The 144179-nt window shown below is 38.9% G+C and overlaps 5 protein-coding genes across 14 annotated transcripts; 2 read left to right on the top strand and 3 right to left on the bottom strand.

The window, feature by feature from the left end:
- Positions 1 to 20697: 20697 nt before the first annotated feature.
- LOC101159343 (solute carrier family 2, facilitated glucose transporter member 1) lies at positions 20698 to 39384 on the bottom strand. The gene is made up of 10 exons (XM_004068833.4): positions 38996 to 39384; positions 31501 to 31596; positions 28023 to 28183; positions 27673 to 27913; positions 27412 to 27574; positions 24997 to 25184; positions 24779 to 24883; positions 24533 to 24634; positions 24253 to 24456; positions 20698 to 22932 (listed from the first exon to the last, which is right to left on the bottom strand). Exons 1-10 carry the CDS (start codon positions 39008 to 39010, stop codon positions 22732 to 22734), a joined length of 1476 nt encoding a protein of 491 aa, XP_004068881.1. The 5' UTR covers positions 39011 to 39384; the 3' UTR covers positions 20698 to 22731.
- Positions 39385 to 63378: 23994 nt separating this feature from the next.
- Positions 63379 to 93172, top strand: LOC101159094 (polyhomeotic-like protein 2). 2 transcript variants are annotated; one of them, XM_011475025.3, is made up of 15 exons: positions 63379 to 63637; positions 72747 to 73122; positions 74562 to 74720; positions 74840 to 74917; positions 75099 to 75260; positions 75519 to 75653; positions 75865 to 76159; positions 82179 to 82480; positions 83568 to 83760; positions 86616 to 86830; positions 87466 to 87595; positions 88928 to 89030; positions 89116 to 89230; positions 91564 to 91882; positions 92009 to 93172. In XM_011475025.3, the coding sequence occupies exons 2-15, from the start codon at positions 72805 to 72807 to the stop codon at positions 92161 to 92163; spliced, it is 2679 nt and encodes an 892-aa protein (XP_011473327.1). In that variant the 5' UTR covers positions 63379 to 63637; positions 72747 to 72804; the 3' UTR covers positions 92164 to 93172. The 2 variants fall into 2 exon arrangements, with proteins under 2 accessions (XP_011473327.1, XP_023810740.1); XM_023954972.1 differs by lacking the exon at positions 63379 to 63637 and adding an exon at positions 70619 to 70812.
- Positions 93173 to 94435: 1263 nt separating this feature from the next.
- Positions 94436 to 102096, top strand: tcp11 (t-complex 11). 2 transcript variants are annotated; one of them, XM_004068952.4, is made up of 10 exons: positions 94436 to 94650; positions 95359 to 95449; positions 95551 to 95680; positions 95769 to 95877; positions 97485 to 97705; positions 97897 to 98033; positions 99899 to 100080; positions 100486 to 100667; positions 101468 to 101640; positions 101847 to 102096. In XM_004068952.4, exons 2-10 carry the CDS (start codon positions 95371 to 95373, stop codon positions 102077 to 102079), a joined length of 1446 nt encoding a protein of 481 aa, XP_004069000.1. In that variant the 5' UTR covers positions 94436 to 94650; positions 95359 to 95370; the 3' UTR covers positions 102080 to 102096. The 2 variants fall into 2 exon arrangements, with proteins under 2 accessions (XP_004069000.1, XP_011473324.1); XM_011475022.3 differs by having other exon boundaries at positions 94438 to 94650; positions 95757 to 95877.
- A 223-nt stretch (positions 102097 to 102319) lies between these two features.
- LOC101168113 (ankyrin repeat and SAM domain-containing protein 1A) lies at positions 102320 to 132083 on the bottom strand. Of its 6 annotated transcripts, XM_020703256.2 has the most exons (14): positions 130840 to 132079; positions 130020 to 130135; positions 123341 to 123439; positions 121034 to 121180; positions 116076 to 116183; positions 114662 to 114832; positions 113162 to 113299; positions 112928 to 112999; positions 112658 to 112741; positions 112408 to 112545; positions 112142 to 112318; positions 109008 to 109106; positions 108176 to 108273; positions 102320 to 106525 (listed from the first exon to the last, which is right to left on the bottom strand). In XM_020703256.2, exons 1-14 carry the CDS (start codon positions 130862 to 130864, stop codon positions 106492 to 106494), a joined length of 1506 nt encoding a protein of 501 aa, XP_020558915.1. In that variant the 5' UTR covers positions 130865 to 132079; the 3' UTR covers positions 102320 to 106491. The 6 variants fall into 6 exon arrangements, 4 of the variants coding, with proteins under 4 accessions (XP_020558915.1, XP_011473319.1, XP_011473322.1 ...); XR_002290222.2 differs by having other exon boundaries at positions 107735 to 108273; positions 130020 to 132080; XM_011475017.3 differs by having other exon boundaries at positions 130020 to 132081.
- A 2461-nt stretch (positions 132084 to 134544) lies between these two features.
- Positions 134545 to 139029, bottom strand: LOC111947448. Of its 3 annotated transcripts, none has more exons than XM_023954974.1 (4): positions 138390 to 139029; positions 135817 to 136874; positions 135415 to 135731; positions 134545 to 135027 (listed from the first exon to the last, which is right to left on the bottom strand). In XM_023954974.1, the coding sequence occupies exons 1-4, from the start codon at positions 138711 to 138713 to the stop codon at positions 134669 to 134671; spliced, it is 2058 nt and encodes a 685-aa protein (XP_023810742.1). In that variant the 5' UTR covers positions 138714 to 139029; the 3' UTR covers positions 134545 to 134668. The 3 variants fall into 3 exon arrangements, with proteins under 3 accessions (XP_023810742.1, XP_023810744.1, XP_023810743.1); XM_023954976.1 differs by having other exon boundaries at positions 135564 to 135731; XM_023954975.1 differs by lacking the exon at positions 138390 to 139029 and having other exon boundaries at positions 135817 to 137060.
- Positions 139030 to 144179: the final 5150 nt, after the last annotated feature.

The following is a 144179-nucleotide window of genomic DNA, read 5'->3' as shown; positions in this document are numbered from 1 at the left end:
ATCTGCCGTTCCGTGCCGCTAACTTCACTACATTGAGCCTGGGATCGATAAAACCCCAGTTCAATCCCTGTACTGGTAATATAAGGTGGAGTATTACTGTTGGTTGCCTATGAAAAAGGAGCTTTCATCCAAACACCCCCCCACCACTTCTCAGAGATTGAAACTCGAACTGCAGAGAGGAATAGCATGTGGGAGGACAGAGGAAGAGCTCTGCGTGTTGATGTGTGTGTGGGCTAGAAGGTGTGCACGGCAATTGTTTGTTCGGAAACAAGTCCGGGTTCAGGTCACATACTGTTTCAGGTCAGAGAGAGAGAAAGGCTCTAAAAAGATTTCTCTTGAAAAAATAAATGTTTTTGAGCAGAGAATTCAGATTTGTTTTTGTTTTTTTGCTGCATGTCTCCAATCCTTAAAAAGAAATCCAATGTTTGTCTTATGCTTCATAAATCAGGCTGCTGCTGGCCTTACCTCTGAACATGATTCAGTAGGATCATAGTGGTTTGTGCTGCAAACTTTTTCATACTAGAGAAGATTGAAAACCTTGTTTTTAGACATTCATGAGATTTTACTAGCTGTTAAGTTGTGTCAGGGTGCATTTAGGCCGGAAAAGTCAATTGATCCGGACCGAGTCCCCTTAATTTGGTCTAGATCGAGTCCTGAACCTTGTGTTTGGTCTGGAATGGATCTAGAAGCTAGGATCTAATGAAATTATTATAAAAACTAGTCAAAATTATTTTTCTCCAAACTCTTGACAATAAAAAAAAAAAGATTTAAGACCAGAAAAACATCAAATTCCACAAAAATGTATGGATTAATTTTAATGATATTTTACGAAGTAATCATTACATGTTGACAAGTTAGACTGGCATTTATTGTCATTATTTTGAAAACAATTATTTACATTTAAGTCTTAAGAAAAAGAGTTAGTTTTAGATTTTACGAGGATTCATTAAGATGGGACAACTTGTACTGGGAACATCTTCTCATTTTGTCTCCGTCTTGCTCTAAAATGAGTCATTTTCACTTATTAAACTAGTTTGTTTTTTTTAATAACTGCAATCAAAATGAGATACAATTAGGTACAAAAAAAACCCTCAAAAAATTCAAACAATTTGAAGGGAAGGGAGTAGGGGTGAAATGATGTTTAGTAGAAAGATACTTTTTTCCATTACAATTTAGATTTTGGAACTGTATGTGTTTGCAGTGATTAGGAATTCAATTTAACTTCTTAAGCATGTTAGTGTTCCTCAAGGCTGTGCAGCTTCTTAATTGTGGAAGTTGAACACTGGCTAATTAGAACCTGCCCCTGTGCTTGTACTTCTTTTCATGACCAGCTCTCGGAGCCCTTCTGAATTTATCTTCCTTATCTACCTCCGACAGCTGAGTATTTTTCAGAGTGGGCCCACAAACATAGATGGACTGGACAGATAAGGTCTGAACACTCCTCTTGGTCTCTCCACTGCAAAGCCCAACAAACTGGTTCGGACCCATTGATTTTAGTTGACTCCGCCCACCTCAAAAACTTTCTAAAAAAAGGAATTTAGTTGGTAGAGAAAAGGGTTTGAAATATTATTCTTTCAACTTACTTGCTAAAGAAACATGCTGCTACATAGAGCAAAATTGAGCTCTAAAAAAATTCATCAAAACAGCCAACGGCTTTTCAAAACATACCCACCCACACCCACAATTGTCAGTTTTAGAAAAACAAACCAATCCGTAGGAAATGGTTCTGGCACCAGGCCATATATATGTTTATACACTAAGGGCCTGTTCACACCGGGACGAATTTCGCCGGCGATTTTCGCCGACGTTTAACGCCTCGTGACTAAACAAAGGGCACCAATGAGAGTGTGCACACCGAGGCGAAAAAACGCCAAGCGCCAAAGCGTCAAAAAAAAAAAACGCCTCGGGTTCGTCTTTTTTTTTCGACGCGTCGCGTCGAAATCTATTCGACCAATGAGAATGGCGCTTTTGCACACGTGTCTGGAGCTTCTGAAGTTACAGTAAAACACAACTTGGGGGCGCTCAAACACAAAACTGCCTTGCTGAGCACACATACCAGCGAAGAAGATAGACGCCAAGTAGCGTCTACACAGCCGCGAAGCAATAATGACGGACATTCTAAAATATCCCCGAACCAAGCACCAGTTGGAGCAACTGGTGCTTGAAATATTCATGTTTTCTTTGTTTGATTCTGACAAGCGTGTAAATACTTGCTCTCTTCTTTTAATTGAAAAGCGACTTTAAGAAGCGTAAAGTTGCGCAGCGCCACCTTGTGTACAGGAGTATTTCTGTTTTACATTAAGCGCCATCTAATGTCAGGGAATGAAATTGCATGTTCACTCCACTCATCGTCAGCGAAAATCGCCTGGGTGTGAACACAAAAAACGTGGCGAAAAACGCTGGCGAATAACGCCTGGCGAATATTCGTCCCGGTGTGTACGGGCCTTAATCCAACGCTTGCTTCCATTTGTCATGAGATGAACTCAACAATCTCAAACATTTTCTACAAACACAAAATAAGCATTTCTTTCAAATATTGGTCACAAATCTGGGTTAGTGAGCACTTCTCCTTTGCTGAAATAATCCATACCACCTTACAGATGTACCATATCAAGATGCTGATGAGACAGCATTGTTATTGCACAGGTATGCCTTAGACTGGGCACAGTAAAAGGCCACTCTGAATTGCTGTATCTCACAGCACAATGCCACACGTGTTGCACGTTTTTGAGAGAGGGTGGTGTTGGCCTGCTGACAGCAGGATTGTCCACCAGAGCTGTTGTTCGTAAAATGAATTTTCATGACTCTACCATAAGCCGTCTCCAAAGGCGTTTCAAAGAATTTGGCTGAACATCCAACCAGCCTTACAACTGCAGACTATGTGTAACCACGCCTGCCCAGGATTCCACATTCAGTCTTTTCACTTCCAAGATTGTCTGAGACCAGTCACTCAGACTCATGCTAAAACAGTCAGTATGCATAACCAAAGAATTTCCCCCCAAACTTTCAGAAACCGTGTCAGGGAAAAATCTTCCTCCTGCTTGCTGTCTTCTTTGGGGTCTCGAGCAGGTAAATGCTCACATTCAATGGCGTCTGGCACACTGCAAACCATCCAAAAAACTGAACCAGGAAGCAGACTACATGCATTTTTATCTGGCAGCATGAACTCTCTGGCCTGATGCATTTAGACTGGCTTTTGATGCTGCACATGCTCCTCTCCCAGTTAGTCTCCTATCAGGGGCCATTCACAACCTAACTGGGGCATCTACTGTAGATGCCTGACATCCACCACCCCATCTGTGCTCATCTACCACTCAGATGAACACATTTACCTTCTTTAAATCCATTGGCTGTGTTTTTCAGAGCCTGCTCCCCAGCACCTCCATCCCAACATATTTTCTACACAACCCAAACACGTCGAATTTAGGTCCTCATCGAGCTCTGCAGAGGCCTGATAATGACACAAGGCTGCAAAACACTGTTTTTAATTTTGAGACTCCTCAAAATTAAAGCTATCATTATGCCCTTGTTTGCAGTGTATTTTAATTAATGTATATAAAAAACACATTTTGCCACATTTGTGTAATTTCACGGCATAACAGGGATTTAGTATGTTGTCTGTGAAAGATAAACACAAAATTGAACCAGCTTCCATTTAAAACCAAAGCAAATACATGAATTATTATTATGCAAAAGGGAAATCAATGCAAATTCCTCATCAAAAGTCCTTGTATTAACAAGGATGACTGTAAGAATTATCTGTCGTAAAAATGAGTCGACAAATAAATCCCTGCTGTTTCTTGTGACACGTTTCTGCTCTTGCCGTGGCTTTGAAGAAGCTCCGAGGAAGAAATGTACCAACACTGGAAGCATGTGCTGTCAAACTAATGCAATTTCCAAACACAGTTTCTGAATTTGCAGCTTATAATAAATTAAACAGAAGACAATAACGGGGCGGCCGTGGTGCAGCGGTAGGGCGGCCGACCCATGATCGTAAGACTGCAGGCTCGATTCCCGCCTTGCACGCCCATGAGTCGAAGCGTCCTTGGGCAAGACACTGAACCCCACCTTGCCTCTGGGGGTAGGCGGGCGCCTGTGTTTGCCAGCGGAGCCGCCACCAGTGTGTGAATGTGTGAGTGAATGTGCGTGTGACTGGGTGAATGGGTCTGTGACTGTAAAGCGCTTTGTCCTTGTAGGAAGAAAGGCGCTATATAAGTATACGCCATTACAATACAAGAGCCTTTAGCTCCCTGCTATTGTTGTGTATTTGAACTAGATTTTCTAGTTCGATTTACTATTTTTCTTCTGAACTAACTAAGGCTGCAAAAACATTCAAACATGGAAACTGCCTGTAGTGCCTACAGCATTTCACAAGTTCAGACATCTAAAATAAGAAGAGGAGCAAATATTAAACATACTCATTTCACGTATTGTTTTCATCTTAGGTGTGGCTAGGCACTCACTTATTTATGCTTGCAGTTGAGGATTCTGCAGAAGCCAGTTACACAACTGGCTCCAGCAGAATAGGTTTTTGTTTTCAAAAGATTCTGAAGATTGGTGGCACCATTTCAAATCTTTTAAGAGCATGAAACCTGTCAAAACTTATCAAAAATGTAAAATTTAAGCTTTTTTTTTGCATGTGCAAGATTTGGTCAAATCCCACTAGAATATCCATTTGATGTCATCATTCTTAAAAATCATCCATCCTCTTGTTGCAATCTTTTAAAGTGCAGATTTAACATTGACCTGACTTCCACCGGGTTTGCATGGCCAGCCTCAGGTGCAGAAGACTGTAGTGGCTTTGAAAATTAAACCCTGACAACACAATTTTAGAAAAGGTTATTCACTTCTTTGTGTCTTGGTGTTGCTACTGTCTCTTTAATGAAGGTGAAGGATGTTCAAATTTGCCTTTTTTTATCTTGACAGCCAGCTCTGAGGGGTGCAGCAGCATTACATTGAATTCATCTCAAGTCTTTGCTCATTTCCCATAAAAATCCTGACAAACTGGATCTTTTGAACAGGACTGGAAAGGACCCTACATCTCACTTCTGTTCTTCCTGAGGATGGTGTGAGCCAGCATTGTCCCAACTTACAATTTTGGGCAGCACAAATGTGTGAGTGTGTGTTTTTTGTTTCATTTTTATTAACAATGGCAACTTACATCAATGTATGGAATGATGTCAGCTTCAGCTAAACCTGCATTGTCATGAATAAAAGAAAACTTTTCTCTTCCATGGTCGAACGCTCTTTGCAATATAGAGGTGGGCATCGCACGACTGTTATCAGGTCATCGTCCTGATACCTCAGTTTGATGAATGTTTGTGAATATTAGGGCATGATTGCAAGGATGGCTGTTGCTGCTCAGGTATACCAACTATAAAAAAATGCATCATAGTTTAGTGTGAGTTCTGTTTGTCTTTTTGTGGACTGTAACTGCATGTTGCCCCCCCCCCCCCATCCCCACACACACACACACACAAACATAAGCAAGGAAACTTTGATGTATTTTGTACACTGTTCAATCAAACATAATTGGGTCCCCTGAGTGTGGGGCAGGAAGCTGTGCAGTGGACTCACAGTCACCAAGTCTGAGTCACACAGTTTGGTTGCATTGGGAGGTTTATCCAGCAAAGGAAAAACAAAACCCCAATGTGAGATTGTTTGCTCCAGTTATCCCAGTGAAAAGGGAGCAGTCATACTGTTGAGAAAATAAAGGAGTACAGATCTCCCTGTTAAAAACATATCGAAAAACGTACGAACCCATGTTGGAAAAATAAAAATCAAAAGTTTCATTTAAATATTTTTTAATCCACAATATCCAAAAAACACCTTAAGTAGATTAGAAGATCTTTCATTTGTTGTACGAAACGTATTACCCATTTGTCAAACAAGGCTCTCATAGCATCCAGTTATGTAAAAATAACTCTAATACATTATCCAAATGATCACAACAACAGCTGTTTATCACACCCGACCATCTTGTGACGACTGATGAAGACGGAACGTCTCCGTCAAAACTTTTCAGGTACGTTTCCAATATATCACATGTCTGATAACAAAAAAACTAAGAAATTATTAGTGCTTTAGACACTTTGAATGTTATGGCATTGATATGATTTATTATGCTGATGTGATATTTAAGGGATATTCTTTATACAGACACAAAGAATATGAATTTCACATTGTCATAGACAAGATTCTGATTTTGACTGTTCTATGATACTTTACATTGTTACTGTCGGAAACATTTTTAAGTCAGCAGCCACAATAATCAGTATATTTTTTAAAAATACAGAAAAAAAATTCACAGCTTGAAGTTTGTTTTTTTTTCAACCAGAAGCCAAAAAATTTTCCACATTTATTATCTAATAGGTTTTTCATGATTTTCTTTTAAAACTTTCCAAAGTTGCTCCAAAAACATTTGGAAAATTTTCATTTTGCAGTCACTAAGTTACAAAATTATTATTTTGTGCAGGATATATGTTTTTCGTTTCTTCATCCATTCATCAAACCTTTGATGCAACAAATTCAACACATTCTCAAAGTTTGACCTCCTATTATGAAACACCAAATACACTTTAGAGAATTATAAGTGTTTTTTCTTTTTCTTTTGATGAAGCTGCCATTTTGTTTCAGCATTTTGATAAACAAACCTGTTGGCGCTCAAATATGGCCAAAAAAAGCACTGAAATTTTTTTTTTTTTCCTTTATGAAAAGTTTGCGATTTTAAAAAATCTTAAAAGATTTAACTTGATCCAAGAAAAGTTTGATTCATATCAAAAAAATAGGTTTTAGCTGCCATTTCAAGGTTATTTTTTTCAGGGGTCATCTTGTCGCATAACAAAATGCAGATAACCTCTGAAGCTAAAGTGATTAATCATTTCAGGTAGAATCTATCTCCTTTACCTGTTTAATGCTTTCATTGTGTTTTACAGACTTTACCAGCCCACCTCTGACCTTTTCGCATGGACTTTGTTGTTCACAGTTCATGGCCACTAACTAGCAGATGAAGACAATAAGGAACAAAGGAAAAAAAAAACACAGGTGTTGTGTGAATCTCAGCAGGGAAAACAAAAGTATCAGAGCAGAAAGTCTGTTCAATTCTCTGCTACAATTTGTCTCCTGCTAAAAGGCTTGTATGTTCACCTGAGCCACTTGACTGTAAAATGCATGCAAGTGTCTGTTTATCTTTCCTCTTTCCTTTTAAACTGAGATTTTTTTTTTCATCAGATGACCTGCTTTTTGCATCAGCATTGCATTTTCAGCCTCTTTCTCACATTCCCAGCAGGTTGCTGGATCTCTGGCACCCACTGAAGAAATTGAAAAAAGACTAACAGGTAAGTTTAAGAGCAGAAATTACTCATTTGAAACTTTTCCACTGCCGTCATTGTAACAGATTCTTCTTCTGTGATGATCTTGAGCTTCAAGAAAAATCTTCTCCTCTTATAGGCCGGACTAGGGGGCACGTGCAGCAGCATCTGAACTGTTCTACAATCCCACCGTGGTTCCTCTGGGATCATGACTAGTGGAGTGGAGGATGGGAAACCAGGGCTCACTGTGGTGGAGCTGCTGAATTATTCATAACTCCTAACCCTGCTTGGCTTCATTTCTCTCTGCAGTGCATCAGCACGGTCTGAATTAAAGATTCCTGTTATTCCCCTTCACTAAATCTCAAATGGGGTGTTTATTGTTGGTATTCGTTGCAAATTGTGATGCAATAGATAGTTACACTCTCTTGATACCAACAAAATATTAAAAATGTTTGAAAGTGGGTTAAATTAACAACAGAACAACCTGGAGAAACATGAAATTCTGTCTTTGCACTTTTTAAAATTCAATCATATATGCTTAAGGCATTATTATACAAAATCACTATCTTTTCACAGCAGCGGGGTTGTGGAAGGTGAAGTCTCCACTCTTCTTTACCTTCCTGTTTCCAGGGGTTGGACTTTTTCTGAGTGACACCAAATGCAGAAAGATGTGAATGTGGATGAGGAAGATATCATTATAATCTTCACTGCCCTGGAAATCTTGGCAACAAACTCAGTGACGGAGATGTGTTGTCTCAGACATGCTCAGTAACTTTTTTCCCATAAAAAACTGAAAATAATTTGAAAGTCTGTATGAGCAAAGATACTATAGAAAACTCCTGTTGTGAAGACTAACAAGTGCGGGCAGACATACTAATTGGAGTTAAATAGACTGAGCGATCATTTCACAAACAGGCTCGTAATTCCCCTGACCTCAGACACAGAGGAGAAAATGGATCAGCTTGGGGGAACTCTTGTACTTTTTCCTTCCCATCAGCCTCCTCAAAATGTCAGATTTGCTTTTCACCTTGCAGACACAAAACTCATACTGTACGTGTCCATCAGCAATGCATTAGACAGACTAATTGGAATTAGTTTTGCTCTGCATCAGTATTCAGCAAAGTCCCAAAGAGTCACTGGCTCAGACTGCTGTCTCTGTCTAAGCTGATTTTCTTTTTTTTTTGAAGAGTTGATGGAAGCATGGATGGACCAACTGATAGGTATTTGAGCCCCTTCTGTGTTTTCAATGAATAGTAATTTCCTGCACATAACCTTAATGTTCACAAGTCTGTAAGACAGCCAGCTTCTTGTGCTGATGTGTCCACCTCACCTCGCCATTCTTCCCTCAGTGCTGCTGCTGCTGACACTTCATCTCACGTTCATTTCTCTGTCGTATTCCTCAACCTGTGTCAGTCAGGAATAGCTCAACCTGTCACAGTTTGTCTAACTTGATGTGCACTGTCAGAAAGATCGCTCCAGTTCATAGAGTGGCTACAATTTTAGCATAAAGGAAATTGGCATTAATCCCATGCAAGCGTGTTTCCTCTGTCAATGTTTGCAACAGCCTGAAACTATGAAAAAACTATTACATGATAGGAAATAATGAGGTTAGATACATAAAAAAAACGAGAAAAAAAAACATTAGCAATAAAATTGTGGAAGGTTTTTAGGAAATGAATTTTATGACAATTTTTACTTTTGTTTCCCCTCAAATAGAATGTACTTCAAATACACAGGATTCAGGTCTTCTGGCGCGCCTCCTAGTGGTCTGCTTCATTACGCCTTTAGCTCCAACTATTAAACCAATCTGCAATTTAAAAAGCAGTAAACTTCATCCGTAATACATGTTTTTTTTCTTCATTATTTAAGGGAAATAAAGCCCAGTAGACTGAATTATGATTATTTCATTTCAAAATGATTTTTTTTTGTCAAGAACTGGAGGTGTAGGACCCAATATGCAGGAGATCAGGCTTTGTGACTAAAACCTCTACATTTCATAATTAACATTAACAGGACTAAATCTAGTGAGAACTAAAAGGGTGACAACAGATGACCCGACAATGAAGAACTGAAGATCAGCTGTTTATGGGGTGATAAACTTAAATGAATACAGCTGTGGATGAATATCAACCTGAATCTGGTGTGACTGTGACAGAAGGGAAAACACAAAAGAGAACATGATTAAAACCAAGAAAAATACCACGGAAAGATTAACTAGATGCTAAATCCTTACAAACTTACTCTTTACACACAAAACATAATAACATCAAATAATATTTGTCAGGAGTTAAAATGAACAAAGTGATTACTTAATTGTCAATAATGCTTCAGAAGAACCCAATCTTTCACCAACAAGGAGCTGTTATAAGAGTGTCATGGTAACCCATCTTAGGCTCAACCTTTGGCAAAATGTTCAGTTCAGATGACGATAAATCTTGTTAACAGCTTGAAATCTCAAACAAGGTAAACATGAATGTCTTAAGCTTATTTTAACATGGATTTAAAGGTGTGTAGCGACTGCTTTAACATGTGGACTCAAAGCAACTGTTAGGTATTGTTAAACTCTAAACTCTGTAGTTTCAATGCAACAAGCATGTTTAAAACAGGTTGCAATTTGACTTGAAAAAGTTAAAAAATGGAGACAACGATTGTACACACACACAAAAAAAACATTCATATGATAAAATAAATAAATGATGACCTGAAATGGCAATTATTGGGAAACAACTGTCAGAACAACCCTCAATTATTGAAAAGTAAATGGGGAAAAAAAACAACTAGCGTTCCCTTGCTGAGTGAGAGGGGTGCGTTCTATCACATCAACAGCTTTTTAACCGGCTCCCTTCTGTCCTCCCTGATCCACCACTGCTCACACTCACAGCTGCAGCAGATAATTCAGGCTTCACCACTGATGAATAAAGGAATTGTGGTTACATTACACGGTACTTGCAAAAGCATGCACTTGTTCACATACTCAAAGAATATTGTTACTTAAACAAAATCTAGTTTGCTAGACTAGCCTCACACAGACAGCAGTAATGTGTGCATCAATGCTCAATAGACTGACAAATATCCAAAATGGATTGCGTTTGAACAATTTGAAAAAAAATGTACGTAAATGTACCTTAAATAAATCACCCAAGCTTTCATCACCAGAACACAGTAGATTCATAAATAGTCTTTGAAAAATGTACTTCTGCAAATGGTTGTGTCAGGAAGGGGTGGTGAGCGTGAAGGACCCAAAATGCATAGACGGGAGGCACACGGTTCCAGGGGAATTGTCATGGTGCCTCTGTCAGCTCTCCTCCCCCCTCCCCTCTCTGCTTGGTTCCTGATGCGACACAGCTGTTACCACTCACCTCATCACCTGCCTGCCTACTTAAAAAGATCTTGGACCAGCATTCATCGCCAGTTCGTAAACCCCTTGATGGTGCATAGTTTGGTCACTAATATCTCTAGTTCATGTACTCTAGCTCTTGCCTGAGTCTCACTTTCTGCCTCTTCCTCAGGACATCATTCTCACGAGTGGTCACCTGTGTCTTCGTCTCTCACAGATCCAAACGTCAGAGAACCTACCAGTCACGCCTCAGCCTACCTCCAGTCTCACCACGAGCCTCTGTCGAAACTTCCAGTCACGCCACAAGCAACGGTCGAATCCTCCGGTCACGCCACGAGCCACAAACAAACCTCCAGTCACGCCATGAGTCATCATCTGATCTCCCGCTACGTCAAGAGAAATAAACTTTATTACTCACCCCTTAACTCACCTGTGTTTTCCTTCAGGGTTCCAGCGCCTGGGTCTGTTTCATCAAGCTAGCCATGACAGCAAGGGGTTTGTTAAACTAACAAAAAGCGCTGTAGAGCAGGGAAACAAAACTAAACTTACTGAGAGCAAAACATGAATACATGGCAGAAGGGAAGAGACGATAATAGACGAGCCAAGAGGAAGGCAGAGACAAGACTTAAATACAAACAGCACTGACAAGACACAGATGAACATGATCAGGAGAGATTGGGACTAGGGAAGTAAAACTCAAAACCATGACATAACAGTAAACATTTCAAAATAAAACAGGAAACAGAACGCAAACATGACAGAAACAAGATGGAAAGCAAAAACCAATGCAAAGAAACCCAAACCATGACAGGGTGACGTTAAAAATTTGGACGCAGCCTAAATATAGGGTTTTTAAATCACATTTGGTTTAGTGACAATTGTAACGTAATTTGCTTTAACTGTCTTGCAGTAACAACAACATTAATGGGAAAATTATTTTATTATATTTACAAAAAAAGGGACAGGCTATCAGAAAAGTTGTCAGGCACACTGCATTTTCAGACTTCGGTTCTCACCTCTCTCTTCTTGTTCTGCCAAGCTGAAGGGTCAAGTGTCAACTCATTTGTGTGTGTTGTGTACATTTACTAGAACAGAAATTCAATAGAGTAAATATGCATGAATATTTGATGGTATTTATCCCCCTCTGAGAAAACGTTTTCCTTTTGGAATATCAGATAGCCTCTCATCTGCATTTTCATTCTGTAACTTTCTTCAAATGTCCAAGATGAATAAAAATGTTTCAACTGTTTACTCTCCATTATTCTTAAAACTGTGAAATGTGTTAAAGTATGTTTTGCACTTTTGCAACAGAACATTTGTAAAGTCTTGATTACTTACAGCTGCTATCAGCAGGGGGGAATTTTGGGGATGATTCTCGATATTCTCTGTGTGTGTATGGGTGTGTGCGTTTGCATTTGTGCGTGTGTGTGTGTGTGTGTGTGCGTGTGTGTGTGTGTGTGTGTGTGTGTGTGTGAACATAAAGCACCAGCTTTTCTTTTTTGATTAAACGTACAGTATGCTAATTTTGATGGCCGCCGCTCTGTGTTGGACATAATCATGATTTTATTGTACTAAATCTCCATATTTGTAAAAAAAAAAAAAAAAAATTCTAATAGGTTAAATAGCTTCTGGAGTCATGATCTTCTCTCAAGCTTAAAATCTTCTCTTCAGTTATAAGAATGTCAACTCTTGCCAGAAAAAGAAATAAAGATGGTGTGGGAGGCTTTTGCAGGCGTTCTTAATGTATTTTCTGTCTTATGCATAAACTGGCATTTGGTGTTTTGCACAACAATGTTTCACCCAAAATCTCACTGGTTACTTTTTGATTAGCTGCTCCCTGAATATATATATTTTTTCCACAGGAAATAAATTTTGCATACAGGAATGCACTTCATTAGTATTTAATCGCCACAGTCTGTGTTAGCCTGTTCTCAAACAGCTCATACTGATTTAATGGGGATTTTCTTTGGGAGCCGTTTTAACCCCAGAGAGAATGCTGCTCTCTGCCGCCCCTCATCTTCTTTATCTTATCACACTTTCTTTGCAGACTTCATCAAGCTCATCTTTCTTCATTTATCGCACACTGTGCATACCAAATCATTGTTTTCTTTTTGTAATGGCACTGAGTGCTAAATAAATGGAAGATAAATGTCTGGGTTTTCATAAAAGAAGAGTAGAAGATCCACCATGAAAATGCAAGAATTACATTTTAATCAGATGATTTCCCCAAACAATTTTCTTTATCAACAGGACTACTCAATAGGTGGAATATAAATGACTTCAAACCTGTTTTATTCATTTTATCTGCATTTTAACATTACCTATAGCGCTCGTGAGCTCCTGGAGTCACATTGCAATATGGTTAATCAGTTCTAAAACAAAACAAAGCAACAAAAAAAAAAACAATCAAGCGTGATGTCTCACACTGCTAAGAGGAAGTGAAAGAGACTAATATATGTGATAATCAGTGGGTGCATCGGGCTAATGAGCGCGCCACACAATCAATAATGACAATAGCAACAGGGGGGCTCAAATGCCAGACTCCTGACAGGAGTAAAGAGGTGAAGACTGAAGAGCAATCTGTCATTAGGCACCACACGCTCCAGCGCACGTTTATTTAAATTCTTGGATACATTTGGATTTAAAATGTGGGTCATGAGATTAGTGTGAACACTCTGCTTCAAGAGATCTGTTGGGCTTTAAAGGGCGGTCTACCATCCTGTCCCTCAGGAATGTGGAGCTTCACAAAAGCTTTATACGCCTTTCCTTCATTTTAACATCTACAGCACCTACAACAGCACCAACATTTATACCTCCTTCATGAAAGCAAACAGTTCCTTACGTATTTATTCAAAAAGTAATCATGAACTTAATCGAAATAGTTGTTTAAAGATATTTTGCATGGTTATCCCTGATCAGCTTGGAGACATATGTTGATCACATCTTTGTTTCATAGCTTATTCATTTGAGGGATGTGTAATGTTTTCTAAGCTTGAATTTGTCATCCCATAACACTCAGTCTGCTCTGCTGATTTTTCTCAATTTAATAATTATCTTATCATGTACCATGTGAAAAAAACACTTCCTACAGATGGCACATCTCCTGCTGATGTGTGGAGCCACTTTCGAATTGATTTACTGCACACAAAAGGGAATTACAATAATGACCGTGTGGTAAACAAAGTTCCACAAACAGATAATCAAAAGCTGAAGCAAAAATTGGACTAAAATGAATTAGAGAAGGAAAGTATGTGAGAACAAGAAAACCCAGAGAAGCTGTAGCTTTTGAGGTGAAACTGGACTTCACCAGTCAGATTATTCTTAAGCAGGCAATCGGTGTAATTTGCAGTGTAATTTTTTGCATATATTTTGATTGTGTTTAGTGCTCAGTAGTCAGCAACCATTAGGCAATCGCTGTCATATAAAAATAAAATGTAGAAAGTTGGAGTATCCGGAGAAAACCCATGCATCCACAGGGAGAACATGGAAACTCCACACAAAAAGATCCCAGTCGCTGTGTACAGTATTATAAATTTCCACTAATTGCGTCATATTTAGTTTAAATTCCTTAAATGTTTGTACTATTATCAATATTTACTTCTGATAATTTCTCTAACTGGGGCCAGGATGGGGTTGTTTGCTTTAATTTTGGGTTATTTGTTACTTCCTGTTGTCCTCTCATTTCAGGTGTCTTGGCTTCTCCCTCCCAGTGTAATTCTCAGTGTTATCACCGGTTCTCCCTGTTGTGCGTACCTGTTTGTTGTTGGTCAATCACTCTTCTTGTTTTATAATTTCAGTCTTCCTTACATTCGTTGCCGGATTGTTTTGTGTGTTTTCAAAGCTACGAGCTACGAGCATCTGGCAGCATTTCAAACTATTATATGTTTAGTTCAGAAATAAAAAGGAACCCTTTTGATTCCGAGCTTTCTGCGTCCTGCATATTGTGTCCACACTTGCATATTGTGTCCACACCATTCCTGACACTAGCCTGGGAACATCTCCCCCAAAGAAACCGGAAGAAGTGGCCAGAAACAGGGAAGTCTTGGCATTGTAAATTGGACTGCTGCCCCCGTGTTCTGGTTCCAGAAGAGTGGCAGAAAAAGTAGAATAGATGGTTAAAAAAATAGGTTAAAGTTAGGTCCCGGTTTCAAAACGTAAAAGAAAAAAAGTGTTAAAGTGAGAGCTAACTTCAATTTGAGAATATCTTCTCGGTAAAAAAGGTTTAACTTTCCTCCGCGAACGTCAGGCCATTGGATTTATATCAGCTTTTTCTCCTTCTGTTCTCTCCTGAGTCCACTCTTTTAGTCTGATCTTCATTTCTTCCAGAGAACAGACTTCTTTTTTATTGTTCAGTCCCCTGTTAAACCTCCTATCTGTACATTGTGGTTGCTGAGAATGAAGCTCCAGAGCAAACGGAAGCTAAATGTCAGATTGATGCTTCCATGTTTTCTGCAATCAGCAATAATCCAGATCTGCTCTCAGGTGACTTTTTATTTCTTTAAAACACGACAGCAGTCAGGTCTCCATCTCCCAGACAGTTTGCGTTTACCTTTTATCGGACTGCTTTGTTCTTCATATCAACCTTGAGTCAGTACTCATACGTTCTGATACACGTCTCAGCTCATCAATATTAATGCTCAACTTTTCCTCGTCTCATCTTGTCCTTGGTTAAAGTCTGGTTCGCATATATGCTACTCGTTTATAGCTCTTGGATTTTGTTGTTTATGGAACAGAGGCAGAATTCATAGTCAACCAAAGATGCATGATATTGATTCACAGCAGGCTTGCATGCTCCAAAAACCGTTGTTGTTACGCAGCTTTGGGGCTGTTTTTCAGATTCACGATAGTTCTCACCTGAATTTATCCAGTGGTGAAATTGAGCCATTTCAGTCTCAAACTTGAAAAGTACAACTTTCCATTCACCATAATATTTCTGGCACTTTTTTTCTTTCCTTTCAATGAAGAGAAAATAGAGTACCGTCAGATTATTTACCAGTAGGGCCATTTTCCTACAATTTTTGATCCCTCCCGATGTAAAGAAGAGGCAGTGAGTAATAACAGGAGCAGGTGATCTGAAGGCTTGACCTCTGGATTTGATGCTGTCTCGAGGATAATCGCTCATGTGCAAAACCTGATCTAACATATTCAAATTTGCCAGAACCTCTACTGCATCTTATCGCCCCACAACCTTGAGAATTATTTAAAATTCAGGACATTCAAATGTGTTTTGCCTGTATGCACTTTAATGTGGGAAAAGAAAGACCGTAATGAAAATAGGTTAAACGTTAAGGTTACATATGGTGGTGAACAATAAGCTTTTAGTGTTTGTAAGAGCTCTTTTGTGGAGAGCATGAAAGAGGCGGGTAAATGGGAAAATGAAAAGCCACAGAAGTGACAAGAGTGAAGTGAAGAATGTCTCAGAAGGTGATTACAGGAATACTAAAGCCATTCACACAAGTGAAAATCTATTTATTTTTCATAGATACCTAGCTAGAAAATGGATTTTTAAAGAGACATAAAATACATATTCAGATATCCTTGAATTTATTGTTGATGATACAAAGCTAGTATTTTGTGCTTTACTTTTTCTTTTCAAGCCAAATGAATTGAATTGGTTGATACACTGCCCCTTCGAGGATTTTTATATTTTTAACTTGGCTTTATTATAATAGTTTTTCTCGTTAAATGATTGTCCGTCAGGCTACACAGTGAGGATGGTTGGCACACTCGCCCCATAGGTCCCTGTTCAAATCCGGACTGGGACCTTCCTGTGTGGACTTTGCATGTTTCTACAGTCCAAAATCATGCTTCAAAGGTTATCTAGTAACTTTACATGTTAGATAGGATCCCCCAGGGGATGGCTCAAATTCAGAGAACAAATTTCACACACCTTAGTGACAACTAATGGAACTTCAACTTGACTTTAACTTTATCTTCTGTACCGCAGAACCCCTTTTGAAGTCACAGGACTGCTGGAGTCTATCCCGGATACTGTTGTACAACCTGGGCAGGTCATCAGTCTGTCAGGTAAACAGATAGGAATAAGTCGATCAAGCTGGCTCACTAAAATGTTTACAGAAGTATTCAAATAAATCACAAAAAATAAACCAAAAACAACTTAAAACATGGTTATGAACCATACGTAGTGCTTATAAAGCCATAAATGCTCAGTCTATTTGCCTTTCCTCTTCCTCTCCCTTAAGGGGTCGCCACAATGAATCATCAGCCTCTTCCAGACCCTCTCTTCTGCATCCCCCTCAATCACATCAACAACCCTTATTTCCTCCTTGATTAAATCCGTAAGCATCTTCAGGATTTCCTCCATAGCTTCTTTTCTGGCAGCTCCAACCTCAGCATCCTTTTGACATCAGTGTCCCAACTCTCAATGTGTCCAAACCAGCATTTATCTCCAAAACATCTGACACCAGCTGTCCCAATGATGGATTCATTCATGATTCTATCCACCTCCCAAAGAGAACCTTAACATCTTCAGCTCTGCGTCTTCCGGCTCTGTCTCTAACCCAATAACAGGGCTGCTCTCACCACAGTCTACCTGGCACTATTTGGTCTCACATTACACCCTCGTCCACCAGCTCCTTCCTCCAACTCTGGAGCGTGAGGGTGAAGGTGTTTCTTCTCTAAAGGTCAATTGGTCGCTTCAATTATAAAGGATATGTTCAAATGCAATCATTTTTTAGAATGAACAGATCTGACTCTGCATCTGCTTTGACGACATTTTACTGTAAATAATGCGATAAGTCTCTAGAAAAGACAACTAAGTCCACTAAACACTGCAATGAATGACTACAGCTTGTATAGAAAGGCAATCAAGAAAACAGGTGCTGAAAGATGGACCATTTTTCTCTAATACACATTTTTTATGAGGGAGGGGGCCTTTAGCAAACAAATAAAATTACATAATGTAAAAGTAAATCACAGATTGTTCAAAAACAAACAAACAAAACTATTGAACAGATGAAAACATACATACAAGACACTGCAAAAACAACACACCTTAGTAAGATGGCACAACCATGAAGAAAAAGTTACAGCTTTTGTAACTGAAACAAAGGACAACTATGTGTATAACATCAGTGATCATTGTAACGACTGAACTATTTTTAATAGATAAATGTTCAAATCTGACTCAATATTGTTGTATTTGCACTGACAGGACGTATGCAAACAACTGCAACAGACATGAGACATGTATAGAAATGAAGGAAAACAGTAATCCATCAGCATTGTTGCAACCATAATAAGAATGAAAAGATCTGACTCAGCATCTGCTTTGAAGACATTTTACTGTAAATGATGCAGTTCCTCAAATAAATCTTTAGAAAAAAGGGCTAATTCCACCAAACCCAGCAATGACTGACTGCAGCTTGAATAGAAAGGAAGTCAAGATAAAGCAACCCAATCCTGTACAATTCAGTCCTTTGGACCAACTCTCCTTGCTTCACAGCAAAGTGGCTACTTTCTTGAACTCTTGGTGAATTGCAGAGACTGCTGGGATTTTTTGGCAATGGCGGTGACTAGCACTTTCATGACAATTGAAATCTTCCTCAAGGCTAGCACTCTTTTTGGTCCTCGTAATTTCTTTTTTCCCCTTCAAACAATCAGTTTCAGGCGGATTTAAAGGCTCCACATGATTCTCCGCTGTGAAATACTTTTATGTGAGGAACTTCTACTGACAGAGGCTCTGTGCCTGACCTGACTGAAACTGGCTTTACTTGCAGCCAGGCCTTTAAAAAATGTTTTTCAAAGTAACCCTTGTGATGACCCCACCCGTGCATTGACGTGTTCTCCCTACCATGACAAAGGTGGATAAAGGTGAAAAGATTTCATGTAATCCATGGACACCAGTGAAGATCACAAATCATTGAAGAAAAAAGGTTTAGAGCACTGTCAAGTGGGTCTAGATGACCCAACTCACAACGTTAAAGTGCCGAGGATAGCACAAGGGTTAAACAAATTGAAACTGAATTTTCTTACTTTCTCAGTTCTTTCTAAGTTATCCTAAAAAAAGACAAATAAAGGATCTTTTACTCAAAAAGTGTAAATACAGGTGAAATACTTTAAAATTGAATTCAGAATATGGAAATTCTTGATCATAGAGCCATCACTCCCTCTGGTGTTTTTTTGAAGCATTGCAAGCTCAATTTGAAAATTAGAATAACAAAAAAACTGCTTAAAAACAGTAAATTATCATTATCATTAATTTAGGTACAGCTAGAAATTGCTTCCAATTTGAACTCACAACAGCTAAACTAGAGATCATTTGAGATTTGTATGGAAAGACCCCTTGTGATGCACTGTATCATCTTGTTTTTGTTTATATTGTATTTCTTTTTTTATTATTTTATAAACCTTTATTTCACCAGGTAAAACCCACTGACATCAAGATCTCTTTTGCAAGGGTGACCTGGCCAAGAGGTCAGCAGCGCACGTCATAAGACAGGATAACCCTTGTGCTATCTTAGATGACCCCACCCTTACATTGACGTGTTCTCCCTACCATGACAAAGGTGGATAAAAGGTGGAAAGATTTCATGTAATCCATGGACACCAGTGAAGATCACAAATCATTGAAGAAAAAAGGTTCAGCGCACTGTCTAGTGGGTCTAGATGACCCAACTCCCAATGTTAAAGTGCCTAGGATAGCACAAGGGATAACAATATGAAACAAAACAATAGGATTAGAATTGTTACAATTTTAAATTTTAAGATAATGTACAGCAAAGTGATTTGATTTTTTTAAATGCAATGGATGTAAAACAGCCAGACATTGGGTGCAAAAGTCATAGACACTATGAGAATGTTAAAGTTCAAAAAACAGGCGCTGATGGATGGATGCTTTTTCTCTGCTACACAGTTTTTTGAGGGAGATGATGATGTCTTTAGCACACAACTAAAACTAAATATTGTAAAAATAAATCACATGGTGGTACTTGGATCATTGTAGTTACATAAATATCACCTTATCAAAGCTGTGTCCAGCTGGTGGCAGCACTGTGCCAATATACTCCATGGAGAAACCAGGTTTTCTCTCATGAATGAAAGTCATTTAATTTTAACTCCTCTAAATGATATTGAGGTCCTCACCGTGTGGCCTAACGCAAACTTACCAAGAAAAGCTCAAGAACAAGCTCAGTAGCAAACCCTCATTTCATCCTGTGTGTATCAAAGTCAGACCAATCTTCAAACTTTGTTGGATCAAAAGTGACAAACTGCAAAAGCATTTTTCTAAAAACTGTTGAGCCATGAATCGGAACGTACTACATGAATCTGTTCAGTAACCCAGTAACCTTTAGGCCAGATATTATATTTTAGACAAATTGAAACAAACCTTCATTCATTTTATTGTCATTTTCTGACAATTGGATAAAAACACGTTTATTTTCACAAAAAGGTCACATGTACTGTATCTTCTTCCTAAATAATGTTTTGAAATAGTTTCCGAATTTAACTTTTATTTTTAACGTGAAGCACTAAAAGAAGCACAATATAGATACGAAAATAACAAATCCTTTTTTTTTTAAAGAAACTGCAAATCTGCAGGTCTAGTCTTGATGGCTCTCAGGTCTTCAAGTAGAAAGTTTTAAAAGGTGGAAAAGTGGCAGTCAAGACATTTAATTATGCGATTTTTATTGTTACCCAGGAAGACCTGAGGACAGACAAGGTTGAATGCTTTTAAAGAAATTTGACAAATTTGTTCAGTTGAGACATTTTAGTTTAACTTCTTGCTAAAGTTCTTTTTTTCATCTTTGGTCAGTTAATCAACTTTTTACTTAGTGTTTTTTACTAAGTCAAATGTCATTAACTTTACGCTTCCTCCAGTTCTTTGGCTGTTTTAATGTTTGTTTGGTTTTTTTGTCTCATTGTTACCTTTTTTGTTTGTCGATTGTTTTTCATGAGGTATACTGAAAACCCTATCATTGTTTTCGTAATTTTGTAAGTAAAAAAATCATTTTACATATAAAATTATGATTTGTTTTTTGTTAGTCCAATACAAAAAGAAAAAAGAGGGGGGGGACAGACACCAACAGATTTGTATTTACTTTTTTAATTTATTGACTAAACCATTTATGCATACAGCATTGCCCATGTCATAAGCCTCAAAATAGGCTCATGTTCCAACACCACACATACATCTGGTTTATAGCAAATATTACAATGTTTTGTGCACTAAAGTTACAACATACTCAAATCCTTTCATGTAAAAATCTAACACCGCAACATCTTTAGGCATCACACCAAAAAAAAAAGGTGGCTGTGTCTACACACATGAAGATCTACAGTAATATACTTGTAATAACTTATCTATGAAGTTAAAAAATACACAAATCGATGTCCAAGTTAAATATTTGCTATCAGTGGAGTGGGTGCAGGTGACCTGGGTTTCATATTTACAAACAATCGTGTGTCTTAAACGCAGCGTTCCTTGACCATGACATGTCACTTAATACAAAAGTCAATGCCCAAGAAGACTGGATGTGTTTACATCAACATGACATCAGTCAGTGTGGGGAGTGCAGTTACAGCAGTTACATGATTTTGCTGGGGAATCTGTGAAAAAAAGGCACAAAGTTTAGTTGCAGTGCTTTTTTTATGATATACCAGCCAATTCTGGCATGATTTGTCCATTTTTGCTATTTGCGTTAAAGGGATCTGACTCAGAACATGACCAAGATATTGACAGATGTGAACTAACTCCACACATTCTCCATCGTAGGATACAACAGAGTAATCCATCAGCAGCATTTCAGCCGCCTCACAGTTCCAAGGAAGGAACCCATTTCAACTCAGCGCTCAACAGAAAAATAAAGTGCTGCTTACAAGATAACTAGAAGGCATTCAAAAAGGAGGGGGGGGGGGGGGGGGTCACTTGGGATACAGCAAGGAAACAGCAGCTTGTGAACGCGTGAAAAAGCTTCACAGTGATGGACATTTCAGTTTTAATAGCACAGCTCCTCGTTTGCATCAAAGCTTAAAAAATGCTGCCTACTTAGAATGAATTTTTAAAAAACTGCTGGTGGGGTTTCAGCCGATGCTCATGACACTCACGCTCATAACAATGGAAATCTTCCTCAGGGGCCGACATACTTTTTGGTCCGCATGGTTTCTCTGCTTCACGTTCAGAGAACAGATCCTGACTGAAACCAGGACTACGGCAGCTCTAACCGAGTCACTTTCTTGACCTAAAATTGACTTTTGTGTTTTAGCTAAATGTTACCAGTTTGTAATTCTTATTCTGCATTAAAAGATTTTAAGATCATTTAAATATGACCACCTTGTTCAGCAGATGACTTTCACCTCCACATCTCAGATGAATAATGTCAGAATTTGTTCAGAAGGAATGGCGTTCAAATGCAGGAATGGACCATCCGTGACGATGTTTTGGAATAAAATGTTCTCTAGAACAGAGTATTTTTTACAAAAACGGTGAATTGGGGTTAGAGAGCATTCCGATTATCTCTGCAAATAACCTCATGTGCAGTCAGTAAGAACAATAATATCTTTTTTCTTCCAGGAGGAGCCCGAGCCCCGTCCTGCAGAGAGAAGACGGTAAATCTCTGCAGCATCTACAGTGTGAAGTTTACAGTGACACAGAATTACAGTATGAAGTGATATTTTTTAGCAAAGTTAACTTAGTCCTACAATAAGAAACACCCTGTGCTGTAACATGAAAAGAAAACAAGAAGTTAAAAACATAGATCAGTAACATACACCGTGAAAAAAGATACATTAAAAAAGCTGGTTGGTTGATGCAGACACCTTTCCTTCTAAAAAAATACTTTGTTTAAAAACTCTCCATCTCCAAACGCTCAACTCCTCCCTCCGCTTGCATCCAAATTGGCACTCGGTGCCCATCCTGTTCATTTCTTTGTCTGCAACATGAGGAGAGCTACAGGAGATGGCGAATCGCGCTGGTCTGCAATGCATTTGCTGGCGACTTCCGAAATGTGGTGACATGGTGAAAATGATCCTAAATAATCTGTCTACTTCATCGTAAACAGACCTCTGAAGTTCGCTTTCGGCCTGCAACAGGTTCTTAAAGGAAAGTTTGTGGGCTGTTGTTGTTTAGAGCTGAGAGTCAGCTCCCAAGCTGTTGAGCTCCTCTGGATTGAGTTTCTCTCCTCCCCCGCCGGCAGTCTGACGGAATCCGGCAGCGATGTCGTCAAACGTTCGCCCCTTTGTCTCTGGCACTTTGAAGTAGGTGAATACGAAGAACAGGAGCAGCAACACAGCGAAGATAATGAAGACATAGGGACCACACAGCTCCTGTGAAAACAGCCCGGGGGATAAAGGTCATTTTCATTTCACACAGATCTTCTTAAGCCATTAGCATCATGAACCTGCATCCATGCTTGTTATCAAAAAGTGAAATGTTGCACGCTTTACACTGTTTAATGAACATAAAAAAATCTTGGAAATGATTTCCATGAAATGGAATTAATTAATGTCTTTCAGCACTAGGAAACTGTGTTGTTCCAACTTAATCTACTTTTTGTGGGTCAACCAACTTGACTTAAGTTTGTTCAACTCAATGTCTTCACGTCATTTAGACCAAGTTTTAAAATGTTTTCTTTAACTTCTTTTACATTAGTTTTTGTGACAAGAAAACTTAAAAGTCAATTTGACTTTGGTTCTCATTTTTATTTTTACTCTATGATTTTACTGATCTCACATATGATAAAGTTTTGTCCAACACGCCTTGTCATTTCCATATCAAAGACATGAATGACCCCAGTAGTGTCTCGCACTGCAGGGCAGGAGTTCAAATATCAGGAACTCTGACTTGAATAATAGAGCCAATATCTTTCAGGGGTTTGGTCATCTTCCTCTCCTTCCCTCTAACCCACGGTCCAGACAGAAATAAACCTAACAGGTTAAATTACTAGTTAAAGAGTAAAACAGCTAGACAACAAAAAACATAGAAAAAAAATCCAAACTTAAACCCCAATCTGACCAGACAGGCAAAGCGAATGGTATCTCCCAAACCTTTCGCTGCCAGATCTTTTGAGACTTTGACACGTGTTGTTTGAACTTATTTCCGTGAAGTTGGCTCAATATTAAAAAAACTAAGTAAAAAAGACTTTGTAAGGTTTTAAGTCATATTTACTAAACACAGCTTGTACATCTTAGAAACTCATTTTATTTGAGTAGAATTCCAGAGTAAGATTATGGTTGGGGAACTTGTACAAACAGCCTGTTTAAATTTTTTCAGGTATTTGGCAGCAAGTTTGATCTCTGTGCTCTGAATCTTTATTGTTATTTATTGTATTGTCTTAATATTTCTTTGTAGTACATGGTTCCATCCCTCATTTAGGTTTCATTATAAACTATTGTTGCCAATTAGGACTGAAATCATAAAGTTAATGAGACTGGGTACAGTGTTGTACTGCTCATTTCTAATCAAATGCCTGCAGCTTTGATGTACTTTACATGTAAAGTGAAATAAATGTTGGGTCTTTGTGCATTGAGACATAGTTGAATGAAAAGTTGCTCCAAAAGGTTGCTCTCGTATTGCATTCGACATCCTTTCAAAGCAGCAGCCTTTGTTCACACCTTGTTTTGCTATCAAGGTTAGACGATGCTCACCTGCACATACTGGAAGCCCATTCCCACTATAAAGTTAGCCGTCCAGTTAGAAAAGCCAGCTACAGCCATGGCTGAGGGCCTGGGTCCCTGTGAGAACAACTCCGCCACGATGAACCAAGGAATGGGACCTGGTCCGATCTCAAAGAAGGCCACAAAGGCAAAGATGGCCACAATGCTCACGTAAGACATCCACTCAAGCTGATCCTGCAGAAACCAGATTAAAACAACTAAATCAATTGAGAAAAACATCTTTTTTGGTGCTTGTTGAGAAAAAACCTACCAGCAGAGCCAAGGCTATCGTCAAAAGGACGGCAGCTCCAGCCATGCCCAACAGACCCAGGAGGTGCAGAGACCGACGTCCCGCACGCTCAACAACAAACAACTGGAGAAAAGAAGACAAACCTGTCACGTCTGCATAAAGTCTGAAGGAAGTGCTCTGATCTCACTTTTTCAAACGTTTCTTTAAATGTGGTGACAACAGTTCTTTCAGTTTTCCATTTGTTAAAGATGTATTTGCTGCACTTACAGACACAACGGTGAAAGCAGTGTTAACAACACCAGCTCCAATGGTGGCGTAGACAGGCTGCTGCACTCCGGCTTTCTCAAAGATTAGTGTCGAGTAATAGAAAACCTAGACAGCACAACAAACACAATGGACATGTCAGTGCATTTAAATGATTATTATTTCTGCGGAAGAACCTAGATGAAGCCTTTCTCATTTTGTTTCGGGGCCTTGAGACTCACAGCGTTGATACCAGAAAGCTGCTGGGAGAGCTGTAGCATGACAGCAATGAAGATGGGCTCACGGTAAAGCGGTGATCGGAAAAGCTCCAGGATTGTCACTTTTTTCTCTCTCATCATCTGCCGGCTCTCCTCTTTCATCTCCTGCATGTCAGAGCTCACGTCGTTGGTGCCTCGGAGCTTTTTCAGAACTGGAAAGAACATTTTTTTTTTTTTTTGTAATATTGTTTTTATTTTGATTTTTGGTACATTATCAACCATAATCACAAGCTTTACATCCAATTTGTATATGTGAACTAAAATAGAATAAACAAAATAGAACAGAGAAAAAAAAAAAACTAAACAATAACAAGAAGAACAAAAAACAGATCAACCTTTACTAATCAGGAAATTAAAAAAAAGCCATCTTTTGATACATTTTTCAAATACATTTTTTTTTTTTTTTTTTAAATACTGAAGGTTTACAGAGTATTCTTAGTTAGTCTTGGTCATCCACAGATCCATTCTCCAAATTAAGACTCCTCACAAAACTTTTTAGAGGACCCCACATTTCTGCAAACAGTTCCAACTTTCCTTTCCTAATACATGTAATCCTTTCTAATGGAAAAACTACGAGCATCTGTTTCACCCAGTGAGTCAATTTGGGCCTACAGGTTCTTCTCCAAAACATTGCAATGGTTCTTTTTGCTTGTAAAAAACACATGTCAATCATAATTTGTTCGCTTTTACTAAACTTGGGATTTGAAGGATATATACCTAGAATAAACATAACAGGATTTGTTGGAACAGTTTTTGAAACAATCATCTCCACTGCTTTTCTAACCTCCTCCCAAAAAAGTCTTATCTCAGGGCATTGCCACATGCAGTGGAAGAGAGTCCTTTTAGCCTCAGCACACTTACAACAGATATCTGGGATATGACTGTCATATCGGTTCAGTTGCGCTGGTGTTATATATGTTCTCATAAGCCACTTGTATTGCAGAAGCCTAAACCGAGTACTGATTATCTGTTTGTGAACTTTGCTACAAGCTAACTCCCAATCTTCCTTTGACAAGGTTGTTTTGAGATCCTCATTCCAGGCCTTAAATTTAAAATCAGAGTTTTCCTTAGAGTTGGACAACAAAAGATCATAAAATTCGGATATGGCACCTTTATTCCGACTATTTTTAGTAAGCATTCTTTCAAGTGATGTTTCTTTTGGCTTAGCTAATTGATTACCCTGCCTTTCTCTAATAAAACTCCGTAACTGAAGGAATTTAAAGAAACATTTCCTATCAATGTTATACTTGCATGTCAGTTCGTCAAAGGACATTAGTGATTCTGAATTTGGTAAATATAGATCCTGTATTGATTTTAATCCTCTCGAAGACCAGTCTTGAAAGATAATATCTGCCCTCCCTGGGATAAAATACTGGTTTCCCCAAATTGGGGTGTACAAAGATAAGTTATTAGTTTCATTAGTATGCTTGTATACCCTAGACCAGATTTTTATCATGTATTTAACAATTGGATTTGAAGTTTTCTTAATCAAATTAAAAATCGTATCTGAATAAAGATAATATGGCAGTGGTAAATCTAGACCAACAGATTCCATTTCTTTCCACTGGGGGGCATCAATAATTTCAAAATAAAATTTTATTGATCTTAATTGTGTAGCCCAATGATACCAAATTATATTTGGACATTTTAACCCGCCCTGGTTATATGGCAGTTGCATCATGGATAACCGAATTCGTGCTTTATCATTTTTCCAAATAAATGCAAGAAATTGTTTTTTGATTTTTGAAAAGAAATCATCAGGTGGGGGCAATGGTAAATTCTGAAACACGTACAACATTTTGGGGAGAATATTCATTTTTATAGCATTAATTCTTCCCATCAAGGACAGAGGTAAGGACATCCACCTATCAACAGACACTGTAGTTTCATTTATCAAAGATTCATAGTTAACCCTAACAACGTCGTTTAGTTTACGTCTGATTTCTATACCTAAATATGTAAAATGATCCACAAGTTTGAATGATAAAGCCCGCGAGTTAGGATTGCTAGCTTGTTTTTCATCAAGTACTAAAATGGCAGATTTTGTATTATTGACTGTATAACCAGAGATCTTGCCAAAGTTTTCTATCAATTTTAAGATAATTGGAATTGTTTTGGAAAGAACATTTTACAAAATTAAGTAAGTTAAATTTCTCTTTTCCTCAAGTTTGCAGTTTTTCTTTGTACTCATAGATTAAAAAAAAAAAAATTGTTCTAGTGTCAGAATCATAGAGTTTATATTTCTATATTTAATGAACATCAAAAATTCTTCATATTATTAATAACATGCAAAACCTACTTTCCATTAATGCACACTTTAGAATGAAAAAGGGTTTAAAAAAATGATAAAAATATGATTTTCTTGTAAGTTGAACCCACCTGCTTTGGCCTTGCTTTCTTCATTTTTGTTTATAAGTAAATATCGAGGGCTTTTTGGGCACAGAGGCAGTAGAATACACTGCACTATAGCCGGGATGAAGATGAAGGCTAAGAGCAATGGCCACAGTTGGTCATTACCCATGATCACCTCCAAACCAAACACCTAAAATCAAACAAAAAGATTTTTCTCAGTTTCCTTCATTCGGCGAGTGTTAATGAGAGTGCAGTAGAGCGTATGGCTTGTGTTTTATGTTTTCTGACCTGAGCCATCAGGATGCCAATGACGATACCCAGCTGGTGAAGTGTGCCGAGGGCGCCTCGCAGAGCAGTTGGGGAGACCTCGCCCACATACATGGGAACGAAGCCGGTGGAGAGGCCGGAATAAAGGCCAACCACGAAACGACCAACGATTAGCATTTCCCATGACTTGGCCATCTTTGAAAAACCCATTAGTGCAGATGCAATGAAGGCTAGAATGTTGGCCATGAGCATTGAGTTCCTCCTGTGGGCATCAAAGAAAAGACACAAGGTTATTTTTCCACAAATAAAGTTTTACAGTGCCTTCGGCATAAAAGCTTTACTAGCTTAGACAAATTTTGTTTATTGTTTACCTTCCAAAGCGGTTGAGAAAGAGTCCAACTGAAAATGAGCCGACGATGCCCCCAACAGAGAAGATGGATACAGAGAGGGACCAAATGGCCGTGAGGGAGACCTTGGTGATGGGCTCTTGGTAACGTTCCAACCATGTGTTATTGATAAAGTTTTCAATAATCTGCACATAGACAATAAAGAATCTGTTGTTATTTCACAAAAAATACCTGAACAGACTGCAGTAAGGTTGACAATAGGATCAGCTGTAACTCAGAAACAGTCAAGAGTACAAGTTTACAGCTATAGTGTAATCATATAAGTCTGTTAAAATCAGATCATGTAGAAACTCTTTTTGAATAGTGGCCTGTTGGTGGCAGCACTGCGTAATCGTTCCAACTTGAGGACAAACCAGGAAGTTTAGTCGTCTTGATGGAGCGTCAGGTTTCAGCCCCCCCCTCCTGCTTAAATGTCAACACAGATGACTGTTGTCAAACACGCCCAGAATAGCTGGAAAACCGGCTTAAGCTGCAACACCAGTGTCTGTTTATGGGCATGACAGTCACACCTCCCACAGAACCTACCCTCCCTGTCTGTGACCGCCTGCAACTCCGTTACCCCAATCGACCTCCTTCATTATTACCAAATGTCCACCCCGCCTCTGCCATGTGTTTTGAAACCCATGGAACTTGGCCTTCTACCAGAGATCTTCATGTACCAGAGCTCAGTGAAGTCCAGTGGTAATAAAATGAAGCGGGTAAATAGCCAAACTATCACTTGTCAAGGGCTTTCCTATGGTGGAGGGACACATGCGAGCTGGCAGTGACACCATGACCTCACAGCCCGGGTCATGTTTACTATCGCCTTACACTCACAAGACCTTGCATAGTGATATCACAGCTATGTTATCAAATAGTGTACTTGTGACCTTCATCTCGTCATCTGCCCCTTATTTAGAAGAGTGGAGTATGCTGCTTAAACATGTGCAAGCACTCATAGTATATAGTTTATATCAGTTTAATTGCAATTCACAAAATTACTCCTACAATTACTGGATAACACTATTGTAGTTATGTAGAAAATGCTGATACAGTAAGATAAATTACATTTAAGTGGGACTTGGTTTGAAAAAGATCTTAGTCAGGATTTCATTAAGACAATACAACAATAATATTAATGAAAACATGCATACATGTTCTTTAAAAGCAATTATTTTTAGGCAGAAATCTGCATAAAATTACTTTCAATGTAAGCTTCCCTTTTTTTTTTTACTTTTTAAATTCCACCTTTGTTCTTTTAAAATAACCATTCATGTAACAGGATTATAGAATTGTTTTATAAATGTCATTCCAAATACTTCAAAAAAAATAATACATTATGAAATCGTCTTTACTTCATGAAGTACTAAAACATGTTGAGATGGTCCAAAACAGTGGAATAACCTTTAAATGCAGGCTGTTGTTTCAGGTGAGGGCATGCTGTTAGTAAGCATAAAGGAAAAGTAAAACAAGATAAAGCACTGATGAGTCTATTGGACTTTAAATAGGTATTCTGAAGTGTTCCTGAGGAACAAGGACAGCAGGAGAGCAGCTGAGGACAGCTGAGGACAGCTGGAACAGAGCCCTCCATAGAGTCTAATCAGAAGTGCATGAAGCACAAAGCGTAAACGGTCCACATCGCATTCAACGAGACTTTTATACCACACGTGAACTGGACATACGAGGGATAATCCCCAGTGCTGCTGCCAACAGTTATTCCAATACAATACTTATTTTATTTTAATTTTTTTATTAATGTGGGACTGCAAGGGAAATTAATTTGCAACAGAAAACAAAAAAAAACGAGATAAGAAATAAACAAAACAAATATCCAGGCAAATTGTTATTGCCGTGTCATGATTTCTTCACATTTGTAAATGGATGGAGTGGCATCTTAGTGAACTGAGCAGAAAAGAAACTGCTCAGAAACACTGACCTGCAAAAGAACTTGTGGTCTCATTCAAATGTCTTTAAAGCATAATAACCAGCAATACAAAATGTACTTACTAGAGCCTAAATGTTTATGTTGGAATTTTTTAATATCAGGAAAAAATACATTGTTTTAAAAAAAAATCTATGGGGTGTTGGGCTTTAAAACCTCATGTATGGCATTTCATCTCTGCCATAAAGTGAAAGGGCGTAAAGACAACTGAGCGGACGTATTCAGGAACTGAGTGAGTGAACCTTAGCCCCCCTGCTCTGAAAAATGAAAGTCCCGCCCCGCTGCCTCATCGTATTAGACATGCAAATTTCGGCCAATCAGATCAACCAGAAAGGTTCCTGCCCCCAAGTGACACACACACCCCTGAATACTGCCCCCCAAGTCCCCTTAACACAGTGCAAATCCAAGCAAGGGCCCAAAGGAGAATTGACCGGCGAGGGCTCACCTCTCAGGCGAGCAGTTGTAAAATATGGGTTTTACGCTCGGTTAGAATTGTGCCTGCACGGTTGTAAGGTTCCTCATTCAGTTCCTGAATACGCCCGCTCAGTTGTCTTTACGCCCTTACACTTTATGGCAGAGATGAAACGCCACACTAATCACTGTTTTTGTTTTACCTTGAAATTGCCGTAGATCTGTTCAGAGAGAGTTTCTCTCTTTCAATCTGTCCATTTGTTTGTGTAAACCTTCACCCGTGAGGTTTTTCCCTTTTTTAAGGAATCTAGTAATAGATGAGATCTTCATTTTTAAAAAGAAGCTGTTTTTAGGAAATCTAGTAATAATGAGGACTAGACGAGGTTGTTTGTGCCTAGACAAGCACTTTTTAAAAATAAGACAGCCTTTCACAATGAATTCACTGTGAAGCTGTTTGAGGAAAGTCAATAGCGTTTAAAAGCAGCAGACCTCTGACCTGACCGACAACACACCTGTCAGGGGTGGAGAGACAGCTGTGTAGCCACAGGGTGTTTTCAGACCAATGCAAACCGAGCAGACAGCAGTTTATAGGCATGTGATGAAATGTTGACATTCTCCAGGAAATTAGTTTCCTTACTGTACTTGTCTGTTAATATCTTTGGTAAACTTCCTCTTGGGGGAGGAATAAAATCCAATTCTTCATTTATCTTTTGCTATGGGGATAAGTTTTACAACCCCCACACGCACATGTTCTCTCCCTCCTTCAAACTCTTCTTTTCTTTTTTATTTTGTTGCCTTTTCCCTCCTGGCTTCTGCTCAGGGGACGGCCATTTTTGGGCAGAGACGCTGTCTTTTGCACAGGCTGTTCGTACTGATGTCCTTGTACTCCTCTGCACATAATGTAGCTATTATTATCTCACCTCTTAACCCAAACCTTCCACTTTCTGCCATGTTCTCTGATTGAGCAAGCTAGTCTACAGTTTGTGTGGTAACTACATCAACTTTAAGTATGCAAAGTGATTTAAAGGTTATCATCATTGTTTTGTCATAACCAGTCTTTCAGCACTTACATTTATAGTTTTAATCATTTATCAGTTTGAATCAACTCACCTTCTGAGGAGCGTTGATGACACCCGTGTTGTAGCCGAACTGCAGGGAGCCAAGGACAGCTGTTCCAACACTCATCAACAGCGGAAAGGTTATTTTCTGTAGGAGATCAGAGAGCAGAGGTGATGCCGCCACTTTCTCATTGCTTTGACTCATTCATTAGTCCAAAATTGCCATGTGAACAGATATTCCAGACAGAAGCAACATTACATTTCATTGACATTACAATTACATTCATTTGGCTCAGCCTTTCGTTACAGAGCCAACGGTGAAATTTAATTCCCAACTGAAACATTTTCTTGCCACATTTTGGGTTTAAGAGTTTATGGGGGTAAAAAAAAGAAACACCTGAAAAACATACAAGGAATCTCATCACTGCAGTGCTTTTCCTCTGGAAGGTTATTCTACAATATATGTTCATGCATCTGGTATTAAAGTTTGTTTTAAATTTGAGTTTAATAGAGTCCAATATGCCTGTAGATTTCTTTTTTTATTTTCCAATCGAGAGTCTAAAAAACAATGGGGGGTGTGCCCTGCTATGCATTTCCTCCTGAACAGGCAAGCGACAGCCTTTCAGGTATAATGTGATTGTTTGGGCCCATATAAAGCCTTTTTATCCTGACTGTAGAGCTCCTACGCTTAATAACAGAAATAATCAAGAATGTAAACATTATTTATCAGTCCAAGAATGAAGTATATGTTTAAATCTGGTCAAAACTGAGTAGAAAACTTTCTTCTTTTGAATCTTAAGGATGAGTAGTATAATATTTATGGCTAAACTTGTTTTTTTACTGAGTCTCATGACTCGCACCACGCACCTTTATATTTTGACAACAAAAGATCAAGCTTTCACGAGGCTAAATAATGACCAAAACCACAAGTTTCTGTTTCTTTTCTTTCATAAAGCGAATTGCATTTGAGTCATTTTTGTATTGCTACCACTGGCCATTTGGGCTGCTAATACAAAAAAACATTTTGTTATATAATCAATATGATTTCTGACTATAAAGCAACATTTTCTAATGCAAAAATTAAACAGTTTAACTGTTTTGTTCAATATATTTGTGGCATGCCATGTTGAAAGGGCTAGATGAAGCCCAAGCTAAAGTGGTAACGCACAAACGTAAAGTGCACCAGGGAGACATCTTTGTCACCATTTTACCAGACATTTTAACAGTCTGGATTGTAATCACTTTAGGCTGTTGATGCCAAATTCCTCAAGAGAATTCTAAATTCAGCAAATGTGTTCCTCTGGATCATGAATGCGTCCTCTTCATTATGATTTAATTCAAGCCAGCCCGTGGAGTCATAGATCGTTACTTCCTCCTATGTGCTTCAATTACAGTTTTAGTATCCACACTTTCTAAAGTTATTTCTATTATTTTTCTACTATGAAAAAAAAGGCTTAAAAAAGAGATGTGGGAATTGGTGAAATAAAATGACTGGAAAGCATATTCTTCTTTTACATTTTGTTTATTGTTCATTTAGTGTTCGGTGCATTATTGCAGAAGGAAAAGAGGAAAAACACATATTTTCCTCCCTGAATATAAAAAAAAAAAACAGTAGTAAACTGGCTTTGCGACTGCCTATAAACACACCCACTATTTATGATCTCAGGCAACTTGGCTGTAGGCAGAAGACTCCCACTGTGTTTAGAATTAAGAGATTTTCTTTACAAAGGTAGCCAAAATGAACAAGGAGCAAGTTTCATTCAATGCTTTAGGCAAAATGTCTGGACTTTTCATAAAAGTATCAGGAAAGGATAAGTAAAGCCCCAGCCCCTTCAGGTTTCATTACAGAGACAGTCCTGGGAAAGTATTTGAAATGTTCAAAGTAATCCCTTGAAAATGCCACTAAAGTGGTACTAGCTGCTTTTTAAATAAAGAGTTTTTATGAGAGAATCATCTATAGTAACTCTTAAAGTGTTTTAGAGACATAGCTCTGACCAAATTAAAGAAGGAGAAGATAAAAATGAGGAAGAAAACTTCAGAGCTATTTTTTGAAGGCAGTCTTTCATTTTAAAGAACAGGCTGGGCTAAAGACCTGCCTACCTTTTCTCAGCCAATAAGGTTTGCTGTTTTGAAGGTCATCAAGTGCATGTAAAACATGCTTAGGTACATTACAGAACATTATACACACATTTACACACACCCCTGTCAACATTCTGGGATGGGGGTTTGAATTTGTTATTCTTGAACTTTCACTGGTGTTCTCTGAACTACCACTGCTCCATAGTCTACAAACTGTGTAAATTTAGATTAGAGAAAAGCTTTTAACCTTTTCCATGTACAGTAAATCATTGGAGGTTCTACAGTCAGTCCTACAGTAGCCAAGTTTTACCCAAAGCGACTAACAAAATAAAAGGAATCTTGAGCTAGAAAAATGCCAGCAAACTGGTTATAGTTCAACACTGACAAAGAAAAGTAGGTGAGGTTATTTCACCACCTTTCCTCATACTAGATACTAGAAGAGCATAAGACAAAACGTCATTACTAGGAAAACATTGGAGTCACACCCAAGGAAGAAGAAATGAGTGTGGACGCTGCCAATGATGATTCTGCTATTGTTCTGTGAGGACTCTTAAAGAGTTACCTCGCCAACCTCAAACACAACCGCAGCTTCTAGACTTCTCTACATTTTTTTAAAGATATAAAAAAACTCTCCTGGAGTCTAGCAGGACATATTGAGCAGAGATGAGGAAAAGTAATGCTTTACCTAGTCCCATAAAATGTCTTTATGTAAACCCTTCTGTTTACATTCATGTAAATGTTTATCTTTCTTAGCTAGGATATTTTTATTGAGCCATAGCTGCAGTTCACAAAGCCCTGCCTCTCAGCTCTCATTTAGCATACATCCCTAACTGAGCACCAGCTTATTAATAAGGTTTTGTGGCAAGCTATGAAATTGGACCAGGGAGAGTTGTGCAAACATTTTATGAACACAAAAATCGGCCATGCTTGCCTTTCCCTGATCACGTACACAAACCTCAACCTGTCAGCTAATCTACACGTTTCATTGTGACTCATTTTCCACTGAAGTTGGTCTGTTGCTCCTTTGCGCAAAAAAAAATGACATAATATTTAAAAGGAACTTTCCATCTTCTTGTATATTTATCCATCTTTTTACAGAATAAGTCTTCTCTGATCCTAAACTAGATGGTCTGATACTGTAAATGTCAACATTTCTGACAGATTCTTTAATAAAACTGAAATTCCTGCATCACTGTTAGACTAGCAGTTCACGGCATTCAGTTGTTTTTTGTTTTTTTTTTCCTACATAGTAAGCAACTAGATAGCAAAGATAACACAATAAATTATATATAAAAATAATCACAGAAGGGTTTGGTTTGCTTTAAGCACATTGCTTGTGTAATATGTGTAATACGTTCTTTGAAAAATGTTTTAAAATAGAATAGTAGAAGTTTTGTATTTTGTTTTCTACAATTCTTAAATATTCCTGTCCATAAAAGACAAAAGAATGAGATTTTCAATATTAAAGCAAAATGATGACTTTTTTAATGACAGAAACATTATTTCCTAAGATCTTACAGAAATGTCTGGCTGATGAATTTATCGTGGCACAAATCTGCAACAACTTCCTGGTCACAATATTGGGTATTTCCAGAAACATGTACTTTTTGTGCTTGGAGTATTTATTCAAAAAATAAAAAATAAACTACCACAAACTAGAAATGAATGATTTTGAATTTCTGCCAAAGATCTATACACATCACCCAATATACTGATGAGAAATGTTCATCCCTTGGTTTGAATTTAACAAATATGTAAGTGCCTTATAAACTATGAATAGAAATGTTTCCTTGTTGTTGAAAGTAAAACTAACAAAAAGAAAGAAAGAAGAAATGAGACTTAAAAATCTACTCTGAGATTTCTTTAAAGGAAGTATTTTCTTAGAAAAAAGCTCCTTATTGGTGCTAAAGGTAAGGTCTGATCATAACCCTAACCCTACTGCAGACTGGAATTGTTTCAAAAATGTTTCCAAGTAAAACACAGCAGCCTGCAGATATCAGAAGTCACAATTTACTTTTAAATTCTCAGTTAAATTAAAGAAATAAAATGAACCCTACCCTCTTTGAATCATGGGGTATTTTTTATTTTTAGAAGGATGTATTTGTTAGGATACACATTTGGGATATCAGGAGAAGCACTGGAAGAGAACCTTTACAGCTACAACCAATGCCAGAATGTATTCTCAAGGCTAAAGATGCAGACAATTCTGCCTGTTGATCTGTTTGTTTCATAACAACACTCAGTATCATCAGATCTCAGATATAACAGCTCCACATTATGTGTTTTCTCTCTTTTTTTTAACTTTTCAATAAGTGGTTATTTAAGACACAAATATCTATGCTTTTAAGAACACAATAAAAGAAAATGTAAAAATTCTAATGCTACTAAAAGAGTCAAAATAAAACAATAAAGAATCATACAACTGATACATTAGAATCTCTAATAACAGCAAAAAGTCCTTGACCCTCTTTGCATTGACGCAGACAGAGTCGGGGCTCATTCTGAGAAATTCTTATTGAATGAGTAAGCCATGCAAATGAAGCAGCAGCAGCCTGTAATTTTGTGTGTTTCACTTCCCTTGCACACATCTGCTATAGCTAAATGGCCTTGGCTTACGCCGGTACGATCACGTCCCTTCACACGTCACTCCTTCAGTCTCGGATTACACATTTATCGAGAAACGTACCATGTGCCGCCACCAAACAGACTACAGACTTCTTTTTAGCAGAACATTCTGGCCAACTAAAAGAAAACTTATCATTAAAAAACCTGTAAACTTTACAGGAAAACTTTACAGCTTATGATATGTGAGAAACATTTCAATATCAAATCAGGCTACTTAAAGAAAGGAATAAAAAGACATGACAGATGACTATTTGCGAGACATAAGAAACTTTCAAGGCAACAGTTTGCCTTAAATCACTGAAGTGAAGGCAAGCAGGGGTTTTTTAGTACGTTTCCATTGAACAAATATCAATAAACCTCTGATAATTTAATCAATAACCATTCTATCACAATGTTTAATACAGGGCACCCCCCTGTTTTTGTCACGTGTTTGTCATGTGAACCATTACCATGTAACCAAATAGCTTTGACGCCTTATCTATCAAAAGCAGGAACATGTTAGAGCTGTCACAGATAAAAGTAAGAACTGTGAGGCTTACTGTTTTTTATTTGAGTAATATGAAGAATCATTCATAATAATTCATAGCAGATCCTTCTGAAATAACCAAAATTGGTGAAAATTGTGCTTTTAAAAAAGACCACAATCAAACCCTGCTAACCTGCTCATCTTTGTTACCCTCTCTGTCGTCTGTCAACATACCGTAGTTTCTTTCATAAACTACTCTCTACAATGGATTTTTCTTTCAGCCATTCAATTAAAAATGGCTGCATCTGTGTGCATAAAAAAACAAAAATGTTCTGTCTTCATCTAAATGACCGCAGTCCAAAAAAGATTCTCCTATAACATTTAAATTCTGGAAAACTATCATCTTTTGATGAAAGATTTCATTTCTGTTTTTTTAAGAAATGTAAATGATTGCTTTTTGTCATTTAGACCCTTACAGTTCTTTAAATATTAACTTCTGTGGCAGAGCCTCATTATGCCTCATTACAATCTGCCTGTCAGTAACACTGAGATGAACTGAAGGGGGGCAGTCATGCAGATGGAAGCAAATTTCCTGGACAGTCTTAGGAGAGGCGAACTTGGCAAACAGCTAAAAGATAAAAGAGCATAAAGGATTGAATCTGATGTAATTATAGCCAAAATTGGGACTATGGAAAGTAATTGGCAGCTTTAATTAAGACTGAGTTCATCGTTCACCACAAAAAATGTCAGTTTTAGGCTACGTTCACACTGCAGGGCCTAATGCTCAATTCCGATTTTTTGAAAAAATGGATTCACACACATGAGATCACAAAAGTTCGCATTTAATTGGAAATGTGAACAGCCTTGCAAAAAAATTTGCATTTTTTCAAAAAATCGGAATTGAGCATTAAGGCCTGCAGTGTGAACGTAGCTATTGTGTGGGCAACCATTACATTTCATTGTTCAAGGTTCTACTTCTATAAAAGGTTCATAAATGAACAGAATCAGCTCAAAGTGTATCAACAAGCGTGTTTAAACTTGCAGATCAAACTAAAGACTACTTTGTTTACACCTGTCAATACAAAAGCTAAATCTCATACACAAGATGGTTCTTTGCACGCACAGCAACCCCAGACGCAAGAAAACCCGCTGAACACTGCTGCAGAGATAAAATAAAGAGAACTCAAGGTTTTAACACTCATGATCTGGTGGCTGCATGTTCATGAGGCACGCTCATTCTCTGAGGAAATGTGCAGAGTCACTCTTACAACCCAGAATGGAAACTGTGGGAATCACGTCCACAACAAACTCCCCCAGATGTTTGGCTGGAGAAGAATTTTATGACCACAATGTCACCCCCTGCCTCCCTCCTGTCCACAGGGTATAAGGGGTCTCACATTGATGTTAAAAAAGGAGGAAGAGGAATAATGTTAAGTCTATGAGTTTGACTTGACTCCATAGAATTTGTCAGTAAATGGCCAGCTGGAGACAGGGCTATTGAGTGATTGATTACTGGCATCCACTTCCTTGACACCTTCCTTCCTAGAGTTTTTATGCTTTAAAAAATGTTTCGGCCCAAAACCAAAAAGAAAAGCTAAAATTAAAAATCTGAGACAGATTAGGGCATGTCCTGTGTTATAGGCAAATTAGATGCTTATATGTTGTGTGTGTTTGTTTTCTATGGTCAAATTTCAAGACAGGGGGGGTCTAGAGTGGAGGTTAATGACCAAGAATCAAACAACATGGATGGATGGAAAGTTTGGACTATATTATACTGGAGCAGTTTAACAAGTGCTACGCCGTCAAATTCCCTTTACAGTCGCTTTCCAAAAAACACAGTAGTAAACCAAACTGTGGCGCAGATGAAGAGGTTCACATTTCTGTTATAAAACGCAGGTTATTGCGTCTGTTTAGCTTCCTATCGTAATGTTTCACGCCCCCTCGCGCCGTGCCACCACAGCACCTGAGTTACAGGAAGTGGCGCCCCAAACCAATAAAAGCACGCGCGAGGCTACAGCTCTGCTCCTCCTCATTGTAGTGACGTCACACAAACATTGAACGTGAAATAATTAATGTCTCGTAGAACTACGGGGCAATTAGATGTATAGGTATTAGTAGATATGAACGTTAAAGATAAAAAAAGGAAACTCTCTAATATGGTGCAAAAAAAGTGAGACTATGTTTAGAGAGAACTCAGCTACTGACTTAAACAATAGACGTAACTGGACGGAAAATTCCGTGAGGGTTTGGTTGGTATTGATGCCGCGTGCGGTTGCCTCGTGGACTAGACTCACCGACATTGGGAGAAAAACTTTAAAAACACACACAAAAACACTTAAACTGACATACAGGTCTATTACAGTGTTATTATAATTACCTTTCCGGAATCCATTGTGGCGAAGTGACTGAAGTATTTTACTGAGTGGATTTTCTTCTTCACTTTCAAAGATATCAACGGTTCAGTTTGTCTCTTGAATCTTCGGTGATTTCGTTCAAAAATCGCTCGTTTTTAGAGTTTCTATTGCGAGACGTTCCACGAGCGGTCCCACTGTTGTTGTGCTGAAGCGGGCGGTCTAATTAAATGAGCCCTGACTACTTTGTCTCACTCTTTGGTCGAACCTCTTGGAGCATCAGCTGCTGCGTAGATGAAAAGTCTTCTGAAAGTCTGAATTCACCGGCGTAGTTCCACTTGCCCGGCCTTTGCCGAAAAGTCCACAACGACGAGAAGATGAGCTATCCTATAAAGACTAGCTTGACGTAACTTGAGGGGCGCGTCTACACACAGGCCCGTCCTTCTGAGCAGCCAATGAGCGTGCGCTCTATGTTTTGACAGCATATGGGCGCGTGCCGCATATACAGGCACGCGATGGAGGACACTAAAAAGTCGAGCCAGAATCCAGTTACGAAACTTTAATTTTTTTTAAAGATGTATCGTTTTACCGCATTTACAACATTATATTTTGAGAAAATGTCTTTTTTCATTTAAAATAATACATGTGTTTATGACATCTGTTTATTAAGATATTAGATTTATGATTATTACATGAACGAAAACAATTCATTCTACTGTAGTATACACTATAGGAGGTGGGTATAGTGATTACTGTCAGTTTAGCAAAAAAGACATGGTTATGGGTGACTTGTATAGATTGAGCATCATTATCCAGCGCTTTTTACTAGATGTAAATTATTCAAGAAGTATTTTAATTGATACTAATAGCATTTAATTTCCATTGTTGTTAATCAAAATTGAAATTTGACATTTGAATTTGCTTATTCCATCAACTTTCCTGTCTCACCCATACTCAAATTGTACTGTGATCCATTCAACTTTCTATCTTTAAAAAAAATGTATACTCTATTGTCAACTTTTGTTAAACTTAAGTTTGGACTAAATCAAAAAAATTGTAAAAGGAAAGACGAGTGACTATAACACAGAGCAACATTTACCAAACCACTTCTTTCTGTTCGATTACCAAGATAAGCAGACATTATGTGAAAGTGGAGCTCAGCAATCAGGTTGACAAAGGACTTTTTCTTTTGTTTGATGTTGTGGACACACAAACCAGAAGAAATATAAAATCATTCTCACTCTCCATTTATTTTATTTATTTATTGCAAATTAAAAATTGCAAACAATTTCAATTAAAAATGGTTTTGAATGGTTTTATTATTTGTTTTTTAGTAAATTATATAATTTCAATAGATTTTTAACATGTCAGATACCTGAGACAAAATATAAGAGCAGTTTGATTATCAGAATAATCTTAAAACACATAGATTTAAAAAAAAAAGCCTTCTATATCAATGTTGTCATGTTTATATTCTAAATTAAAAGGAGAAAAAGGATGAAGGAAATTATGGAAAAACACTATGTTTCATTTAGCTTTCTTGCATTTTAATTCAAGTAAATTTGCTGCAGCAAGAGGATCTTCTACAACACAAGGTGGGTTTTATTTTGGAACTTGTAGTGCTGTCAAAAGTAAAAAAAAAAGTTATTGAAATGGTTACATATAGAACATAATTCAATTTTTGTAAATTTCTGAGAGCTGCACATCATACACAAATGGCTTAATGGCCATAAAGCCTTAATAAAGTGTATTTTCTAAACACTGACTTTGTTGTTGTTGTTGGGTTTTGGCCAGTAAGAAACTGGACCAAAAGGCTCTTTTAGCAGTAGAGGTTGCATACCCCTGAACAAGACATTGATAATGTGGCTACAAAGAACAAACCCATCACTACAATATCTGATGCTCCTTTTTTTTCAATGGATAATTTCTAAAGAGCTATGGTCCAAAAGTAAAAAATCTGTGATTAGTGTTGGAATTGTAGTAACTTGTGTAAGATGTCGTCCTTGCTTTAGACAGAGGTCAGAGCACTCCCTGTTTGAAATAGGGAGGAACCTTAACAATCTTCAGACGGCAATGAAAAACTGATTCCATCTGAAACAACACACAATTTCTCCAACTTCCAAATTAAAGCCATGGTTTTAACTAAGACTGTGTTTGTATTTTACCCAGACAGCGTTCTTACACTTGTTTCTCAATCTAGAAAAAAAAATGTCCGTGCAATTTCAGACACAGTTGTGCCATTTTGCAACCATTCAGCCATGACTGATAGTGAATTCACAGATAGTTTTATCACTTTGGTGAAAAAGGTTGTTTTTATTCCCTGTTCTGTCTCTTCATTGTGATCTGGGATTTTTTGGCTACCAGGGCGATTTAGAAAAACAAAAGCTTTGCTCCACCTTAGGCTTCACATTGAAGACCTGAGGTGTGTAAAATAAAAATAAAACAAAAAAATGGGAAAGTGTTTATACTGACAGCCTAAAGGAAACATATGTTCTTGCGCCATACCTCTGAAAGTGAGTTAGAATCCCCCTTCACATTTTTTTTATCATGGAAAAACAATAATAACATTGAGGGAACGGTCAAACAGGAAGGCAGTTGCACCAAAGGTAGATTCTTCTCTTTGTTTTTTAATAAAATATAGCTCAAAACGTTGCAAAACAAAAGCCTGCTCAAATTAAATCCCCTTAAAAAAGATGAAACTGCATCTGTTCACCCTGCTGCATGTGGAAGGGTGGTATCCGGCTGAACCAAACTGTAAGTGAAGGAAAATAATCATAATGACAGAGGAGGAAGAGCGTCTGTATTCACACTGCAGCGGACGAGACGACGGGAAGAAATGACAAATTGTGGAACAGTTTGTTATTGTTCTGCTCGAACCTGAAATTCCTTTGAAAATCCCAACAAAAACAATAACAGACATTATTTTTTGGAACAAAGAGTCAGTCTTCTGAAGGATGGTATTGTATAATAAATCAAACACTCAGTTTGCCTGTCACTTTGCCCAAATTTAATGAAAGCCTCTGCTGAGAGAACAGGCCAGTTTACAGAACTTATTAAGAACGGTTTACATGGAGTCTGTGAAGATTTTCAATAATCCATGTCATGTTAACACCGGATTCTGTTCTTCAGGATAAATGGAATTTCAAAGTTCATGTAAGAGATGTTTTGTAGCTCTTCCAAAGAGCTTTTGCTGAATTAAACCTAAGAAGCTACTTAGATGAGCGACAAAACGCCAGCTACAAGAGGAATGTTTAAATTATAATTTCCAAAAAGTTTCGAAAAATCTTGTGACACTGGACTTAATCATCAATATTTAAGAAAATTCTTAGACCCTGGTTACTCATGAGCTTGGACCTCTTCTACATAGTTAAGTCCAGCAAAAAAAAACTACAAAAAGTCAAGGCTTAAAAGTTGAGCAAGTTAAATTCTCTAATTTGTTTGTTTCAGACCAAAAAATCTTGTTTCAACCATTTAAAAGTAACTTTTCAAATTCGGATTGTAATTATCTTGATCAAATCTTGCCTAATCTTGTCCAGCGCACACATTTTAGTCTTTCAACTCAGCAATGTCGAGATAATCTTTCTTGTGTTTAAATGGTGAAGACGACTTAGTCAAATAGATTAACTGTTGTGTCCTGTTCTAAACCTTGGCCCTTTGAAAAGACAACGATGGGATACAAACTAACCCACACAAACTCTTTATTAAGAGCAAAAAGTCGTTTTCAACTCATTTACCAATATAGGAAGCAGCAATTCTTTACCAATGCATTCCTATGCTGGGAATTGCTTTCTTGGCTTTGTGCCTTGACATGTTACAAGTGCAGACATGCTTTCTGAAAATACACTGTGTAAAACCAGAACTGTTGTTGGATGAAAATGACAAAATGACAAGTAAATGTCATGAAATTCATAAAATTCTAAAAAATTTAAAAAAGACATACATATATATATATATATATATATATATATATATATATATATTAAAAAAAAAGTATTCAAAAATCAGACTAAATAAGATTATTTTAACAACATAAAAATATACTTTTCCTCCAGCTCATAAAATTGTGTGAAAATTCGGCATCTTGTTGGTTGAAATAACAGTAAGAGTCTAATATTGCACATTTGCCTTCTGTTTTCATTTTATGTGCCAAGCCCTCTCACAAAGCCTCATATGCATGTTGAGCTCACATGTGCCTGACAACACCCGGCTACTTTTCATCTGACTCCACTGGCAGCTCAAATTCTCCTGCTCACAATAAGAGCCAGGATCTGGTCTGTGCCCACAGGCACGTAGGCTCTGCTTCTCTTTCAGGAGTGTCCATCACTGGCCTTTGTGCCACTGAAGGACACTCAGGGCATTTTTTTCACTCACTCTAGAGGAAATGTCTATTTCTGAGTTTTTGGAATACCTCAACTTACCCCCACCTTTGCTCTTAAACTATTACACGCCCTAATTTACACATACAGTATGTGAGATATCTAAAAATATATGTTTACACTCGTTGACTCACGCTTGTGGACAAAGATGACACACACTTGGTGTTTCTCTCTCTTCTCATCTCTTTCTCAGCTGACATTTAGTTGCATGCACTCAACTATGAATTGCATCATTCTATTCAATCTAGTGTACCAATGAAATAAACCTTTTTTTCCCCCCACAAGTCCTTTTAGTTTGGATAAAGTCTCATTAAACTCTTAAAACAGCTGGAGTGAATTCATGTTTGACAAAAAAAGTCAGTTGAAGCATGATCTTATTTTAGCCCTTCTACTTTTAGGAAAAGGAGTAGATCACACATTCTTCAATGTATATCATCAGTCTTTATTCACAAGAAGTCATTTTACATTTATTTTCAGATATTACATATATAAAACAATGGGGTAAAAAATCTTCTAACACATTTTGTGTTTTATAAATGACTGAAAAATATTGAAATACTTTATTCAAATCCTCCAAATCAATGTCATGTTGCCTCCGGGAGTTCTCCCCCTCCCCTCTCTGCTCTGCTCTTCAGATTGGTCCCAGCTGTTGGCACTCACCTCATCACCAATCAGCTCTACTTAAGAGGAATCTTCACCAGCATTCATCGCCACTTTGTTGCCCCTCTATGGTGCTTACCTGGTCACCTAGGCTACGTTCACACTGCAGGGCTTAATGCTCAATTCGGATTTTTTGAAAAAATCCGAATTATTTGCTAGACCGTTCACATTTCCAAGTAAATCCGAACTTTTGTGATCTCCAGTGTGACCGTGACACGACCCAAACGAGACCCGCATGCGCAGAAGCCAGAAGAATACTCAACGGTGAACGACGTCACTTGTTTGCGGAGCAGATGTCAACAACAGTGTTGTCAAAAGCGGAGCTCTTTTTGTAATATTAAATTTATTTTCACGAAGGAGCAGCACAATTACAATCTTCTCATTTTAAGAAGGCAATGGAGTCTGGATCGTCTGTACCCACTGTTGTGGAATGGAAATGTGTATGTGTTGGAGCCGCTCGCCCGCGTGTGTGCAAGCGCGTGCCGCGATAGAGAATAGGGGGGGGGGGCAGTGTGTGCGCGCATTCATGTTGTGTGTTACGGAGGACGGTAATAAAAGAAGGTTTCCCCCAAAATAAATGCTATGGACTCTTTATTAACCCGTTCTGGAGAATCTAAGGATCAGAACAGGGAGGAGGAGGAGGATCGCCTCGGGTCCCCCGCGCTTGAGCACGGTCAAAGGGGAGAAAGAAAAAAAAGTTATCGCGGGAAAGGTTCAACACCACGCTCTGCCATTTATCTGGAAATTTTTTCAAAAACCGCCCAGTTGCAATAAGAGCCCTGGAGTTTGGCCTGAAAAGAGCGATCAGCCCAAATATTAATCCAATCGGGGATCTCGCTTCCCTTCCACTGACTGATCTCAGCAGCATCGTCCACCATGGTTGATGTTCTCGTTCCTGCCTACTTTAACGCAAAATGAAGACGTTTGTTGCGTGTCGATGACGTACAGTTCGGAATCAAGTCGCCTGGCCGGTCAGACGGCGGTCGCAATTGAAAAGAACGGCTACAATTCGGAATCAGGCCGGCAAACCCACGGGGCCTGGGTCGCAATTGAAAAGATCGGATCTGTGTCATTCAGACTGTCATGAAAAGATCGGAATTGGGCCGCTTAGGGGCAAAAAATTCGGAATTGGGTCGTTTCAGCCTGCAGTGTGAACGTAGCCCAAGTCATGCCATTTAGTTCATGCTATCCTTGCTTAAACTAGTTTTGTACCCCGTCCACAGGACTGTTTCCATATGTGCCAACCTGGGTCCTTCCTCCACCCAAACCAGCTGAACGTCCTCCGAAATCCTTAACCTCCAGCCACGCCACGTCTCTGACCCACGTCACGATTCCAAGCCACGACACAATGCAAAGCCAAGCCAAGACTACAAACCCCGCAACACTTACCAACCTCTCCTCAAGAGTTGCTATGCCTTTGGACAAACATCGTTCATACTTAACCCCTGGTCATCATCCGATCACCATCTACATTCTGGGATAATAAATCATTTAATCCAGTTCTATCTCCTGTTTTCCATCTGGGTTCTAGCAAATGGGCCTGCTCAACCTTGTGATCATGACACCCGGTTTCCATTATAAATCATATTCTCTGTGAATTTCTGTGCAGCTTTGAAATATTCCTTTCCTTTCGGCTTTTCCCTTCACGGGTCGCCAGAGTGACTTAGCTTCTTTCAGTCTAACCCTGTCTTCTGCATCCTCTACTCGAACACCAGCTTTATGTCTTCATTCACTGAATAAGCCTCCTTTAGTCTTCCTCTAGACCTCTTTCCTGTTAGCTCTAGTCTCCGGGCATGCCCAAACCATCTCAGTCTGGCATCTCTAACTATCTCCAAAACCACTAACGTGCTGTCCCTCTGATGTACTCATTCCCGATCCTATCCATCCTGGTCACTCCCAAAAAGAAACTCAGCATCTTCATCTCCGCTACTTCCAGCTCTGCTGAAGTGCTACTTTCTATAGGTCAAACAACATGGCTAATCATCCCTAATAGAATTTGGACTGTTTCTGGATCACATTCATGTAGTGCCACGTGTTTATAGAGTATCTGATTTCTTGAAGACGTTTCACTGATGTAAGTCTTTGATGTGATTGTTTGGTTTGGTTTAGGTCACATCAGTTTAGCGGAGCCAGTGTCGGTTAACAAGAGATGATTGACATGATTTAATCAATTTGTGAGTTATCAGCATTTGTCTTTCAAAATGTTCCACACAGGTGGAGCCTCAAATGTAGCAAAAATTCCCCTCTCAATTTTATAAATCCCACAAAATGCACAGGATTTCCTCATGCTGTCACTTATCTTATGTTTGGTTCAATTATTTTTTTCATCTTTTTCTGTTAAAATGGTTTAATCTAATGGCAAAATGTGTCATCAAAACCCTTATTTTGTCCAAATACAGTTTATGTTTCAGCAGTGAGAACAGTACTAAGTGGTCAATTTAACAGTCTGGGAAGTAAAAATGAGGGCTGTGGTTTATATAAATGCATCCCATGCTAAGTCAGAATGCTCTGACTTTTGCATGATGTGCGTCAATTGGGAAAACTTCTGATGAAAATGGACAATTCTGTCCCCATATTGATTTTATATGAACAAAACTTATCCTGTTTACAAGAGGAATTTCAACGGCAGGATGCTTCATGCAACATAATTTTTCTACGCACTTCCATGAATTAAGGCGATGATGTAACACAGACACTCCCAAGAGTCTAGGCTTGTGACCATCATATAAACAAGTTTGTTCACTGATCCACACTCTGAATTGTGCTCGAGCAAAACAAATGCATCAAAGACTCCCTTTCATCGTGAAATCAATCAGAAATCTGCGAGCAGAAAACATTTCCTGCTTCCACTTGTGTGCGTCAAATGTGGTTTTAAAAAATAACTCCAATCCAATCCAATCCTGTAAGCACTAAATTGAACTTTAAATCTAGCAAGGTGTATGTCAGTGCAGGGTGCTGCTCTCTTTGTGGACCTTGTGTTTTTATTTATTTTTTCCACTAGACAAGAGTTACAGGCTCTGGCATCTTTTCTTGAACTTCTCCATCAATCGCTCTCCTTACAATCCCTGTAGTTAAAGGCGATAAATGACCTGCCACACATGTTTTTAAGTGTTTGTATTTGGAATGTCACTGGCTAACAACCTCATTTGCCAAACTCTGCCATCAATAAAAAGACTGCGGTATCCACTAATGGGACTGACTGTTTGTAAAACCATGGAAACTATTTTATCCTTGAGAAAATGCCTTTCACAACAATTTCACAACTTAAAGGACTTTTGAATCAATTGTTTTTTTCTCTCCATGTCTTTATTGAGAGAGTTTTTGCACAGAGGTTTTGTTCCAGACTGACACATCCCAACCACTGATGACCTCTGAACTAATCATTTGGAGAACAGGAACTGCTGATTTTGGTGACCCCTGACTCTGACGTACAAACTGTGCACAGAATTGTCAGCATGTTGTTCTAAATATGTTTACCTGCTGTAAACATATTTGCATTGGACTTTGCTGATTCACACTGACTTTAATTGTTTTAATCAGTTTTTTTATTTACTTTTATCAACTAGCCAAAGCAAATATTTAATTCAATCAGTTATTGCTGATGTATTGCTGATCTTTCTGCATTTCAGATGAAAATGCATCTTGTTCCTTTGTAATAAACTGATAGTAAATCCGTCCTTTGGATATGTCTAAATTCCCTCCCTACTCCCCAACTATAAAGTCTGGAACTATTTGTTGCCCTGTATTTACTACTTAAAAAAAGAATTAACATTATTTTAATGACAAGTAAAATGTAACCGATTTCATGAAGTAAAAATGTTGAACCATCCAATTTTTTATCTTCAGAACACCCTGGATTTCTTAATAGTCTTTGTAATCTGTTCATATTTATAAGGCTTTTTCTTCAGGAAATCAGTGACATCATATTTGACGTTGGTTGTTTCAATGGCAATCAAAAAAAATTGTGAGCACGCTGTCTGAATTTTTCACATAAAAAATCCTTCCAGCACAATGCATTGTCATCTATGTTCGCCAATCTAGAGAACTGCGATGCCCCCTGGTTTTTAGCAGAGACTTCTGGTAAATTTCTACTGCACCAGGTTTTGAAATTGTAGTTTCGTCAGCCCTACAGCCCTACAGCCCACCAGTGCAGAATCCACAGAATATTGAGCACAGAGCTGCTGCAGGAAAACAGGTACGTGCCTTAGAGTGCGTGCCTTAGAGTGAACATCAATTTGTCTAATCTCAACTGAGTAAAGCTTATCATCAGTGACCGATAACCTGGTCTATATATGTACCCTCACTCACTCATTGCCATTGAAGCAACCAACGTCTACCTCTGCGAAAGAGATAAATATTTCCACTGTGCCGTCACATGCCTCTCGGATAACACAGTAGGCTGTATCTACAGTCAACAGGAACCCAGATCACAGTTTAAGGCTGGGTCCTGGATGTCCCTTTGAGAGTCCTTTCCACTCAGTTTGATGACAATGACATTTTTTAACCCCTTTAAGCATCAAATTGTTTACACTTCCCCAAATCTAGCCACTTGTTCTTTTACATCTCGAAAATCTGAAAAAAACTCTAGCTGCATTAAGAATTTTTTGATAAACGTTAAGTCTTCCCCAGCATCGCTTGTAGACTTTGACATTGGATGAAGTGTGCTGTTGTTCACCTTTCGGCATATACCTTGGTTGCTACAGGGAATCAGCTTTCACTGATTCATGCAGGTAGTTTGGCAGAGATTTTCACTCCAGGTACCCTTCCTGACACAACCTACACACCCTTTGCACAGTAGTGCGACGGGCCTCGCCAAAGGACCCACACTGAATGAAGCTAATCAAGTACCCGGGGGAACGGACCCCAATTCCCCATGCACCAGTTCAACAAGCAGCCAACTGAGCCTTCATGACGCTTGGATGAAATGTCTTCCTGTATTCATTGTAACTGCATAACTCATCATCAATCAATGAGATCATCTACTGTTAAATGCTACATTACAAGTTATTCAGGTCTGTTGTCACCTAAAAACTTTTCTTCTGCAGTCACAGGACTTGTCAAGTATAAGGTTGTGACTGACTGTGCAGGAAGGGATTAGAAAAATCAGTTTGCCCTTGAAGAACACCAACTCCTACCCAGTCAGAGCAAAAGAAACACCAGCTTCTTTATTCAACTGGCTCTGCTTGGTCAAACAGAACTATCAGAAATAAAGCACAATGCAGCCCTTTCACTAACATTGTTTGTTTCCCTTTAAAACATAAAGGTCATGGGGTTCCTACTCAATTGGTAAAGAACCCCAAAAAAAACAGCTGAAAACACAGCTTTGGTCTGAATTCTGGCCTCAGTCTTTCTACTGCTTATCAACAGCAGGCATGTGAGGCGCATTCAAGAACGCATTTTCAAGCATGTTCATGAACACGCCTTGGTGTTCACACTGGACAAGCAGGGAGGGCCATCTTTTTATTTTTTACTGTTTGCATGTCTGCTGGTTTGTAGGAGGCTTGGTGTGAAATGTCGAAGCGGTGCTAATCTTGCAAGTCTTGCTCCAGGCCTATTCTTTCACAGCTCTATTCTGATATTTGAATTTGAATTTTCTTGCTTTTTAAAAAAATATTATTTATCTTGTGTTTTAATGTAAAACACTTTGTGTTATGTTTTTATAGGAAAAGTGTTATAGAAATCAAGTCTGATTTGATTTGATGTGTGCCGTGTCAGCTTAACCCTTCTATAGCTTTAGGTGACACAACAAGCATTAATCATAAGAACATTTTATTCAACAAACCCTTACATAATCATTGCCCTTTCTCCTAGGGCCTCAACCCTGTCATCACCTGACACCGTTTACACATTTTCACTGCTCTCAGGCCTCAGATCATACGTAAGGTCCAACAACGTGATCTCTGTTGTGAGAATCTAAATCTCCGGCAAATAAAATCCCTCTCAGCTGCGTATGACTGGGAACTTTATTTCAAGATACCTCCAGGCAGGTGTAGCTGTTTTACTGCTCAATATCTGTCATTCAGCAGAGAGCCAGCAGAGTTATGCTGATGCAGGAAATGAGGGGAGGGAAAGCTGTTGCTTCACATAAGCTCAGCTCTACTGGTTTGTTCATGTGTTGGTGTTATTCACCTCTGGGATTAACTACATAGTCCACATAACTGAGATGGATTCCAGCCATCCAGAGAAACAATTTGAGGTTCTGTTCCTCTAATTGGATGTTTGCTAACATTTAGAATTCTTGAATTCTCTACAAATGTCCAGGCTGTTGTCAGTATGTATAAGTAGATGCAGTTCCTAAAAGACACATTAAGGCTCACTCATAACAGCAAAACACAAATTGATTTTACAATTATACATCTACTTAATAGGCTGAAAGCTGTTTAATTTTAGAGATGTAGTGGTTTTCATTGTAAAACGGACACATATCCAACAATCCTTTGTTAGCGCAGTGATTTGACCAGCTATATGATTTTGCAAACTGACATAAAAACAACAGATCTGCAGTTAAAAACACAGTCAAATCAACAATTTTTGTCTCCATTTAACTGGATTTGTTTATAATTTTAATCTTAAACTGAAAAACAACCCTAAATGTTTTTACTATTGTTTCTTTTTGTAATGTCATCTTCTTGTAATTCAAAAAAATTACAAGAGTAAATAACACTGACTTTTATTTAAAATAGTTAGGAAATGCTTTATTTATTTATTCCTCAACCTTCACAGCGGTGTCAAACCAAACACAAGAATCTTGTAGCTAAAATATATTCAAGGTGTCAAGCAATCAAATAAAGGAGTAAACGTTTGGATGAAATTCAAACACACCATTTATACTTAAAAACAGAAACTACCCATGAAGCTATGAACAACCCAGATAAGGATCCAGGTGAAATAGCATTTAAAAATGGAATTGGTATCCCCACAATTTCTATCCACCAGATCAAAAACCAAGTAAGCAGATGTTCTTAAAGTAAAAAAACTAAAAAAATTAAAAAAATAAGTTGAAAAGACAAGTTTAAACTAGTTAGAAGATGATGCAGATCTTTAAGCTGTTTGGATTCCATATGTACTTTAATTGCATATGTTATTGTAAAGAAATGTCTGGAATATTTCTGGTGTATCTTTAAAATTAGACTCTTTCAGGAATTTAAGATAAAGCTTTTGAGTAAACGTATCAACCACAAGACCTTTTGTGTAGAAAGAAAATAGAGTTTTACCAGAAAGCATTTTTAGTGATGCAAAACGATGTGTTGAAATCGTCGTGCGCACTTTTGCGCAGGATAAGTAAATAACACCTCCATTCAGCAGAGCAACAAATAACTGAGCTTGCCAAACAATGTGGTGGCCTTTAAAAAAGCTGGCATGTTAACTGTGCTCTTCAGCCCCTTTCTCAATGCCATTCATATCAATTCAGCCTGTGCCTGATGGGTTGCGAAACCAAGAGATACAGCACAGATGTGAACAAAGGCATTTGTAGGAGGCCTCAAAATCCACATTTGTCTGCAGCCTTTTCCCCATTCAGTCATGTCACATTAACATTTCAGCTCTCGTCAATTTATCCTTCATAAAAAAAAAAATGTTGGAAAACGTGTATATTTTAATGAAATCCCACACAAAAAAATCACCTTTTAATTTACTGGAGTAAATTAAACTGGAGTAAATTAAACTAAACTACTCCTAATAAACTAAACTACTCCTAATTTTTACAAAGTCCTTTTAGTTTGTGAGATGAGCTGTGTTATTTTGAGAACCCTTAATCAGCATTTTAGCAAAAGGGAATTCTTAAGCGTTACCCAGGCTGCTGGCACCCTGGCTGCTTTGGGCCCAACCCAAAAACTACCGTAACCAGAATGAACCGGCTGCAACCCAAACCAGCCAGAGAGCCCATAGCAGCACTCAATGCCCACTTTATTTTCCTCCCTAAATTGCCTCATCCCTGTTTGCAAACCCTCCTACATCAAACAAGGTCTTGATTCATAGTAACCAGTCCTGTTAGTCTGCTCGCTGGTCTTGTGGAAACCCAGTACTCCAGGCAACAGGCGCAGAGCCAGACCAGGCTCTGAAATGCTGACTCACTCCTTTCCTTTCTATGCTCGGCCCAAAGCTGCATCCCCGGTGCCATGAGGCCCTAAGGCTGCCCCGATTAAGATGCTGGTGAGGTGCATAAAGGGGTAATGAGAGCTGAATGTGTAATCCCACAGTAATTACAACATACAGGAACAAAGCGCGCCAGTATGAAATATTACTCTTTCTGTTAAATGTCTTATAGTTAACTTTCCCATGACCTTTGGGTATTGTTGAGAACAGTCTTTGACCAACAGGACCTAAAGTTAGTGGCAGGCGCATTCAGCGTTTTACTGTTTCTTTGACTTCATGCTGTCGCTCTGCTGGAGTTGCTATGCAAACGCACATTGCATGTTCTGGTTCACAGAATTAAGAAACAGAAAACAGCTCCTAGGTTTGAAAGAAAAAAGGGTTTGAAACAAACACGCCATCAAAGCAGAAGAATAATAGGATCGAAATCATGGAATGTTCAAATTTGGAAAACACAATCAGACAGACAGACATGTTATTTAGATATGATCTGATTTTTTTTTGCAGAGGAAACTCTTAGGTCAGGTATCATGGCAACCTTATGAGAAGTCTTTTAATGAGTTAAGATTCTGTAATATGATGACGTCAAACAAAGAACACACCTACGTTCTAAAGGTCATTGGGTTTAAACCGTTTAATGGAAAATCCTTAAAAAAAAACTACCCCTGCTGCCAAGCCGAATAAAAAAATAGATGTCAAATTGCATCGGTGAACCTTTGTGATGCTTGCCGAAATTCATTGGAGCATCTCAGACGTTTGCAGCCCAAGCCAAATGAGGTAAGAGTGGAAACGAGCCAAATGGAATTTTGCAGGGTTTCTGCTGTCTTCTGCCACACTGTTGCTGGCCGCACTTGTTTGAACATTGTCTGATTATCAGACTTACGTCACAGCCAACTTCACCCCACATATGATTCATTCATTCATTCATTCATTCATTCATTCATTCATTCATTCATTCATTCATTCATTCATTCATTCATTCATTCATTCATTCGTTCGTTCGTTCATCTTCTAAACCTGTTTCGTCCCTTTCGGGGTCCCGAGGCTGCCGTAGCCCATCCCGGCCACTCGTGGGTGAAGGCAGGGGGCCTCCTGGACAGGTCGCCAGTCTGTCGCAGCGCCCCCACAAATGAGCTGATCAAAACCTCTGTTCTTCTTGAACGTGAACCACTCCCACAGCATGCCTTTACTCCACTTACTTACACACAGACCTGCCCTGCAAACAATATTTTGACGGTCCATTTTCAAAACAGGTTAGTCAGAATGCCAAACATGCAAGCACAGTCATTTTGTTTTAGTTTAACAAAAGTGGTTTTCATGTGTGATCAGGCACTATGGTTGTGTCCGAATTCCTTTGCTACTTACTACATAGTGCGTTCGCCATTTTGCGATGCTGTCTGAATTTACAATTCCAAAATTGAGTGCCCTAGAAATTTCCCACGAGTCTCTGCGAAAAACCTTTGTACATCGATGCTAACTAGTTTGGCGACCATAGACCACAAAGCATTGCGTCGGAACAATTTTTGCCAAAAGAAATGTATTTAAATGTATTTTTTCAATATACCATCAATGCTTTTATCTTCAAAAGACAGTGGACTCCTGATCGTCGCAAAACGCTTATGTCAATTAGATTTTCACTTTGTGAAATTGATGACGTCATATTCGCAATTTTAAAAAGAAAAATGTAGAGAGCATGGTGTCCGAATTGCTTTTAAAATCCAGGGCACTACAAAGTCCTGCACTGTATAGTTTTTTAGTAGTTAGGGGTTAGGGTGGGAATTCGGACATGGCCTATGACGTTGTTGAAAGGAGTTGAAGACATGTTTGTTTGCTGCAATGTATGCTAAACCTTCTCAAGCAATATCTGCAGTGTTTACTTACAGAAATGTTAGGAAATATACAACCGTCAGTTTGCTTGTTCCTCTGAAAACAAAAGTTTAGGGTGATGACTTTACGAAATCAATATCTGGAGAGCAAGAATTTAAAGATTGGAACCAAATTCTGTTCAAAGGGCCTAACATAAGTAATAATAAACAACATGCAGAAACTTAAACTATAAATAAGTTATTTGAAAGTCTGGGTCAGCAGAACTGGAATATATTTTCTTGTTAAACTCCAACTACAAGTCATGTAAAAAAAAAAAAAAAAGTAATTTCCTGCAAAGATGGATTGGTGTTGAAAACAAAATACATTTTGTAATGCTGCGTTCACACACACAATTTGATTTGAATCAATTTGTGTCAGATGCTTCTCTTTCAACTCACGTCAAATTTGCTGTTTGACGCTTGTCCAAAAATGTGTTCAGAAACTTGAGGCTCCAGACACGTGTAGGAAGACCTACCGCCAAACATTTTTATCCTCATCACTACATGGAGGTATTGACTGTATAGCTGTATGTTTCATATACAGTCAATGCATGGAAGACGCAGATGATGTTGAGAAATCAGATTTATTTTTAATATTTATTTTTTTCCTCCATGTTGGTTTTGAACTCCACTTGCTGATCTCAACAAATCATGGGCTAAAGCTGAGTCAGCCCAAAATGCGACGCACCCAACGCTCAAATTCCACTATAGGACTTCTGATAGCATTTATACATTGACTTAACATTCAAACTGAATGCTCCTGATGTGGGAATCACATTTAGTGTGAACGCAGCTGTCATTAAAATAAAAAAAAATAAAAACATGTTTTTTATTAAATACTATTTAGCTTGAATAAAAAGGGGGCCTAAAAAAGGACCTAATGGTGATACTGCCACCGCTGTGTTTAAATAAAGAGACAGGGCTCTGTGGTTTCCTTTGTTTTTTTTTTGTTTTTGTTTTTGACTAAGCTCTGTGCTTATGCTGCCGTTTTCATAATAATTAATGATTAGCATCTCCACTCAGCAAAACAACCGATTTGTGATGGTATAATTGATTACACAGTGTGATTTCACAAAGGGGTTGTCAGAAGTGTAAATCTAAACTCAGGAAGCCTCAGGAAACTTGATACTTCTTGTTTTCAGGGTTATGCATCTTTTAAAGTTTTTTGCAACAGGGATGGTGTATCAGCTAGTCCATTTGAGAATATATTTGTTCATTTACTGTGCATGGAGCATGTGACACAGTTACAAGTTATTCACACTCTGACCTTATATTTTTTTTAGTTTTTCTTTCCTATGCTCAAACCCCAACACTTAGTCATCATGACTGAAGAGCAGAACTGCTGTCGTGTCCTGGCTGCTGATCTCATCCCTTGACATAAAATCCATACACACACATAAACACAAACCTTGCACCTATCCCTATTATGGCAATGCACTGGTTTCCATTCCTTTGGCAAGCCATGACTTTAACTAAGGTTTAGTTAGTTAACTCTTCCTCATTCTGATGCTTGGTTTCTACAGCAACAGATCATCTTGACCATGTCTACATGCCTAAATGCATTGAGCTGCTAGCTTGTGATTGGCTGATCAGAAATTTATATTAATGAGCCGTTGGACAGGTGTGCCTAAAAACTGGCCAGCAAGTGGACATGTATTGGTTTTTAAGCTAACACGCCTTAACTGAGACATGTGGCAATGACTGGTCTCTTAATTTGAGCCGGTTTAGCTCGTGCTGGTTTGCGGCGCCTTCCGTCCGTGAAACCAGGGTTCGACTCCGGGCTGCTCCCTGTTCCCTTCTCTACTTCTGTGCTGGTCCCAAGCCCGGTTGCTTTGAGAGGGTTGCGTCAGGAAGGGCATCCGGCGTAAAACATTGCCAAGTTTACCATGCGACTCGTTCGCTGTGGCGACCCCTGATGGGAAAAGCCGAAAGGGAAACAACTGGTCTCTTAATTACAGGTCCAGCCATCTTCTTTCTTTATTACATTTCTTTATTCTTTTTTATATTTTTTCCCATCATTCATTAACTTTACTCTCTTGACATCCATTGGACCCCACATATTTTTCTGAACTGCTGAAATACAGCAGCACACAACAACAACCACAAAACAGTTCACTACAATCCTAGTCAGTCTTTGTTCGGGTCCTTCAGGTGATTTTCTAACAGGATTCTCTCCCCTTGGGCATAACTGGACTTTAAAGGTTCATCTAGAAGACGTTTTGCTGCTCAGCCGCATAGCTTCTTCAATTATGAACAGTCCAGAACAAAAGAGGCACAATCTTGTTCTTGTGAAAATATTTGTATTCCTTTCTTCTTGTCAAATGCAGGGTTCATGCTACTTAAGAATCCGATTCTCTGCACTGATCTGTCTCTTTTTATAAGTAGAATCTGGACTACGAGCAGGTCAGATTATTGATGTTTTTCTGTGAAATTTGTTTTGCTGGGCTTTGCATCACTGATGTCTGTAGGAAGCCCATGGAACAAAACATTTTAACAACAATCTCTGTTGCATGATTGTTGTTAAAATCATGCAAAAAAAATTGGTTGTTTGTTGTTTGTGCACACATTCAATTTAGAGAAATCCAGTTTTTTCACACAATCAAAATCACGACTCAATAGTTTATCGTTTTTCTTCCTGATTGTAAACCCTTGCAGGACAGGTGTACAGTAGTTCATTTTTCTATAAACGTTTCTGTTGTTCATTTTTCTTCACCTGTCCTTCAACTGAACCAACATGTAACACAAAAGCAAGAGAAATCAGAGAAAACAAACAACTGTCAGGGAAGTTGTTGGCAGTAAAACCCAAGTGAAACACTGGACCTCTTGTTCGGCTGCACACATCAATGCACAGCGACCAGCATGTCATAATGGCAGGGGCAAGAATCCTATTATTTTGATTGGGTGTTCAGAAATTGAAATAATGAGGGAGTTGGAAGTCTTCAGCGGTTCAGTTTCTGCCAGGAAGGTGGAGAAACTTTAAGCTGCTCAAAATCTCATGCTGGTGTTGCCATTAATGCCTCTTAAACAAAACACGTGGCCTCATCTGAAAATAAACACAGGGAGAGGATGTGGTTCTTTTTCCTCCAATAAGTACAAGTGATGTAAGAACAAAAAAAGGGCAAAAAAAAGGTTACTTGTTTTGTGCACCTCAGAAATCCAGAATAGTTTCTTTAAGAATTTGTACCAGCAATTGTGAATTGTGTTGATTTAAGTAACACCGATTTATTAGCAAATTATTCAAAATAAAAGCTTCAAATTAAGCAAATAGTGAATAAAGCCTAAATTATTTGAATCCAAATTCAGGGCAACTTGTTATACATGCATTTTATCTGAACGGTAATTTGGAAAAATGGGAACATTTTAATACTAACAATAGAATAAAACAGTTAAAGACGTTCTTTAGCCATTGTTATATAATGAAAGCATGTACACAATGTGGGATCAAGAAAAGCCCCCTGTGGTACACCATGGATGAGTCTGGTGTGTAAAATTCCAGAGTAGATCTTGTTTGCTTATTACATAAACCAGTTTAGTGCACCTCTACTGATGCATGTTAGGTTTTTCAGTGCCTGCTATCTTTGTATTAACTGCAGTACCGATACTTTGTATTTCCTGCTTATTCAGATCATGAGACTGCTGTTTTATACCTGTCCACTTGCAGAGATACAGCTGTGACAGTCACTCCAAACAGAGATTCTTTCTGTTGAAATGGTCAGATAGTGTATTTGCAACATTTTTCTTAAACTTTGGGGACAAAAGTGAGAAATAAATATGTAACACTAATACCTCTGGATAAAGACAGAACTTTGTGAATTAAGTTCTAACCACAGAACCTTCAAAGGCCTGAGCAATGCAGTGCATCAACAGTGATATATTGATCAAAGTGTGCATGTGGAAGTGTCAGTTATGGGAAAGAGTTGGGTACCGATACAAGGCTGACATTGACGCAAGCTGAGATTGGTCAATCAACAAAATGCGAGTTCTACAGTTCAAATTGGGATTGCTAGATAATCCATCAGTGACAGGAATGGGAAGGAGGAATGCTCTGCATTTGATCTCTTTTAAAAAATGAATTGAGCATGTTTTTGACAAACCATCACTTGAGAAGAAGAAGAAGAACTAAAGCAACACATTGTTTAGCAGGAGATGGACCCTCCAGGCTACAGTGCAAAAAAGAAAACAGTTATTTTCATTCACAGCACAACAGGGTCAAACAGAGGAATATTAATTGAGATGAAACTGCAGCAAATTAGATAAAATATAGACACACTACTAGATAAAGCTGACAGCTTAATAAACATAGAATCGGGATGAAGCTCCTGGGGGGGCAGGTGCCCCTTCAGCAAAAAGGCTTGATCCCCTACTTACCCTCCAATTTTTGAGTCGAAATTAGTATTGTTATTGCCAAAGATTACAAGAGCATCAACACTACCTTCTTGAAGCATTACAAAAATGACAAAAGCAAGATTTTTGACACCACCCCAGCTGTTTTAATACTTATGACAATAATCAAACTGTTTGAAACACATATGTTCGATCTATTCATATAATGGCCTTCCACTCTTCTGTTCTCATTTGCCCCCCTCCCAAAGTCCCATCCGCCACAGGTTTCCCTCAGTCTCCTTGAATCAATGTGTTCCACATTTCTGCAGGTGCCCGGTTTCCTTCTTAAAACGTTAAACTTTTAATGAGAAGGAGAAAGTCTCTTGCTTCACTCTTTCAGGGTTTTTTTCTGAGAATTAGCAGATTAGCTAATCCAGCAGGGTGTTGCGTTTGCTGCACATGGGATGTATTTGGGAAAAATTGAAATACGATTTCCTTTGAGCTGCAGAAAGCTCTACCTTAAAAACCATGAAGCTAAATTAAACAAAGACTTTTGAGTCTTTGAAAAGATAAACTTCTAGGAAAACATAACTTGGTGTTAACCTCTAATTTTGGTATTCATCATGCTGTTCGGCTGGATTCTGCAAGTTTGTCCCTTGAACTCCCACACACAAAGTAGCAGAGTTTCAAAAGGTCATGCAACTAATGTGCTACATTACTAATGATGAATAATAACTTGGTCTAAAATCATGTGAATAATCTTTTCTTAGTTTGGGGATTTTTTTTTTACTACCGTAAAATCATCTTCTTTCCAACTTGTTTTATTTTTGCATGAAGTTAGAAAAGTTGATTGTCTCCGCATGAAACCAGCATTTTCTGTCTGCAATCAAATGTCTTATTACTATCAAAACACATACAACATGTACAGAAATGAAGACCAGGTTGCCGTACCCTACATTGGCGCATGAAATTTAAATTACGCTTTTTTGCTTTCTGATATAAATCCAGTGCATTGATTTTTTTAATGCCACAACAAAATCAAAAGTACAGTTCAGAGAAAATGAAACATTAAAAATCTATCAAAACTAACAAATGTGTTTTTTAGCCAACAAAAATAATTAAAGGATCAGGTATGTTATGTGAAATTTGGCTGTAAACCCAACAGCAAAAGCCAAAATTAGAAAATTAAAATAAATTGATGTAAAAAAACTGACTTTTTGGAATAGAAGTCAATCAGTATTATGACTAGATCAAAGAGCTGCTGCACCGGTTCCTCATTAACCCGTGTGCTATCCCAGACACTTTGTGATCTTCACTGGTGTCTATGGATTACATGAAATCGTCTTCACCTTATCTACCTTTGTCATGGTAGGTATAACATGTCAATGTAAAGGTGGGGTCATTTTGACCCCACAAGATAAAGAGTAGTTTTTCCTTTCAAAAACATTCATATTCTTGCTTCATAAATAGTTTATCCTATGGAGCAAAAAGTTATGTAACACTCTGTGAATATTGCTTTATGATTCAGTGTCCGGTGTAGGGGTCAAGGAAAAGGATTGTTGTAATCACTGAACCTTCGCTGTGAAGTTTGTCTGCAGCTGGGAGGGGACGTCTGCTGGGACTGAATCAGACTAAATATCCTTCCTATCACAATAGTCATCCTCACTGAGCAAACAGCAGTGAAACAAATCAGGGTGCTATAAAACAATGAGAGAAAACTGAGTAATTCTTGAACTAATAATCAATCTTTGATGCCGTGGGCCCCTCTGTCGTCATTTCGAAGCCCTTTCATGAAGAGAAAACAACTCAAAGTTAGATGAAGGTGCTGGCCAATGCTGTTTGAAGAAATTCAGAAAAACAAACATGACAGGTCCAGCCAGGGTGGAGGCTACCAAATGCAGCTTTTATCCACAGGAATTTTCATTGTTTTAATTGTGGAACAATAAACGTTGCTGCTAAAAGCTGTCCACAGACCTTTCTTAAGCCAAACCAATGATGACAAACAGGAAAAAACGTTTCATCAGACTATAGAGCCAAATCTTTCCTTTATTGTAAAAAGTACTGGACTTTGTACTTTCTGTGTCATCTTAAGGAAGAGATTATCTTTACCAACTTGTGAAATTAGTCAGAGAATCAGGCTTTGCAAGTTTTTTTTTTTTTTTTTTGGGGGGGGGGGGGGGGGGGGGTTGCTGTTATTCAGAAACTTTCAAAAGAGAAACGTCAATTTTGATGGCTCCCTCTAGTGGAGGAAGACCAGGATGACAACCACTCCTGAATCAAGATGTCTGGCTGAAAACTTAAAAATTGCTGAAGTTATGAACAACTGATAGAGGAAATGCAAAACAACCATCAGTCTTGTTATATGTATAGGTTAGAAAACAAATCTAGAAAAATATGATAGGGAGATATTACCCCATGTCAGTGTAACTCAAACAATTTGTTTTATTTAAAGTCTGGGATAAGAGCAGCCTGCTATCTGGCTCAAGCAGGATTATAATGAAAACTTCCAAAAACCCGCTCATGAGATTATTTTTCACATAAATAGAATAAGAAATGAAAATAGAATATGGATGGAACAACAGACAAAAATACCGACAGTCAAGCAGGGAGACATGAAGACAATTAAGTAAGAATTCCGACAGAAATGCAAAGCAAAAATTATCTTTTGAAAATTATATTTGAACTGGAAGATATTTATTATGTATTTTGTAGTCTCAACAAACAATGACAAGGTTGAATGTAAAGTAAAAGGTTGTCAAACTGCTTTGATTTTACAAATAAGATTAAAAAAGGCTTCACAACAACCCCACTTTGTATTTTTTCCTATCTACACTGTCTATACTGTGTTAGATTTTAATTTGAACTCTATTCCTGATAAAATTCTCAGAACACTTAGTCCACTTTAGTCCTGAAAGCAAAAGCATTCACCTATTTTTAATTTAAAAAAAAACAGCTTTAAAATCCTCTCATGGTGGTAAACAGCTTTTTTTTTGTTTTTTTTCTCTTTAGATGTTTCCACATTCAATTTGTAGTAATGTTGTGTGTGAAAGGTAGATACAGTGAAGGATGGAAACTAAGAGAACAGTGACACCTGAAGGTAACTAAGGTCCAAGTCTTGGATTTTGCCAGGAAATTTAATTTTTGAATGTTTTTAGCAATCTTCATTTATTAATTACAATAAACAAATAGTTTTTTTTTTAGTGAGGCTAAAAAAAATCAGACATCTGCAGATGAAAAGTGACACAAATTATACATTAAAGAGTCTGTTGTGTAGGGTTACGCTACAAAATCTAAAGGCTTCAGTTCATTGAAATGATGTTTGTCTCGTTGAACTGAAGTTTAACTAAAAATTCATTTTAAAAAGAAATAAAAATTCTAATAAAAACATTTTCCCTTTTCTACAATGTGCATATATTATAGCTTTGAAAGGTCTCTCCATTTATGAAGTTAAAACAATATTTGAACGATTGACTCTGTGCTTTCACTGACTTGATCTGTGTCTAAAGCTTTAACTCCAGCAAACCCTCCACATTGAATCCCTGTGTTTATTGAAATGGAAAGCGCATTATCCAATCCATAATTCTGTCTCAACGTCTCTTGGAAGAGACGTTCCAGTCCGGCTGAGCAGCTGAATTCAGTAGCTACCTCTGCCACAGCATTAATATCATGCACCAATCCGCCTGACTGTGAGCCCATAAAGTGTCCCCAGGGTATAAACACTGTTACCGGAACTCTACTGCGTTCATACTGATGCTGCAGGCAAGGTATCAGGGGAGTAATGAAACAGCATATAATTAACTCAAGGGCCAACTGGATAAATCATATTCTGATAAATTATTCAGTATTTGAAGGCTATTTGAATGTCCCCCCTCCTTATATTACTGCCAACACAATAGCTACTCACTAAAACATTAGAAATTCATCGTGCTCCATGTTGGGTTCTTTCCATCTGGATGCACATTACAAATGTTATGCTTGTGGTCTTATGAGTGGAATAAATGAAGCAGACAACCACAAAGACAAATGCAGTTTATTTAGTATAAAGAAGAACATTCTCAAAAAGAATTGTGGACTAAAAATTGAATTTTTCTTCCTATAAAGAAGAAAAAAACAAGCTCCTCGTCAACAAATGATAGATTTTGTGTCTAAAAGAAAAGAATAAAGGGAATAAACATTATCAGTAAAAATAGGATTGTAATATTTTTTAGTTTTTGGATAGAAATGCTTGCAACCAAAACAATAAAATGTTAAGTTTATTTTACATTATATAGCTTACAATAGAAAATTTAGACAATTTAGACATTTTAAAACGACAATTTCTGCCAAATCAGTAAATTGGCTGCTTAGTGACATACATTTGTGTAAAAGTCTTTTGATTAAATTTTAAATCTTCAGTCCTTTCTCTGTATGCCACTACATTGTAGATAATATGAAGATAACTTTAAGACTAACTATGGCTTTGAGTACGATTGCTAGGGTCAAGAATGCAGAAACAACAAAAAACAAACTTTTGCATTTTGACACATAAACACTATGGCACATAAAAATGCAATCGCTTTTATGTTACTTTTAAATGAATGAATGAATGAATGAATGAATGAATGAATAAAAATGAAAATTTAATTCAGTAATTTTAATTAAATGAATTAATTATATTTTAATTAAATGACTTAAAAACAAACAAAGGAATTTAATTGCCATTTTAAAATACCGAATTGTTCCTTTCAAAATGCATTTTTAAAATGCATGACCAATTTATAACTTTGATTGGGAAATTGTAAAATGCATTTTATTTGAATTATGCTAGTAAAAACCCACGACAATTCAAAATGCTGTTGATTTTTATACATGTGAATTTGAAGACTAATTGTCATACTGAATTCTAAGTTGCAATTTGAAATGTCAATTGAGAACTGAACTTTAATTAAAAGGTGGGGGGGGAATCCACAACGTGCGTTTAAAGTTCTTTTAGCAGCACGCATTAGCATTAGCATATAAGGGGCGCGTGCAGGAACCACAACCCCACTGTTACTATGGAGATCAGGACAGCTCTAGCAATTTGACAGGCCAGCCGCTCTGTACGGGGAGGGGTGCTAATGATTGACAGCTGAAGAGGCGGGACTGAAATTACATTCGATGTCTATTGGCTAAGTTTCTTTGACGTCACCACATTGGAATGCAAATCAAGAGCGTTGCCTCGACCCACCTCCTCTCTTGCTCTGCTGCTGCTACTCCGAACCGAGTGTGTTGGGCGCTGCGAGCCACCGTCCACAGATACATGTTGTTGGTGTTGGAGCAGCACCAAGGAAGCTCGGCCACAAGGAGGAACAAGACTACGAGGGCTTGGAAAAGGGTAAAGTGACATATGTTGCCAGTCTGCATCGGTTATGTTGCTTGGCTCGTTGTCAGTCACTACAACGTGTTTGTGTTTAGTCGGAACGTGAGAGGTTAATCGGCCCTAGAAGCTAATGTCCACGGGGCCCCAAAGGTGAAGCATGCATGATTCACGTCTAGCTTTTTCTGCTAAGCTCATATCACAACTTTACTTAATCGATAACACGCTTATCAACGACAAGAAAAAGGCGCCTGTGATCAATGATTGCATTTGAAGTGTAGCTAGCTTTAGCTCCTTGTTTATGTGATTTGGATTCAGTTCTGCACGTAAGTGAGCGCGTGGTGGTGTGGAGCCGTTTAAATGCGTTGTTTGTTATGAACAGCTGAACTACACTGCTTTAAATTGAACCAGACTCTGTTTTGCCTCGTTAGTTCACTTCTGAAATGTTGATGAATGCAGGTCAGGTGCTGAATCCCCTTTGGGAACTTTGTGGCAACAGGTCGCGAACTTTTAAACATCAGAGTGTTTGAAAGATGAAGGTCATCGCTTTTAAGGGAATGGAGGAGAGTTTGAATGGATGAATAGGTCACTGAGACTGAAAAAGATTTACTGCAGCAAAAGGAAATTCATGTTTTTGTTTTCAGCCGCTTGTACTAAAACAACTAGCATTTATAAAAAAAGTTGCAAACAAAATTGTACTTGAAAGAAATCTTGTTTTTTTGTATACTTAACTTTCATTCAAGATTGAGGATAAATACAAGTGGTTAAATATGTATTCCCCATTGAAGCTAGGTAGGGGTCAGTAGTTTGATAGGGCCGTGTATTAGAATTACATACCATACGTTTCAGTATTTAAGTTGTGTTTTCTTGGCTGAAACTCAAGAGGGACTTTTATGTAATCGATCGATCTTGACTCATAAATTTAATTTTCCCATTCGCAGCCGCTTGCCCTTTAGCGGTTGTGTCCCACTAACAACCACTAGAGGGCACTGTAGGCATGTTTATCAGTTTTTACTGCTGACAGCAACACAGAAGAAGTGTTACTATTTGTTCATGTACCGCAAGTTATTTTCTCATCGCAATATTGATCACTAATATCGCAAATTGCGAGTTTTCGTCATATTGTGCAGCCCTACATCATTTATGTCAGACAGACTTTGTCCTAAAGTCTGTATAGATTGTAAGATTGCAGGTTCGATTCCCGCCTTGTACGCCCATGAGTCGATGCGTCCTTGGGCAAGACGCTGAACCCCAACTTGCCTCTGGTGGTAGGCGGGCGCCTGTGTTCGGCAGCGGAGCCACCACCAGTGTGTGAATGTGTGTGTGACTGGGTGAATGGGACTGTAAAGCGCTTTGTCCTTGTAGGTAGAGAAGCGCTATATAAGTATACGCCATTTAGATTGCCTTCATTTATAAATGTCAGATGTATATGTCATTTAAATGGGGTATTAAATCATACATTATTTAGCCTTGATAAAGTTCATCTTCTCTGGTTATTGTTATTGTTGGCCCTAAAATATATTGCCAACTTGAGTTCTTGGATATATTCATGCTCATGATTTTTTTGTTTTCTTATTTCTTGTGTTCTTTCATGCTCCAAAAAATCGGTCTCATTTAAACGTGCTGGTACACAAAGCCGAGTACCGGTATACTCAAAGCTCTGAAACCGTTCTTCCAACTTTTTATTTTCCCATCAGTGGAACTCCACTGAACTAATAACTCCACAAAAATCTGATAAGTGCAACCTTTTCATTTTGATTTTTCTTTTTCTGTTGACTCATAAAAGTCAGCCCTTTTCTTTCTGGATTGGGAATCCTCAGCTCTCAAACTGGATCCAATTCATTTCATATTTTCTGCTCAATAGCTTACAAAGTTCAACGTTGAGACTTTAATGCTGGGTGGTTTTGCCCGTGGTACCTCTGGATTTAGAAGACTTCTCTCAGCAGATAAACCCCATTTCAGCTCTGTGCTAATAACTTTCTGCTAGCCTGACCTGAAACAGAACAACAATGGGGGACCTTTCTGTATGGAGTTTGCATGTTCTCCCTGTGCATGCGTGGGTTACTCCGGGGACTCCGGCTTCCTCCCACTGTCCAAAAACATGCTCCATAGGTTAATTGGTCACTCCAAATTGTGAATGTGAGAGTGTATGGGTGTGTGTGATATGTGTGACCCTGCTATGGACTGGCGACCTGTTCAGAGTGTCCCCTGCCTTTGCCCATAAGTGGCCGGGATAGGCTCCAGCAGCCCCGTTACTCAGAAAGGGACAAACTGAAGAAGATGAATGAATTAAATAGTAATCTCTTTCAAAAAGAAATCCTGCTGTTCTTGTTGTTGGCCCCTGATCTAATGGCATTAGCTGTTATTCAAACCATTTTTTGTGTGATTTGTTGTTTTTATTCAAAGCAGATTTGTGTGTTTTCACAAGACGGGGAGATGCACACATGTGTCCAATGTTTCATTGAGAGATCTTCATTTACATAACAGATGGACACAGCGTTTGTTTGTCCAGACCCACATTTTATTCACTTGTAATGTCGTCCATGAGGCTTATAATGGAGAGCTCAACTGTCTGATGTTTCACTATAGGCTGTGTATTTAGACTCGCATGCAAATGTGCAAAAGAAGCCCATGTAGGACTGCTTTGGCTCTTACCTAATGGTCACCAGAAAGTTTGCAATGTTTTTTTTAAATATAATTTCTAACAATTTACCAACAGTTGTTTTCAGAAAAGTAAAAAAAAGGTAGTTAAATCCATTATACAAGTAGTGTGTCTCTCTCAAACAAAATTATTTCCCTTTATTTGCAAACACTTGAAATGTTAATTATTTTTAATAGATCAGCTTTAGAAATCTGAATATCTCTTGAAAACTATTCCAAAACAACACAATGAAAGAAATATATATATTGACAAAAATGTATATATATTCTATTGACATTTTTAGTCCTCTAAAGTAGTTGTTTGTTTCTCTTTGTAGTTATTATTTGGTTGATTTACATAATTGTTGACCTTAAATTTTGATTTTTTTTTTAATTTTTCTTTTACATTTTTTTAAAGAAAATAAAGAAATAAGCAATTAATAGGAGCCAAAATGGAGTGTTTACGTTCTGTCCTGGGGGTGTCACTAGCCTAATGTCAGCTGTGTAAATATAAGTTCATGTGCCGCTGCTCAAATTTGACCTCATTTTCTTCTATGTGTGTGTTGAAGAGATGCCTGAGAGAATGCTTTGATGGAGAAATCTAAATTGAAACATGCTGGTAATCTTCTTGCTTTGCCAAAACTATCAACTTGTGGTATTTATAGATCAGCAAAGAAAATCTTCTCCCTCTTCTCAGTATAGTTGCCTCCTCTCTGTTGCTATAGTTTTCTGTTTGCATCCCCTACATTTGCTAAAAAATGATAATCAGTTGATCAGAGTAACAACATTTCCACCAGGCCTTTGAAGAGTCAAATGGTTTTGTTCACAGTGTGATGTCTTCTGCCCTGGAATTGTGCAAACACTCGCTACATTTGACCTGGAACACAGCCAGGCCCTCTTTGTTCTGGTCTACTCAGCTGTGCGTGGCGGTGTCCCACCGAGTCAGATGACTCAATTATGGAGACATGACCAGAGCTGCTTTGGGATCTCTTTCAACCATTCTGCACAGAGAATGTTTGACGTCATCCAGAGGGTGGTGAATGATTAAAAGAAAAAACGCTTGAAATGAGTCGGCCATATTGACTGGATTTTACTCCGCCCACCCACCTCAACATTTTTTAGAAAGTGGCTCTGATGAGCACAAAGCAAGGTCAAAGTTTTGTTGAATCAAACCAATAAGCCGATCCACCAAAAGAGATGAGCAATATTTCAGAAATTTGAAATCTAACCAAATAAACAGCTGATTTAAAAAAAAAATGTCATTTTTACTTTTTAGTTACGGTAATCTGACAATTTATTTACGTCACAAAACACATGAATGTGACAAATGTCATGTCAAATGTCTTTTTTGAGATTAGTTGTTCTGACGCACTGATTATTTTGTTTAAAAAAACTTTAATAAATTATTTTTTATATCTTTGTGAAGAGTAAGAATTTGTTTAAGTTCAGTTTATAATAGTTTCTGCCTTGTCTCAGTAGTCAGTCCAAGGATTCAGTTAGTTCTAATTTTCACACTTTTTCTTGCTGTCAGGCATTTCTTCTTTGAACTTGCAGAGATGACAAAGTTGTTCGATGGTATGACACATAACACACACCGACATTTTTAACCGGATTTATGCAGTCAAGAAAGCTTCATATTTTAGTCCAAATTGCTTTGAAATGGAGTAAATTGTGGTGGACTATAAGGCGCTGGGGCATGTCATTGTGTTACCGACTAATCATTTCCCTCTACAACAGGCTTTGATGGTGTGCCTTTTTTTTAACTCTGTTCAGATTCTATCGTTCAGTCTTTTTTGTTGTCAGAGTTATAGTATTGACTTTGGGGAGAATTTGTAATGACTTTCTTTCGTACGACACTACTAATCAGGGTACAAAATAATGTTGGTACAGTATTGAAATTTTCTTATTAAATACATAAAATAAAAATCTATGGTTGGTTTGGACCATTTGCACTAAAAGATGTTGTTCTTTAACTGTACAGCCACAATGACCTTGTTGTAAATGGTAAATGGCGTATACTTGTATAGCGCTTTTCTACTTTCCTCGCAGGCCCAAACGCGTTACAGTCACAAACCCATTCACCCCTTTCACACACACATTCACACACTGGTGGCGGCTCCGCTGCCGAACACTGGCGCCAACCTTCCACCAGAGGCAAGGTTTGATTCCCGCCTTGCCCAGGGACACTTCCACACATGGGTGGGCAAGGCGGGAATCAAACCTGCAATCATCCGATCAGAGGGCCTACCGCTTGCTCCACTGCCGCCCCTACAACACGGTTGTAGACACCGTGTCGTTTGAATTTGCTGGCTGTTTTGCAACAACCTTTCAACTTGCCTGTCCTTTTGCCCCATGATAATACAACCACTAAATCTTTGCCTCTAACTATTTTTACAAACCAGCTGAGGCTTACCTGCTGCACCTTGGTTTACTCACACTTCCCAACAATCAGCTTTTAAAGAAGAGACCAATTGTTATGGAGAACAGGAGTACCACACTTGGAGCACACAACTCAGTGATAAAAAGAAAGTCTACTTGGGTTGTTTATACAGTACAGACCAAAAGTTTGGACACACCTCCTCATTCAAAGAGTTTTCACACTGGAGGCATCAGAACTATGAATTAACACATGTGCAATTATATACATAACAAAAAAGGGTGATATGTGATGGTGTCATATTCTAGGTTCATCAAAGTAGCCACCTTTTGCTTTGATTACTGCTTTGCACACTCTTGGCATTCTCTTTTGATCTGTACTGTACTTCAAGAAAAGAAAAGATTAATCTGGAAAAAACAAATCTTTGGGGATGGGGACCTCACTTCCTACACTGCAAAGTGTTTAAAGATACCAAGTTGTGTTGTTGGTGTTTTTAAGGTGGCATTTTTAGCAATTTTCATGGATATATATGAAGAAAATTTAAGACTAAAGCTGCAATTCTGAGTATTTCTTTTCCTAATTCAAATCGTGTTGAAGCAGGTGAAAAAATATAGTTTGAAAACTCTTGTAGCTTTTAAGCATACTGCTAAACTGCAGTTGGCGGGCTACAAGCTCTCTGTTCTGTTTCATTCCGATGCATCCACTTGATCCATGTCGTTTTCCTCGTCCTGGCTGGCACCTGACTCAAATCTGGACGTCTGGATAATGCTCTCTATTTTTATGGCACTGCTAATGTTAGCTTGGTGTTGTGAGGGGCTGTAAGCTAGTGGGAGAGAGTATAAAGGAAGGAATAATGGGAAGTGGACGCAGCCTTACATCACGCCAAAAGTCCCGCCCACAACTCTGAGGCAAATTTATAATGAATACTGCCGCTCTCCAGAGGCTATTCTACAAACGATTTTTGGTAAAAATGGCAAAGTCATGATTAAATGACCACTGGGAACGTTTGGAAAATGGATCAAAAGATGATTGGAGTGGGAGTTTAACTACTTTATTTGCCTGCCACTCACAACAATAAGTACCGGTAGGTAGTAAAACCCTAAAATGGATTAGACCATTTGATGGACCATAATACTAGACAGTAAAAAACAAAGGTACAGAAAAAGTCTTATTTGATTACCTATCCTCAACAGTTTAAAAAAAATTTTTTTTTAACTTTAAATCGTTTTTTGACTTATTGGTAAATTAGGTCTTGGTGAAGTTTTGAAATTCTGGTTTAGTAAAAATGTTTTAATTGTATGTCTTTTTTTATGCTAGGTCCTTATTTTTTGTTTTATCATTTAACAGTTACAGATACACCCCCCCCTCCTTTTTTTAAATATTTTTTTACTTCTTTTAGTTTTGCATTCTGTGCAGTTTTGTATTCCAGGTGTGATTTCCATTGCTGGCTGGATCTCCAGCTACTCTATATGCTAATGAGAAGATGATAATCAATGGGAGTCATACTTGATTGATCCAAATCAATGCAATTTTAAACCAGAGAATACCTAAAATGGCTTCATCCAGTCAGACCAGTCAGGCTTGTTAATGGGTTGAAACAAACCAAAACGGTGCCATTATTCTTTGTTTAACACGCAATTCACATTCATCTTGAAAACGAAAGTGATCTTTTCTGTTATACTTTGAGTATACTTCTAGTTTACCTTTAAACATGGTTATTGCTTTTTTGCTTGTATAAAGTATAAAGCTCTATGCTTAAAGAAAATTAGTAGTCAGGAAGCATCAGAGGGGGAGGAGAGAAACGGTAAAATCATTTCCATCATATTCATTAGTGAGCATCCTATTGTCCAATCAAAGTGCTGCTCTGCATGGGGATTCTATAGACACCCTATTGGTTGTTGCTAGGTAACCACATAATCAGGAGGCAGGCCATGGCCTGGTTGGTAGACTATGTTGTTAATACTGGTACGGCGGTGTGTTGGGGGTAGACAAGAGGGGCTGGGGGTTTGAATACAGCACAGATTCACCCTCGTACACGCTCACTCATTCACGCAGTCCTCCAGCCGCAGCCTGCCACTCAGTCAGGGAGACAAAGAGGAGCAGCATCCTGCAGGAGGACCACACGCTCCCGGGGGATGGGGCATCATACCCCTGCATCACGGGGCTGTCGGAGGAGGTAGGGAGCATCGGGATGTGTTGGGGCTTTGTCTCAGAAGCAGAGCGCCCCTTGCTAGAAAATGATACACATTTGCACATAGACATTTTTTCGGCTGCTGGATATAAAAAACAAGTCAGACCTCAATTCAGAGAAGCTGACCGGGTCATTCATGGGCTGTTTGAATGTGGGTCATGTGACCGTATGTAGGCTGAACGACTGACCCTGACGGAGGCTCCTGCACTTTCTTATTATGATGTCAGCTCTGTAGTGCCAGCCAGTCTGTCTGATAGGCTCTTTATGGCTTTTATCATTCTGCTCGTCAGGCAGATCCATATAAACGTGTAGGATGGTGTGTTTTTGTTGTTTTATTCGTTGCGTTTTGTTATTTTCATTGCAGCATTTTAGTGTCAACTATGCAAGTAACGAACTGGGCCAGATTGCAGGTGAAGAGTCATGATTTGAGTTGTGGCTGTTTTCCATTGCACCCTTCACTAATGGATGTCTGACTCTACACAGAGACGAGGGTTTAAGCCATCATTACCAGAGGGGATTCCCTCCCCTTTACAAACACAAGAAACCAATACTCACTGCTGGATATAGGCAAATGGTTGCATACAAGACAGACAGACAGACAGACAGACAGACTTGCAGGTTTTGGCAGTGATGGTTTTTTGTTTCTCCTTTCTCACTTTTTTTAATATCATACAGATCTAATTTTGAAAGCTTTGTATTTTTTGTTTCATACTATCTTTTTCTTTTTTTAAATAATGTTCATAAAAAGATGCAAACAAAGATTTTTAGGGTAATGGTAATGTTTTTATAAAAGGATTATTTGGACTATTAATCTCTAGCTAACGTGTGAAGCAGTGGGACCCCACATCAGTTCCGGGTCTCCTTTGTAGCATAAGTGAGCTGTAGAGTTTTATCCAAAGCCACTAATCTTCTCAACAGTAACGATGATTAGGAGGAAGAGGAGGCAATAGTTTAAGGATTGCAATCGCGCTGTAGCATTCCTCCTTATTGAATTACTTTCATCACTCCCTTATTCCACTCCAGTCCATTTAATTCCTTAACCAGCACTCTCAGCTAATACTTAACACTTGCTCCCTTCCCCTTATGGGCACTATAACTTAATGCGATCACCTCTAACCTTAAGGCTAACCGTTTCACCTTCACCTTCTCCTTTTTTTTTTTTTTTTTTAAACGGATTTGAGCTGAAACCTTCCCAAAAAACCCCATCCTCCACCCACACTCATTAATTGCATTTCCCTCTTGAGACCAGTCAGGATTTGATTGGGTCTGATACTGATTTTCTGTTCTTTCAAAATAAAGGTTAATTCAGTCCTTTTGACATTTGTTTGCATAATTTCAAACATAAAACATATTTATGCTCTAAATTAAAAAAACAAAAAAGAAACCCCAAAGTTTCCTCCTTTTTCCCACTTTACATCGCATCACGTATGTGCCCCTCTGAACCTCTTTCCTCCTATGCAAATGAGGAGACCAGCTTTAAAAAGCTCTTGTTTGGGGGGGGGGATATACTGATACTTGATTGGTCTTTAATGCCCCCCCCCCCTAAAAATGACAACAAAAAAAGACAAAACAGGAAGTGTCAGTGAACATAACCAGTTCAGCAAGACCAGTAGAAGCAATTTAGGAGAAATGCGATAATCACAAATAATATATACATGTAAACATGTATATACATGTTTACATGACAGATCTGTTTTTTTTTTGTCATTTAATCACGAACTGTAATTTTCTTTTTTGTGACTTTATATTTTGTTCCTTCCACTTTATTGATTCTTATCCTTTTTATTTAACCTGCTGTGTTGTTTTTCCAGTTGCTGCTGCTTCCTGTCATTTTCTGCTGCGCTGGAACCTGTTTAGCCAGTGTGTCACATGTGCTCCGTGGTCTTGCCTTATCCTCTTTTCTTTTTCTCCCGTTCAAGGCACAGGAGAGCCATTCAGAAGAGCCGGGGGTCAAAGGTGAGAAGAGCAGAGGGCACCATGGAGAGTGAACCCGGGGCCCCTGCCTCCACCGCCAACAGTACTGGGACCCTTTCCACCACCACAGCCACCACCCCCTCCTCCTCATCTTCCTCCTCCACCACCACCAATTCTGCCAGCAACTCGTCTGTTAGCACTAGCTGTACCTCTAATGCCACTACTGTTGCTTCTGCTACATCTGCTAGTAGCAGTAGTAGTACTACTACTACTAGTAGTAGTAACACTAGCAGCAGTGTCAACAGTAGCACTACAGTAGGAAGGCAAGCGATGCCCCAGATATCCGTTTACAGTGGAATACCTGACAGGCAGACGGTACAGGTGAGTGTCTGGAACTTAGCAGAGACTTTGTTTTTGTTTTGTTTTTTAGAATAAGGTTTGTGTGCAACATTTTTAATCTGATGGGGTGGGAACCTTAGATTTTTCTTTTGTTATGGGAACAGGAAGTGCTTTTGACAAAACATGGAAAGACTGTAATGCAGCTCTGGTCTGTAGTTTTCAGGTATTCTAGTTCATTTAGGATTATTAGTTGATAATTGCCTGCTTCAAGCTCAAGCTAACTTTAAACCAAATCAGCATGTGGCCTGCATTACCTTAAGAACATTGCCACAGTAAAACACTCACATTTGTGATGTTACCCGAAATGGTGAGGTTAAATAACACATGTAAGGCCACATCAAAGAGCAGCACACTTACTTTACCTGTTGGAGTTGATGGAAGTTGAAAGAATCTTTTTGTGTTTTTTAGTATCTTTACTTTAGGCTGTGCTTCCAGCCCTACACAGAAAACCTCCACTAACGTTTGTTTTCAAAAGAATAGGTATTTTATTTTAAGAAAGTTGATGACAGAGTTGATTCTTTTTTCCTTCTGATAAACTGAGGTGTTGACTTTAAAGGATTTGTGTTGAAGTGCTTTACTCCTGCATTCTCTGTGCATGAACGAAAATAAGCGGAAATAGGAATGGTGGCAAAGATATTCGATGTTTGAGCTGATTTAGGGCAAACCTTCAGTTCAGGAGAGACACACCTCACCCAACAGTGCTACCTTTGTCTAAGCCTTGTCCAGGGTCGCCCATGATTTCACAGATCACATCCTCAATTTGACACACAGCCATAATCCAGGCTCTAGAATGAAATCCACTCAACCTTTACGTGCTGGCCCTTTGACAGCGGGGCTATTGTTGGTTTGTGTCCCCCCTCTTTTTTTTTTTTTTTAGCCTTTCATTTTTCATCAACAAAAAGGTAAATTTCTCTGCTTGCAAGCAGCTTTCTGATCATACGAGACTGAGGGTCACTTCCACTCAGCGAGAGCTGCTTTTATGCGTTTAATTCAGCTCAGCTCATTTTTAAGCTCATTTCTCAGTCTGTCTGTGTGATGACTCTTCACCCAGCTCAACTAACTAACTAAAGGTCAAGAAAAGTTCAAACTCATTGTCTACCCATCATAGGACTGAGTTCTATATCATAGTGCTTGTAACGTTTCAGTCTATAAACTGTTCAAAAGGAATCCCGATCACACCAGGTTAGATAAAGGTGGCTCTTCAGAGCCTTGTTGGAATGTTTTTTTTTCTCTTTCAATCTTGATATAAACTATTAAACAGCCGTTCTACATTTTTATTAAATCACTATGTTGATGTGTTGTTGAGTTTTATTTTTGTTCACGTTGTAAAAGGAAGCTTTGACTCCAGATACACGCACACAAAGCACTAGAGGCTGAATGCTTTCAATCGGAAAGTTTAACTTACATTATTTTTTTTTCAGGTTCTTCAGCAGTTTCACAGACAACCAAACACAGCAGCTCAGTACCTCCAGCAGATGTATGCCGCTCAGCAGCAGCATTTGATGCTGCAGACTGCCGCTCTGCAGCAGCAGCACAGCCTCAGCACCGCCCAGCTGCAGAGCCTCGCTGCAGTTCAGCAGGTCAGCTAACTGTCACTCTCATTCTCACTCTTTAGGAATGAGGTTTTCCACTATTGATAACCCTTAGACGTTTACAGTTTGACATTTGTCCCTCATGTTTGTCTCTGCTCTCTTGACAGGCCAGTATCGCGGCTGGCCGGCAAACTTCTTCACAGAACGGCACTTCATCTCAACAGACGGGGTCCACTCAGGCTACGGTAAGGTTTCTAGAAGGGGTTGAGTTGGGCTTATCAATAGCCGAACATACTTTTTAATAGAGTTTAGAAACATTTAACAGAAACGAAAAGTCTGATGTTGTAAGGTCTGAGTTGACATGAATGGAAATCACAAGTATTAAAAAAAAATGTTTAAGGAATCTGGTTAATCTGCTCCCCACAGATCAACCTGACCACCTCCCCAGCGGCTGCTCAGTTGATTAGTCGGGCCCAGAGCATTAGTTCCACCCCCACTAGTATTTCCCAGCAGGCTGTTCTGCTCGGCAGCCAATCCAGTCCAACCCTCACAGCCAGCCAGGCACAGATGTACCTGCGTGCACAGATGGTGAGAGCACAGCGCAGCCACCGGCACATTTACATGAGCTTGCACATGGGCGTAAACACAACCCTACTTGTAAATTGTGTAGGTAAATGATCTGAAATTCAACACAGCTACCGACTTGTTTTGGTTCAAACAACACTAAACGCCAAAATGTTCTCCATGTTTTCTTTTTCTCAGCTCTTGGGTAGATTGCCAAAAAAACAAACTTCAACCATAAACTTTTTTTGTTTGTCTGGTTCTCATTCTCCTTGTACTATTCAGGCCCAGCAAAGTAACCTGGTGCAGGTGGCCAGGAACCTGGGACGGGCTGTTCCTCTGTCCCCACAGCTCATCTTCACGCCAGCTGCCACAGTAACCGCTGTGCAGTCAGACAGCTCTGCTCAGGCCTCCTCACAGGTACCTTTTCTCTGCATTACATTATATAATATACAACACAAAGTGCTTAATATTCTTGTTTATGTTCCTTGATATCAAGATACCCTGAATTATGTACTTAAATCTTTAATACGTGTCCTTATTAACAGTTTCTCTTATGTCTTGCTATTTTAAGCACAGAATTATATGAACTTCTGTATTCCTTAGTATGTCCATATATGTCTCTCCATAGAATCAGGTTCAGAATCTGGCTATACGTGGCCAGCAGGGGGCGACCACATCCTCCTCTCAGACTCAGACCTTGCAGGCTCTCAGTCTGAAGCAGAATCCAGTTCCCATTCAACCTGCCTCACTGGTCAAGAATCCCAGCCAAGCGACCCAGTCCTCCTCCGGGGGCAAGGCCGGCACCTCCGATGGTCTCCCTGATGGAGGAAAGAAGGGGGACAGTGTAGCTGTTACCGAGGTCCGAGCTATAAACATGAGCCGCAGTGTTTCTGCTGTCAGCTCTCAGCCTCTCATCGCTCCTGGTAAGTGGTCGTTAAACATACCAAAAAAAAATACTTCCCTGTAATTGAGTAAAGTTATGAGTATTTAGTCTTAAAACTGATAAATAGATGGCATAAAACTATTTTGTAAACAAAGTGAGTAATTTCTCTTTGCAGAAAGCACTATTCACATATAGGGACATCGTTTAGGGCAGAAAATGTAATAGCTAGAAGCAATTTATAAATATGCAGTTTGCCTTTTAAGTTGTACTAATTTGAGTGGTACACATGCATCATTTTATGGGCACCATATTTATATGTTTTATACATTTTTTCAGATATTATATGCAACAGCAGGATGGAGGAAAAACCCACTCCAGCTAAATGGCTTGAAGTTATTGGTTATTTTACCAAATAAATGTATATTATTGTTTTGAAAGTCTTCTTTAAGAAGCTCTCTCATAGCTTGGTCTAAAAATCTTTCTTGGCATTTACTCACCAGTTTATCTTTTCGTACCAGGGGTTCCCAATGCTGCGAATATTCTAAAATGCTTTAATTGGGATCAGAGAAAACTCCAGTTGGGACAAAGATTGAGCTCTGTAAGTGGTCTATTGCTTAGCTCCTGCAGTAAAGATCAGGCACTAATCCTGGTTTGCTTTAGCAATAACTCCTCAAGGCTTAAGTGTAGTGTAAGCAAACTATCATTCTAGTTTTTACGCCGCTTTCGTACACACGGCCGAAATGTGCCGTTGTGTTTGCGGAAAGATAAGACGAGAATGTATTCACACTTGATATTTTGAGGAGCTTTCACTCCATACATGTTGAGGCTTGTGTCACAAATCCAGTCAGACACTGAGAGATGAAACTAAAGCAGTTCATTTCTGAACTCGTAGGTAAAATGGCACACAGGGGCGTTTTTGAACATCTATTGCATAATTAAAAGTCATCTTTTTTTCTGGAGATTGGGTGTGAGTACAGCGGCAGCAGTACAAGTAGATTACATCAAATTAAATCCAGTTTGTTTTTGGGTTAGAGTGTTTCCGGATGAGACATTGCATTTCATAAAGCAAACTGTGTTCAAACGTGTAAAAAAGCAGCCATGTATGCACATGGCTATAAACCTTTGACAGCTTAACTGGTGTTGATGCATGCAGCGGTTGGCAGCTTTGGGCGTGTGTCTCTGAGCCCTCACATTCGCAGAAATGAGGGGGAGTCGGGATTATCAGAGCGTGTTAGTGCACAACTGTTTCCGTCTTTGTTTCAGAAATGCTTCACATACAGTAAAAAAATGGGGCAAATGGAAGCTGAAAATCCAGTTGCCTGCTGTCTCAGTGAAAGGGAAAAAAATAACTTGGGTTTCCATGGCAGCAAGCCACAAGGGACAGGTGTGCACATGAGATGCTGTGAGGCTAATCGACTGATGAGGAGTAAAGGAAGCTGCAGGGCGAACTGACAGAATTCCAAGAGGTTTAGGATCATTTTGACTCTGCCAGGGTCATTATGAACACACATTTGAAATGTGAAATAACATTTCACATTTTCTGCCTGACACAAAAAAATGTCTCAAAGGGGTTTCACTTGGCAAGATATGAGTCCTGGACTAGAAGGAGGTACCTCTGCTTCTACAGTGATGAATATGTTTCAGTTAACAAGTGTTTTAGTTCATAACGATGCAGGGAGGGACTCCATACTCCTTTAACATGCTGGATGACACTTATGGAAAAATGGGATTCCAGAACAAAATCTGTTTTAGAGCTTTTGCTTCAAACAACACATGCAAGCGGAGCTGACCTCTTAAGTAAAAGTACAATTAAATTGTATACAATAATCAACTTTAACTACTAGTGGATAAAAGCAATCGGGTAAAAAGTTATTCTCTTAAATTACTTAAAGTATATGAATAAATATATATACTTTTTGGGGCATTCAATGCCAATGATTGTATTTTCTGGTCATTTTAAAGGTGTTTATTGTATGTTAGAAACTTTTAAAACACAAAGTACACACATTTGAATTTGGGGTTTATTTTTTAACCAGTTTGAACTCCCTCTGGTTAAAATCTCTTAAAAAAAGAATGATCTGCAGTTTTGACAGTCTTCAGTAACATCAGGAATTGACATAAAAACATTGAAATGTAAAGGGACAAAAAAGATTTTCATTCATCTTCTAAACCCGTTTTGTCCCTTTCGGGGTCACGGGGCTGCCGGAGTCTATCCCGGCCAACTGTGGGCGAAGGCAGGGGCCACCCTGGACAGGTCGCCAGTCCATCGCAGGGCCACAATCACACATCCATGCACTCTCACACTCACACCCAGGGACAATTTAGAATAATCAATTTACTTATGAAGCGTGTTTTTGGATGATGGGAGGAAGCCCGAGTCCCCGGAGAAAACCCACGCATGCACGCGTGCAAAAAAGGGTAAACCGAGTAAGGTTGTTTAAGTATTTTACTTTTCGGAAAATATCATGTTTGAAAGTTTTGAATTTTCTTTGCCAGTTATCTCAGGCCGTTGCTTGTTAACTTTTGACATATTTTTGTCTAGTTTTATTTGTGAAGCAAGTCTGTTTAAAATGGAATTAGGAGAGATAATGTGTTGGAACCGAATACTTTTATAAAAGTCTAAATCTAAATTAGTTGATGAATGCTAAATTAAGGTAATTTCTTTTTGTACCTTACCAGGCTGTAACATTGTAATCAATGGGAGCACAGTAAATAATCCTGGTTTGGAGTTATGTCTTGTCATTTAATTGTTTTCACCTCCTGAATAGCACAGACATTTTCCATAAAAACCCTCCTACACTTCACTGCGGTCAGTTTAAGAAGTGCTTCATCCTGAAGGAGTCGTCATTTTCACACACAAGTTGTCCACCACAAAGTTCAGCCCTTTTAATGGAGATTCTGAACAAAAACACCCTTCCTGTTTTTAAAAGTTCATTTAAAATTGACACCTGAAACATTGCTAACAGTTTTAAGATGTTGAATGAGCTTGTTTTAGTGTGTCAGTTGTAAAAATTGCATTTGCTCGGAGGTACGCTGTCCCACCAAAGGAATGCTTACAATAATCATTGTTTTAGTTTTTTTTTTTTTTTAAAGAAATTTGACCCTATAACACTAATACACCTCCATAAACCCACTATTAGAGAAGCGGAAGCTTTACAATGTATTAAGAATAAAATCAAAGATGTTTAGACTGACATGTTCACAAATTGCTTATTATAAGCAAAGTTGCAACTTTAACACTTTATTTTATTGCTCAAGTACAGCATGATTTTTAATGTTGGCCGATGAGGGCAAGAGAATAAGAAAGTTATCCAACAAACAGGAAGTGAACTCTTGTCCTACAAGATAAATTGGTGACTGAGGTTGTTGGTTGAAATGGTAACTTTTAACCCTTGTGCTTTCCTAGGCACTTTAACGTTGGGAGTTGGGTCATCTAGACCCACTAGACAGTGCTCTGAACCTTTTTTCTTCAATGATTTGTGATCTTCACTGGTGTCCATGGATTACATGAAATCTTTCCACCTTTATCCACCTTTGTCATGGTAGGGAGAACACGTCGATGTAAGTCATCTAAGATAGCACAAGGGTTAACCTGTCAGTTTTATCTTTCAAAAACACCTCATTAACTTTACTTCACTTTAATTTTTTTCTTGAAACATGTCCATGGCAATTCCCCTAAAAAACTTTTAAAAAGTTGTTATAAAATCAAAGTTATTTTAATTTGTGAACAACTATCTGAAGTTTACACATTTGGGATAAAGAGGTATTCCCTTAAGTAGCTTTACAAAATGAATGATCTGATCTAGTTAACTGTTGGTCATTCATCTCCTTTGCACTCATTCATGTGTAATTCAACTCATCAGTCTTCCAGTCTTAGACTGAGGTGTGATGAATTGGGGTTCCTCTTCGTTTTGGACTCTTGTTTACTCTAATTCTTCTAAAGAGGATTGGCTCTCTCATGAAAAGAGAAACAGAGGGAGAATCAAAATACAAAGTGTTTTGGCTCCGCGCAGGAACTCATTGTGTCCTGTTGGCTAGAAAAAAGCTAACACGGACTGTGAAAACCGCAGCAGGGAACCCCCCAGAAGCACAACAGATTGGCTGGAACAGATCTACACTGGATGCTTGCTCCTAAAACGTGATTATGGAGCTGTGGTGTTGCCTGCCATCTTTCCAAATATAACTATGAAAAGCTTTAGGAAGGCAAAACCTTTAAAAATCCTCAAAAAACAGGAAAAAAGGAAAATATTGTACTAGTATCTGTTATTAATTAAACAAATGCCTATAATTATTATTAAAGAAGTACACCTTGTGATGCTCCACTTTAAGGATCTGATCCATTTTGCTATAAGGTTTTTTTTCCCCTCATTCAACAGATGATTTAGAAAAGAAATTATATATAGATTATTTATATCTAGATCTTTTTGTTGCAAGTCCCACTGTGCTCAATGAAAGTAAGCCCAAGTGTCAGCTGCTGAGAATGTGGAAACTGAGGGATTTTCCAGCGCCTGCTGCATCTCAGAGAGGAATGCCGATTCAATCTAGGATGTTGCGCAACCATTTTTAGAAGCCCATAAAGATCATGCTGCCTTTCGCCGCTTTGTGATGATTGTAGGATTTGGAAGTTTATATACAAGTCAAGGGGTTACTTCAATATTTAAGCTCAAAACGTGGAGGACATTAACCCAAACCAACTCCTCTGCTGACCCCGTCTGGAATCATCAGTATGGATAGTTGTGACTGCAGTGTTCTGACTCGGAAAGCCCCCTGCTTCATTATTGCGGTGGCTGGAAATCTCTGGATTTATGGGTTTGCTGTTTAAGCAAGCTTCCTCTAAATTCCCAAAGAATAACTAATCCATTCTGAGCAAACTCAAGCAGCTCCTTTAGTCTTTGCATCAAATCTGATGTTCCAGCTTTAAAAGTGCTTGATCAAAAGTAAATGTAGTTAAAAGGTCAGATCATTCATTATTGATACAATATTGTGTAGCAATGTATATTTTTAGGGTTTACAGATGAGGATAAATTTGCAGACCTACAGCAAACCAGATTACAGGTTAACGTTTTCAATCCAATAAGATTTGGGCTTAAAATATGGAAATAATGCAGCATGTGGTTGAAATGAAAGTTGAAAAAAACGCCAGAAAAATGGACGGACCAACAACTAAAATGGTTGCTATAATGAGCATATTCAATGATGTGCTCTATTTTGTCTGCTTTTTAACAGTCTGGCTGGTCTGTTAATTTAAAAAGGAAACAAAAAACCCCCACTATTTATCAATTCTTTTCCACCCAATTGTTTTGGATCCTGAAGGAACAGGTTTTTAAAAAGTATCTATTAAAATCGATTCAAAACCTTTCCCATTCACTCTTGCATTTTCCTATTTTTGGTTTAGTCATTTCTAGGTCGAGATGCTTCCTGTCAGAGATTTTAGAGAGCAGGAAGACAGCTGGGACCTGCCGAGTCAATTTCAACTCTGTGAAGGATTTCATGGACACTTGGCTTAGCCCGCCATTTCCTGAGGCTTTCCCAAAACCGCCGTAGCCTCAGGCTCCTTCCGGCGGCTGCACTCTCACTTGCATACGCCGCCACAATACAAGATTGATGCGCTTCTTTTCGGGGCTTTGGGGCACCTCACAAGCTCTGGATGTGTTTTTACAGTGTTGGCACTGACATGTGGTGACAGGTCAGTTTGAAACAATTTGTGAGAAATGGTGCAGGCCAGAACTGCAACAGTCTGAGCAACCTTTCCACTAGCTTTTAATAAAACACCTAGTCAGCAAGGGGCACAGGGGTGAGGCAGCGCTGTGTACCAGGATCTTTTGTGCAGACGTCAACACGTTTTCTCTCTTTTTATGAATGTGCAGCAATGGTTCTGATTATTTATTTTTTTGCTTTTGACTCACATTTTGCTATTTTTAAATCCTTTTTCTGCCCACATTATCTTTACCTCTAGAATCCACAGAAATTCAATAAAGCTACAATAAAGCTATTTTTCTGTTATACCATTGTAGAATTGTGGTACTTTGTACTTAATGTGGCTGTTTCTTGTTCTATAGCGTACACCCAGATTCAGCCCCATTCACTGGTTCAGCAGCACAAACAACAGCAGTTTGTGGTGCAGCAGAGTCAGAGTTCCCAACGGACAGCAGGCCAGCTGCTGCAGACGGCCTCCATTCAGCCATCCCAGCACCCCGTCCCCGTGCTGCCCAAACCTGCTCCTCACCAACCAGCCACTCCCAGCCAGCAGGCCACCATCTTCCACTCCACCATCAGCCCCCACGCTCTTCACTCCTCCATCAACCACGCCAAAGCTCAGCCCGTCCAGCTCACTGCCATCAATTTACAGATCCAGCCAACGGTACGTACAGACGCACGCACCACTACTGTTTTGTAACTTTGAGACCTGTAGAATGGTAGAAAACTGTTTTAGGTATCATGTCAAAAAAAAAAACCATGCTGGAACTACCTTTATTGCTAAATTGTTATTCTTTTTTCTACATTTTTGTTCACAGATCTTAAATTTCTTTCTCATTTTCTTTTGCACATTCCGTTTTCTTAGTCAAAATAAAACAAAGCGTTCCAACAACACCCAAGGTGTTGGGCTCATTGTATTCGTTTTCCAGGTCTGATGATTTCTGCTGTTATTGCTACAGTTTTCAAACATTCACAGACTAATGTCTGCAGGTATTCCACTCCAACTCGTGCTTTTTTCAGACAGTGGAGTCGCTTAAGAAGAAGAAAGATCTTCTTTTAATTTAGAAGATTTTTTAACTTAGGCAAAATAAATGATTTTTTTTTAAACTACATGAAATATCTGATGGTTCACTAGATTATGTCCTTAACCTTTTAAAACTCTATTTCATCTAATCTATTTTAAATGTTGAGCTCAGAAAAAGCTTTGTGTTTGTTGTACAAGTCCTTTCCTGAGTTTTTATTTATTTTTTTACTGTTCTCTTTGAGTCTTGACCTTTAACAAGGATGTTGTAACTGATTTTTTGCTTTCGCTCAGCCAGTTGCTGATGTGTTTGAGAACGTCGTTCCTTCCTCTTCATTAGATTGTCAGCTCTTTTTTTTTTTATTTGCTGCATTTCTGTGAACGTCGCACTGACTTTTCAATGAACGCATTTTGGTGTCTAAACATAGATCTACAGCTGTTAGAAGCGTTTGACATTTTAGAACTCTCTTTAAACTTTAAATTCCAAATAGCTGTGGGACACTTGTAGTCTGGTAGCTTTACAAGCTTCTGTTTGAAGGCTGTGCTAATGTTTTCCACCCCAATTTTCATGTTACCACAAACACCTGCTATTAATTAATTAATCAAGCGGGCTTTATTGATAGGATGCATCCTATCAATAAAATCTGAATTATTTTTTCTCTTGGGTTTATCTTATTTTAAAAGTGTTCATCTGGGATAAGTGTTTTCTGTCCTTTGTTGCTCATTTCAGGCTGCTAGACTGCTTCAGGAAAATAAAGACAAGCCCACCTCACTGGTGGTCAGAGAGACGAGTCAGCCTCCGTCCACACAGCAGCGACAACAACAACAACAACAACAACACCCTGCGCCCTCCTCATCGCAATCCTCCAAGATGGGAGATCAAATCAAAGTCAACCAGGCCACACCTCCTGTTCAACCACAAGGTAAAGATTTAACCGCTTCCCTAGAACTAGCCAATGTCTTTTAGCCAATGTCATTCATTTGTGCTTATTGGATGTCCACTCAGAAGTCGACTGAGTGAGGAAAAGGTTTCAGTCTGAAGTTTGTGGAAAGTGTGGTTTGTAAAACATGAAATGGCAACAATTTCCTTTAGTGTCTTTATTCATGTTGAGGTTTATGGTCCTATTGATCTTGTTTAAAATAAAAACTAGTTGAACTTTCAACAATAAACGTATGTACTTCATTTCAAAGAGATTTTAAATTAATAAAGTACTTTATTTCACCGACGATGTCTGGCATAAAATGTACACACAATTTGGTTTAATGCCAGAAAATCATATCCTTTTTTAAATGTTGCTTTAGTTGAATTAATTTTTAAAGGAATTATGTTTGGCTCCTCCAAAAGCTTTAGGAGGGTCAGTATGTGTTGTTTATTTTTCACACCCTACACCAGGATTTGATATCTTCTTGGTTCTCAGCTGTCTGTGGGCTGGAAACACACATTCAAGCGACCTCTGTCAAGGAAAAGCCTATAAACACATATATGCACGTTTTGGGCTTTCACATTCAAAACTCTCACAATCACATGCCGCTACGCACGTTTTAGAGTTTGTTCTTGGCCCTCTACGTAAAAAACGCGCTGCAATTGAGCACGGGTCAAAGGTAAAACCAGTTCAACTTTGACCAATTAGGAGCTTGGATTTAGTAGTGACGCATGGGTAGAGTCTTTTCAAAACAAGGAAGCACCAACATGGAATCATGATCATCAATGAGAAATTAATAATTGCGGTTTGGGCTTAGACACAATTATATGACACCAAGTCATATAGTAGAGAAAGAAAAAGCCTGGAGCAAGATTCACAACATTTCCATCGCTTCGATATTTCCCACTTCCAACTATAGGTACATACACTAGTTTCAGGTAGCGCCAGTCTAGTGTGAACAATGTTGGCTGAAGGTGCTTTTAAGAATCCCTGTTTAGCGCATTCTTGTAGCATAAGAGTCGTCCAGCAACAGAAGATTTAGACTATTCATAAACTGATAAGAATAATAGATGTGCTGCACTTTGAAGATACAAAGTAAACAGAGTCCTGCAATGCTTCTGGCCTGCTGTCCACCAACTCACGGATCTACATCTCTGCACACAAACCAGTCCCCTGTGTAACAAGCGTGTGCGTAGACATCCTCATGTCATGCAGGTTGATCCTCAGTGTTTCCTGCTTTGAGCAGATTAGAGGGGACTTGGAGACTCAGTTCCTCCAGTTCTTATGTGTTAACAATGGAGAATATTGCATCTCATTGAAATATTAGGCTGTTTGTTTTGGTGGAGTTTTTGTTTTACTTTTAGGGGAGGGACTTAGCTAAAACTGTAAAAGTAGATGAAGTTAAACGTTGTAAAGTTTAGCTTCCAGTCAGGTGTCCACCGGGATGCAGCGTGTTTCCTCTCACTTGGTGTCCGCGTGAAGCAGCCTTCTCCCGCCCCGCGTGTTTACATGTCGCTGTCGGCGCGAAAAGCTGATCGCTGGAGTCAGACGGGAGACAGACACTACTGTGAGCGGCGGGATCGGGTTCTCGGCTGAAGCGGACTCATCTGCGCCGCTCTCACGGCGCGCTGCCGTGGGAGGAAGCGTGCGGGGAGGGAGGCGGGTCCTGCCGCAGCTGCAGCTTTCTAGCGCCGTGGGCGTCCGCGGCGGCTGCCTGCCTGCGTCCGCGTTGTTAGGACAACAGAAAGCGCACGTTTTGTTCCGAGCGAGGCGGGAGTTGCGCGGTGAGTAGCGCTGATGGGTTTTTACATGATAGACGGTGTTTGTTGTCGTTGTTTGGAGCTTTTGAGGGAAATGGAAGAGGCGCTTTAAGCGTGGAAGCGTTGAAATGTTTCATTTCGTCGCTGTTCTTCAGAGACGGCGTTTGAACCAGGGGCAGTTCAGAGTTTTCCTCTTTCGGGGGGCTCAGCCCCTCAGGGATGAAGGTTTTACAAAAAAAAGAATCCAAATTTAAAATGGATCTTTATTTAAACAACTTATTTAGTCTGTTTGATCTGTAAGTATATATACTTATATATACAAGAAAAACATTTTTTTAACTAAATCCATTCAAATATCCTATAAAACAACACAAATTGCGTTTTTGCTATTAAAAAAACAAATCATGTTCCTAAAATGTAAGCCTTTGATCTATATTTAGTAATTGTGTTTTTTTTCTGGTTTTTTTAACATGTTCTTGTAGCCTTTTTCTCATGATGGAGGATATATGAAATAAAATAATTCAGATTAAATCTACATTTCTGAGTTTTTCCTTTTTAAAAACGGGATGAATCAGAAGCAGATGAAAAAATGCTGTATAAAAAGCTCTCTAACGTCTTCAATCATCTGTTTTCTCTACCATCCATTCTCTTCAGAAAACATTTCCAAACACATCAAATAGTAATTATTCTTATAGAAAGACTGATGCCTATTATAGAAAATGACTGAAACAAAGCAAAACATCCATAAATGACTTGCATGACTTATGTTTGTTTCATACATAATAAGCATTACTTTAATAACATTTATACCAAATAACAGCTCCAGCTAACATGTAAACAGAAGGTTTGAGTAACTAAGTTTGTAAGGTATTATCAATAAAGACAATTACAAATGGAATTAATAGATGTAATTCCCTACTAAAAGTAACTTAGGCTACATATTAAAAAGGTTGGAGTTGTGCACTTCAGGTAAAATATATTTTTTAAGAGTTTTAGTTTCTTAAATCTTTATATATAATTATTTTAAAAAGTTGTCATAACTGTGGCATTTCTCTCAAAATATGACACGTTTAATGTATGTGTTTTTCTGGCTAGGGTCTGACTCTGCAAAGAGGCCAAGCGCAGTCACGGCGGGCTCCCCACCTCCTGCCATGACTTCCGGAAACGAGAGCGAGGCGCCCACCGTGATGGGCAGCACGCCACAGAATGGAGAGAGCAAACCGCCACAGGCCATCGTCAAGCCTCAGGTCCTCACACACGTCATCGAAGGGTTCGTCATCCAGGAGGGAGCGGAGCCGTTCCCCGTTTGTGTAAGAGAGCAGAGGAACATTAAGCATTCCCTGAATCAGTCAGGATCTCTGTTGATCATACCTGCAGGGAGCTGACAGCAGGCAAACACAAACCCGCTGTTGCTGCTTGTAGTGACAGCGTGTCGCATGCATCCGTCATTAGTTTCAGGGAGATGGCACCCCTGGTAGAATACACATGAGCGGAGGTATAGATGCAGCAGGTTAGCCTAATCTGACCTTTTTTTCTTTTCCAAAATTGATGCACTTTTTTTTTTTCGCTCTTCACATCCCTTTTCCTTGAAGAGTTTTATAACTGAGCATCACAAGCATCAAGACTTTGAGTTGTCTGCCTCCTGCTGGCCAGTTGATGTAAATACTCATCAGTTTTGAATGTACACATATTTAAAGTCATAAAACCTTTGTCGTATTTTTCTATAATTTAATGGCTAAAGCATAATTTGGGAAATAAGGGATTCATGGAACTCATTACTATATAGTTATATCATTTTTCATATGTTTTTCTTGTCACATTAGTAGCTGAAAGGTTTTCATGATGAACTGTGTGGTTAAAAAAAATACTCTTGTATTTATACCTCAGAAATACTGCCCATTTGATGTAGTTTTCACGTACTGTGATTTTTCCAAACTGGATCCAGGTGGAGCGTTTGCCCATCCTCATTGACAGTCCAAAGAAGCTGGATCATCAGCTGTCCTCAGACCCTGACAAAACTCCAGTCAGCAACGCGGCAAACACAGACTCCGAGCCTGAGGACATAAACCAGCCAGGTGAGGCCAACGCTTTCACTTAATCAATTTCATCCTGTTTTCTATTCCTCTTATCAAGTATGTTTCCAGGAAGTGGATGGAACAAGTCTCTTAACGTGCTGCTTGTTAACACAACCATGTGAACTCTCCCCAGCTGAATTTCAATGCAGCTCCTCACCAAACCACTTAACCTGTGTTTGGTCAGAGCCAACCTGCTAAAAGCACAACTTCCTCTTTCCTCACAGCTTCATCAGTCACATGATCACATGTGGTTTTTCAACACATGGTCTGTGTGGACTAACACATGTTTAATTATGGCCAAATAACAGAAAAAGGATTCCAGAAAACCAAACAAGATAGAGGTTATTGTTGCAGAAACATGAGTTTATATCAATTTATTTGTATAAATAAATCACAGAACATCTTTTCATGATTTTGGAATAGGGAAGCATGTCGTCCTGCTCTGTAAACCAGTCTGTGGTTTGTCAGTGTGCCTTGACACAGCAGCACAAGTGCACACTAGGGATGTGCGTATCGATTCTTTCATTTGCACATTGGCTGGTTAATATTTCTGAGTCAATATCTTTTTTAAATATTGTCATACTGTGTTTAAACGAAACATGCCATTTGTTCTCTGCTCCTGAGAGTTTGAGCTATTAAATGTTTATAAAACCTCTCTCAGGTGTATTCTTGGTCTTCCATGTCATGGGATTTTTGGCAGCAAATCAGTTTTCACTCACTACTCTGCCTCAGAGCAGCCAACTCCACTGCAGATGAGAGAGGGGAAAAAAAGAAGTGTTTTTTTGGTAATTCTTTTTCACTCGCAACCAAAGGTGGTACCATGTGCTCCATCTGCAGTAAATACTGTCATAGCAGCAACACCAGTGACCGCTTTAAGCAGTTAAAAGCAACTCGTCCTTTGAAACATCGCTGTGAAAACAACCAGCAAGCCTCAAAGTCCCCTCCACCCCCTGGTGTCTGTCAGGAGACACTGCAGGAAGTTTATAAAAAGCATAGAATGGGTGACAGTTCTTCAACTTTAAGTGGAAAAACTGTCACCGGATGTGTTAAAATTTGAATTAACCACTATTTGTTATAAAACTGCAAATGTGTAACCCGGCTATGTGAAGGATGAAGTCACGTTCACTGCTTTTACCTTCCATTGATGAATAAATGTTTGTATTCTTCTATTTATATATAAAAAAACAAACGTTGAGTGCTTTGGTTCTAGAATTTAATTAATTGGAAGTAAAATAGTCTTTACTGGTTAGAAATGATCTTTTTTTCCTTTTGAATTTCGTTTCAAAGATTGAGCATCAGTTGTTTATGTTGCCGCTGTTCTTCCTCCTGCAGAGAAAGAAGAACCCAAGCTGACCTGTGAATATTGTGGCTGGGTAGACTTTGCCTACAGGTTCAAAGGCTCCAAACGCTTCTGCTCTGTGGTTTGTGCCAAGAGGCAAGTTCCCTTCATTTTCTTTCCTTTTATTTGTTCAAATCTACACTGAAATGTGTAGTCTCAGTGAAGCTGGGTCTTTCATCAGGTATAATGTCGGCTGCACAAAGAGGGTTGGACTTTTTCGTCCGGAGAGGAACAAACCAACTAATCGCTGGCGCCGGAGATCCCAGGGTCGGCCCAGCATAGAGGCCAAAAAGCAGGTATAGAGCCACATATAGCCCTTTTCTACAGTCGGGTTTTTTATTTATTTATTAGTCAGTCATTTGTTCACATTTTTTGATTACTCCCTTTTTGATTGCTTTTACCAAAATTTATGAGTTGCTGGGTTCTTTTCTACTTTTCATCTCTGTAGTTCGGCAAATTGAGTCCAGTTGTGTAGCAGTTAAAAGTGGAATTGCTATTGATGTGTACAAACAAAAATGTAATTGCTGATTAGTTAACGAAATCCATCCAGAATCTGCCCAGGAGATAATTTTTTTTTTTTTTTTAAACCAGTGCTAAAAGTTCAACGTTAGATGGAGGAAACAAACTCTGGCTCACGTAACCTTTGTGCTATCCTAGGCACTTTGAGATTGGGAGTTGGGTCATCTAGACCCACTAGACAGTGCGCTGAACCTTTTTTCTTCAATGATTTGTGATCTTCACTGGTGCCCATGGATTACATGAAATCTTTCCACCTTTTATCCACCTTTGACATGGTAGGGAGAACACGTCAATGTAAGGGTGGGGTCATCTAAGATAGCACAAGGGGTAAAGCAAACAGAGTGGGTCAAGTCAGAATACACAGTTACGGCCCCGACAGGCAAACCTGTCCCATTCTGGGGGAAAATCACAATGTGGCCATTACATATGAAAGATGGACACCAATAAGTTAAGGAACACTGTTTGAGTGAAAGAAAGAACCTGTATCCTGTAAAACAAAAATTACTGTGCTGGTCCCAAAAAATGACAAAATAGAGGGATTGGAGCCTTGGCCAAACAGAAAATAAGTCAGGGAGACAACTGACCCAGTCACCATGACCGTCAGATTCAGCAGCTCCCTGCTAAGGCTGCCTAACAAAATCTAAATCTAAAATAACAAAACTTAGGGATGGCCCGTTTGACACGGACGCTTCGGCGCGCGTTTCACCTTCATGAAACAGAGTGGTTCGGCACAATCTTCCGGGGCGTGTGTCAACTAGCGCAGATCACGCGGTTGATGACGTATGACACGCCAAATGCCTCGTTTGGTCGAACCACGGTTCAGATGTCACTTGTGTTTTGAACAGTTGGGCTCGCTATTCTCTAGAAATACGAAATGACATCCTCCGCAAACCTCAGGCTTAAGCGCATTTGCACGTGACACCACAGCCTTCACCTTCTCATAGTCCAGACTTGCAATGGTTGGCAAGGATACCAGTCCTTCCTGTGCCTTCACAGTAGGACTCTCCTCAGCAAAAGTGGCCAGACAGTTTTAGGCCTCTGCAACACCCTAGCAGCATGCTTGAACAGAGCAAAATAATCATCAATGGCCCTGTCACCTAGTGGAGGTACAAATTTAACACATTTGTCCACATCAAATGGTGTCACATAGACGGACGGAGGTGGTGCAACTGAGGTGGCTTGTTGCAGTTCGAGCTCCTTTAGGCAGATTTGCCTGTGGTTTTCCTCCTTAATTTCAAACTCATAACCAACTTCCTTCTTCTTTATTCTCAAACGGAGCAGTTCAACCTCAAGCTCCTTAAGATAAAGAGACCTTGCACAAGCTTTGCCGACCAGAAAACTCATCCTGCCAACCAAAATACCTCCAATGGGACCAACAACATTTCACTCAGATCAAAACAGTTGATCCTCAGTCAACCGACATGCAGGGCTTAGCAAAGGAGTAAGAGAGAAGAAAGGAAAAAAAAAAATTGAGGCAGGGGCAGCAGACACAGTACACAAAACTACAAACTGGTGTCCAAAGATGTGCAGACACATTCACACAAATGAGCAAAAAGGCTCAAACAAAGTGTCAGCACGAGGCACAAAAAAAACCTGCCCCAAAACAAAGTGCTAACACGAGTCACAAATGCGCATTTCAGCGCCCAAAAACCCAGGGCAGATGACAAAGACAGTACAGGCTGTATAAAGACAGACCCCCAAATAAGTAATGCCACAAAACAAAACTGCCACTGGTCAAGCGGGATAAATCCCAGACTAGCCCCCAAATATGTTACGGCCCGACAGGCAAACCTGTCCCAGTCTAGGGGCCAGAACATATGAAACAATGGACATCAGAATGTTAAGGAACACAGTTTATTGAGAGGAAGAAAGAACCTGTGTCCTGTAAAACAAAAATAAATTACTGTGCTGGTTCTAAGTAAATACAAAACAGAGGGATTGGAACCTTGGCCAAGCATAAAATAAGTGATAGTTTTAATATTTTAAAAAGGAACATTAAAACTGTTCTTTGAGGCTTGAAATCCATTTATTTGATCAGTTCTATGCACATGGATGAATCCGTTTTCCCAAAATAATTACCAATGCAGTCTTTTCTGGCTTTTCTTTGCAGAAACTTTCTCCCTTACAACAGAACCAGGGTGGTTCAGTGTCCTCTCCACACGCCTCTCAGCCCAGTCAGGAAGAGTCCAGTCCATGTTCAGACATGTCCAGCTACGAAGAGCCGCAGTCTCCTTTGTCAGTAGCCAGCTCAGGCCCCCTCGCCCCCGCTCCAGTCTCTGCTCAGGTCCCTGTCCGTCAGCCAAGCAGGGCCTTGGACCAGGATGGCGGCTCTGGAAGAGATGCCCCGTCGCTCTGTGAACGCTTTCTACCCAGCGACCCCACCAAGTGGAACGTGGAAGAGGTTTACGAGTTCATCCGCTCGCTGCCAGGTCAAGAGACTTTTTTTATCTTACAGAAGCACAAAGAAAGCTCGACATATGTGCATTTTGCCCAGAAATCCTGATTTTTTTATTTTTTATTTATTTTTTTATTGTCTTCTCATTCTCTCCTCGCAGGTTGTCAGGAAATTGCAGACGAGTTTCGCTCTCAAGAGATAGATGGACAAGCTTTGCTCTTACTGAAGGAGGACCACTTGATGAGCACCATGAACATTAAGCTGGGACCAGCACTTAAGATCTTTGCACGCATCAACATGCTCAAAGACTCATAGCAAGAATCTTTCTGTTTGTGTAGACTGTAGCACCGACGGCACACATAACTAACTGCACTACAGCCTTTCATTTTTGGACTCCTTTCACTTGAACCTGCAAGTGCATTGCCTTTTTCTTCTTGCCATTTCTGGCTTGTTAGAGAGCTGTTTGACTGGTTTGGAAGAACCATCATACCACACACACATACATGCTGCCCATGTAAGCATCATATTCAGTTTACATGTGGAGCTCTGGAAAAGGGTAGCGTTTGGGAGGACTTCAACTGATTATTTGTGTCTGTGCTGGGTCACACCGCATCACAGTTGGTGCTGATTTAGCTCAAAACACGAGTGACGTCTGAATTTATTATTGGTGTTTTTGAGCGCTTTTCTTGGCACGCGAATGATGGGGAGATGGCTGCTGGGAGCACAAGATGGCACTCATTAATTGACTCGTTTTTATTCAGCATATGATCCTTTCCCTTTTTTCCTAATAAGACTTTAACACAAAGCTTAAAAGCAGAGACACTATTCAGACAGCTTCTTTAGCCAATTTTACTCTGTAGATTTAAACTGCATACAGTTTTGTTTTAAAGGAAAGTTAAAGATGAAATACATTTTCTGTCCTAATTTCAGTGGAGGACACTAATTTACCCCAAGGTTTCCACTGTTTGTTTTTTTCCTGTCTTCAATTTTCCTCCAAAAAGAATGGTTCTGAGGTTATCTTATGTTGCATTTATGAAACACAAAGGTTTATATGTACATAGCAGTTCAAGGAATGGGAAAGGGGTCTAACTGTTCTTTCTGTAACTTATCTTTTTTATTTTTAAATAGAAGTATAAATTTACAAAATATTTTTAAAAATATGCAAATGTATGAAGCAACATTGGCCTTTTTTAAGATCTTTAATTGCGTTTTCGTGGTGTTATAGAAGTAAGCCTTTTTTTTTAAACCATTCATTGTAAAATGCCTGTATTTATGAAAACTGTTTGTATCACATTTTACAGTCATAAATAACTTGCTGAGTGTTGTTTTTTGGTTTTTTAAAAGCCACCTCCGAATCATCTTTTGATCAATTTTTACATCGGTCACCTAATTAAGATTTTTTTTTTTTACTGTCATTTTCTTGGACATAGTTCCTGCAGAGCGGCTGTAGTTCATCAGATATTTGCCTCCGAGTTGTGGGCGGGAACGTTGGCACAGAGCGTCCTCATTTCCCATAATCTTTTTGTTAATGCACTCTCTTGCTAGCTTACAGCATTACCAGTGCAACAAAAATGGTGAGCATTATCGGAGCCATCCAGCTGGACAGTTTGGAGCCAGAAGCCAGCTCAGACGAGGAAAACAAAGACGTACATGGATCCGTGTGGATGCTTCGGAAAGGAACAGCATTTTTTTGGCTGCTTCTGATTCACAAACATACTAAGAAATGCTTATTATATTTTTCACCTGTATGTCCTCTATCATGAGAAAAAAGCTACAAAAAAACCTCCAAAAACACGATTCTCTTTGGAGTGGGTCTTTAAAGTGTTTTTGGATCAGAATCAAATATAGTCCTAATGTAGGCCTAACTGCAAAAGAACCACAACTCAAACATGAGCTTTCCATCACCTTCTGGTAAAGATATTTTAAAAAATGCGCAAAGAGTAAGGGATACTTACTTCCAACTGGATTATTAGGTTCTTTTGCTTGTACCATGTAAAATAGGGTCAATATCCCAAACTTAATTTTGTACTTTTTGCAGAAATAATAGAACTACTAGGCCTGTCTAAAATAAAAGCGACTATAAAGTAACATACAAATGCATACTTTGTGAAATAAATTACATTTGGAACACATATTTGGAAATTGTATTATGAAGATCTACATTAAGTGTTAATGCCCAACTTTTTCGTCTACTACAGTTGCGAATTTTGACGAAGCACCTATTTAAGTCGTTTCCATTGGTGGAATATTCCAATTTGCTCCCCTGTTTGCTCAAGCCTGAATGTGTCAATTGCACGTTTGTTTTGTTGGAGGTTGACATTTGTACCTTTTCACAGGTGAGCGGTTCATCCAACAGTTAAAAGAAACATCTACGCTTCTAAACCACAATGAACGCTGGTTTCTGTTTGACAACCAGGAAATAACTTGTCAGCCACGCCCATTGTTATGATTTGAGAATGGACGACACCACAAAATATTATTTTAGGAGAGTTTTGAAATAATTTTCTAAGTATTACTTATAGGTTTGTTCAAAATTCGGCTTTTGTAGGTTCAGTAAGTATTTTTGTGCATATTTTGTTGGTCATTACTCCTGTAAATGTAATAAGCAATGCACATTATCCCCCTTCACGCTAAGTTAAATGGTTTAGCCCAGGTTTGAACTTGAACCAGATTTTCTTCCCCCTTTTGAGTTACGTTCAAATGCTAACTTGGTTGTTTGAAAGTCAGTCTCTGGTTTAATTTTCAATTTGATGCATTTTTCTCCTTAGCAAGGGAAGTCATTCTCCTAAATCCAGACTCTGGGTAAGTTGAGCACTATTCTTATATTTATTCCAAATAAGATATTGTTTCTTTCTTTTTCTTTGTCTTTTTTTTTTTTTTTTTTTTTTTTTTTTTTTTTTTTACAAAATACAGCCATGACCGCCCCTTTTAATTATTATCTTCTCATTTTAAAGCTTTACAATACTGCAAATGAAAAATAATTCTCTAGCAAATGTAAGACAGTATTAAGTAGGAATTTAAATGTATTTTTCACAGTTAAAACATATATGTTAAAAATCCCTGTTTTTTTATCTAAAAAAATATCTAAAAACAATTAGATTTAAATAATAACAAATCTTCATCGAAGACAGATTTTTTTTGTGCACTAAAGATGAAAATGTGAATAGTGATTTATGGCCCAACTATGATGTAAAATGTATTTTTCCCCACTACGGGGCGCACGTTTCGAGTAGACAAGTTACGTCATCACGTAACATTTACTGAGAAGCTGTTTTGATTGATGAATGCTTTTTGCTGAAAAATCTCAAATCTAATATCTTCATAATGAAAAGGTTACAAAAGATTTTTGGCGAGCTGACCTTTTGTTTTGTTTATTTTAAGTTCATTGCTGGTGAAGCTGCAAAACTCAAAAGAAAGTTTGGAATATTTGCAATTATGTTTTGGTAAAAAAAAAAAAAAGAATAATTTTGCAATAGAGTGGACGGTTAATTAGAACATCTGTTGTCACAGACTCTTTCAGAAATGTCAAATCAGAGAGCAGAAGCCTCCAGTGACGCTCCAGCTGACCTCCCCTGTCTGGAAAGAATTGAGTCACCTACAGGTTTGAGGCTTTATTCCGGCTGCATTGCTTTAACAGAATTATTATCACTGAGCTGATTTTAATTATCTGTGCATGTGTTCTCTCTCCGTCTGTGGTGTCAGGAAGTCCACCCACCACCTCATTATCCAGTTTAATGGAGCTGGAAAATTGTGTTTCCAACTTGAGCCTTGCTCATGAGATAGTGGTGAATGGAGACTTCTGCTTTGAACCAAGGAGCGATCCCAACAATAGGCAAGAAAAAATCCAATGTGTTTTTGGTTTTTACATCCAAAGGGAAAAAGAAAACCAATTGTTTTTCTATCTGTTATCTTGAGGGCAGAGTAAAGGAGATTGTTCACCGGGCTTTTTGGGACAGTCTCCAGGAAGAGCTGAACCGCCAGCCTCCGAACTACAACCATGCAGTTGTTCTTCTGCAGGAGGTCAAAAGTGTGAGTCCATGAAAAGATCTGCTGTCATTTTTCGTTAAACAGAAAACGTCAAAATATATCCAGTATTTTTATCCGTGTGGTGTTAAATAAGTTGAACCTTAAATTATATAATAAATAATATATCATTAAAAACAGAAAAAAAAATCATCTATATCCTCGCTGATGATTCGAGTTAAAAACTTTTTGTGTTTAAAAAGGACATTTTAGGCTGAAATATAGCTACATCTTTTACAAAATAGTTTTTGTGTGAATGTCTGTAACGTAAGGTGACTTAGTTTAAAAATATGGCTTTTTGGTCCAACTAAATACCTAAAACAAAGGTCTTTGTTACAATAAATAACCAACACACCAAAATAAATAGATAAAAAGATTTCTTATGATTATAATAGACTTTATCCATTGAGCTTGTCACTACCTCTCACTAGTGAATTTTACACAAACTAGGAAGGACCAAATGTCCTCAAAAGACCACAGGTTGCAAAACGTCACACTGACTGTTTAATAAACTAATGGCTCACAGAATGAAGTTAAATCAATCGCCAGATGAAATCAGCAAGCAGTGATTGGTCTGAGTCAGGCTGAGTCTAAGTTTCTATGGCAACAACTCGCACCAATCAGGGGAGAGCTTGTTGAAAGACCACACCTCTACCACTTGAAAGCGAGCTCTGGAGAATCTGTCAATCAAATGTTTTGAACATTCGATGTGCGTCCACATATTGAGGCATGTGATTGGCCAGTCTGTAACTTGAATAACTTGCACTTAAAAAAAATATTGTGAAAAAAAATAAGGATTAGCAAGAACAAGTTTAAAAAAAGGTAGAAGAGCAAGAATGGTTATTCTGACAAATCTAATGAGTGAGTAATAGCTGTTTATTTCTCTATAGAAATCTATGGGATTTGGGCTGTCTGGGACCAGAGGGTACTTCCTGTTTGGAAGGCGAGGGGGGAGGGGTCACTCAGTCCACTTCTTCTATACAGTCAATGAGTAGCACTTTCCCATTTACTATATATGTTAAAAAAATACATATTTACTGTCTGCCTTCAGGGATCATTGGATTTTCTTTTCAAAACAACTCAGAAGGGTGGGTCTGGGGGTTAAAATGGTTGCTTTGATTTGATTTGAGCTCAAATGTTTGTATTATTTTGGGTATCTCTTTTTGTCCCACCCAGTTGCAGTTTTGGTTAACTTTTTTCAGGTGAGCACTGAAAAACGATGTTTTTGTGCTTCAGGCTTTATTTTCTCTGCGTGGAAATCCTTTTGCTGACATCAGAGATGATCCCTCCAGTGTAGATGAATCTGTGGTTGCAGCTCTCTTTTAGACGGACAGAATTAGAAAATCTCTCTGTGATTTGTCTGAGTTATTTTCAGACCTCTTTCAGTCAAAACTCCAGGAGGTCAGGCTTTTACAGTCAGACATGGCTAAGGCAGCATCATCCTGAGAGGATTTTGTTTCTGTGACAGAAACTGGAGGTTAGGTGGTGCAGAGGGAGTCATGAAATGGTGTGATGTTATAAGCTTGAAAGGGTCAGAGAAGCTTTTGTGGAGGGGAAAACAGCACAGTGAAATGTCAGATCAGAAACTTAAGCAAAGCCTTGTTTCCCGTCAGGTGCTTGGCTCGCTGCTCCTGCCTGGTCACATCAGGCTGCGGGCTCAGCTGGATGAGGTGTTAGACATGGAGCTGATCCGGCAGCAGGTCGAACACAATGCCCTGGACCTCCACAGACTGGCAGAATTCATCATTCACACGATGGCGTCTCTGTGTGCTCCTGTGCGTGACCCAGAGGTCAGGGCTCTGCAGGACCTTGAGGGCCCCGTGGAGCTCCTGAGGTAAGAGATGGTGACTGCTATCTCATGCAATATTTACAGAGTGTGCAGCCAACTGCCCTCCTTTAAAAGCGCTATTGATAACTGTTTTATGCAAACCACCTCTTGAAATGCCTGCTGTCATCAGCTTTGAATGCTGCGGTACATGTGGCTGATTGTCGTGTGCAATAAAACGATGGATTCCTTCCTTTTAGGGGCATTTTCCATGTCTTGGGCCTGATGAAAACTGACATGATCAACTTCACCATCCAGAGCCTCAGGCCTCACCTCATGCAGCAGGCTGTGCAGTATGAAAGGGCCAAATTCCAGCAAATCCTGGACAAGCAGCCAGGTGATGAAAGATTTTACCCCAGTGTGCTGAAGCCTGCAGCCCCCCTGATGCAAAACGGGTTAAAGGGGTAGATGCTATGAGTGACTGTATGTGCTGGTAATTACATTTTTCAGGATTCTAGTTAAACACAGTTTTGACCCCTGTCACTCTAAATCTCTTTTCCTCCTGTTTTCGTCCTTCCATTCAGCCTGCCGCTGAACTCTGACTCAGGCTGTCTGAGGAGAGCTGACTAATGAAAACCGCTGGCACAGCAGAGGCTCGTGCCGCTGATGCCGTCCTGTTTGCTGGCACGCTCAACATCCAATTTCGACTTTATAACAGCAGACCTGGTCTTGTTTTTAAACCCAGAAGCACTTAGACTTTACAGTTGCAAATTAATTTGGAGAGAAACAGTGTTTTCTTTTATCTTAATCATTTGCTGGATTTAACGGCTGAGACCCATGAAGACCAGTAAAATGGGTGTTTTTGTTTGCATGGTTGCCTGAACATTGATGTACTACAGGCAAAATTTGAACATCGGAAATTTGTGGATAAACTTAGGCTCATCGTTTTCCTTTATGAAAAGAATGAGTTACTGGTAGACTCATGTCAATACTGCAGCCGCTACGGTCTACTTTGCTTTATTTCACCCAATTTCTTTTAATAACACCATTCTCTCATGATTACAACATCCGTCTTTCTGTTTTTCCCCTCATTTTCTCATGATATCATCTACGATCTAGTCACCACGAGAAAAACTAGTTTTCTCAGAATAGAGACATGTACATGCACCTCTCGTGCATTACCGGTAGTCTGTAACCGTGTAGACGGCCCGCTCCTCTCATTTGGTCAGCGATGAAATTGACAACCACCGCAGAATTACTGAACTGCAGCCGCCTGCGCAGCTGCAGCCGGGCAGACCTTCTTCTTAAATGACAATGACTGATTCGGACGTTGTTTATGACCAACAAGATCTGCCTGAGTTAGACTACAATTAAAGTTATCAATAATAAATGGATCAGCTCTTCTGGTGTTTGACATTTTCTCTGACAAACTGGTTTGTTTTGCTGGGAATTTAAAAAAAAATACGAAAAAAGTTTATTCTTTATCATCTCATTATAACTAAATTTGTTGAGGAAAAAAACGTGTTTTCTTGTTTTATATGTGATAATATATATCATTATCATGAGAGAACAGGCACAAAAAAACAAGTTTATAGCTTCCATATGTCAGTATCAAAATGCAGAATTTAAAAATTAATCACATTAATGAAGTAACAAATAATTTATATGTATTTTCTGCTCTGATGACAATGTTTTATCACCTTTTATTGTTCCCTAATATTAAAAATAAAGTCTATGTCTACTTCATAAAGCTGCACAATTAGTTCATCCCATTGACTGTATAAGAGAACTGGCCTGAAGGAGTCACCCATAAAAAATGACTTGCTCCCGGCTCCAACAATATGAAGTCACTGCAGTTGCCATTTTTTCACAACACGCCAGTAAGCAGTGATTGGTCCAAGTCGGTCTGACTCAACATTTCTATGGCAACCACTATCACCAATCAAGAGTGAGCTTGTTGGAAGCCTACACCACTTTGGGAGAATCTGTCAATGAAACGTTTTGAACTTTTGATGTGAGACCACTTATGTTTATTGATGCATCTCATTGGTCAATTTATAACTTGAATAACTTGCACTACAGAATAAAACTGATGATTATCAAGAACATATTAAAAAAGGTAGCAGAGCAAGATTTGGAGGGGTTGAAGGATCTCTCAGTCCAGTTCTCAAATATAGTGAATAGTTCAACTATATCGTGGGTCTGTCACTTATCATGTGTATTTATCTGGGACTGCTTTTATAATTCTCTTTTAAATCTTAGCTTCTTTAGAAAACACCACCGCTTGGCTGACAGCCGCAGCGTCAGAAGAGGCGTCGGCGTTCACAGCTCCACCTGACTGTCCCATCACAGACAACCAGGGTATCCTCAGTCCCACTGGAGTTCTTAACCGGGCTTACATGCGTCTGCTCCGCTGGGACCCGCAGGACCAGAAATACCCTGAGGTCAGCAGTTGCCTGGAAAAATTACACCTGTCCACACCCTGCAAAAGGCTTGGGTGTGGAACACTGGGTGGCGCGATGCTCGACTCCCCACCTTACTGGATGTTAAAGTTCATGTACAACCGATTAGAGCTCCAGTGGAGCAGCAGCTGCAGATCTTTTTATCACATGCATCAGCTTGACAAAGTCACATGAAATCAAACAGAAGTTGATATTTTGCTGAGTTTTTATCCATACATTTCTTGCTTGCATCTGTTCAATGAAAGAAATGAGTCGAAGATAAATATCAACCTATTTTCCTTCACTATAGCTTCATATTTCAATTGTTTCCTTTATAAGATCTTATCTTTCCCGTTAAAATCCAGAGGTTGACCTTCCTAAAGACGGGTTTTTGTCTTCCTCCTGCAGACTGTGTTGATGGACCGAGCACGTGTGGACCTTTTGAGCCAGCGGCTCCAGCTGCTGGTCCTTGAAGCGTCTGTGCTGCTCTTGACCTGCACTCTGCTTCAGGGCTCTGTGCCTTTCCCGGAAGGGTTTGTAGGTAAACTCAGGCAGTCTGTCACTGCCCTGCTGGAGGGCAGTCACACCAGGTAAGAGGGGGGGGTGGGCACACTGATGCATGTACTGGCTGTCACGGAGAACCAGTGCTGCTTGAGAGGGACACCAGCGGAGGTGACAGGAGGCAGCTAGCTTGTCAGGAAGGATCCAGCTAACCTCATTCTTTCTGCTCAGGAGAGACTTGTCATGATAAGTGTGTTCAAGGCCTGCCAACATGCAATTAAATCCAAGCTAAGCTTCTTCTATTATTCATTTGGTAATCTAAATGTCTATGGAGTAAAATACTCCGAAGTAAGCAAATATGCATAAAGGCCCTGAACCCGACATGCATTAACTTGTGTGTGGTTTCTATTTCCATTCTGGTTTAAGAATAGGAGTTGGAAAATTAAACTAAACTGGATTAGAAATGCAACACTAACACGAGCACTGCAGTTTTTAAGATTGAAGCCCATTAAAAGTCGCAGCAACATCTTAGAGGTCTTTTACAAAAGACATTGTCTGAGTCATTTTTTACCATTAAAAAAAACAACCTAATTTGGTAAAGAGGGATGGTTCTATGCTGCAAATGGCTCTGCGAAAATGAAATTCCTGCAAAATAATGAACAACAGTGTGCAACTGACTGTCAGAGCAGCAAAAAGAGTTCGATTACTGTGATTGCATTTACCAACTAAAGTAATTTTGTTTTTCACTTTGAATCGAATAACTTCATGCCTCGCCGATCTCTTTGTGCCTCTTTCATTTAAAGCATGACACTGGACACTTGTCACTACGTTGGCATAAACTAAGCCTTAGTAGGCAGAATTGGTCTGATGGTAGATTTTGCTGCTCCAGGGAAGCTGACCTGAAGACGGACTTGCTGGGAGTCGGGGAGAAAGTACTGCAGGAGGTGACTGAAGCTGTGAGCACCCACGGAGCAAGAGCGCTGCCTCAGGAGAGCCAGGATCTGCTGAGAGGACAGATATCAGACCTGTGGAGGCACAACAATCCTGTTCGCACACTTATCGGTCAGACGTCTATTGGTTTTTGTAGTTAAGCTCATCTGTGCTGCAGAAAATTAAGATGTTCTAATTTTAAAAAAGAAGAAGAAATGTAGCATTTTTTTTTTTTCTTTTATAATGTGAGGACTAACCTTCCTCATGATCATACATTTCCATCGTAAGCTGCTGAAAGACATGAACTTGTCTCCATCTCTCTCTCCTTTTTAATGTAGGGGAAAGGGTTCAGGGCTTCCTCCTGGCTGTGCTGCAGGGTGGCCCGGCTAAAAGGAGTCCAGAGCTGTCTTTTCCCCTCGGGCTTCTGAGTGCTGAGCTAGCAGAACTGGGAACGGCCTTTGGGCGAATCATCCACTTCAACAGAGCAGTATTCGGTCCCTTCTACGCTCCCATCCTCAGGAAGCTGTTGCTGCTGCCAGGAGAGGCTGAAACCGGGGAGGACTCTCGCTAACATGACCCAGAAAAAAACATTAGTGTGACTTGAACACATAGGCTGCATTAAATGGATCAATATCGATTGTAAAAACAGTTACTTAGAGGTGGTTAAAGTGAAACTGCTCAGTTATCAGACTCCAAATATGAAAAGAGGCAGCTGAACTTTTAGTCCTTCTGTTGTTTAATTGACATTTACAGTCTCCAGAAACAGAATACTTTCTTTGATGTCACGATTGGAAAAGTCTTCATGAAAGTATAAGGCAGTTACTGAATATTTATTATAGCACATGTACATCACAAATCTGTGTACACAAAACAAACTAAGACTGCAGTAGAAAGAAACAGTCACATTTAGTGAGAACCAAACAATGTAATGTTGGGGGGGGGGGGGGGGGTGCTGTGGCTTTGTAAATTTGACTTTGTATAATGCTTTCAAATGTAGCTGGGTGTCTTTATGGTTTATGCTGGTTTACAAAAAGATGAAATGCACTTTTTTTTTGTTTGAGCTTTCAAAACTACCAAAGATGTAAATAAAATAAATATATATGTGTTTTGATACTGTTATTTGCGTTACAAGGGGATGATGAACACAGCTGTGTTTCATTTGCAAACAAAAATCAATGGGATTCATTTTCAGGTTTTACACTCAAACATTACAGAGAACCTTTGAAAATAGAAGCATCAAGAATTGAAGAAAAACTTGTTTAGAGATGGAATGACAACTATACAGAACAGACCAACAATGGGTTGAGAAAAAAAAGAAAAAACGATTTGTAGCTGATTTCTCACTTCAAACATCTGAAAATCCTTGGAAATCCATATTAATATAATCCAATTATTTTGTCTCAAGGAACATTTCTTTGAGGCATATTTATTGATACTCATTTTCACAATGCAGATAACAGGCAAATGGTTACCATATTATTACGGAAGCAATTTTCATTCAGTATGAAAAGAATTTAAAAAACTTAAGCTCTTGTTGGTTTATCCACCACAGAGAACTGATGCTCAACTTTGCTTTGTTTGCAGTGTTTTTGCTGCAATATTAGTCTGATTGTAGCATTTTACTGGCTTACATTTCATTTTAAATATTTATTAGTATACATACAAAAATAGGATGCAGTATATATTTATATGTATATATATATGTATATATATATATAAAATTTTGAAATAACCCAATTTGAAGTATCCATATGAAGATGATTCCCTTTTTCTGTCAGTTTAGTGAACAGAGGTTCACTCTGTTGGATCATCTAACACAAGTCAAAAAAGTTCAATGGTTACGTCTGTTAGCAAGTATTTCTGCATCATTTCAAATTAAATACATACTGGTGGACACCTGGAGCTATAAAAAGCACTTCTAAGGGAGTAATATAATGTTAGTTTGAGGGATTGTATCCACACAGTGAGTCATCACATGCAATGAAAAAAAATTTAAACTGTCTATGATCTCCAACTCTGACACTTTAGTCCAAAAAGGACTAATCAGACGTTACTGGGAAAAGTCAAAAAAGTTGATAAATGTCTTAGAGCAGAGCAGCCCTTTTTGATAGTTTTCGGGCATTTGATTAGTTTTCAAATGTATTTTCAATTTGTCCCAAAAGATTTCAGTCAAAAATACACACTTTAATCCAGATAGTTTAGCACAGGAGAGAGAAAACAAAATAAAAACGGCAAATTGTGAAATAAAGAAAATAGCAACACTGTGACAAATCATAAGGAGCACAAAGGTAAGATTCTTTTGTGGTACCTCTACCTTTTTTTAAGCTGTTATTTCCAAGCATAAATCAAGCATGACTCTGGGGGTGATGGTGAAACTGACAGAGATAGACTGGTGTGTGTGTTTGTAAAGAACAGCAAGCAGTCAGATGCTCAACTCTGAAGCCGATAAAGCAAGTGAGAGACAATAACAGGGCTAATCGTTTGTTTAGACTACAAGTTCCACCACCCACCAATTCTTTCAGCAGGGGAATCATTGAATATACAACTGTACAATTATTCCCAATGTTCTTCTGTCATTTTTCATTTCTAACAGCTGCTGTGATGGTTTTTTTTTGATAACCGGGTTATATAAAGAAAATCCAAACTGACAACAGAACTCCAGAGGGACTCTTTTTCTATTTTTTTCTTACTATTTAGTGTCATAACTATAATATTGCTTTAAAAATTGAGACAGTATCACTTTTTAGTGATAAACCATAACATGTTCACAACCATAGGCAAAGTGATGTATGCTGGTACAGTCTTTTTTATTTTATTATATGTATATGTTTTATTTTCTCAGCCTTCAATAAATCCCACTAGCTGTCTTTGCCCTTAATGAGAAAAATCCCAATAAATGGTCGATATATTTAATGGATGACAGTGCTCTACATTAATTAAACCTACATGGCAAGATCAAAAATTCACAGGAAATACACGTGGCCCATTTTGGTTGACCTTTTCTCAGAGTCTGGGTCGTTTCAGGGGCAGTGGAGGTGCGAGAGCTTTTACGCAGTGAAACCTAAATAGTGCCGGCTGCACCTTACCTTACCTCTCTGTTTCTCCCGCTTCTGCTTTCGCAGAGCTCTGCTCAATATTTACTCAACCCACCCAAACACACTTGCATCGGCTGCTCCCCTTCAACTCACAGCTTGGTATCCGGAAGCTTGAACGCTGGGGCGAGCTACACGAGGAAAACAACCGCCGTTAAAAACATTTGCATCATGCACATGGCACCGCATCATACCACCAAAACTTGCTCCAAATAACTGTTCAATAAAGTGTAATGCCCTTTTTTTTTAATTAAGCATACATACTGGAGCAGGTTGTCCTGGTAACACACAAAATGGAAGAACCAGACAACAACTTTGGGGTGACATGGAAGGATGAGAGTGAATTACGGCATTTGCGTGTAAACAGAAAGGGGAACATGAAGAAAAAAAGCAAATGGAAGATGAGTGAGAGGAGTCTAGGTGCCGCAACAGTGCATACAAAGACTGCTCAGGCCGAGTGCATCAGAGGGGACAAAACACAGAAACGCTGCCAACATGCACCATCATTGGAAGCTAACAAAAACAGTCAGAACAGAGTGGCAATGACACAGCCACAGTACCACACATGGAGCGGCCACATCTAAACAGTCGGCCCCTCAGACACACTGCCTTTGGAGAGGGGCTCAATCCCCGCCTCTCCAGCAGCACACAGAAGCAAGGACAGAGGCCAGCGATGTAACAGTCCAAACTTCAATGGGGACAGACACGAACAATGCAAACAGCACACATAGTGGGTCGGCACACGCAGGAGGACGCCGATTTGTGTCGACTCCACAAGCACATTTTCAGTCACAGTGCAGAAGAAAATACTATAAAAAAATTGTGGCATAATCCCAGCATAACAAATCCATTCCATCAAACCAGAACGACATTTAGATTTGGCTCTTTTGGTGTGGTGGAATTAAGTTTTTCACCACCATTTATTTTCAAGTGACAAACTTCACGTGTAGAAATTCTACATTACAGTGACATGGATACCTACCAGTGTATTCATAAAGTGATGCAATGTCAGAAAAAGGTTCGGGGAGGGGGGGGGGGGGGGTCATCAATACACTAGATTGGAGAGAAGTCATCATGAAGTGGAAGTTACAAATGAATTGACCTATGGAAGCTTTTGTTAGTATGCTTTATTTGATTATCTTTGTAGTCTACTATGATTTTCGTTCCCTGTTTTTTGCCTCAAGTTCTCAAAAATAGCGGGACTCTTTATGATCAGTTCTTCCAGAGGGGTTTAGTTTGGCCTTGCCTATCAAAAAGTATCACAAAACTCACTAAATCCTACTTTCACTGTACGAAAACAACGTTTTAAAAGGGATAGTGCTATATTCTCAACACAGTGCTTTTCCTCACTTTTTTTTTCTTTTAAATGGAGAAGTTCTGGGATTCTTTGACTTGCAGGCTCTTGGTGCTACCATTAATGCTGACAGGCACTGGGCAGAACAAGGCCAGACCAAAGACTCATCCTGACAAACCTGTACCATCACTGGACAAACGTCTTCCCAGCCAGTCACAGTCAATTTAATATTCTAAAAAATCAGAAGTGAAGTCTTTTTTTAGTGTTTTCTAATGTCTCTTACAAACAGGTCGGAGGCGTGCAGTTGTTTGGTGGAAGGGCAGGGGAAGGAGGTCAGTTACAGGTAACTGTCATGACGTAAGGCGGTAGTCCTCGATAAAATGTAGGAAAGGTGTCCTCCTGTGTTATTCACAAGCTCTCAGTCCTCGGTCTGCTTCGAGTTTAGACATCGGTGATCAACTTTTTGTGGTCTTACTATTAGTACTTTACAAATGAGTAGAAAAAACTGGTTGTCGGCTGCATGTTGCTGTTTTGTCTTTCACAGACTAACTGTCCATCTTGCATCCCATGCTATCAAAGCATCCTCTCCAAAGTGGCTCACAGTGGTAGATGCCTGGTAAGACAGGAAAGGCTACAAATGGAGAAAGAAAAAAAAATCATAACTGTCTTGAAGCAAAACAACTCTAATGAAATGATTTAAATTTTTTTTTTTTTTTTACATTTTTTCATTTACAGATGTTCAGTCAGACAGAGGGGTCTGTTGATGGCAACGATGAACATTGTGAGAACACTGATAAGAAGCATATTAATTAACATAATAATCTATGATGTAGCAGAAATAAAACCTTTGAGTGAAAAGGCAAAAGAAATAAATCCTCTTCTATTTTTTCTTTGATTTGTTGAAATTACATGTAATTTCAGACGATCGCAGCACTTTCAAATAGCAGATTTGTTTTACGGGGAAAACTCACATCTGATGGAGCATCAACATCCCCTGATGCAAATTTTACAAGTGGATTTCTGCAGCGGAGTTCAAATCCATTTGGTTTAACAGAGATTAAAAAAAACATACTAAAACTGACTGTCAAAATTAGGCTGATAATTTTGTTTATTAGCTTGTTGCTGGGAGTTTGTAAAACCGTTTTAATAACTTTGGAGCTTAGGGGCAGCATTTGATGATGTGTGTCGAATGGTTTGGGTAATTACTCGTTGATATATTTATCCTGAGAAGAATAATTATTCCCCCTGTTCGGCAAACAGGAAAAGCTGCTGTTTATTAGGTTTCATCATACTATTGAATCTGGCACATTTTAAATGTGATGCCCCAAATAATAGTCTATTTCCATGACTACATCGATGCTGTTTATTTCATATTCACTCACTAAATCAGACTAATATGTCCAAGATTCAAATTCAAAGTTGGTTTACAAGCAAACAAAGCCTGCGCTTAGAAAATGGACAACAGCGCAGCAATATCTCAATTTATAAGTTAGGTTTCCCCTGCAAAATTTCCTAAAAAGTGTAGGCCTTGGAAATATGTTGGAATAAATGAAAAAAATACTTTTTTTAACTTCTTATCAATCTTCCCACATAAGCTTTTGCAAAAAATAATTGTAATGATAAACAAAAGTAAACATATCTCAAAATGCCAAATTGTTCACTTTACATTTAAACAAGCAGACCCCTTCTGCATTATAGCAACAATATTGTCTTTTTAAAATTTACTGGAAACTTGCAAAACATTAAAAATGAACATGCTTAATATTAATTGTTGAAAATATAATAATAAATACATAAATGAAAGCATGACTTAAAAGAGGAAGAACAATAAAGATGCAACCTTGGGGAGCTATCTGGGATTTGGAGGCAGATGCAAGTTGTAAGGAAGAGAAGGAAGAGGAAGTTTGGCTGAAAAAGCAGGTCAGTCCGGGATCATCCGTTTCAGAGCTCCATCATTGGTTGCAGCAGCAACAGGCGAAGGAGGCTGCCAGGGGTGTCGGGGGAGCTCAGGGAGGCCAAGGGGGTGTTTGCAACAGCAGGTAGGAGGTTGATGTGGGGTTGCTGGGCAGGGCAAAGGAGGGTGCAGGAGTAGGCAGTCCTGAGGGATGCTTTACCATCACAGTGAGAAGGCACGGGGCTCGCATGTACATCTGTGTGAGTGTGTGTTCTCGTGTCAAAGAGGAAAAATAGAGAGCCGGATTCAAGGGGAGAGGAAACTACGAAGAGGTGCAGTGAGGGAACTGCGGTGTGGATCCGGCCTCAGAATATGGTGGTCTCGTACTTGGTGCTGACGGGACGCCGGCTGTAGTCCCGGTGATCACAGAGCCAGGTGGTGCTGCCCAAGGACTGCATGTCTGCGTCCATCTCCAGGGGGTCGATCTGCCAGGGGGGGAAGGAGGGAGGAGGGCGTGAGTCGTGCGGCAGTGGAGGCCATCACGCCACACTGACAAGTCGTCAGCTCTCACATGTGCATGTGGATGAGAGATACAGTCCAGTGATCATGTTAAATTCACAAACACTGAGGGCTCAATCCACTCAGGAGATGACAACTGACAATAGAAATACTCTTCAGTACACCAAAAGTACAGAAAACATGCTCGTTCATAGTTCAGAAGCGACATCTATTCAACACCAGTGGCATAGAAGGTCAAGACACTTATACTGAGAGGGGTTTTTCTACATTTGTTAATCTAGACCTACAAGAAAAGTCACTGAAAAATTCCCTGTTATTGGAGAAACACTGACTTGAAACACAGAAAAACAGTCTAAAACCATCCAGAAGGCAACTTCCGCTCCCTTGGTGTTGCCACCACAGTTTGAAGCCTCATTGAAACAGTAAGTACAGAAAATAATTCACATTGCAAAACTCCCTTGTCTCCTGAATGAGTTTCTCCGCAGAGCTCCAGCTAATTAGGACGTCTAAACTATGAATGAAGATGAGCAAAATGAAACTGATGGGGAAAATGTTTATGGTCAAAAATATCAGGGGAAAAAAGTGTCAAAGTGTACAGCCGCAACCCGGCAACAAGGGAAGGAAGAACTGAGGTAAGATTCGGTGTGTAAGGAAATGAAGCAGATGCATGGTGACTGTAAAGGAAAAGAAAAAGAAGGACCTGGATTCCGGGGCTAACAGAGTGCAACGGGAGGAAGGAAGGACGGTGGGTAGTACACGTGTGACAGTGACAGCAGCGGCATTCGAGCAGAGGTGCACCCTGGGTAGCAGGACGACAGAGAAGACAAGAACAAAAACATGTTAAAAATAAGAGGACGAGGCATTTCATGGTGCTGAGTGATGAAAACCAGTAGCAGCAATTCATCCCTTGTTTTTTTTTTTTTTTTGACCTAAATGAATGTAAATAATTCAGTTTCATTTTTTTCTGGCTGCTTCCTGGACTCTACTTGTGAACAGCTGAGTTCTTTGCAGCTGCAGATGTGGACTTCTAGGCATGCTGATTATGTGGCTCTGCAGAAATGGAGATTTAAAAGAGTGAAGCAGAGTGTATCTGATTTTTAAAGGCATGCTTTTACGTTAATGGTTGGTCTATAAGAGACAGTTTTATTTTCCATATCTTGTTAACAGAGACAAAAAAAAAGCAGAATATAATTTTCTCCTCTGCAAATGTTTGATTGGTCTGTTTTTTTGCTTGAAATTCTTTTGTATCACCATTTCCTTCTTTGTTCCACGACTGATTTCCTCCTAAATGATTGTGCCTCAGATCAGCCGTTTTCTCGTCTCATCGAGGTGACCTACATTTAATTTTGGTAGTTTCGTGCCACAGTTCGGCTGCTTTGTATCTCTGCAGCCCTTCTGTCTTTTTCAGGTCATCTGCAATTGCAATCCTGCCAAAATTACCCAAGATGTTATTACATTTGACAAGCACACTTAGTCATCACCATAACAGCCTTTTCTAATTACTTCACAACAAAAAGTAAGTGTGTCATGGAGAAATACAAGGATTACATGGGCTCTTTTTGCTTTTATGAATGCTGCATGGATCATCTGCTGTTGTAGGAGCTGATTTGTTTGTTTGTTTTTCTCCTCTAAGCTTTCGTTTTTTGTCAAGTTGGTATAGAAGAAATCTGCTGACCTGCCGTGTGAGAAAATATGCATAGACCTGTAATTGGATAAGAAAGCCCTCAACAGATAGTGACTATCTCCTTCAGGAGAATTTGAGAGAAAACCGTTTCCTTCAGTTTGAGGCTGTCATGTGTCGGAAAAACATTCTTTGAGGAAAAAAAACCCTGTTCTATAAGACTATTGTTAAACAAAGCCAAATTATGCTTGGTTCATTGAGGCCAGTGGGTATTCACTGAAGCACAGGTTGGTGTAGTTGACTGCCAGGGGGAAGATCAGGTCACATGCTGAAATGTCATTGGGCAAATCACTGAACTGATACTTTTACTACCATTTACTACTTTTACTGTGTGTACCACAGATGTGGGGTTGCAATAAAAAGAAAATTCAGGCAAGTTAAGCTGGTTACAGCTTTTGGTTTGAGCAAAAAGGCAGTGATGCTCTTTTCAGTAAAACAAACTTTAACTTGCAACCCCTGAACACTTATTTGTTCTTTTTACCTCAACTGCCTCGTGGTGTGAAAGGTCAGAGTTGTAGTTATTAGAGTTGTTTGTAACTTTTCAGAAGGATGCAGGAGTGTCTAAACCTTTTAGAGGGCCAGATTTAGCGAGGGGAAAATGTGTGAGGGTTGACAAGTCTGTCTGCAGTCTTAAATGCAAATTAACTGTTTACTGAATGTATTTTTGCAATGGGATACTTCTCATTTCTTCACATAAAACATAAGCCCATCTTGATATTTTTTTTAACTATTTTTTATTTTTTACCAACATTGCTGTAAAGACCAGAAATAAAATAAAGAAACAGTCTGTCTGGATATAAATCTTCTGTCAACATTAAATTTGGGTTCATATAAAATGTTGCACTTTATTCACTAGTAAATGCTCACTGTAAACTTATTTCAATCACGTGAACAGGAAAATAACACAAATGGTTTTCTCATTCAAAAGTGATTTTGATCACAGAAATGAATAAATCTGTTCTTCTTTTCTGAAGTGTGAGTAGCCACAAGTTGTTGCCACACTTTTACAAAGACTTAAAAGGTAATTCAATCAAGAAGGACATTTGAACAGGGGTCCCATTTGTTCGACGAGCCAGGCTTTGGAGATGCCTGCTCTCATACTTTCTCTCATAAGGAGATGGATGTAAGGCAACAGTTCTTCTTTTGTTCTTATTCTGAAGTAATGTCTTCTCTTTCTTGCAGTGTGTTAACGCACACACTTCCAAGTGGCTTTTCGTTGAGTTAATTAAATAATTTTGACAGCTACCTAACCCCTTACTTAATAGGGAGCAATTCATGTATTTAGCTCTTTTGCAGATTTATATAATTAAAAATAATCTTTAAGTCCAAAGAAAACATCAAGTTAATGCATCAAGGTGTATTTGCAGCATTTTCAAAGCTGAGAAGCCGTTGATTTTTATGTTCTGACCTGATGGATTCAAAGACTTGGTCTTTTTCATGACTCAACACTTTTTTAAGCAATAAAAACTCATGAAAGCAAATTGCAGATTACAGAAATCCATCCTCCTCTCATTTCACTCAAACACCAAGTCAAGCTCATTATGCATCTCTGTGATCTCTTCATATATTATCCTTAGTGACGGGTGGTAAAGCAAAATGATTTGTGAATCTGCATGAGCATGCTGTCCAGCAGTATTCAAACCCTCAGTGGTGCAGCCCGCTCAGGTGACGGCAATCACTTAATACTTATTATATTCCCCCTGAGAGGTCAATACATCAATGTGTCACCGACAGTCTACGTGAACACTTAATGCAGCGGGTGGGTCCAACCAGGAGGGCTGATCCCCCCACAAAACTCCCAGAAGAAATCAATCATCTGCCTGTAAGCAGCAAATTAAACTTCTCATTCATCACTTTCACATATGCAGAAATGGAAAATCACCCCTGACTGGAGCAACTCTTAGAGCTGTGGAGCAAGCTGGAAGCAAAGTAATCACTCATCTTTTTTTTACTACCACACACACAAATACTCACACACACACACAGAGGAAATGTTTCTTTGTAGATTGTCCATTGAGGTTTAAGCAAGAGTTGGTTTGGTGGTCAATGTACTTTCCTGAATTATAACTCCTTCTGTCTGCCATTTGTGTTTTTTTTACAAACACTTTAGCAATTCAGTGCTCAAACCTTCACTGCATTTCACAGATACTCACCGCTGATCTTCGCATGCTGCTCCAGGACTGAGACATTGGACGGCTGGCTTTAGTTTCTACAAATTCGGAGCCTTGAGATGATGGGGGCACATATTGTCTTGCCCTGGACTGAACCGCCATTTGGTAGGCCACCTCAAATGCTTGTCCCAGTGTTAAGATAATCTCATAGGTCTGGGTCTGGGCATGGAGAAAGAGAGATTTGTGGCTAAAACAACCAGCAGCAAGGGTTTGGCTTGATCAAAGTGGACAAAAGTTACTTCACCCACCACTTCCACAGTGCTGAAGACGTGGCAGAAATGGTGACCACTCTTCTGATCCTTGGTGATGTATGCAAAAGTGCAGAGGTCATCTGGGTCTTGAGCAGCACATGAAATGTTCCTGATCTCATGCTCTGCAACTATGGTCTGATGGAGACAGCAGGAAAAGGAGTGTTGGGGCATAAAGCAGCCACACCATAACTAATATCCTGGTTGAACACATCATTTTATACATGCAAACTCCATAAATTTGACGTACCTTTGTGGCTGCATCAATAAACTTGACGCCTCGATAGGTAATGGACAGTATGACCACTGGACCCTTTTTTGAATCCTTTGATTTCTGGAATAGACATGGCGATACAACTAAAACGTGTAAAATTGTGTTCATTTTTGAATTACGGGCTTGTTCTTGCTCTGTAACCTTTTCCTTTAAAGATCACTTTTGATTTACCAGAAAGTGTAGCTAAGTTGAATCCGTCTCTTTTTTTTTAAGGTCAATAAGATTCATACATTCAGAGGTACGTACCCTAATTTTAGCACAAGCATCTTGAGTGGACTCGATCCCTCGCAGATCCCTGATTATCAATGATCCTAGATACTAAAAGGAAAAACAAAAATCCATTTCTCACCATTGTGTTCTTACTCACATTGAAACCTTGTGTGCAAAACCCTTGTTTTAGTACAAAAAAATGCAGTCATTAAAACAAAACAACCAGCACGGAAATCTGATAAAGTTATGCATGTGAAAACAGTATCTTACTGTTGCCTCATAGCCGCAGGAGTCCAGGATGAGTTTCTCAGGCTGGTGATGCCAGGCGGAAACTGTAGCGTATGTGGCAGAGTGGTTTGTCAACCGAAAGTTCGATCTAGACTCTTTGTGTCGATCGCCGTGTCTGTCCTGCACAGGTCAAAAGGACAAACTCAAACAAAATTGTCACATACTTACATCTGTAACCGCTGACTTACAACTATAAATGTCTGTAAAGTATCCCTGACTGCTCTGTATTAGTGTGAGCTCTGTTTGCTCAGCACTTTTTGGAGACTCATTTTTGAGACTTATAAATATTCATGCATGTTAGGCCTTCAGGCCAGCATGAGAAGTGCTTAGTTTTGTTATAAATCACGCGTCACAACAAAATGTATATAGTATTCACACACTAAGGTTTTAATGGTATAGTATTGATTAATTGTGTCAAACTCTCATAAGCTGTGTAACGCTGCCTGTTTTTGTGGAAGTTCCTCTGTGTTTTGTCTCTGACCTCAGTGAGTCAGACGCTCAGCATCCCAGCTTGACTGCTAGAGTCTCAGCCTGACCTTTAGTAAATGGTCAAATTTGATCAGAGTTATTCTTGGTCCGTTTTCCCACAGAAAAACACAGTGTTCAGCAAGGCTAAACTAAATTGATGACATCAGAGAAGATCAACAGCGGCTTTAGGGAAGGGCAGTAATGCAGTACTTCATTTTTTTTATTTTTTATTGCGTAGAAGGAAAATAATCCCAAAGAAAAACCCTCATGCATAGGAAGTGACTTTATATTAGAATTTTTTTCCATGTGTTTTTGACAGATGAGTTTATCCCGTCTTTTGATGTATTAGTTTACATATTGTTATATAACTGGACTTAAAGGAGTTCAGCCAATTTGGCACACTTTGGGGGTAATATGTCACTGGGCTGTGACAGCTCACAGCATATAGCAAACAGCATCCAACATTTTTCTAAAAGTCTTACCGGAATTCCTATTTCTAATGTGTATTTTGCCTTTATGTTTGCTGACATATTAAACTTGTATAAAAGAATGAGCAAATTTGCCAAATATGTCTTCTCTCTGATTCATTTTTTGTGAGCAAATTTTTGCGAGTGACCTTTAAAGCTAGTTTGATTGAAGCCAAAACGGTGACAGACCAGATTGTTGAGTCTATGCCATATTCCTGTATTTCTAATTCTTTTAGGGTCTGAATGAAAATAGTTGCTAATTTGTCATTTTTTAATTTTTTTCTCAAAATTTCACTTTTAATTTGAGAACAAACCATCTTAGAGAAAACATGTTGTTAATTGCAAAACATAGGCATTTAATAGAACATTCTATATAAACTATGACTTCACGGCTCTGTTTTGATGATTTAATGCTACGCCACATACTTCTGCCACCACAACAAAAACTCCAGTTTTAGTTTTATAGTTCTTTGATTTGACAGTGGTTTATGGCTGTTTTTGTTGTTTTTTTCTGACACAGCATCAAGTGGCAGAAAACAGAGCGTACCACAGAGCGTGGCCTCTCATTATAGGATCTCAGAGATATGCTACAGTCTTGGTCCACTCCTCTCCGCCTCCGGTCAGATTCAGACAAGGGGAGAAGCGTGTCCATGGAGCGACTGGTGTAGGGGTCCATCTGGCTGAGAGGAGATGTGGTCTGAGACAGGAGGTCATGGAACTGCCAAACACACGATGAAAAGATGAAAAGATTAATGGCGTGACACTGTTGTACTTTCGCTGATTTACATCAGAGCTCAATCATGGACAAAATAATCTGTTTTATTTGAAAATCTTTATTGTTTTCAGGCCTTTTAATCAGTCTGTAAAAAATTTTCTGGCCATTTAACTGCTGTAAACATACAGTAATGGCACTGAAGGGTCTCATTAAACAGAATTTGCATGAACTTCAGAAATATTTTTTTCCCAATGGAACGCTGTTGTGGTACAAAAACTTGCTAAATAATCTAAGAGAACCTTTTTACTAACTTTGTGTGACTTTTAGACCAGTTTGCTCAACAATGGCATCTATATATATACTTAAATAACCCGAAGCGTCTACTGTTCACTACTGCTCATCATTAATCCAAGGACTTTGGGACTGAATTTGGGGGAAAGAAAAAGCAGTTGCTGAACACATTTTTGCCAAAACTTCTTGTCATTTCGGACTGGTGTGTTTAAAGCTTAAGCAGTGCTAGAATTGCAATTGTAGACATTTGGCATGTGTAAGATAACCTCCAATTTCCCATTGACACTGTGTTTCTGTAACATAATGGTTGAAGGAATGTCTGGCAGTGGTGCACCTGAAGCTGTGGATATAATAAAAACAAGCCTGCCTTTTTGTGTTTCACTGTACGTTTGAGAGAGATTATATCATTTTCTTGGTATGGTATGGAAACTGCAAATCATTGTCTTTAAAAAGCAATCAAAATATATTTTATGAGACATCCTTTAAACTCATTTGTGAATGAACATCCATTTTTTCAGCTCAGGATGTGAACAATTAAGGTTAAAAAAAAGAGGGTTAACAATGCTCTTATTTTGGTGTGACTTTAGTGTTTCCCAACCCTGGTCATCAGGGCATACTGTCCTATGTTTTCTTCAATCCAACCCTGTTTAAACACACCTGCCTCTGATGACTGTCATTGTCAGGCTTTCACAGAGCTTGATGATGAGCTGAATCAGGTGTGCATACGCAGGGTAACATGGAAAACATGCAGGACCGTGTGCCCATGAGGACCAGGGTTGGGAAACACTGGCTTAAGCAAACGGACATTAAAAAAAATTCTGTCTCAACTTTTTGTCATCTACTGGAAAATAAATAAATAAACACAAAAAAACAACTTATTAAATACAAAGTAATCTAGAAATTTCAACATAATCTGAGTTTTCCTAATTTGTAATTATTCAACTTTTGGTCTTACCATTATTGGCGACAGACGACGGGACTTGGAGGGAGCTTCTTCATAGGGTCTCTCTGCTAGAGAAGCAATGATTCTCTTTCTATGGCCTAGAGGCCCAACCTTAATCACCTACAGTAGAAAACATCAGAGCACAGGGTCAGATAAATGTCTTAAGCAAAAGAAATTTGTACAAAAAAAGCTAATAGAGATACATCCAAAAACACACTGGCATGGCACCCTCCACTGGCAGCCATCCACATTCAAACAAAAATGGCTTGAGTCAATAATTCAGTCTCAGTCTGTTTAGCCGCAAGCATAAAGTACAGCTCTGTGTCCTTCTCTGAATACTCTATTATTCAGGAGTCAGTTATGGACATTGCTTTTCAAGAGAGATACGATCGTACCACCTTAAAAGGCAATAAACATGAATAGATCTTTCTAAACGCATATATTTTATTGACGAATGCCACATTTGCAAACGTGTCTAAAACAGGAGGAATGCCATTTGGTCAAAACCTATTATCCCAACACTGCACATTTAGATGTTGACATTCATTATTTGGCCAGCTAATCCAACGTAAAGTGATTGATGCAACATCCTTCTTGTGACAAACGGGCAAGCAGATTCACATTTTTCTTTTTTGGCTGATGGCTGCAATCATTTGTTCAGTGAAAGTCAAAAACGCAGGAAAACCAATTTCAGATCTAAAGCTGCTTTCATTACCATTCCCACAAAAATCTCAGTGAGACCAAAATTCATGAGTGCCGTGAAAGGAACCTTGGGATTATGAGGGAATGTAACCAAGCTCATAGATCAACTTGAAGCCTGATGCCATTTGCTGTAATATGCTGAAGAGGATGTAGAGAATGTAATGGCCAAAGTGAGTCTTGCCAAGATGCTCAGAGGCAGCTCCGCTTCAGTGCAAAGTGAAAGTAATGTGCCCTGCACTCACACCCCCATCTTTCTGCATCGCAGTTCGCTGGACACCATCCCTCAAACACTGCATTGGCAGTGTGCTTGCCTGGTGCTTTCCAGTTATTGCTGTTGCAGCTGTTTCTACTGCTTTTACCCCTTCTGTCATTGCATTTAGCGCGGCTGAAGTCATAGACAAATGAATGCGCATACTTAAAAAAATCGTACATATTTATATCTTTGAAAACAGAAAATTGTGCATGGCGTTCATTTTCTCAAAACAATGCTTTCCATTATTCTAAATGAAAAATGACATATTTAACATGCTTATAGAAAATTAGTTTTATTTGTGCCAAGCTCTTTTAGTATTAAAATCTTGGTTGAGGCTTGAGAAATGTGCAATTACTGCACTGTTGCAATACATCCATCATTTTCACCATTCTATTGTAGGTTTAACCCTTGTGCTATCTTAGATGACCACACCCTTACATTGACGTATTCTTACCATGACAAAGGTGGATAAAGGTGGAAAGATTTCATGTAATCCATGGACACCAGTGAAGATCACAAATCATTGAAGAAAAAAGGTTCAGAGCACTGTTTAGTAGGTCTAGATGACCCAACTCCCAACATTAAAGTGCCAAGGATAGCACAAGGGTGAAAAAAGTCTTTGGGAGCATTCTTTTTTTCTGACTTAAATTTAACAGTTGCACAGATGTCTGACTCAGCAACAACACAGCGTTCCCATGTCACATCGGTGCAAAACGTTATAGTAGTAAACTAAATTTTAATGCTTGTGTTTGAATTTTATTTAACCTGCTTGGATTACTGCCCAAGTTTGACTTTTTACATAGGCCTGCACACTTGTTGATGATGGTAGACAATAGGGGATGCCACCACTAATTGACTTTATCGATGAATCAATTTATATGTTGCAAGACAGATCGATCTTTGTGAGGCAAGTTGTTAATCTAATTCAGGGGTGTCAAACTCATTTTCCCAGAGGGCCACATCAGCATAGCGACTGTCCTCAAAGGGCCAGATATAACATATACATGTAACTAAATGTAATGAAAATTAAATGTAACTACTCCTTAATATTAAATAACTCATTATTAATTTATTATAAATTTTTAAAGTGACAATTGCAGTCGCATAGAAAACACATGTTTACTCGTTACTTTAGCATAAATCCTTTTACATTTGATTCTGACAGGTTAGGTTATATGGACAGCGTTTAAGTCCTAATGTATAGTTGCCCAATACGATATTTCAAGTCCGATTCCCCCTAGATATGAATAAATACACACCAATTTTTTATTTTAATTTTAGGAAATTAAAAACCTTTATGCTCTCGCGGGCCACATAAAATGACACGGAGGGCCACTTTTGGCCCCTGGGCCTTGAGTTTGACACATGTGATCTATTTTAATCAACTTATACCCTTATTAAATTGTTTCAAAATGCAATAAATTGAATAAATATCGGTCTTGGAAAATACCATTTGGGTTGAGATACAGTGGCTTTATTTCATAATAACGTAAAAGCAACCAAATGCATCACAGCGGACACACATATGAACATGATCAAGCTAGTTAGCAAAGACGTGTGACCACACAGTGTGGTAGAATGTCCTAATATTGTTCTGTTTGTATCATCTTGATGAGGAAAAACTACACTGGGGTAAACTTTATGAAATGAACCAACATTGACTATGAATCGTATCGTCAACCACAAATTGTTGCTCAAATGAATCACTGCAGCCCTGGTAAACAAGTATTTTGGGGCAAGTTCCTTTGAAATCCTAATGTTATTCATAAAATTACTGCATCTGCAAATCAGCTTTTTTTATTTTTTAAATAGTTTAGTCACAGTTCTCAAAGACAGAGAAACATTGAACTGTTGTACTAGACCTAAAGGGGTAATAGTTAAACTACACACATACTCAAACATACTTACAATTTCTAAGTTGGCACACAAGTTAAACTAAAATGACACATTCTGCTCCTTAAGCCAGAAATAATTATTTTAACCAAAACATTTTCTGCAATTAGTGCTAATTTTCAGAGGCAATCACAAAGTCTCAAAGCCAAAAATAGCTTCAAGCTTAGACATGTGTCGTCATGCATCATTTGCCATCCTGATTTATCTCCTTGTCGTGCTTTGATGAGGGATTCTGAAAATGTTTCCACCACAGATTTATGCAAATATCTGTGGGTACTTATCAGTGTTGTGGAAGTTGCTTCCAACCTGTAATATATTACAGATTAGTTATTAATAGGAAGTAATGCCTTATTTACACATTTCTCTCAGAACAGTACTGCACTACTAATCCATCCAAAACCCATTCATTCATAGAGAGAACATACAAACTCCACAAAGTAAGGTCCCAGCTATGACTTCTACCAGGGCCTTGTTGCAGTGAGGGAAGAGTCTTAACCACTACATCACCATGCAGTGCATGGCAGTACATGTATAAGGCAAAAAAAAGGGTTTAATGATGAAAACTAACAATTTATTCTTGGTAAAGTAAAAAACCAAATAGAGAACCTGGGACTCGTTCACCCCACCATGACTAAAATAAGAAGGCACACAAATGCTTCCTGTTAAAAGCATGGTCTTGCTGCTTTGAGCTTTTTTTGAGCTTGACTTTTTAGGTGGTCTGTTATAATACACACATTATTAAACATGCAAATAAAATATTAGCGAAAATTCAGCAAAAAGTAGTACTTTTGTAATGAGTTACACTCAAAGCTGGGGCCTCATTTATAAAACCTTATAAAAATGCTGGATACTGTGCCCTCCAGACGCCGTAAATGCTGTAGCCTCACAACCTCGGACCGTGGCCGAAATAAAAAAGAAATGGTCGAACATCAAAGTCGAGGCATAAAAAACGTCTAGCGCTGCATCGCCAGAGTGTGTCTGCCATGGGGGGGGGGGGGGGGGGGGGCACCGGAGCGGCAGATGCAGCGGGAGACACGCGTGGTTCCTCCGAGTGCTCCGGTAACGCCGGGCCCAAAAGCCAGCAGAGGTCCAACAGGACGGCTCGGGGAAGTCGGAACCGGCTCCTAAGCCAGTCGTCCTCGTTTGCCAGCAAGTCTTCTTGCTGTCCAAATGCGTTCTCTCCGAATTCTTCCATTTGCCACATCTTCTAAGAGCGCAAGATCAGCCATTGTGCGTCATTACGCATTGTGATGGGGCATTTTATTTCCATCCATTTAATTACATCTGACAAGCTACAGATGTCGATAATAATCCACGTGGAAATGGGAAATTGTTCAGCGCAAATGTTATTTCTTGTTGCTTTGTGAATGGTTGAGACATACGCCATACATTGTTTTATCAAAGATAAAACAAACTAAAGGCATATGTATGAATACCATAATTCCGTAGCTTATGAAGAAATGTTTTAATATGAAAACAACTTTCCCCAGTGGACAATTAGTACGTCTGTCCGTCCGTCCGCACGCCCACACCTTTGTCTGCTCCGCCAGACGGACACACTGACGAGAATATCAGTTTTGTACATTATTTCGTTCTGTTAACTATATTATTTATGAGGATGAATTGCACAACATGCCAATATTGCAGAACATATTTCACTTTTCTTTTTGCAAATAAGTGTTCATTTGAATTTCTGTTGTAATTTTCGTTTGATTTTTTTTTGTTTGTTTCACTGCTGATCGATCAAACGGGTGTTCGTGTTGGCTGTTAATTGTAAGACTTGCTTTGTGAAGTCGTCATGTTATTTATGAGAGGCAGTATTGTCATTTTCTTTTTCACGTGTTTCTTCCATCTGCCGACGGTGTCGCCGTTTCTCATTTCACCCGTTTTTGTGCGAACGCCTGGGTCAGAGCTTGCGTGAAGGACCGCACATTTTTCCGTCAAGTTTGCTTTTTATAAATATCAACTACTGCGTAGAGAGTGGCGTACGCCTTCTTTTGTGCGTACGCAAAGTTTATAAATGAGGCCCCTGGTACTTATAGTCCGAGTGTGAAGTCACAGAGAAACTAGACAGACTGCTGAAGACTGTAAAGTGCATGAGCACTTTTCAGGGGCTTCTTACATTGACAATCTCCAGCTCCCATAAGTTCTTGACACACTCCAGTGTGCGGTATCCATTTGTGAGGAAATTGGGCAGATATTCGTGGAGGCCCAGTCCATCCAGCCAGGAAGCAAGAGAGGTGCTGCCATCACAGCCCAATGCTTTCACCTGTAGCAACAGAGATATGGATGAAAGCCAGAGTTGTAGCTTTTAACTTGGACTTAACGATTGAAAGATCTGGCTTCTATTTAATTTCAATGTTTCTATTTTTTCAAAACACGGATGATGGCACAACCAGCAACCAGCCAGCAGGTTGTGTGATTCCAGCCCACTGGAAAGTGCTTGGCCTCCATCAGTCCTTTAATTTTGCCTTTTCTTTTCCGTTTTTAAAAATCCCAATACTTAAAAATTGTTGGACTTCAGCAATAGTAATCATACTAACACGAGGTATATACTTCTTTCCGCATTTAGCTCAAAATATGTATGTATCTGGTTAGCTTGATTCAACTAACTTGGTAGAAAAACTCAACCCTTTTACCTAAAAGCATTCAGTCCTGGCAGGATTTGTACCTCAACTGACCATTTAGGTCAAAGTATGCTTTAGTAAAGAAAAGGCAGCATTAACCTTTATTGATTTTTCTTAATTTAAAGTTTTGACTGAACTCTAACTGATGCCTCCTTTTCACTAAGTGGTCCGGTAAGATTGGGTATTTTGAGTGTTTCCATTGTAAAATGGACCCACTAAACAGTACCAAGCCGTACCTCTTGGAGCCCCCTCCATCAGTTGTAGGTCCATTGAAAATTGGAACGGAACGGTTGGGGCAGAGCCACTGTAGCCACCCGTTGATTGGCAGAAAGTGATGACGACATTAGAAAGCGCCAATACAGTGCCCTCTAATGTTTCCAACATTTGTAGCATTCTCAGCCGCCCGAATCTTCTTTCAAACAAAATTAAGCCTGTGTCCGAATTCCCACCCTACTCCCGAACTACTGAAAAACCATACAGTGTGAAACTATGTAGTGCCCTGGATTTTAAAAGCAATTCGGACATCATGCTCACTACTTTTTCTAGTTTTATGGCGAATATGACGTCATCGATTTCATGAAGTGAAAATCTTATTGATATGAGCGTTTTGCAACGACCATTCATAAATCCATTGTGTTCTGAAGATGAAAATGTTATTTCATTAAAAAGATACTTTTAAATATGTTTTCTTTAAAAGAATTGTTCAAACGCTATGCATTGTGGTCTATATTCATTCTATCTCCAATCTAGTGAGCATCAATGTACACTGATTTTGGAATTGTAGATTCGGACAGCACTACAAAATAGCAAACACACTGTATAATGCACTATGTAGTGAGTTGTGAAGGATTTGGGACATAGCCTAAATTCCTGTTATACACAATGTACCAGAGGTAAATGAATAAGAGGACGAGCTGCTGGATGACTTCCATTGTTGTTGCTGTCGCACTACAATGACACAATGACACTCCAGCGGTTTACACCACGAATGCGCCCTGAAAACAAACCGCTCGGTGGAAGTGAGGCTCAAATGAGTCAAAACGTTTGCCAGAATTAACTGGACTGTACCGTATAACTCTTTACCCTACCATACCGTACCAGACCATAACACTCAGTGGAAACAAGGCTGAAGGATCTTACTCTGCAACTTTATGTAAAAAAGATGGAAGACCTAACAGCAACTAAATAAAAATTTTTGCATTGTTGATAAAGGTGTGCTGCAAACATTTTGTAACCTACCGAATCTTCTGCACTATAAACTGCACTTCAAAATCTCAATTTTTTTCAAAAAAGGACAGTGAGCCTTTTATTCCATAGCATCTTATATATGGATTCATTTCGGTTTTGTTTACTGATGTTGAAGCGATTTTGAGAGGCTGTTTTTTTACGTGTTGCAAACAACGTTGGGAGTAACAGGTACTATATGCCAACATAGCTAAGCTTCTAATGTGGCTAATGTGTTACAAACAAGTTGTAGAGTTACTGAATGCAGTGAATAAAGTCTGACTGACAAATTTATCTTTGACTCTTTTGTCTCTCTTGATGTGCCTTATAGTTTGGTGCGTCTTACATTTGACGTTAAGTTCAAAAATAGACCATTTATTGACGGTGCTTCTTTTAATTTGGTGCAGAAAATACAGTAATATACATTTTTGATTCTGACAAGGTTTCCCACTAAAGTTGAACTTTATAGTTTTTATCACTTTCAATGTCACTTTCACTTCACCAAGCTACTTGTGTCTATTCTATAATATAAACACATGTCAGTTTTGTAGATAAGTGATGTGATTAATAAACCATACCTTGGGCAAATTGCGTGCTGCATGAAGAATTTTCTTTCTGTGTCCCGGGTCAGTGATCCCCATGTCTCTGAGATCTTGGTCTTCCATCACGTTACTTCCCTGCATGTGCACAAACACCAGTAAAGCGCAATGACAAACTAACACGTTGACTTTGAGTATATACAGGATATGGTGCAAAACCATCCCAATGAAAAACATTTTTCTTTTATCACGTTGCACATCAAAGTCATGGAAAGATTCAAACACAATTTGCATCTAGATTTTTTCCTTCAGGTTAATTGGAGGATCAGAATATATTTTACACTGCAATGAAACTGACGCTGCTCTTAACATACATAACATTTGCACCGAGGACATGCACTTTTCAGATTAAGCAACTGACAACAGAGTAGGAGGGCAATGAAGTCAAATCAACTAAGCATGCCAAGACTAATCAATTTTATCTGTTGCGACTCGGAGAGAACAAAGCCTCCATAGCGACTGCTCCTTTTGCTGCCGTGTTTCTTTGTGGAGAAAGCATGTACATGCATATTTCAAGACATTTTCTATCAGTCGCTTGATTTAGAAGTTGGAAGAAACATGAAAATAATTGCTGTGGATCTTGAATCTATGACTGAAAATGCAGTTGTTGTCTATTCTGTTTGCACATCAGCTCACACCTCCAGTTATTTTATTGTTCTTTGTATTTGGAGAGCCATGGCGAAGTGTTTTCCTTGTGGACTGTTGCAGATTGATTCACCTGGCCAGTGTTTGTGCGTGTACATGTTTCGCAGTCTTTGCTCAGTCTGCTCTCACTGAACCGGGTTTAGAGCACAATGAAGCAGGATACACAAGTTTGTATCAGGGAGCTGTGGGGAAATTATTACTCACTGATCACGAGCATAAAGATCAAAATAAAGTGGGGTTGGACATCATGGAGGCTCATAATAGATTCTGCACTTTTATTAACACAGCTTGAAGTATGATGATGCCTCGGGAGACTCTAAAAACTTATTTCATGCTGCATTTAAAACATGTGACAGTAATGTATGGTTCAGTTCTTACATAGCTTATGAGCTATGGTAGTTTGATTTAATCTGATATGACTTGTAGATGTAGCCATGGTAGAAGTCCTTCATCTCTGCAAATGCACTCCGTTAGGGCAGTACTAAATTAGAATTGTCTACTTGATCTGCTCCAGACGAACTGTTCAGAAAATCGAATTCTGTTGCCGAAACATCAGTGGGCACAACATTAAACTTCCAAAAAAACGGGTTTGTCTGTTAAAATGAATGTGTTCAGCAACGCATAATGTCATATGAGAAAAAAGAAATGGGGCTGCGGAGTCTGATGCAATATTAATGCAGGGCAGATGCAATGGAAATGCGTGATGGGGACTTCTAGGGGTGTTCTTTACTGCACAGTTTGACTCTATGCCACATTCGTTTGGAAATTAGAGCAACAAGGCCTTATTAATAGAAGGAGAAATGTGGCGTTTTTTACTAGGATGCGGATGAGAGCATGAAGAATGATAACTGTGGATGCCCCACTTCTAGTAGCAGAAAAGGAGCACAAAATGATTATCGTCGTGTAAAAATTATGAGAATGGGCACACAAGCGGTTCATAATTTATGATACCTCAAAAGCCACATCTCAGGGAAATCGTCACATGCAGAAAGCCTTGCATTCTCCTGACGAAAGCCTGCTCTCTTGCTATGGTGAGTGGTCGCAAAGAAACTTAAGTAAGCAGAGCACATCTTCCACTATGACATCATTGCTTGGTAAGTAGAGTAAGAGACTCCGAGACTCTTGCAGTGTTATGTAAGAGAACCTGAAAAGACAGCTGAGGAAAATGCCTCATTACTATTTGCTCAACACAACAACAAACTATTGAGGGAACATTAATACATACGGTAGTTAAGTGAATTTAATGAGGCTTTAGTTGAAGGTGAACCACTGTGCTGCCCTCTGCTGATCAGCATAGGTTCCCAAAGAGTCCCACAAATGAATCCTGACTGATTGCATCTGAAGCATGTCCTCTAAAAGGGCACCATTTTTAACAGTCTCAGTGCTTGTCTAACTGCACTGACCTTTCTTTGATTTCAGCTTCTTCATTCTTCTGAATGTCCATGGGAAATCTGTCTTTTGAACAAACTATTAGACTCACGGACGCCCAGAAGACACATTAGCTATGGGATGTAAATGAATGTCGCAGCTTTCAACACAATATTTTCTATCAAAACATGCCGGTAATTCCAGCCAAATTTGACCAAAATTATTATTATTTTTTTGTTAAATGGTAATAATTATAATTGTAGTGCAATTATAAAATGAATACATCAAAATTTGTAAACGCAATAGTTTTGTTTGCTGTAGGATAATAAAACATTACATAGCAGAGAATAGGTTGGAGGAAAAATTCTTTCATGTTGCCATTTGTCTTACATTTCATTGTTTGAACTGCTAAAAACAAAGAGCATAGATATTTTGGAAAATATATATAACACTTTCTTCACAAGAAAAATCCTGCTCCATGAGACTCTTTTTTGACCATATACCTGCCAGTCCTTCACACAACTTGAGGGACGCTACGCTCTGACTAAAATTTTATGTTACAGCAGAACCCCAAATAGAACTCAAAAAACACATTTTTGCAAAGTGTGCAGAGCCGATAAAGCTGATAGGAAATTATGGCTGAGCATCACAATTTTTTGCCTTTTTGTCTAAAATACTTTAAGCCACTGAAAGATGTACCTTTGCACAAGAACGGAATAGTGGTCCTGAAGTAAAAATTACATTAACACATCACACAACGCGAAAACACATGAAAGAAAACGAATAAAAAAAGTTAAACAAATAATAAAACAACATTTTTTTAAAAATCAAAACAAAATCCCAGAAATCAAAACACAATTCCAAAAAACTGAAATGAAATAAAAATGAACTGTTTCGGAAAACAGAAGTAATTTCCAGAAAATGTAAAGGAATTTTGTTTAAAAATGAAACCAGAAAGGTAGGTATCGGCACTATTGGACATCGCTGTTTGGATGATGATGTTTGATTTTTTAAATATCGTTTTTTTCAAATGTGTCTTCAATACTGCATACTTCTAAAACTTTTGAGATTTGTACTACTATATATCACCATCCAACATCCAGCAATTTTAATTGTAGTTGTAATCTTTAACATGTTTTTGTGATGTGACTTGCACTTCAGGGCCACCGTAGAATGATGTTAGCTAAAGTACTAAAGTGTGAGCCATCCCTCATGAGAAGATTAAATATTACACACAAAACAGGTTTTGAGACAAATAAATCTAAAATTGAGTATAAGCAGTGCCCCCCCCCTCCAAATCCATTTACTGTAAGCAAAAAATATTAGTACAATGTATAGATTTTATATTTTCTTATAAAAAGTTAATCAAGAAAATGCAATATGAAATGCAGCTTGTTGCAAATTTTCTCTGGATATAGCTTTTTGCAAAGTTAATAAAGTATCAAAGCTAACTTTGAATCCTGAAAAAAAAAAAGAAAAAAATGCATTAGGCCTTACTAGTAGGTCTTTTTACAAAGGATCAAAGCTGTTCTCCCTTTGCATCTTCTCCATCAGTTACTTAAAACAGTTGACATTTTCCTCTTAGACCTGGTGATCCGTCTTCTGTCAGAACCATCTTGTGGGATGTTTTTTTCTTAAAACACGAATGTTTCCCTGGCGTGTGTCGAAGTTGTAGCTACTGGGTGTAATGAATTCTTGGTAGCTGTACAGCAGAAAAGAAAGCTGCACACGTTGTTTCCTTTCTGACAGATTGATGGACTGATGTTAGGGCAGAGACCCTGAAGGGCATTTTGTTTGGGTCTTGACTGTTCAAGAATATATTTATTCATGCAAGAAGAGACAGAAGCTGTTTGTCACCAACAGTTCAACCAAACGTAGAACAACTTTTGGTAAAAATCTGTATCAAATGTTGGGAAATTAACTGTCTTTGTGAGAACAAATCAAGAAATCGTTTGGGTTTCTTTGTCAGTTCACTGTGATGTAAGTTTAAGTTTTTTCTATTAAAAGACACAGGAGCTGCAGTGAAGTTAGTTTTCTTGCACTTTGGACAAGTGACAAAAAAACGTTTCAGTCACTCGAATGCGGTATAATTAGTTCTGGGCCATTTTATAATCAAAGGGTGAAGAAGAAATGTGTCAGAAAGGCATCTAAAGCCTTTTGATAATCAGCAATTAAATGAGTTTTAAGCATTGTTACTATTCTCTTGTTTGTCATGTTGTACACAAGTTTTTTGTATTCTAAAATGTATTGGAAAATCATGTCTTAAACTGTAAAATACAAAGGAAAAGTCATTGACATTTATGAATATTCATGACATGCAGCCTTCAAAAAGCAATTTTGTTTTTTATAATGTTTCTCTTTTAATATACTGTGCTTTGTAAAAAAAAATGAATTGTGTTAAAGCGCATTGTAAATAAAAGTAATGATGATGATGAATTACTTTTCATTTTCTTCTTATTTAGACTTGGTAACATTGTTTCTGGTTAGGATTGCTCAAAGATTTTGCCCTTTCATGATATGTTTCACCATGAACACGTAACGCTGAAAATCAGCTGCAGACTAGTAAAACAAAGTCAAAGATGAATCAACCGTTGTTGGAGCAACCTAACTTAAAGATCCTCGAAGGATGAAAGGCTAAGCCTCAAATAATGTTCTTTTCAAACAATCTTATTGCAGCTTGAAAATTTAGCTAAAAATAATTTGCCTGTGATTTTATAAGAACATTAAAGTAAAAATTAAAAAGAATTTTGTGTTATGTGTACTTTTTTCCCCAAGCTCGATGCTCTATTTCCTAAAAAGGAGGCCAAAAAAATGTACGGAGTTAAAACTGCAGCAGCAGCAATAATAATAATAATAATAATAATAATCATTTAAAATATGATTATTATTTTAGAAAATGAGATTTTTTATTTTATCATTATCTTTTTTATATAGAATTTCAAAATAAATTTAGCAGTTTCTGTTTTGAAAACACATCTTTTAATTGATCAAAAAATAATTTTGTTGTTTATTAATTCTTCCACTTTTTCATTTTTGTGATCTATTTTGCTTTTACTGTTAATTATTTGTCAATATGCGTGTACTTTGAAGTCACAGTTAAAAGTTCTGAGGGTAACTGAGCTGCAAAAATGCCTGATATTGTTTTATGAGCTGTTGATGTAATGATTTGAGCAGATTAGTTTAATAATTTGATCCCTGGTGTGCAATCATGGCAACTGGTGGCTGAATTGCCTCAAATACATCTTTGACTTTTGACTACCTCATCACCAACAGTAACAGATAATTATATAAAAAGGTTAAAAAGAAAAGAGCTGTAAATTACTTTATCCAGACATGGTCTGTTCCCAGAAACAACACTTTTATTAAAGTGTAACACTTTCCTCTGAAAAGGGTTTTGAAAGTATTGCAATATGTTTTGACATGACTCTCCTTTTTTTCCTAGACAGAAAAATAGAAGTGAGGGGAGTATTTTTCTTTCATTTTTACTGGAACACTTTGTAAAACGATGTCCTTTTTTTTTCTCTGAACCCACTGGTCTCAGATTTCTAAGTTCAGCAGTGGCAAACTGGTGTAACATACACCCCCTCGTGTTAAAAGATCTCTGTCCACATTTACGCTTTGGGCTTACTTATTTACAACCAATGTTTTTAGGGAAACATGACCCGGAAAAGTGATATTTTTAACAGTCCCTGACAACTGTGCCGTTAAGATTCTCAGAAAAGGGCTTGACAACAACGAAAAAACCCAAAACATGATAACGCTTTTAGTCAGATTTTAGATATCAGTGAAGCTGCAGCTGTCTGAAACTATTAATATGTAATCTAACATGATTGTTTGAAAAATGCAAACCATTTGCAGAATATTATGTTGACTCTTTTTTTAACTCAGTGTTTTTTTAGTAAAAATTACATAATTTGATCTTTTATTTACAAGCTAAATAATAAATTGAACAACCACAAATCTGAATGCACACATGTTAAATGAAGTTCTACTAAATGCGAGTGTGCTGTCTATAAATACAGCAGTAGAGCATGCAGCTGCAGAGGAATCATACCTTATGCAGCCTTTGCAAGTGTCTCATTAGCATCATAAGAACAGTGAGCAGAATGAGGACTAGAGGATTATATGAGTCTGTGAGCAACCGGGCAGAACGTTAGCACACTGCAGTCAACCTGCGGACTGGAGCACTGGTCATCTCGCTGTATCTACAGTAGGGGCAAGTCTGATAGCTGGATATGAGATGGTGTGTTACAGGGTGAAGAGGTAACTGCACTGCAAAGTGAAGGAAAATCATGTTATAGAAAGCTATGGAGGGTTAAAGAAAAAAATAATTGCTTTTTGTTGTCATTTGTCTTGCAGTTGGCAGCAGACCATACTCTCTAAAAGCATTCATTGGGGGGGTAGAAATATTTGTTGATTTGTGCCATGCACTGAGGTGAGGAGGAGTTGTAGAGGGAAAAGGGGAAGCGTTGAAAGGGGGAGTCGGTGAAGGAGTGGTAGAAGAAGAGGGGCAGAGCTTCTTGGAGACAAGGGTGAGTGAGGAGAGCACTGTTACACACACACTCAAAGATGCTGGCCCGACTCAGGGTCTGCCTGATGCAAAGTGGAAGCGACCCACATAGATGACATGCTGCAGGTGACTCACCATGAATCGTAGGTCATCAAAGCCATTGAGCAGAAACTTGTTCTCGTACTGCGGCAGCCCCACGTGCTCCAGCCACTCTCCCACCGGCTGGTCCAGGGCTTTACCACAGGCCCCATCTGCCGAGAGAGGGAAGCGCTTCAGCAGGGAGAAGCCGTTCAGCCGGTAGCAGCGGCACTCAGAGGACGACACATGGCATTGCCACATCATCCTCGGCCAGCAGAAGCAGAGCCGAGTGCAGCAGCACCAGGCAAGGTGGGGGGGAGACAGGGTCCAGGCCAGGGATAAGGGGGCTCCCACAGTGCAGGCGGGGGCCCGGCTAAATTCAAACACAGGAGGAGGAAAGGAAGTGCTGCAGGCACTGCTCGGGCCCTGCAGGAGACTGACTAGGCTAATCTGACACCTTACTGGTGTTAGAAAGACTGAGTGAAGATGTCAGGCGAGGGTGGAGGTAGTGCGGGGAGGAAAGCTCATCTGACGCTTGGTGGAGTTAGTTTTGTTGGACTGAGCCATGGCGGCATCATCCAACAAAGAGGGTTCACTAAGCATTCCTTTACCTAGCAGATGAGCAAGTGCGGAAAAGTGTCTCTAGCTCGTCCAGGAAACAAAACAAGGCTAATCGTTACAAATAACAAGGATTGCTGTTTTTTTTAGGATGAGGGGAAACAGGAAAAAAGATGTATCACTAAATCAGGCTTTTTCATAAACCCTACATTATTTACTTTTCCAAAAGATGTCTTTTACGCTAAAATCACAAAAATACTTCTTTAGGACAGAAGCGAGTGTTTAGTTCCCCCAGAGGGACATCGTTTTCACCACATACTTGTAAAGCTCTGGCTGAGTCCCATGGCTTCATTGGTCAACCTCTTTGAGAGCTAGGACAAGGCTCATACAATGATGGTAGCAGCATACTAAGTACTATTGAGGTACTCATGTTATTTTTGATGAAGGAATAGACATTTGCGTAAAAGCGTGTTCTGTCCTTACTCCAGAGCCACACGGAGTAACATCAGGTAGACATATTGTAAATCCTGCATCAAAGAAACAAGGGCTTGGGATTTCCACAGTGTGCCGATTCCAAAATCCTCATTGAAAATGAAATCCACGTATATATTCCTTGTTGAATCTCCTAGTAGGAAAAAACTCAGTGTCCTTGGTGGTTCCAGTGCTGCCCAGCATTCACACTCTTCAGCAGGCTGCTGTCTGTGCGGCTCCGCCAAAGAATGTGCCTCTCATCTCTCAAAGCGTTAAATCCAGGTTCACATCCAACACGCGGCAGGTGATCCTCCTGACTCTGAAGCAAGTATCACTGCAGGACCTCTGTGTGGGTCCAGGCAGCTCCTCTTTGAGGCCACCAAGCTTCGAAATCCAGTCCCAGCCCTCCCGGTTCTTCTCCTCGCTGGGTGCAGCTAGCAGCCTCTCTGTGCTCAGGGCAGAGGTTTGCTGCATCCCTTGCCTGTCTGAGACATGCAGGCAGTGCAGATGCAGTTACAGCTGCTGCTCCTGGAACACACACGCACACACTCACACACACAAGAGCGTACCCCTTACAGGGCAGAGCGTCCTGATGCCGGCCACTTCAACACAGAGCACCACAGACCTGCCTCAACCTCAGCCCCTGCTGCCACGTCCTTCCAGCATCCACGACAGGCAGAGGATGAAAAGTGATCATCCCCCCTTTTCATCCGAGCAAATCCCTCAAGCTCTTCTTTTTCACTCCCCCCTCCTCCTGGATCTCGTCTTTCTCTGCTTTCTTTCTCCCGCTCTCATAGCCCCATGCCCATGCTGTGTGATCGCACTGCAGGGCTGCTGTATGCTGCCTGATGAAGTGGGGTGCTGCTCCACGTAGCCACCTCTACCTCCCTCTCCCACTATATCAGCTCCCCTCCGTCTGCCTTTCTCTCCGTCGCTCCCTTACTCTCTCCTTCACTCCATCTAAAACACAGAGACAGATGCAAACATGCGCTTTCCTTCCCTCCATCATCTGTCTCTCTGCCCCCATCCACCATTCTGCCGTGCCCTTCTATTTCGTTCCTGCTCGTTTCTCGAACCTCACCCATATACGTCTCCCCTTCTTTTCATCCACCGCACTGATTATAATTGCACAAAGGCACTCTGAGCTTGCCAGTGGAGAAAGGGCACAAGCGTCACAGGCGAGCAACAAGGAGCCCCAAAATCATGAATCCTTTCTCCATTTTAATTTATGTTAGGATGAAAACGCCTGAAACTTCAATGTTAAACCCCAAGGGAGGTTCATTCCCTCCCTGTAGACGCTAGATAATTTGTTTCTTTCGACCAGCAAGGTGTATTGAAACAAAAAGCCATCTAGAACCCTCTCCTTCATATCCTTGTTGACGACGAAACACGGAAGACATCAAAGTTCATTACTCTTGTAAGCAAAAAACTATAACTCATTGTAATTCCAAATGTTGCCATCACTTCTACCAATTTTAGAACACACCAACAGACATTTACAACAGAAACCACAAATAAATCAATTCATTTTTCAGTTTTTTGCTCATGGTGTCCAATAGTGGAGCTATCAAGGCTCAGCTACAGGCAGAGCTTAATCACGCAGGCTTTCAAGCTTCCTGCAATCACCTCACTCGTTCCCAGATGGGTAGTCAGCCAGTCAGTTTGGCAGACAGGGCAAGAAGAGGCAATGAGAACCAAGGGAGTGAAGGGCTATTGATTCAACCTCTGCCCTAATTGGCCACCTATATGGGTGCTCCTCAGCTCAGGTAAAGGCCAGGGCAGATGCACGTCAGTTCTCCACAAGACCAATGCTCTTCATTTGAAGAGACACTGTGGTCAGATTTGCTTGGAATGAGAAGCAGATTTATGGCAAAGGAGAAGTAGGGAGGGACGGAGGGAGGGAGGGAATAAGCAAGAGACAGAGATAAGACATGAAGAAAGACTAATAGAGGAGTAGGTGATTAAGTATTTGGGTGTGATAAGATGGTAATAGGAAGTAAGAGGGATTGAAGGGGACTAATTATGAGCTTTTTCTTTTTTACACCTTCATCTTGAGCCTAACGCTACATTAAATTCTTATGACAACATTCAGACAAAGGATGGTAAAAACTAATCATCACACTGTCCAATTCCCCCTATTCATTTGGAATAACATTACTTCCAATGGTAGACCGGCCTAATCACTGACCGTCCAGTGCTTCTCCGAGGAAATCTGGTCAGTATCTCACTCGCTTTTAACAGGCTAAACCTAGCTTTTGTATTCCTTGCAAGTATTTTCACTTGTTTATATATAGCTAAGAAATGTGCTTTGATATCTATGTTCATAGGGAAAAAAAGCCCATGCTCGTCATGGACAGATTGTCATGACTACAGTCGCTAGAATTGCCAGTGGCAATTAACAACACAGCAAAATATACCCTCATGCACCACATGTGCTCTGCCCAGCACACAGTTTAATGCGCCACAGCATCACATGCCTACAGTTACAAAGCAAATCAGTCAGAAAACTCAATTGACCTAATGAATAATCTTATGTTCTATTTAAGTGTGTTTAGAATTCATTATCATAAACTCTGCTTACATTTTATAATGAAAAATGTCATCAACTCTTGATGTTTGTTACACAAAATCTTTAAACGTCCAACTCAGACACTGACATTTACTATAAACTTTATTGCAACACCTTTGAAATTATTTTAACTGATTCAAAGATATAATAAAGAAAAGCCCTAGATTTAAAAAATTGGACAGACTGCTATTGGCTGAAGCTTCAACCTATTTGGTCCTGCGGTAATCCGTCCTTGGTTTCTCGTTATCGGAGAGGGAGAAAACCCCAGCTCCTTGACAACACACCCAAGCACGGGAGAAAATGAGCTGCAAAGCCGAATTAATTCACTGAGAGTGAAGGCGTACACTTTTCCTTTAAATATCAGTGTGCGCCTGTACACAAAACCATGTAGATACCTTGTGTTACTCTTACTCTCTTTCTACTACCCCTTTTTGTAAGTTCATTTATTTGGTTTTCTCTAAGCCCACAGTCAAAGCACCTGTGATTGTCTCATATTAGATTTGACTTCAGCCCCAAAAGTGCAGAATTTAGGCAAACTAGAAGGAAAATCTTGAAATCTAACAATGACAGTGAATGGCAGTTCTTCTAACTGTGATCCATTTAGAGTTCAAGTGTTGGAACTAACTTTACTTCGAAAAACCGCAAGCGTTTTATTCTGAAGGTACTTTTGAGCGCTTCCGATAAGTCTGTAGCTTGATGTCGGTAGAATGATTAGGTTTTTTGAAGCGACACTCCCATGTTCTTTTTCTTTATATAAAAGCAAACAGTGACGTTCGGAAAAGACATTCAAAGCCTCCAGAGGTGTAAAAAGTACTCAAAAATTTTACTCAAGTGAAAGTACAAGTACTTAGGGAAAATTTTACTCAATTAAAAGTAAAAGTATCTGGCTAGAATCTTACTTGAGTAAAAGTAAAAAAGTACTCCATTAAAATTGTACTTGAGTATTAAGGAAGTAAAAGTAAAAGCAAGAAAGAAAACTAGAGATTCTTGTTTAAGCTTTTAATCTCAAAAAACATTAAATGAAATGCATACAAGGTTTTATCCTGCTTTAGAACTGTTTGTATTTAATTATCAAACTATAAGACAGACAATCTAATGCCAGTACACGCTACTCAAAGTTGTAAAACCTCAGATTTAACTTCAGTAGAAGCTGATTCTCAAAATTGTTAGTGTCAAGCCTAGCTCTTTTGGGGCTGAAAAGCAATCCTGCAGTGCTGAAAAGCCTCTCACAGGCAGCCGATGCGGGAAGAGGTGTATTAGTCTTGATAGAGAGGCTGCAAATAGCAGGAAACGTGAGCAGAGACTCCCTGGTGTCTGAAACACAGGCCAGATATCCATCCAACTCTTTGCTGGCTTCATGTGTTGTCGGTTTCAAAGAAGCGAAAAAATCTTCATCATCAGATGAACTGTTGGCCAATTCCTTCTTGTGGTCCAAAGGCTCCAGATGCACTCTGATGTAGTCCATGCCTACAAGCACAGTGAGCAGACACAAAGAAAAGTTTGGTTGAGGGGCTTCTGACTGGGAACAAATTTTATGGATTTTGTCATTAACTACATTTACGTGCAGTCATCTACATCTAAAATCATGCAAATCCCTTAATTTAGCATAAAATCTAACTGCATTTCCAAACCACATATGATACATATGAGTTTGGTTTCAAGAAACACTGAGGGATAACTACAACCTGCTGCAAGAATACTTTACATCAATATTCATATTGAGATCACAGCCAAAGATGGGATATAACATTCCTAAAAAGTGCAAAAATAAATAAATAAAAGAATAATTTTGGTATGGCTCAAAGGTTGCCCAGATTAGAATTCGTCAAGTGTATGTTGCTTGCATTCATTTACCTCGTTTTATGATGGTTTCATCATTTGTCCAAGAGGTCCGAAATTTAGGGAGAAGGATGGCAGCTGCTATGATCTCAGGATCTTCAAACATATGCTTGAATCGTGTTTGGATTCCTTGTTGTAGGGCATCCACAAGTGGGTCACAGTACCTGAGAGAATGGTGGAGTCGCTGAAGTTTCAAGCTTAACTGATGGACACTAGGCAGCAGCCACCCCAGCTGTGTATTCGTTTCCGCTTGCAAGATGTCGAGTACTTTTGCAACTGGACGCATTGTGTTGGCCCACTCTGTCAAGAACAGCATTTCTGCTGGATTAAACCTACAGGAGAAATCAGCATAATCAAAGAGTATTAAACAAAAACAACCCACATTTGTTTACATCGATAGAGGGGAAAAACACTTACATTGGAACCTCAAGAGAGGTGCATATATTCCGAAGTGCGCCTTCTCCTGCTTCTTTGCAAATTTGAAGAATTCTGTCAACAGCCATAAAAGTTGAATTCCACCGCGTTTGGTTTGGCCTTAAAAGCTGAAGCCGGCTTTCTGATTCAACAGCTTCAGCTGCTAGAGCCGATCGGCTGCTTTTATTCCATAAAGCTTGGCATTTGCCAAAGACAGATCTGTAGAGTTTCTTGTAGTGTTCATTTGAGAGAGCTTTTTGGGCATCAACGCTTGAGACTAGGTTAAGTAAGTGACAGGCACACTTTTGATGTTTTGGTAGCTGGAATTCGAAGCCATCGTCTTGGTCCAGGACTCGTGAGGCATCTTGGAATTCCACACCATCACTTCCCTCACCACAGCCTTCAGAATCAGTGTCATCACTTTCACACCTTCTTGCCTCAGTCTCGATATCATTGTTTTCCACACCAAAAACTCTGAAAGCCTTCATAAAGTTGGAACCACTGTCTGTGGTTGTGCAAACAACCTTGTCACGTATTTCATACTCTGAGTGGATATCATTCATGGCACTGGCCAGTACCTCAAAAGTATGAGAGCCCATTAATCTTTTGCAGGCAAGTGCAGCGGAATGTCTTTCAAGACTTCCAGGGTTGATCCAGTGAGCAGTTACACCAATGAATGACTTTCTACGTGCAGTCCAACAATCCGTTGTGGTTGCAATCCATTCAACTTCACTCATGGCAGCAGTCACTTTCTGTTTCATGATCAGAGCAGCTTCAGCTATCTTGGAGCGTAAAGTAGGCCTTGTAATGACAGAAATGCCAGGCTGCAGTGTACTAATCAGCTCTTTAAATGATGGCAGATCAACAGTGCTGAAAGGATGAAGTCCTTGAATGATGTACCTTAATATAGCTTTGTTCACAGTGACTGGAGACACATGTTTGACTGGGAAAACTGAGTCAACTTTCAGTTGCTTACTGCTGGAAGCATGGGTGGAGGTCCCGATCTTTCTCTTCTGTGCTGTCAATTTAGAGTAGTTTTTGAGGTAATTTGGGTGCATTCTCTGTAAAAACAACAAATAAATATTTATATTGTATGCAATAAATGTAACAATTACACATACACTCTCTGATTACAGCATTAAAGGGTTAGTTCACCCAAAAATGAAAAGATGTCATTAATGACTCACCCTCATGTCGTTCCAAGCCCGTAACACCTCCGTTCATCTTCGGAACACAGTTTAAGATATTTTAGATTTAGTCCGAGAGCTTTCTGTCCCTCCACTGAAAATGTATGTACGGTATACTGTCCATGTCCAGAAAGGTAATAAAAACATCAAAGTAGTCCATGTGACATCAGTGGGTTAGGTAGAATTATTTGAAGCATCGAAAATACATTTTGGTCCAAAAATAACAAAACCTACGACTTTATTCAGCATTGTAGCGTCACTGCGAAGTCGTGAACGCGGATTGACAACAGACCCGGAAGAGAATACAATGCCGAATAAAGTCGTAGGTTTTGTTATTTTTGGACCAAAATGTATTCGATGCTTCAAAAAATTCTAACTAACCCACTGATGTCACATGGACTACTTTGATGTTTTTATTACCTTTCTGGACATGGACAGTATACCGTACATACATTCTCAATGGAGGCACAGAAAGCTCTCGGACTAAATCTAAAATATCTTAAACTGTGTTCTGAAGATGAACGGAGGTCTTACGGGCTTGGAACGACATGAGGGCGAGTCATTAATGACATTATTTTCATTTTTGGGTGAACTAACCCTTTAATAAAACTGACATTTGCAGCCAATTGCACACTTTATAATGTTAAATACTTGTTGATTTTAGAAATACAGTAGCATTTAGTGACAATCAAACATTAATTTTATTTCTGATTATATTGACAAAAACACAGGACTGTAAGGCTGACATGACAGGGTGAATTGATTTCATTACATTAGTTTTGATGGTAACACTTTTACAATAAGGTTCGTTAGTTAACTACATTAGTTAACATGAACTAATAATGAACTGCACGTATACATGTTAATTTCAACATTTACTAATACTTTATATCTTGTTAACATTAGTTAATGCACTGTGAACTAACATGAACAAACAATGAACATCTGTATTTCTATTAACTAACGTTAACAAAGATTAACAGATACAGTAACAAATGTATTGCTCATGGTTATTTAATGTTAGTTAATACATGAACTAATCAACCTCATTGTAAAGTGTTACCGTTTTGACAATACAACATGTTTGGAAAAAAATTTCTCGCTTGGTTTTCTTGTGTTTTGCATGAATTCAAACACAATGAGAGCACGGAATGATAATGATTATTCAAAGCTGCAATAGGCGCCAAATTTCCCGTGGACCTAACGTTACCAATTACAAATGCATTTTAGCATTTTATTACGTGAGCCTTATATTGTCAATCGCATGCATTAGTGAAAATAGGCCTACTACACATATAAAAGGCGCGCCATCAACGTCAAAACATGCACACCCAAAAAAAAAAAAAAAAAAAAAAACTATCAGTAAAACAAAATACTTAATGTACTTACCTCAATATGCTTCCTTAGGTTTGATGGCGAACTTTTGAAGGCCGATATTTCTTTATTAAGCGGGAGACAGAGGACACATTTCATCTTGAATGAATCTTTATTTACACCACTTAAAGAAAAGAATTCGCGAAGATACGGCCACGGGTGCTCTTGATCCTGTGGCTGATTTTGGACTGTGCTGCTCGCAGCTGCTGATGAATCACATACTTCCTCCATTTTCTTCCACTGATTGACTGTTATAATTTCCCTAATTTCCAGGTCAAGGTGCTGTGCATTGTGGTAATAGATGTGACATGACGTCACTTCCAAAGGACCAATGAACATGTCTGACCAATTTCATATAATGTGAAAACGATTTTCATAGGCAGAATAAATAACATTTAAATTAAACTGGGCATCAGCGCAATTCAATTGGTTTGGTAATAGCAAGGGAAAATAGAATGAAGTGATCTCCAAAAAATAAGTACTTTTTGACTGTAAATAAAATTGTAAGGAGTAAAAAGTACTTTTTTTTCTAAAAAAATGTAATTAAGTAAAAGTAAAAGTATTGATTTTTAATTGTACTCAAGTAAAGTAAAAATCCCCAAAAATAATACTTAAGTACAGTAATCAAGTAAAATTACTCAAGTACTTTACACCTCTGAAAGCCTCCCTTATCTATTGCGTTTACGGCGTAATACACTTTAACAATTCACTGTTTCTGAAAACGAGTTTCACCTTAAGAGTCTTTGTATCATAACTGACAAAATCACAAATTTCTTTGTCAAATTTCTTTGTCAAGTTCAGAGAATTTGATTCATGCTTCTCTATAATGCATGATATCAGTTCTTCAAAACAACGCTGTTGAGGCTGCAGCTCATTCAGAAATACTAAAGTTTTCCACGAAACAAGAAAATAATATTCTTGTTTTATCCCACAGATTAACCAAGCTTTTTTAGCTGGTCAAAAAGTCCCTATGACTTTATCCTAAATCCAAATATAGAACATTGCTCTGTTTTTGGCTCTACTTTTGAGATGTTTCACCACCCGCTACATCTCTAACCTTAAGACTTTACAGCACAAAAAGCTGCATTGCCTTCTGAAGAACATTTACAAGGTTCTGGCAGAGGACAGTTGAAACCAAGATGCTACTGAACTGCTGTGGCAATAAATAGACACAAACATGTAATGTGATGCACAATACCCAAAACAAAGCAAGATGTGATAGATACATAGACAATTTTTAATGACTACTCAGAGATGGAACACACAGAAATCAGTCCAATAAAACTCTACACCCTAAAGTGGACCACACTTAGAAAATCTGTTTCTTCCTCTCACAGCTCACATATTTCTTTTCCTTCTCTCATATTTCTTTATATCCTAATTATTTAGAAAAGTACCTGCTTTCTCTTTTTACTGCGATGGGGGAAAAAAGTGACATTTATACAAAAAGACTCAAAGAGAAGCCGCAAAAAAAGCCTTGTTGCAGCTTCCAAAGCTACTTGAGCACAATCTCCAATTAAATCCTGGCAGTCACCGTATGACTCAGCTGAAACTGGGACAGTTTCAGCGTGGCATTCTTCACATGAGCACTAAAAATAGAACACACCTATAAGTGTAGCGAGGTAAAACAAACACCATATTTGCTCTTATATAAGATAACTTTAGGACCTCCCTGGCTTTGCTTTATGGTATTTGATGGAAAAGCAAAAAGACCAAGACAAGTCAAGATCCTGTTGTTTCCCACATCTCTGTCTCTCAGCTATAATCTAGGAAGATTTAATATTCATGATTAACTATTTGTTTTATTTTCATATTCAACCATATTTATATTTGCATATGTATTTGCATAATCATACACATAGAAATTGGGTGAGTAGAGGCAACACTAGTAAAAATGCATGTCATCATCTTTGTTTTTTTATTCCAAACTTTAAATTACTTTTATTAATTATTTATCAATCATGTGAGTTCTTGGTGCTGTCCAAAAACCTGTGGAATTTCACTTTGCTGCGGTTTAGCTCAGGCGGTAGAGCAGGTCGTCCAACAGCCGAAGGGTTGGCGGATTGATCACCATTTTTGTTATAGCAAAAATGTTAGGTAAGGATTGAGAGGGGCTGTTAGCTAGTGGGACAGCATGTAAACAAAGGGATGATGAGAAATAAAGGCAGACTTACTCCAGCTGTCCTGCTCAAATTTCTAATGAACTATTGCTGCTCTGCAGAAATGACACAGATATTTTGTTTTTGCCTAAAAATGGAAGAATTAAAAAAATGGAAGTTGCATCTGATTTTAACTGAGGAGGGGCTAAAGAGCTGTTGCATAATAGGGTGAAATCTACTTAGTGGAGTTGTTGAACAGAGCTTCAGCAAGTGAACTGATGCAAGCAGGCTTTTCCCACTGCTCTACCTGGGGGACACTAAATGAAGCTCACCATCCAGGGGGGAACTAAACAAACATATGACTGGAGCAATAAAACAGACAAAAGGGAGTTTGGGAACAACTGATTTTCATTATCTTTATTCAAGTTATTCTTACAATAATAAAGAAATTGGCAACTTTGATTCATTACATTTTTGGGTAAACATCTACAGCAGTCACAATGATATTTTGATTTAATTCTCAAAAAACTCTTTGAACATGGTAGATCTATTTCTGATAGAGACATAACAATATTGACAAAAACCCCATTAGGAGTATTACCTGAGCTCGATGCATCTTGTGTGGTTTTAGTCGATTCAATGCCCGCTCCAATCAGCGTCATGATCTTCTCAATCTGTTTAAAAGCAAACATGGATGTGAGTTCACTTTACATTTGTTCCAATACTCAGCAGTGAAACACAATGCAGCAGATTTATTTGTAAAGCAACATTCATGCACAACTCAAGTGTTTTACATAAAAAAAACGAATAAATTACCGATAATAGGACATGGGAAATTATTATTAATATTAAAACAAAAATAATAATAATAACAAATTAAGCTCTCTAACAAGATTGGGAAGGAAGTAGGACGCTATAATACTGGAAACTGAAAAGACTTAAACAATGTCAGACACTTAACATCATCAGGAGGACTGTTCACGGTTTTTATCTCCATCAAACTTAACTGCTGCCTCACTGAAACATCAAATGAATAAAGAATATTAATTGTGCACAAAGTAACTCTCTGAACAATAGTTTTGCATGTGGAAACAGATTGTAGAGGACATTTTTGCATTCAATTCATTGATCAAACTCAATCATCAGTGGCCAAAAAAAGGTCTTTAGGCCAAAAATGTGATAAATCTCTCTAACAATCTGTTTTATCAAATCGCATGCTAAATTAGTTCAAAAAAAAATTCATGATCTTTTCCCACATACATGAAATGTGACCCGATTTTTCTAGCTTCAAATGATCAGAAAAGGGAGTTTATATAAACATTTGTGTAAATGAAGCGACTAAAGACCTTCCTCCGTCCTTTGTCCTACCCAAAGATGACAACACAGGAACACTGAAAGAGTGAGATGGAAACAAGAGCCAGTACTGATGCTGATGCTGTTGAGTGTTGGGAAGAAGTCCGCCTGCTTCGCAGTGATTGATTACAAGCAACAGTCCAACAGTCCGATGTGGACAGCAGCTCAATGAGTAATCTACAACTCAGCAAAAGCAGGGCTGCGTAATAAGGTGACTTACCATCTAGAATCCTGACAAACTCCACATTACTCAGACCCTCAAAAAAACTCAGTGACCAGCCAAAGTGAACAAACTGAGCCTCGGGAAACTGAGATATCATGTTGCTTTGTGACTAAGTGGTTTCCCTGTTAGGCCTGTACTATTCAGGCTTCCCACAATGCAGCAATAGCTCAGTACAAGGTTAAGAGTGCACAAGGCTGCATGCAGAAGATTACAGAAAAGAGCTGTTTGGGGGCTTAGAGCCACAAATATGTTTATCTAAGAGGGCTCTGGATTTTCAGACAAAAACAGTTCTGGGTTATTTGTTTGCTTTTGCTTATTTGTCTGACAAACCAAGTAGTAGCTCAAGTTTCAAAGGAGGGCTCTGGGGGGGGGGGGGGTTAGACACTGCTTGTGACGCAGTGAAATCCAAGGACAAGTTGCTAAGGACATTCATTGATCTAAGTGGATGATTAACAAATACACAGCTCTCACTGTGATGTTTACATCAATTTAAAAGCTGGAGAAATACTCCTGCACTCACAGTCGCACACAAGGGAGGGCTCATCTCAATTACTTTACACGGGCAAAGGTACTTTTAGCATTAACAAGGTCTGTTGATCGGGTGATTCCAGAGCTCTAACATACATAAACCTGATGTTTGATAAAAAGGCTTTTGCAAACTACAAAATCTTGGAGAGATGACTTTGGAAGAACCACATTGCTGGTTTTAGACAAGAATCTGGCAACGAACAACATAACGCATGGACCTAAATACACCAAGGGGAATTTATTAAAAGTTAAAGCAGCTGTGTTCATTAGCAGCTTATCCCAGATGTTAACAAGACGAGGGGGAAATAAAACCTGAATCAAAAACAAACCCAAAAAAATTGGCGCATATTTTGACATATTTCATTTTTTTAACCTAATTTAATAACATAAAGAACACAAGCAAGAAACCTAAAACAAAGAGGCGCATCCTAAAAACAGCAGAAGACTTTGGTTAACATGCCTCCAAATTTGTGGAAATAGCTTGGGGAAAGAAAGACTGCACCAAGATCAAGCAGTGACTTCAAAGACAAAAAGAGAAGTTTGGTGTGGAAGAACTTGGCAGACCCACACAGAAGCAGACAATGATCCAGATCTTGCCTTTCAACATCAGTGCCTGGTCTTATAAACGATCTGCAGGAAGAGTGGAATTCCATTGAAATACTTAGAAAAAATAGTGAAAATCGTTTTGGAGAGATATTGTCATAAACTCTAAATTAAATGTTGTAATGCATTGTCTTTGCCGTTTCTTCTTGGATCGAGACATCCAATTTATTTTATTAAGATTAAGCAAGAGTGAATTTAAAATAAAAACAACACAAAACCTTACTCTTATCTTGAAATCCTCTATGAGACTTTCATGTCATCACATTTAGACCAATTTCTGTTGTCTTGTTTGGGATGCTCTCTATTGTTCTGTTTCATTTTTCCCTTTTTTATCTGAAGCATTAGTGATCAGGTTTAAAAAGGCAAATTAAAATGGCTCATCTTATTTTGAAATATCTAAACTTTACGTAAGGTCTAAAATATATAACACAAGCAAAAACAATAAATAAATAAATAAAACCCCAAGTGCTAAAAACTGCAAATACGACTCGAATCTAAATTTAGAACTGCTAGTCTACTAAGAATCAGCAATTTTTAAGGCAGAAAAAAGAAGTTATTCTGATTTCACTACTGACACTAGAGACACAGCCAGGCTTATTTGATGTAATATTTAGCGTTTGAAAAAGCCCTGTGCACTTCGCTCGTGGCATCAACACTGTGGAAAAGCCTTGATTCATTTGGAAGTGAGGCACGTGGGATGCATGGCATACGCCTGCAGCAATACAGACCTCACATTACTCTTTGAATTAACCCAGTTACATTCTATATCACAGTCACACACAGACGCACACACAGACACATACCAGGGCAGAACTATATTTCTTTTTAAGTGCATCTTTATCAAATCGCCTTTCTGAGAAAGCAAATGTCATTGTAGATGAAACACTAATATATGTCACATCTTGCAAGACAAACAAACAAAAAAAATTCTTGTTGCTCCAGTATTTTTTTATAGATAGATAATCACAGCTTTCTTAACAATTTTTAAAATGAGGAAAG

The sequence above is a fragment of the Oryzias latipes genome, chromosome 5 (assembly GCF_002234675.1).
Source record: "Oryzias latipes chromosome 5, ASM223467v1".
Classification (NCBI taxonomy): domain Eukaryota; kingdom Metazoa; phylum Chordata; class Actinopteri; order Beloniformes; family Adrianichthyidae; genus Oryzias; species Oryzias latipes.
Note: the sequence above shows the minus strand (reverse complement) of the source record. Positions and strands in the feature narration are given on the sequence as shown.

Coding starts and splice junctions, on each gene's coding strand:
- LOC101168113 (XM_011475017.3), bottom strand. CDS start 130,226: ATGATGTGGCAATGCCATGTGTCGTCCTCTGAGTGCCGCTGCTACCGG. Junction 113,300..114,661: donor ATGAGAGGCCACGCTCTGTG/GTACGCTCTGTT, acceptor TGACCTGTGCAG/GACAGACACGGCGATCGACA. Junction 112,742..112,927: donor ATGCTTGTGCTAAAATTAGG/GTACGTACCTCT, acceptor TGTCTATTCCAG/AAATCAAAGGATTCAAAAAA.
- tcp11 (XM_011475022.3), top strand. CDS start 95,371: ATGTCAAATCAGAGAGCAGAAGCCTCCAGTGACGCTCCAGCTGACCTC. Junction 98,034..99,898: donor AATCCTGGACAAGCAGCCAG/GTGATGAAAGAT, acceptor TTTAAATCTTAG/CTTCTTTAGAAAACACCACC. Junction 101,641..101,846: donor TCCTGTTCGCACACTTATCG/GTCAGACGTCTA, acceptor TTTTTAATGTAG/GGGAAAGGGTTCAGGGCTTC.
- LOC101159094 (XM_023954972.1), top strand. CDS start 70,772: ATGGGGCATCATACCCCTGCATCACGGGGCTGTCGGAGGAG. Junction 86,831..87,465: donor CGGAGCCGTTCCCCGTTTGT/GTAAGAGAGCAG, acceptor AACTGGATCCAG/GTGGAGCGTTTGCCCATCCT. Junction 91,883..92,008: donor GTTCATCCGCTCGCTGCCAG/GTCAAGAGACTT, acceptor CTCTCCTCGCAG/GTTGTCAGGAAATTGCAGAC.
- LOC101159343 (XM_004068833.4), bottom strand. Junction 27,575..27,672: donor TTGGCATCCTGATGGCTCAG/GTCAGAAAACAT, acceptor GTTTGATTTTAG/GTGTTTGGTTTGGAGGTGAT. Junction 24,884..24,996: donor AGCTTTCTGGTATCAACGCT/GTGAGTCTCAAG, acceptor TGTGCTGTCTAG/GTTTTCTATTACTCGACACT.
- LOC111947448 (XM_023954974.1), bottom strand. CDS start 138,713: ATGTTCATTGGTCCTTTGGAAGTGACGTCATGTCACATCTATTACCAC. Junction 135,732..135,816: donor ACCTCTCTTGAGGTTCCAAT/GTAAGTGTTTTT, acceptor TTTCTCCTGTAG/GTTTAATCCAGCAGAAATGC. Junction 135,028..135,414: donor TGAAACCATCATAAAACGAG/GTAAATGAATGC, acceptor CTGTGCTTGTAG/GCATGGACTACATCAGAGTG.